General features: G+C 43.6%; 3 protein-coding genes and 1 long non-coding RNA gene across 8 annotated transcripts; 3 read left to right on the top strand and 1 right to left on the bottom strand.

Moving 5' to 3' along the window:
- Nucleotides 1-7142: 7142 nt before the first annotated feature.
- On the top strand, nt 7143-40533 carry LOC140122651 (cytochrome P450 2C5-like). Of its 4 annotated transcripts, XM_072143751.1 has the most exons (11): nt 7143-7406; nt 7470-7500; nt 13317-13513; nt 14402-14564; nt 15205-15354; nt 25500-25660; nt 27609-27785; nt 28695-28836; nt 29642-29826; nt 30759-30900; nt 39956-40533. In XM_072143751.1, the coding sequence occupies exons 3-11, from the start codon at nt 13331-13333 to the stop codon at nt 40138-40140; spliced, it is 1488 nt and encodes a 495-aa protein (XP_071999852.1). In that variant the 5' UTR covers nt 7143-7406; nt 7470-7500; nt 13317-13330; the 3' UTR covers nt 40141-40533. The 4 variants fall into 4 exon arrangements, with proteins under 4 accessions (XP_071999852.1, XP_071999853.1, XP_071999850.1 ...); XM_072143752.1 differs by lacking the exon at nt 7143-7406 and having other exon boundaries at nt 7467-7500; nt 39956-40532; XM_072143749.1 differs by lacking the exons at nt 7143-7406; nt 7470-7500 and adding an exon at nt 10274-10408 and having other exon boundaries at nt 39956-40532.
- LOC140122659 (uncharacterized) lies at nt 29130-80344 on the bottom strand. The gene is made up of 3 exons (XR_011854354.1): nt 80308-80344; nt 30673-30791; nt 29130-29817 (listed from the first exon to the last, which is right to left on the bottom strand). It is a non-coding gene; the product is annotated as an uncharacterized lncRNA (long non-coding RNA).
- On the top strand, nt 62025-76037 carry LOC140122654 (cytochrome P450 2C5-like). 2 transcript variants are annotated; one of them, XM_072143756.1, is made up of 10 exons: nt 62025-62145; nt 62407-62602; nt 65847-66009; nt 69085-69234; nt 71764-71924; nt 72191-72367; nt 72912-73047; nt 73447-73631; nt 74667-74808; nt 75582-76037. In XM_072143756.1, the coding sequence occupies exons 2-10, from the start codon at nt 62423-62425 to the stop codon at nt 75758-75760; spliced, it is 1473 nt and encodes a 490-aa protein (XP_071999857.1). In that variant the 5' UTR covers nt 62025-62145; nt 62407-62422; the 3' UTR covers nt 75761-76037. The 2 variants fall into 2 exon arrangements, with proteins under 2 accessions (XP_071999857.1, XP_071999858.1); XM_072143757.1 differs by lacking the exons at nt 62025-62145; nt 62407-62602 and adding an exon at nt 65717-65766.
- Nucleotides 80345-84096: 3752 nt separating the features above from the next.
- Nucleotides 84097-99062, top strand: LOC140122652 (cytochrome P450 2K1-like). Its single transcript, XM_072143754.1, has 10 exons — nt 84097-84212; nt 85762-85958; nt 86047-86209; nt 87483-87632; nt 89323-89483; nt 91551-91727; nt 92338-92479; nt 94325-94509; nt 95672-95813; nt 96667-99062. Exons 2-10 carry the CDS (start codon nt 85779-85781, stop codon nt 96843-96845), a joined length of 1479 nt encoding a protein of 492 aa, XP_071999855.1. The 5' UTR covers nt 84097-84212; nt 85762-85778; the 3' UTR covers nt 96846-99062.
- Nucleotides 99063-102783: the final 3721 nt, after the last annotated feature.

Raw genomic sequence — 102783 nt, 5'->3', positions numbered from 1 at the left:
GGAGGAAATACCGTATATTCTCGTGTATAAGCCGAGTTTTTCAGCACAAAAAATGTGCTGAAAAACGTCCCCTCGGCTTATACACGAGTCATACAGTCATAAAAAATATTTAAAAAATAATAAACTTATATACTCACCCTCCGGTGGCCCCGACCTGCAGCGCTGCTCCCCTGATGTCCGCGCGGGTCCTCTTCTGGCTTCGGCGCCCGTCTTCTGTCTTCACTAACTTCGTGCTGGGCGCCGCCATGTTTTTCTTCCAGACGGCGCCTAGTATGACGTCAGCAGCGGAGCGTCATACTAGGCGCCGTCCAGGGGAGAACAATGGCGGTGCCGGGCACGAAGTTAGAGAAGAAAGAAGACGGGTGCCGAAGCCAGAAGAGGACCCGCGCGGACATCAGGGGAGCAGCGCTGCAGGGCGGGGCCACCGGAGGGTGAGTATATAAGTTTATTATTTTCTTTAAATGCTGGGCTGGCTGTATATTACTGGGGGCATTGCTGTATACTACTGGGGGCAGTGCTGTATATTACTGGGGGCATTGCTGTATACTACTGGGGGCAGTGCTGTATACTACTGGGGGCAGTGCTGTATACTACTGGGGGCTGTGCTGTATACTACTGGGGGCTGTGCTGTATACTACTGGGGACTGGCTGTATACTACTGGGGGTGGATGGGGTGAGTCTATACTACTGGGGGCAGTGCTGTATACTACATGGGGCAGGCTGTATACTACTGGGGGTAGGCTGTATATTACTGGGGGCAAACTGTATACTACTGGGGACTGGCTGTATACTACTGGGGACTGGCTGTATACTACTGGGGACTGGCTGTATACTACTGGGGGTGGATGGGGTGAGTCTATACTACTGGGGGCAGTGCTGTATACTACTGGGGGCACGCTGTATACTACTGGGGGCAAGCTGTATACTACTGGGAGCAGTTCTGTATACTACTGGGGGCAGTGATGTATACTACTGGGGGCAGTGCTGTATACTACTGGGGGAAGGCTGTATACTACTGGGGGAAGGCTGTATACTACTGGGACTGGCTGTATACTACTGGGACTGGCTGTATGGTACTGGGAGCAGTGCTGTATACTACTGGGGGCAGTGCTGTATACTACTGGGGGCAGGCTGTACACTACTGGGGACAGTGCTGTATACTACTGGGACTGGCTGTATACTACTGGGGGCAGTGCTGTATACTACTGGGGGCAGTGCTGTATACTACTGGGGACAGTGCTGTATACTACTGGGACTGGCTGTATACTACTGGGGGCTGTACTGTATACTACTGGGGGCAGTGATGTATACTACTGGGGGCTGGCTGTACACTACTGGGGACTGGCTGTACACTACTGGGGGCAAGCTGTATACTACTGGGGGCAGTGCTGTATACTACTGGGGGCTGGCTGTATACTACTGGGGGCAGTGCTGTATACTACTGGGGCAGTGCTGTATACTACTGGGGGCAGTGCTGTATACTACTGGGGGCAGGCTGTACACTACTGGGGACTGGCTGTACACTACTGGGGGCAAGCTGTATACTACTGGGGGCAAGCTGTATACTACTGGGGGCAGGCTGTATACTACTGGGGACTGGCTGTATAATACTGGGACTGGCTGTATACTACTGGGGGCAGGCTGTATACTACTGGGGGAAGGCTGTATAGTACTGGGAGCAGTGCTGTATACTACTGGGGGCAAACTGTATACTACTGGGGGCAGTGCTGTATACTACTGGGGGCAGTGCTGTATACTACTGTGGGCAGGCTGTATACTACTGGGGACTGGCTGTATAATACTGGGGACTGGCTGTATAATACTGGGACTGGCTGTATACTACTGGGGGCAGTGCTGTATACTACTGGGGGCAAACTGTATACTACTGGGGGCAGTGCTGTATACTACTGGGGGCAGTGCTGTATACTACTGGGGGCTGTGCTGTATACTACTGGGGGCAGTGCTGTATACTACTGGGGGCTGTGCTGTATACTACTGGGGGCTGTGCTGTATACTACTGGGGGCAGTGCTGTATACTACTGGGACTGGCTGTATAATACTGGGACTGGCTGTATACTACTGGGGGCAGTGCTGTATACTACTGGGGACAAGATGTATACTACTGGGGGCAGTGCTGTATACTACTGGGGGCTGGCTGTACTCTACTGTGGGCAAGCTGTATACTACTGGGGGCAGTGCTGTATACTACTGGGGGCAGTGCTGTATACTACTGGGGGCAGTGCTGTATACTACTGGGGGCAGTGCTGTATACTACTGGGGGTTGTGCTGTATACTACTGGGGGCAGTGCTGTATACTACTGGGGACTGGCTGTACACTACTGGGGGCAAGCTGTATACTACTGGGGCCTGTGCTGTATACTACCGGGGGCAGTGCTGTATACTACTGGGGGCTGTGCTGTATACTACTGGGGGCAGTGCTGTATACTACTATGGGCAGGCTGTATACTACTGGGGGAAGGCTGTATAGTACTGGGGGCAGTGCTGTATACTACTGGGGGCTGTGCTGTATACTACTGGGGGCAGTGCTGTATACTACTGGGGACAAGCTGTACACTACTGGGGGCAGTGCTGTATACTACTGGGGGCTGGCTGTATACTACTGGGGGCAAGCTGTATACTACTGGGGGCTGGCTGTATAATACTGGGGGCTGGCTTTACACTACTGTGGGCAAGCTGTATACTACTGGGGGCAGGCTGTATACTACTGGGGACTGGCTATACACTACTGGGGGCAAGCTGTATACTACTGGGGGCAAGCTGTGTACTACTGGGGGCAAGCTGTATACTACTGGGGGAAGGCTGTATTGTACTGGGGCAGTGCTGTATACTACTGGGGGCAGTGCTGTATACTACTGGGACTGGCTGTATACTACTGGGGGCAGTGCTGTATACTACTGGGGGCAAGCTGTATACTACTGGGGGCAAGCTGTATACTACTGGGGGCAGTGCTGTATACTACTGGGAGCACTGCTGTATACTACTGGGGGCAGTGCTGTATACTACTGGGGGCACTGCTGTATACTACTGGGGGCAGTGCTGTATACTACTGGTGGCAGGCTGTATACATACTGGGGGGTCTGTGACCAATGCATTTCCCACCCTCGGCTTATACTCGAGTCAATACCCAGAGTTTTACCCAGTTTTTGATGGTAAAATTAGGGGTCTCGTGCTGTATACTACTGGGGACAAGCTGTACACTACTGGGGGCAGTGCTGTATACTACTGGGGGCAGTGCTGTATACTACTGGGACTGGCTGTATAATACTGTGACTGGCTGTATACTACTGGGGGCAGTGCTGTATACTACTGGGGGCTGGCTGTATACTACTGGGGGCTGGCTGTATACTACTGGGGGCAAGCTGTATACTACTGGGGGCTGGCTGTATACTACTGGGGGCTGGCTGTACACTACTGTGGGCAAGCTGTATACTACTGGGGTCAGGCTGTATACTACTGGGGACTGGCTATACACTACTGGGGGCTGTGCTGTATACTACTGGGGGTTGTGCTGTATACTACTGGGGGCTGGCTGTACACTACTGTGGGCAAGCTGTATACTACTGGGGGCAGGCTGTATACTACTGGGGACTGGCTATACACTACTGGGGGTGTGCTGTATACTACTGGGGGCAAGCTGTATACTACTGGGGGCAAGCTGTATACTACTGTGGGCAGGCTGTGTACTACTGGGGGAAGGCTGTATTGTACTGGGGGCAGTGCTGTATACTACTGGGGGCAGTGCTGTATACTACTGGGACTGGCTGTATACTACTGGGGGCAGTGCTGTATACTACTGGGGGCAGTGCTGTATACTACTGGGGGCAGTGCTGTATACTACTGGGAACACTGCTGTATACTACTGGGGGCAGTGCTGTATACTACTGGGGGCAGTGCTGTATACTACTGGGGGCAGTGCTGTATACTACTGGGGGCACTGCTGTATACTACTGGGGGCAGTTCTGTATACTACTGGTGGCAGGCTGTATACATACTGGGGGGGTCTGTGACCAATGCATTTCCCACCCTCGGCTTATACTCGAGTCAATACCCAGAGTTTTACCCAGTTTTTGATGGTAAAATTAGGGGTCTCGGCTTATACTCGGGTCGGCTTATACTCGAGCATATACATATATGTGGATGAAAACAACATCACAGAGAATACCAGAAGGTAAATGTAGAGTCCTAATAAAATCATTTGATAACACACACAACGTGAATATATAAGTCATCATCATAGATTTTTAGTTTTTTTATTGGTCTTAGTGTTTTCTATTGTAGACCTTTAGGACTTGAAGTTATTGAGCCCTGGGCGAGTGAGGCGTGCCTACAGTAAGTAAGAGGTATAAATAGGACTGCATTACATTACCGGAGTCCACAATGGGGGGTCACATGCTCTTCTGCATTGACCTCTGACCTTTCCTGTAATAATATTAATGTATAGAACTTTATATACTGATCCTAGGAAGCCTCCTACATATTTTCTCTTGTAGGCCAAGATGCAAATGGTGGAGACCCAAGTGTCTAAGCCAGGGCAGCAACCACAAGAAGTGAGCGACAATTTATCTTATGCCTACCTGTAGTGGTCACTAGGGATCCACATCCCTAGGCGAAAATTCTGAAAATATATACATACTTCCTTCTAGTATTTCAAGGCTCTTCTTGATATGTTCTTGGCTCAAGAATCACTCTCTAATTTTGGATTATTGACATTAATATTTATCATTTTTATCTTTCTGCAGCGGAAACAGTGGAGGTGACAGAAGACCCTTAAGGTAAATACATAACTTTGTAAAATCCTCTTTACGTCTACCCTATGAGATCGAGTAGAGGACTCACTAGTCTCTTGTATCCTGCAGGTTCCTAAGATTCCTCTTATGCTGCTCTGCTCCTAACAATGGAGTAGATGAACCCTTGGACCTTGTCCCACCGTCCTGGTGAGGAGACACAAGTATCAGGGTCTCCATAAGTGTTGCCTCGACAATTATCAAGGAGGCATGTGTCAGGGATTGAGCCATCCCACCAGCGGGATCATCTTAAAAACACCATACCTACAAAAATTTCCCCAAGACACTTCCATGATCTTCGACGACAAAATGGCAGTGAATTTCTTGGCAGAATGCATCCCCAGCAAGAGGAGGCCACCTGTATCCACCTGATCCCCCTAATGTTCCACTACTCACCACGCGAGTAGAAGACCTTATAAAATATATAAAATAAAATAATTATTAAAATAAATAAATAAATATTCAGTGCTTACCAGGATTGTTACTTACCAGACATACCTGCATGAAATACCCTCTAGCAGCCAAGCCACCTCATAGGCTGGGGTACAGAAACGAGGCTCCAGAAGTGCCTACAAGAAATGTAACCCTTTGTGGTATTAACTAAGGAAAAATACACAGCACAAAAATCTAAAAAAAGTCTACTACAATGACAAATATTTAACTTTCAGGCAACTTTTTGTACTATAAATACCCCTTTAGGCCATCATTCTAAAGTGCCAAAGTGCCAACACAGCAATTTAGGCAGTAACAAACTTATTGCTACCAGACTCTTTGAGCTCCAATCCGACACCTTTTCACTCTTTGGACAGGACCAGGCAGCACAGGATGGGTCACTTTACAATAGCAGGGCACTACTTGGACTGCCTGAGACTGCAGGAAGATGCCATGTCTGGCAAACTCTGTGCCTGGAAGACAGCCTGTGTGCCCACATAGAGGCCTCCGAGTGCCATCTCTGGCACCAGTGCCATAGGTTCGCCACCACTGACTTATAACCACACTGTACGACAAGATTTCATGAATTGCAGACATTGGAGCTCATTTACTAAGGGTCGGCGGGACCGCGATTCCAGCGGGTTTCCCAAATATTTCCATTTTGCCCTGAATTGCCCTGGGTTTTTGGCACACGCGATCGGATTTTGGTGGATCAGCACCAGCTTGCACGCGACAGAAATGGGGGGAGAGGGTAGCCGTCGGGCAACCCAACGGATTCGGACAAACCGCGGAATTTAAAAAAGGAATTGTGTCGCAAGGTAAAGCACTCACATGCACCGGGAAGAAGAAGGTGAACTCCGGCGTATCTCAGCGCATTAGCAACACATGCAGGAAATTGGACGCACGACCTTAGTGCATCGCAGCAGACCCGAATCCTCGTCGGACAATGCACCGCAGGATCGCGACAGGACCGGGTAAGTAAATCTGCCCCATTGTAATCCACGGTCTGTTGTTTGTGGTCATTGTCCTGTGGAATCCACTCACATGCAGCGATGACAGCAGAAATGACCGCCAAGCTGGGCAGTTGGGTCCTTGGAAACCATGGCCATGTCTATGTGCCCATAGAACAGGGGCTTCAGGTGCTTGTCCAACAATAGTCTAGGGTGATTCCTATGGCCCCTGAAGCCATTTGCATTTTTAAAAATGCAAGGCTTGATGTGCAGGCAGCTGCGTCTCTTGGAATTTGTAAAAACGCAGTGATAATCTCCCTGCTGTTTGTGCATGTAATGGAATGCGTTTCAAAACGCAGACCAGAAGCGCAACCACTTTGAAAAACACAGTGAAAACGCACCTCAAAAAACACAGACAAAAAAAACACAGGGAAGAAAATGGCAGGTTAAAACACTTCAACCTGAAACCCCATTGAAAAAACAATATGAAAATATGATGCCTTTTTCAAGGATAGAAAAACGCAATGAAAAAAACACAACAAAAATGCAACGTGTGTCACCGGCCTAAAGATCTCGTAGGCCTTCCCCACCCAACGGTTTCCATGTAAACAATGCAATCAGGTTTTTCATTTTTATTTAAAAATTGAATTTGCATAACAAAACCTGAACGCAAATGTGAACTGGCTCATAGTGCGTATTTGTTAGGCCGGCAGCACATGTGATGTTTTGAACCCATTTTTTGAGCCGTTTTTAAGCAGTCCGCATGCGTTTTTTGAAAATGCATCCGTTTTGGAACGGTTTTACCAATTATCTTAATTAAAAGGGGTCAAAAACGGAGGCACATGTTTTTCGACGCACTGCTTAAAAACGGCCCAAAAACGCTTCAAAATGCCATCTTTCTCAAATTTTTTTTCCGTGATAATTTTATTGCTTGTAGGAGGGAGGTAGCGGCGCCATAATGAACGGACAATATAGATCTTTTCCATGGAAAAGATGGATTTCTGGATGGAAGGGCTGAAAACCGCCCTACTATTTTCTGCAAAAAATGTTTGTTTTGTTATAAAAAAACAAAGAAATGTGAGCAGGCATCAGCTGTGGGAAGGTTCAAAGTCTATTTGGCAGAGCACAAACCTCGTCCTCTGAGCTGCAGCTCCTTTCACGCCGGGAAATGGGTTAAACCCGAATAAATCAGGAACAGCTGACAGGACTCAGGGAACATTGGGGTTAAATAAGGATTAAATAAGAGTGGAGAAAAAAAAATCTGTCAGAACCAAGTGGACATCCTCAGCCTGAGACCCTGGTGCCAGGAGCCGGTGAGTCTATTGTCTTTTCCTTTAATGTTTCACCTTGTACTAGGACATATAGATAGAAACAATGTAGAAAGAGGAATTGGAGGGAATCCGAAAAAAAAGGAAACTGCGCTCATATTTTTTGTGGAAAACAAGTTTAGAGTTTGGGATGGACTGAATTCTTCTGCCTTTGGAGAAGAAATGGGAAGAAGGAGCATTTGGCCCGAGCTGCCCCCGACATAACCAGGATACAGGTCACCAACATAGAACGTAGAATGGAACGGGCAGCTCAGGGGCAGTTTCCACGCATGTTTTTGCTTCCGTTTTTTAGGTTTTTAAACCATCAGTTTTTAAACCGATCTCATTAACCCCTTATGTATTAGTTCGGCACGGGTGTAGGGAGAGGGCTCACTGGCACTGGTAGCACCCGTGATCGGTGTTAACCCTCCGATTGGCTTAGATCGCCGTTTCCCATGATGTCATCAGGGAGTGATGATTTCCTTCCATGACAGCCTCGGCTCTTTGTAAGACCATAGGCTGTATGCTTTATGCCCATTTGTTACAATGTGGCAGATTGTAATAAATAGTCAGTAAAATCCCCCTATACTTCCATCCTGTAGTATGACAGAATCAGACAACCTAGGGTTAAAGTGCCCTTTCGCTAAAACTGCTAAACAGTAAAAATAGACATGCTGGGTATCGCCGCTTCCCTAAATGTCTGATCTATCAAAATACATTTAACCCTGTAATGGAAAATAGGGCCAACTGTCACTTTTCACCATTTTGCACTACTGTATATGCAAATTCAATAAAAAGTGATTAAATCGTTGCACAGTCCTCATAATGGTGACATTGAAAACATCATCTCACAAAAAAATAACACCACCCACACTGAAGTATGAAAAATGTATTAGTGCCAGAAGATTTGTTTTGCGCTGGAGGTTTTAATTTTAGTAAATGTGTGAAAAAATAATAAAACCTATATAAATATAGGTGAGGCGCACATTGAAAGTCTGTAAAACCCAAGCCCACAAGAGAATGGCACAAATGCTTTCTTTTCACTGCAATTACAATTTTTATTCCCGCTTCCCAGTACATGACATGGAATATTAAATACCATCTATGAAGTGCAATTTATTACGCACAAAACAAGCAGTCACACAGCTCCGTATGTGGAAAAACAAAATAGTTATAGAAAAATAAGCCTGACGCTAAGGGGTTAAAAAACGGATATCTTGCTTTCTGTTAGTGTCAGTTAATTTTCCTTTTCATTACTTTGTAGTCATCTGTTTTTAAGGGTGTTTTTTTTTTTTTTTTTTGTTCTATACTTTAGCCACTAGAGGTCTCCTTTAAATTTTGACATATAAAATCAGAGCTCAGTATCCAAAATTGACAGAATAAACTGATACAAATCAAGACCATTTGTTTTATATAGAAAACCCTCTAAAAATAATGATGGAAAGGAGTCTTCTGATATCTCTGAAGAAAAAATTGCTTAGCGGTTTTCGGCGAACCAATCGCTTAAATAAGAGGAAACCCAATGGAAGATGCAAAAACGGATACTAATAAATACCAGTCCAAGGCAATTAAAATCAATGGGGGGTAAAAACTGATTTGTTAACTTTTCCGTTTTTAAACGAAAGCTGCAGATGGGACCTGGACCTTACATAGATTGTTCCACTCACCATATGTGGTCCTTTCTGAGAAATCTGCAAATAGGTTTTCCTAGATGGGATAAGGAACACCACGCCTCTTTTGTTGCCCTGTAACGCAGCCCCCTTATCATCAACCATGACTTTCAGGAAGCCTAATGAGATGATGTGATTAAAGCCAATCCAGGCTATCTATTCCAGAAGGAACAGATTCCCATCTGTAGACAGTGCTGTTTCCATGTGGTTGCATCTCGTCAGTACAGTGTAGGGAACCGGTTTGGCTGAGCGAGAGGCTTCTGACAAAGTAAGAGTTCTTCTTATGAAGACTTTGCCAATTAAGGAACTTTCTGAAGTGTCCAAGAGCCAGATTCTATGGACGTGGCTTATGGACATCAAAGCTCCCAAATAAAGGTTACGGTAAGTTTTATTAAAAAACGAAACACAAGAAAATAAATGCCTCTATTCCCCCCACCATAATTCAGCAGCATTGCCTCCACTGCTCCCCCACCCTAGATGCAATATCTGTATTCTCCTCTTCTCTCCCCAACTCCTAGTAACAATTCCTGATCTGGTTCCCCAAACCCCAGTGACTGAAGCTTTGGGCCACTCTTCCGCTCCTGACATCATTCCCCTACCTCCAACTTGCACTAGTAGCAGCAATTTTTCACAAATCTCCCACTTTTTAACACATCAAACTTTCAGCAACAATCGGCAGAAGTCTTCATGGAGGTCTGGGTCAGATGGATAAGACAAGTATAGTAAAAATTTCCACTATGAGGCAGATAATTTTTATGTTACTACTTATAAATATTGCAGTATTCTCTTTTGTGCCTCTGTACAACAGGGATCCGACCTCTACATAGACCCAGTCACCTTTGTATTGTATCTCGGTACATTATTGTTTTATAAGCAATTTCCAGTTTCTATAGGATCAATTTATACACATAATTGCATCTCTTCTTCAGCTTTATTTCCATAATGTACTTTCCCCCGGGGGTCCCCACCCCTTTAATCCGGATTTGGCTGTGTGTGTCTGTTGCAGTGCACGGCTCCTGTTGCATAATCTGGTAAATTATCTGAGTCTGTATTTTCTCCAAGTTGCTGTGGACTGATATTGATTGTTTTTAGTTTGTTTTTTTGCTACATAGGCTGTGAGGAACGGCAAGGCGTATGGACTGACAAACATCTGCCCCAGACGTCTACCCCCTGTGTAGCACTCTGGTCAGCTCCTCTGTGTACATAGAGGTCTATGCTTTCTCCAGGTGACTTCTCTGTCTAAGGTAAGTCTTTGAAAAGCTTCCTAAAGTAGGACTTCTCCTGTGCATCTCCCATGCTATGGAACTCTCTACCAAAATGTGTCAGACTGTCCCCCACTTTCCAATCCTTCAAACGTAACCTGAAAACCCATCTATTTTAGATCGCCTATAACACACAATAACTGCTCTGCTCCCTCACCTCATGTCTCCATCCTCCCCATATAGATTGTGAGCCTTAAGGAGCAGGGTACTCCTTCCACTTGTCTCCTGATCTCTGTAGTTTTGTATTTTCTACTTGAATTTTCCTTGTCTTAAAGGGGTTTTCCCACAAAGACAAGTTAGGTGCTATCCATGGGATAGGGCCTAACTAGCTGATCAGTCATGGTCTCAGTGCTGAGACCCCCACAGATCGCGAGAACGAGGGATCACCACTCCCCAGACTGGTCCTTGTCTGCTCCATTAGTCTGAGGAGCGGCTACGGGGTCAGTCGGACCCCTCGTTCTCACGATCTCAGTACTGAGACCCCCACTGAACACCAAGTTAGGCCCTATCCCATGGATAGAGCCTAACCTGCCCTTGTGGGAAAACCCTTTTAATGCAATGTATGTGAATCCCTTACTGATTGTTCAGCACCATGGAAGTAATAGTGCTCTATAAATAGGTAATAATAATAGTGTGTACCAATACTACCCAAAGAGAGAACTATAAGGGTGTATTCACACTAAACAGTTCTGAGATGGCAAAACCATAATACAAACCATGGCTTTTGTACAAAACAATAGGAAACCATTATAAATGACATAGAGATTGGTCCATACCCATAGGACAGTGATGGCGAACCTATGGCACGAGTGCCAGAGGTGGCACTCTGAGCCATTTCTGTGGGCACTCAGACCATTGCTCCAGGACAGAGTTCACTAACCAGGACCAAATCCACCTGCAGTCCCAGGCAACTTAAGAGATACTGTTTTAAAGCGACATTTCATTTGCTGTTTGGAACTGCAGGAAAAGTGAGAAGGTGTTGACAGAAGTACAATGTCTTTGTAGGTCCTCCTGCTATATCCACTATTCTTTCTCTACAGCGGTACCCTGGAGAGAAGCTACAACAAGGGTCAGCATCTGTGTTCCTTCTTTCAACTGTACTGGTGGCCTCTGGGGGTCAATACGATTGAAACATGAGGAAAAACAGTGGCAACAAGTTCCTTTTTAAAATGTCGTGTTGGCACTTCACGGTAAATAAGTGGATTTCGGTTGTAGTTTGGGCACTCAGTCTCTAGAAGGTTCGCCATCACTGCCATAGGATATCGCCAGCTGCACTGTATTTCTTTGGATTTCCACATTGGTTTATGCTATGAGCCATGGCAGAGGTCCACTTGAAGATAAAGCAGTGCAGGACGAGTTGAGTGCTCCATTGATGGTGACTGGTCTCAGCAGTTGGACTCCTGTGATCAGACATTTATCCTCCTGATTTTTGAGGAAGTAAAAACTTTAAGGCTGGTTTTGAACAAAAATATTTAACCACATGTTCACCTCTCTAGAGAGCTCACCACGTTTTTTGGGAGGAGCCCCTATGATATGAAGAGATGATGGGATATACGTTGTGCACATGACAGCTGTAACAATCGATGATCTTAATAGTAATGCCTGAATGTCTGTACTTGCTGCATAGGCAGGAGATTGGCTCCACCATAATTTACATAATTTATTGGATGTAATCCCTTCCAGTCGAATCAGGTGAGAAGAACCAAAAGGACTAGTGTGTTCCCTATGAGACGGCATACTGTAGGACACGATAAGGGGTGTACATCCTTTCACTACACCAGAAAACACACAGTTTGGCAGAAGAGGATGTCATAAACTTGTCCCCCAAATGCAGGCAATGAATATAATAAACTGTACTTGCCTTGTCTGTACCTGAAGCTGATGCTCCTCAAGGCACTTGGTCTATGTTGTCCTGGAACTGCATTTGACCTCTTCAGACAGTACAAAAATCTTGGGAGCAGACTTGCTCGTGTTCATGACTTTATAGACCTTGATGGCCAGAATTATTCCAGCATCCCAGTCATTCAACTTTGGGCTTCTTGCCATCCAAAGATTGTGGTTGGGTAATTAATGCCGACCGTAAAAGACGGTGAGACTGCTTTGTCCAGTGGAGGTTACACAGAAGATGCATAGATGCAGTTGGAGTCTATAAAAATATCATCTACGATTATGTCTTTAACTTTCCTCTTGACTCAATTGTAAGGTGTCTCGTATGAGACGAGAAGCTTTTCAAAACCTGATCTTGCAATCCATTGTTGTAAGAAGCCTTTCCTTTTCTGTATGGGTAACCAGTCATTATACATCCCCTGCCGGTGCACAATCTGCCCGATATACGAAGAGGCCCCCATTTGAATTTTATGCCCAGACCAGTCTAATGTAGAATGCTGCTATAGCCTGGGGAAAATTATAGCAAATGTGGAATCCCTTGTCATGAGGGTGGTGTTAGGGGGGAAACCATGTACTGCATAAATTGTGTTTTAACGTGTATGGCAAACGTCCAGTCAGGGTATGTAACTCGCAACCTCGGTAATCAAAAGGTAAGCCACTGACTCTGGGTTTTTAGCCAATAATATTTTACAAAAATGTATTCCAACATCTTCAAACAATAAGATTCTGTTAAATACTCATCTTATTTCACATTTGACATTTTTTAGTTGTTCGCCGTACCAGACACGCTTGCAGGTTGTTCACTGAGAGCTCCACATACTGTGTGACGTTTCGGAGGCAACACCTCCTTCCTCAGACCTGGTCCAGGAGTCAGTGGTTTACCTTTTCATGGGGGAGAAGGGGGTACTATGACTAATTTTCTTCTGATGTGTGGTCACCAGTTGTAGGTTGTGTTGTGACTTACTTTTCCGTGGCTAATTGTTTATACTTTTTCTCCTCGTAGATTTGACCATCATCATGTTTGGCCCCGACGTTATCACACTTGTCCTATTACTTGTTATATTCTTACTATTGACCAAAGTTTTAAAGAATCAGAAGGAAAACAAGTACAAAAATTTTCCTCCAGGACCAAACTGTCTACCAATCATTGGGAATATGCACAAATTTGACACAAAGAATCCATTTAAAACATTCACCGAGGTAAGTACGCAACAAGGACATTGATTCACTTGTGTCTACACCAAGTTGCAGTTTGACCAAAGCCATAGTCTGAATTCTAAGATGGTTGTCAGTTGTACAATCTGGGCCAGCATCAGCACCTTGGACACCTGGGTACATGTCAGGGGTAGTTAGTCTAAAGTTGGGCTAATGGGGGGTCAACCATAACTTTACCCAGATTCCGCAATGTTCAAATGTTCTACAGTACAATCTACAAAACCCCCAGCTACCTACATTCTACATACAACCAAACTGACCCCTCTAGGTTTAGGGTCTGTTTAGCAATGTTTTAAATATAAACACTTAAGAGTTTTTAAAGTATAATCGTATTAATGACCTATGCACATGATTGGTGGTTGACCGTCGCTCCAAGCCTTCACCAAAAAGCTGATATTGGCAAATATCCTGCAATGAAATAATAGAAAACTGAGCAAGACATCCACCTCCATTCTCTGTGTGGAGGTCAGCACTAGGAACTGCAGCCAAGCTCCGTTTTAACGTCACTAGGCACTCAGATGCAATTTTTTGGCACCAGTCACTATACAGGGAACAGAGCTGGACCTCCACTTCCATTCTCTGTTATCATGCTAGCAATGGGAGGCTGCCAATGTCAGCTGATCTGAGGAGGTCTGGAGTGTTGGACCTCAACTGATCTGATATTGATGAGATTTCTGAAACATTTTGTGATTGCCCCTGATGCAAGCAGTCTTGAAGAAATCCTGCCAAAAGCAAAGGTGTTGGTTTCCATTTTTGTGGTGGTTTTCTCCAAATATTCAGTTAATTGTATTTAATCCTGATGATCAACAAAAGTTACATAAATAAATAGAATTATATAGATTTCACTGTATAATCGTTTATTTTGTTTTGCAGCTAAGCGATAAGTTTGGCCCAGTTTTCAGCATTCAGTTGGGGATGCAGAAGGTGGTAGTTTTGTATGGATACGATGCAGTGAAGGACGCTTTGGCCAACCATGCTGAAGAGTTCTCTGATAAAGCAGACATACCGATCTTCACAGAAACCTCAAATAGATATGGTAAATCAGGAATTTCCCAGTGAATATTCAGATCAACCAGTTTGTTTTGCTGTTAGGCTGGACAGGACAAGTCCACCAGTAAAGATGAGGATCCTAAACAGAAGATTCCTCTACAATTCCTCAAAATTCTAAGTGAAGATGTATAAAAATGGGTTTTCTAAAATTGACAACAGGGTCAAGGGTTTCTCTGACAAATTTGGGATTCCAATTGCCAAGGTCCAATGAAGGTTTCTTGGTCCGAATGATATAAAGTTAATATAAAGAAAATAACATTAAATGACCTCACAACCTCCCACCCACTACAGTGCACCTCATGTTGTAGAGAACTTAGATGTTGGTGCTGACTCTAAGTGTAGCTTGGTCCATTCTACTCTACCCTGATATGTTAGTGGCTTTGCATCATTTTCTCCCAACCAGAGAATATGGACCTCCATGTCTATTATAGTATACACAACCCTGGTAGACCCAAATAGAATACAAAAAGTCCATTGACTGTCCATTAAGGCGTCCATCATTGTGTTGGACAGAATTACTCCTCTTGCCTCACAAGTCATCTATGACTCACACTGTAGGTCCATTGAGTAAAATACCTTTAAGCCAGGATCCAATAACCCAGCACTATCTCCATGTTTTTTAAAAGGAATTGTCTTTTCTAATGGAGAAAACTGGAAAGTTATGAGGCGATTTACTATTTCAACACTGAGAGACTTTGGGATGGGCAAGAAATCTTTAGGAGATCGGATAAATGTGGAATGTGACTCGTTGGTACAGGAATTCAAGGCATACGGAGGTGAGAAATCCCATGTACAAGGCTCAATAATGTAACTTGTATCGCTGCTTTTAATTATTTTACTGAGATTGGTGTCTATATAGTACCTCTAATTAATGTTGAGCATGCTCAAACCACACTGTTCAGGTTCGTGCCGAAATGTAGGGCTTGGGCCCCTGAACTTCAGCCACAAGTCCAGGTTTGGTGTTCAGCTCACCAGGAAAAGTTGTTTGACTGCTGAGCATCAATTAACCCATTTTGCTGTCCTCTACCCCTAATTATCCAAATTTTCCGGCCATTTGGGGGCAAAAAAGTTCAGCTTATTTCAATAGGTTTGGGTACCCGAACTAAACTTTCTTTGAAGTTTGGATGAACTCCTCAAACCCAACTACTCCAGTTGAATAATGCTTGCTGATGTTGTCCATAAATTCGGTGCATACTCTATATCCGTTTTTTTCATGATGTCCAACTTTTGGGAACAGAAACAACTTTTAGAATGGGGGTGGTCCCCCAACACCCTGTCCTGTCTGGAGATGCTACTACAATAAATAGGGAAGTGTCCACTTTTCTAAATGGCCTATTTTGTCAGGGTCGGGCCAATCCCGCCTTACACTCTTCTCTCAGACACTCCAAATTAGTTGAGCATGCGTGCACGTTTGGATAAGAAAAGACAGAAGACTGAAGTTCTGTTTTATCTTAGGTTCATGCTCTTAACTTGCCGAACAGAAAAAAGAGATGAACTGTGTTTATTTCCTGATTACATAGCTTCTTATACCCATAGGAAAAGGTGTGGTTACATACATTAAAATCATTATAATTGGTTATAGCTAAGCATATATGTCTGGCCCCCGGCTCTTGCTGATTGGTCTTCCAAAACTAGGCCTTAGTTGCTATGCCAGGGGAATTTCCAGTCACCGTTGTCTACAGTAAATTGACCACTAGTCTGGATGCTGATGCTATTCTTAACAAACATCTGCTCTTCCATCTTCTGCTTTCCATCACAAGACTTGAGTTTCGCTGACAGTTGCATGTCTGGTTAAAACTGATGTAAGGGAAAAGCTCTGTATTTCATAACAAACAGTGTACAAAAATATAGGGCAAAGGGCACATGTATACAATCATAAAGCATATAATTATTATGGACACATAATCATTACTTTGACCCTCACAATTCCCCCCTAAATACTGAGCTTTTCCCTACACTTCACTGCAATTCGTTTTTCCTATAGGCTGTCCATGTGGTGGGAGAGGGGAGTGGATTGCTTCACTGAGTCATTGACCCAACGTGCCCTTGTGACACCTGGATCAATTTCCCAGCACTAACCTTACTAACACATGGAGTCCTCCTTCTTTCCCTTACACTAAAGCTTCCACTATTGGGGAGGGGGCTAAGTATTCCGAGATCACAATGGTAGGTAGGTCATTTATCGGGGAAGAATTTGGGTGTTCCAGAACTGGAACATCAGGCTGTTCTGACAGAACTGAGATCTCAGGCAAATCGGGCAGATTTCTATTCCTCATGGACATATAACAAACAGACTGTTTATCGATATTCGGAAAAACTCCTTTAGCCTTGTTATTCGCAATTTTCTTGGCCAACCTCTTGTATAATGGTATACAACAACATAAGAGAAATAGAGCCAGGATGAACATCCCGAGTAGTACCAATCCTATCTGTTGGAAAAGGGCCTTCCACCCTCCTGCCCAGCTAGTAAACCATGCTGCCCAGGAGGTATCTACCCCTGCATTTTCCTTCATCTCAGTTGCCAATGCTGTAATTTTCTTTATTGCTATCAGTGTCTTACCACCAGCACCTGAATTCTGAGGGATGTAAGTGCAACAGTCTTCTCCTATCATTCCACACACTCCACCTTTTTCTGCAAGTATCATATCTAGGGTCATTCTATTTTGCAAAGTCATTCTAGTATTGGGGCCCAGTTCTTCCACAATACTGGTGAAAGCATCCCTACTGTAATTCACAAACCTCTGTTCATTATAGTAAACGTAATTTATCCAGTCCACATTTTTGTTGATTTGCACTTGGGGAATTATGGAAGCAAATCCGGCTGCAATCTGATCCTGAGCCTTGTATCGGTCTGGGACCCCCCTTGGGACACCAATACTATCTATGTAAACCTCAGGATCTTGTCTGTAATCGGTGTTACTTAGTGACCTTTTTATCTTTACCTGTTCATTTTTATGAGTCGGATCCCAGGGTAACATCAAGAAAGGCAGGACTAATTTAACTAGGGCACATTGACCCTTCCATAATTGGGGGAGGCGGTTCCTCAGCTTACCATTCCCACAAAGCCAAAAGACATCATAAAGGAAAGAAGTATGGTCGGACAATAAATCTGGGTCTATGGTGACAATCTCTTGGCAGAAACCTTTTTCAAACACCCCCAGGGGAGTTTTGGCATTAATGATGTCAGAGGATACACAGGTATAGTTCCCCTGCTCAACCCAGATTTCACCTGGGGGTCTTACCTTAGACTTAACATGAACTAAAGGTAGATATTCCAAACAGTCAGAAGTATTCTGGCCCTTTAAGAGTTTCATCAAACAGGTCAGCTTATCTATGTGTGGGATCACATAGGGTTGGGTGGTCAGATGAGGATTCGCCCCTGCACAAGCTATGCATCCGACTGATATGTTGTGTGCCTTTACAGTATACCTTACCCATTCTAACCATAAGTTCTTTCTTGGGACAACTTGAGTTTCCATAGAGAAAACCTCTTCCCATTTTAACCCGGGAACTGGTATTACCTCGCTTACTTCTTTCTGTAGTTCTTGATCTGTTCCTGCTATGTAGTTTACTGGGGCACTTGTGGGTCTCAATTTGGCGTCCCGCAATTCAAACATCCCAAGCTTCCCATTTAGCGTCCCCCTATGGCATCCTAGCACATATTTCCCTAAATCTCCTGGGGAAGGCATTGTAATTCTTATGAACAAAGGAAGACAGTTGCCTGGGTATTTACATGATCTAGTTGGGAACCCCCCTAGATACAGAGCCATCTGGTCAAGAAGGGATTTGCCATGTTTGTCTGTCCTTGCTAACCCTTCTTGGGGTCCATATCCCCACTTTTTCCCTGTGTTCCACCCTACATCTGACCATGAGTTACAGTTCTCATTCCCGGGACGGGTTACACAGATGTAGAACTGTGCTTCGCCCTTGTACTGGTATGATGGATCCCATCTAATGTCCTCTGTCCCTCGACAATCTACGATATCACAAAAATCAAAGAAATACTCTTCATACGGGGCCGTGGTATGTACCCAAAAAGTGGTGATTTGGCAGTTATCTGTGATTATTAAACAACTCAAACAGGAAAGGATATAGAGCTTCATTTTGTCTTCCCCTTGCAGTGTGATGCGTGTATCCAGGTGGGTTTCCCTTCAAGTTTCACCGCTGTAGGCGTTACCAGGACCACTGTGTAAGGTCCTTCGAATCTGGGTTGGAAGCAATCTTTCCGGATATGCTTCTTCACATATACTTGATCACCTGGTTGGAAGTTGTGAACTACGTCACCTGATGACTCTGGAAGAGAAGCAACAACTGCAGCATGCAGATTAGTTAATTCCTTGGACAATTCAATTACATATTGTACAGTCTTATCATGACTTTCAGACAATTCCTGCTTACTTATCACAGGAAAAACTGGTGGTTTGCCAAACAAAATCTCCTAGGGGGTGAGACCATGTTTAGCCTGGGCAGTGTGGCGGACATGATACAGAGCAATGGGGAGCAATTCTGGCCAGGGGAGGGGACTATCCTGGGTCATTTTGAGCAATTTGTTCTTTAGGGTACCATTCATCCTCTCTACCTTTCCTGAGCTCTGTGGGTGGTATGGTGTATGCAGGCCCAAATCTACTCCCAACATATTCCATAATTCTCTGAATATCTGAGAGGAAAAAGCAGGGCCCTGGTCTGACTCTATGACTTGTGGTACTCCAAATCTACAAACTGTCTCAGTGATCAGTTTCTTTGCTGTAGTTTTTGATGTCATGTTAGCTACTGGGTACGCCTCTGGCCATCCGGAGAACATGTCTACTACTACAAGTACATATTCGTGTTTTCCCTCCTTGTGTAGCTGGATGTGGTCCACTTGGATCCTTTGAAATGGGTATTCTGGTTTGGCAAGGTGTTGTTGGGGTACCTTTGCCGTAGGGGCGGGATTGCAAGTGGCGCATACGGTACAGGCCTGGTTGTATGCAGCAATGGCAGGTCTGATTCCTGGGGCGTAATAGATTCTCTGGATGCATAGGCTTGGTTCTTTCCCCGATGTGTGGCTCCCTTGGTGTATCTATATAAACGTTGTCATCTAGGTGCTTCTCTTAGACCTTCAGAATCCTTTGGGATTCTCTACCTTTCCTTATGTGTCTGATCAACCTTATCCCTGGGGATCACGAGGAAGGAATGCACAAGTTTTATCACCGTGCACTCACCTTCCCAGCCTCTAGGCCTGACCTGACTCTCCTATCCCCACAAATCCAATACACATCAGACACTGCTAATACAGGGTTACCTGTGCTGTCAATGTTAAAAAAGGTCATGGTCTTGTTGCACCAACCGTAGGTAAAGTCTCCTACCCTGGGGGCATCCTGGTTACAGTGATAGTCATGGTTGGGGTGTCCCTGAGCATACAGTCAGTCAGAAGAGACCAGCTAGCAGGAAGAATAAGTAAGTTTGCAATAAAAAACGTGGCAGCATGCTGGCTTCCCTCCTGCTTCACAGACGTGGCATTGGTCAGCAGGACTTGGAAAGGACCGTCGTAACAAAGCTCCAGACTCTCTCTCTGGTGTCTCTTTACCACCACGTAGTCTCCAGGCTCCAGGTTATGCATCCTGAGGTCTCTGTCTGGATCTGTCCAGTGAAGTGGGTTCTGCGACTGGGCTCTATGGTCTCTGGAAGTCCAAACCTGCAGAAAAATCTCACTCACCAACTTCTTGGCTGCGGCTCTAGCAATAGCCTTGGTCATGGCAGAAGCTTCTGGCCACCCTGGAAAGAGATCAATGCACACAGGCACGTATTCCTACGTGCCACTTTTTGATAGCTGGATAAAATCCATCTGCAGTCTTTGGAAGGGATACAGCAGCTTGGGTGTCACCTTCTGTGGGGTCTTTTCCACCTTACCCGGGTTGTGGCGGGCACAGACTATAAAGGCTTTCACTAGTCTAGTGACGGGTAGTAACGCCCGGGCAAACCACTTATGGTTTATGAGCACTAGCATAACCATTTTGGATGTGTGTGTGTGTGTCTGTGGGCTACTTGACTTACTATCGGGCGCAGGGCTCCGGGCAGGCACACCCTCTCTCCCAGCATCCAGGTCCCATCGTCATCTGGGCTCCAGCTTTCCTCCACACTTCCTTCACTTCTGATGACTCTCGGGCCACCAGGGACTGGAACACCTGTGGATCAAACTTTTAGCTCAGAACTCACCGCTGAGACTTCAGGACAGTCTCTGGGCTCCATCTGTGCAGCTGCCTTCGCCATCCCGTCAGTCACATCCTTGCCCTTGGCTTGTGGAGTTACCAAATTGTGTGTGCTTTTACTTTTACTATCCCCACCTCTTTTGGAAGTAAGAGAGCATCTATAAGCTCTTTGATCAGTGTGCCATGCTTAAAGGGGGTCTCTGCAGAGGTGAGGAAATCTCCAGCCTTCCATAAGGGTTCATAGTCGTGTTTAGACCCCAGGACTATACCTTGAGTATAGATGTTTGCCCTTTTACCTTCCACCAGCTGTATCGCTTCCCTGAGTGCCGTCACTTCACCTCCTGCGCTGACCTGTGTGGAGGGAGTGGTTCTGCTTGTACTACCTCATGTGCGCCACTAACCACTGTATATCCAGTGTAGAACCGTCTGTCTTCTCCTGCAGACCTGGAGCCATCTATGAGAAAAAACTCAACATCTGGGTTAATCACCCTTCTCCCCCCCTCTCTGAATCCTGGAAGACTGGCGACAAAATGAAGGATTCAGAGCTGTGCACCTTATCAGTGTGTCCTAGGGCATCAGGAGTGCACACTGGAGTCTGAGCTGTAATTCCTTTCTTCAGATGTTTGGGCTGTACTTGGGTAAGGACACTGTGCAAGTCATGTGGGGTTTGCACTGTAACTGAGTGATCTAGGGTCTAGGATCAGCTCACTGGTCTTGCTGAGCAGATTGCTGGCTGCAGCTACTGACACATGAGGGGCTCCCCTCACGACTGAGTCTAACCGGGCCTAATAGTGGGCCACTGGGGAGGCCACCATATTCCTGGGCTAAAACATCTATGGCATGGACTGAATACTCAAAGAGAAATAAAATAAAATATCTGGTTCAGTGGGGTGTGCCTAGGGCCGGGGCAGACAGGATTTGTCAGCTTAGGGCTATAGAATGCATCAATTGCCTCCTGACTAAGGGCAAATGGGGAAGAGACAATACAGTTTATCAAGGGGCAACATCAGGCTGGAGGCAGCAGACCTTATCCCAGGCCTGCAGGAGCTGGCCAGTCCTAAAAACATGTAAAGAGGCTCAGGGCCTCCGGGCAGGGACACATTCTGGACCACCAGCTTTCTTCCCTCTGTCAGGTGTCTGCCTGTGGCTGAGGAGCAGTGGCCTAGGAAGACCACCTTCTCCTGGCAGTACCGGAGTTTATCTCTGGAAACTTTTCAACCCTTCTGGAACAGAAAACACATAAGGTCAATAAATGCATCCTGGCAAACAAAAACAGTAGGTCATCCGCATACTGAAAAGGAGAACATCCAGTAAGGGGCTAGTCTGTCAGTCTACTCCCTGTAGGGCCGTGGGGTATTGGCTGGGTGAGTTTTACCCCCCTTGTGGGAATCTGCACCAGGTATACTGGAATACTGAACTGGTAAAGGCAAATAGATACTGGCAATTTTCATGCAGGGGCACAGAGAGGAGGACATTTGCCAAATCAATAACAGTGAATAATTTGTCACTCTCGGGGACTGCTGCCAGTGTGGGACACTCATTAGCAGCTTGGAGATCATGGACCATCCTACATGTATGTTGTTCTTTCTGGGTCTTTTTCTTGACTGTGAATGGGTTAAAATCATCACTGGGCTAGCAGGGGAGGGTTTGACAATGAGAGATGCTGTCTGGGGGCATGTACTTGCTGACGTCCTTGTTAGTTACCTATATTAGAATATAGCCACTCACTTTAGTCACTTCAGTAATGTCTCCTCCCAGCAAGTGGAAGCACGCCCCCTTGAGCTGGGCTCCTCCGGAATCGAAACTTTTGTCAGTCATACTTTGGTGTGGTGTGTGAAACACTAGTCTTTGTTTCCCTCTGTCTTTCAATCACAGTTCCCTCTATCGCCCCCCCTCCTTGTAAACTTGCACTTGCAAAGTCAAGTCACTGTTTGTTCTCTCCCAAGCACAGCACAGATCGCTTCAAGACCAGTTCTCAAACACAAATTGCAAGCAGCTATGGAGAAATTTAGCCATCAAGAAATAAAATCTCTTTTTCTCAAATTCTCTACACATCAAAATCTCTGAAATGTCCCTTATCACCTGTCTCTTTCTCAACAGGCACTCTGAAGGATTCCTGTCACTCTGTCCTGGTGTCCGTCTGTCAAAGTCAGAGGCTCTAAGTGTCTATTTAAAAATCTAATCAAGTTTTTTTTTTTTTTTTTTCCTCACTTGTACATTCATCAGATCCTTTAACACATCCCAAAACTTTCAAACCAATGCTACCAGCCCTTCTGTTCCATCATATCGACTTGCACTTTTCCATCAGTCCTACTTAACTCAACAACCTTCTGTCTACTTACATCTTTCCCTTATGTGCACTGAACTGTCGCTAGCGCACCAGTGGTTCCCTCCAGGAGAACATCCTTTTAATTCTAATTCTTCTAATTCTTATCATGACTCCGCCCATTCCAGGTTTTATAAACCACACACTCTACAGGTCCACCCTTCCGGACCGGGTTGTCCGCCATTATGGGGCTGTGGCTGGGCACATGGCACTGTCGCCATTTTGGTTCCGCATTTCACATCTCTTTCTAAAAGCTTCACATATCGATATAGCACTTCCGCTTTTGCTGAACTACCATCTCCTCGCACTTCTGACCATCATTCAACTTGCAATGCTCTGACCACTCTGTAGTGAGCCTGAGCAGCTTCCAGTATGCCCTTATCTTCTAACACACCTCTACTTGTGGTTAGAATTTGCTTCCACACTGAAGGCTGTAGCCTTCCCTTTGAGGGCATATCAACATACTTGTACAACCTCGCACAATTATTAACATACTTTTTTCCTTCCCTTTTTTCAACAAGCCTGACTGCAGTCTCTGCCCCCTCGGGGAGGGTATGCACTTTCTTAAACACACCTAACATCATGTTCTAACAAGGTACACGTTGGTGTAGCTATTCACTCAACGCAGGGGCCCCGGCTCACCGTTGTGTATCAAGAAAATAACAAACGTCCCTAACCTACCAAAACCTCTGACTACACATCCGTTAGAACCATTAATAGTTCAAAAACCGTGCTTCCCTCGGTACCTTAATCAGCCGGTCTCCTAGTGAGCCATGCTATCTTCTTTCCGGTCTCTAACCCTAGACCACCTTAATTCCCTCCCCCCCCGTATAAAATAATAAAAACAATAAAAACAATAAAAACAATCCGGACACGTAACCAGTGCCCAATATCCCCAGAACAGAGGATGTCAATCTGTACTATTCTCAGTCCGCAAACTTCCTCCCCAGCTTCTACAGAAGGGGGGCAGAGACTCTATATGTCACAATGAAGCCCTTTACTTTCACTTTCCACCCAAAGGTCTGACTCAGTGCCTGAGAGAATGAGGCGTGGTGATTCAGTGACACACCATAGGGAAGTGTCACTATACATCAGTTCTGAACCATCCCAGCGATCACCGTAAAGAAAAATGAGTCTCACCACTCAGACAATCAGCCCTTAGACCCGAAAAGTATCAGAAGCTACTAACTTGTTCCACACCAATGATCACAGGGAAGTCCAACACATATATAATATGCATCAACTTACCGTGATTCAGTGAGGCCGCGGTCCTCTATTGGTGTGGACAAGCGTTCGTCCCCCGTCCTCTGGTTCGGGTCCTCGGGTGTACGGTATCAGCGGGGATGGCCCCACGTTGGGCGCCAGCTGTCAGGGTCGGGCCAATCCCGCCTTACACTCTTCTCTCAGACACTCCAAATTAGTTGAGCATGCGTGCACGTTTGGATAAGAAAAGACAGAAGACTGAAGTTCTGTTTTATCTTAGGTTCATGCTCTTAACTTGCCGAACAGAAAAAAGAGATGAACTGTGTTTATTTCCTGATTACATAGCTTCTTATACCCATAGGAAAAGGTGTGGTTACATACATTAAAATCATTATAATTGGTTATAGCTAAGCATATATGTCTGGCCCCCGGCTCTTGCTGATTGGTCTTCCAAAACTAGGCCTTAGTTGCTATGCCAGGGGAATTTCCAGTCACCGTTGTCTACAGTAAATTGACCACTAGTCTGGATGCTGATGCTATTCTTAACAAACATCTGCTCTTCCATCTTCTGCTTTCCATCACAAGACTTGAGTTTCGCTGACAGTTGCATGTCTGGTTAAAACTGATGTAAGGGAAAAGCTCTGTATTTCATAACAAACAGTGTACAAAAATATAGGGCAAAGGGCACATGTATACAATCATAAAGCATATAATTATTATGGACACATAATCATTACTTTGACCCTCACAATTAACTGTTATTGGAGTTACCCATACAATTTAATGGAAGGAGAGGAAGGCACCATGTAGGCTAAGGGGTCAGGGAACCTTTGTTGTGTAAAAAAGTGATAAGACTTGAATATATGAGACATTCTGCGGATATCCCAAATATTTCTGTGATAGACACACTTCTTCAGAGGGACACTAAAGCACCAAACCCCCTCAGGTTGGGGGATGATCTATAGAAGAGTCACTCCGAGAGGCTGAAAAGTAAGTACCTCTTCAGATGCCCTTTTCTTGGACTCTATAGCCCCCTTTAAGGGGTTCTTGGGCATAGTTTCTATGCAAGGGGAATCTAACTTGGACACTAGTCCCCTTGTATGCAGCCATTTTACCTTTTTGAACTGGTGGTAAAAAAGCATCCTTTTTGCCTGTTGAGTATAATGGGCAATATTATAACCCTGATATTCTGCTCCTCTTCTAGGAAAACCATTTGAGAACTCAACCATCATAAACACTGCTGTGGCAAATGTCATTGTTTCCATATTACTTGGCCACCGTTTTGAATATGGAGATCCTACTATCCTTAAACTCATATGTTTAATCGAAGAAAACTTTAAGCTCTTGGGAAGCCCAATGATCATGGTAAGTTTAAAGAGAGAAATTCGTACTATGTGATGCCATGGTGGTCTCAAAAAGCGAATATAATCCACAACTGGTGCCTTCAGGTCCAGAACCAGTCTGTATGCCCAAAGGTCTATCTGTTTAGTAATAGAGGGTCTTCTGGTGGTCCCAGTCTCTAACCCAGTAGGGGATCCCAGATGCACCAAGAGACGTGCACATTTGGAGGCGAGTAGAGAGTCAATATCCTCTCGGATGATGAAAAATGGGCCCCCAGAATCCTTTTAAGTGGTGGACTTAAAGGGTATCTACCACCAGGATGAAGGAATGTATGCAAATGAGCCTGAGGGGCTCCAGGTCCATAGGTGTTAATGAAGCCAGGAGCATACAGTCTTTCATCCTGGTGGTAGATGCCCTTTAAGGAACTACAACCTAACACTACTTCTCTTTCCTACAAAAGTGTCTGTCAAGAGAACACTGTGGTCTTACTGTGATAGTAATTTATACAGTTGCTTTAATTAAAGGGTATATCTGGTTTAGAGAACCGAAAGTCCCTCCACAATGAGCTGATGGGATGAGGAATTATCACATGTGGCAAAGGTGGTCAGCTGTCCGATCCTAAGCACAGAAATCTGGACCGCGCTTCTCAATAATAGAACCTGTTTACTTTGAAGATCAAATGAGCGGACTACGCGTTTCAGGGGGCGAACAGCTCCCTTCATCAGGTCCATATAATAATAAAACGGTTTTCTGATAAAAACAAAAATACAGGCGGTCCCCAACTTAAGAACACCCGACTTACAGACGACCCCTAGTTACAAACGGACCTCTGGATTTTTGTAATTTTCTGTACTTTAGCCTTAGGCTATAATAATAAGCTGTAACCGTCATTAATGGTGTCTGTAATTAAGATTTATTGTTAGTCCTGGTTCTTATGACAACCCAACATTTTTAAAATCCAATTGTCATAGAGACCCAAAAAATTTTGCCTAGAGCTACAATTATAAAGTATACAGTTCCGACTTACATACAAATTCAACTTAAGAACAAACCTACAGAATCTATCTTGTACGTAACCCGGGGACTGCCTGTATAGGAAATGGCCAATTAATATATGTACACAAATTGTACATAGATAATTGCATCAATTTACATTTTACATTAATTTGACTTCCCATTCCAACTAAAAGGACACTCTCTGCAATCTCACTACTGCAAATTATGTTTTTGAGATGTTATCTATAGACCCTTAATGCAGACAGCCAGGTCACGTACAGGAGAGTTTCTTTAAGTTTTAACTTAAGTTGAATTTGTATGCAAGTCAGAAGAGGTATTTTGTATAATTTCAACTCCCCAAAAATAATTTGTCCCTGTTACAATTGGATTTTCAATAGGATTATCAATAAAGCTTCAGTACAGACACCTGACAGCTGATCATTGCAGCCTTAGATTAAATTAAGACATCTAGGGAGCTTCACCAGAGGTCACAGTGGTCAGAGAGGTCCGTCTGGTACTAGGGGCCGTCTGTAAGTCAGGTGTCCTTAAGTAGGGAATTTAATTATACTTGGCACCCAATAAAATCTAGTTTCATACTAGATAAAATGGAATGAAGAGGCAGCTCCGGAACATCCAACCTTTAATCCTACAATATTGATTAGGTTGGAAATTTTCTTCGTCTTTAGATCCAATCTGCCCATTTTGTTGCCTTGACTCTCACCTGTGCCTGTTATATGTACAAAATATTTCATGTGTGTCTGACTTGTGATTATGTTATTAAATATAGAGGCCTAAATACGCCCTTATCGTGAGCTTCTATGCCGCTCTTGATATATAATATTTGTCCCAAAACCTGAGTTGAGTGTCTTTTTCGGTGAGTGACAGAAGTCTTCATCGGCAGCTCTTACTTCCCGACCCGTTGATGGTTGATCTTCTTCGTATTGTGAGTAATCCTATGTGTTTTACCTCCTACAAGTTATTCAACATGTATCCGAATGTAATCCGCTGGTTCCCTGGAGGACATCGGACCGTTTTCAAAAACAGTTCAGCATTTAAAGATTTTGTAATTAAAACCTTCACCAGACAGAAGAGTCGTCTGGACGTCAATCACCAGGAGAACTTCATTGATGCCTATCTGGTCAAGCAACTGGAGGTAAACTTACTGTTTCAATATATGATGTGTGACCATGAACGCAACGTTCCCATCATTTACATCAAGCAGAAATGTCAAGGTTTTTCTTAATATGCAAATAAGGTCTAAATATTAGCAGCAAGATGTTCTGAACTGTATATGGTCCCACCACGTGGGGGACTTCCATGTCCTCATGTGGCTACAATACTCAGATAAATACATAAAATCAAAATAGTGGATCATAAATTTTTCAGGCGTCGCAAAACTACATGAAATTGTATACCATAAATTGAATGCAATTTTGTATCTCACACAATCAAAATCTAATATATAAAGCTGGATGTATGTGTGTGTGTATGTCCAGTATTGGAATCTGCACCGTCACGTTTAGTCACAAATTTTGCACAGTCGCCTTCTGTGACTCGGGGAACGTCATAGTATTGGTTTTGAGACGAAATTTTCATGCTGCGCTTTCCAAAATACACTTATTAACCACCATATACAGGAGCCATTGTCTGCAGCTGTTGCTGAGGCAGTTGGAAGCTGAGCCGTGATTGGTTGCTGGTCTGCCACAGGTCATTAATATGAGCTCTGAGCTGTGATTGGTTACTATAGGCAATGAGTATAAGATGCTTATGTGTGAGGTAAGATGGATAGGGATAAATGGATAGGGGGAGATAAACTGTTCCAGTTATCCATGGAAACCAATCAAAGAGCAGCTACAATTTTATAAACAGCTGTGCAAACATGAAACCTGAGTTCTGATTGGTTACCATGGGCAACTAGAGCAGTTCTGCTCTCAGACACTTCTGATAAATGGTATCGTAAAAGAAATATAATATTTGTTGTGTGCCGAATTTCTGCAAATTTCACAAACTGAACATGTGTGCATGTAGATTTATATAATTGAAACTATTTTCTATGTTTCAGAATAATCCAGAATCACAGCAGTATTTTCACAATGGCAACTTGACCTTGTTGGTGTCCGATCTGTTTGTTGCTGGGATGGAGACAACTTCTACAACTCTGAGATGGGGCCTGCTGTTCATGATGAAATACCCAGAGATACAGAGTAAGGGACCTTTAAAGGGGTGGGCCACTCTTTTACATGAGTACTGCCTTGACGATAATCCCTCTATGTTCATAAAATGATTCAGCAATCCTCATACTTATATTTGTGCTGTCTGCAAACTCTCTCTGCTTCTTTGTTTACATGTCTGAGCACTGATGAATAGGAGGAGCTGCAGCAGGAAATTATGACTTATTCTGCTCTCTTCCCTCTTCCCATGTCTGTCCTTGAGATGGACTGTGATAATAAGAGACACATTGGGAAACGCCAAAGGATGGTTTGGAGTAGTGAGAGACAGGAAGCAGTGTATATATGCAGAGGGCAGCATGGTGAGAACACGGAAAGACTGAAGCCTTCCGAGAAGGCAAAGACACAGAGACATGTCCTATGCAAGAGATTTATTGAATAGTAGCCAATCCATTTAAGCAGAAGTGTTCCTGATATACCAGTGCTGATAAACCAACCACAGTAAAGGGGCTTCAGATGTGGGCCAGAAGTTTTTGGGGGAACCAGGGGCCCTAAGGGTAGGCATGCCAACTGGCCAGCGATGTACTATGGAGTTCTTTCAATTTTATATTGAGAACAAGTTTCAGTTACCTGTGTTCATTGTTTATGCAGATTTCCCCTTAAAGGGCATCTACCACGATGATGAAGGACTGTATGCAAATAAGCCTGAGGGGCTCCATTAACACTCATAGAGCCTGGAGCCCCTCGGGCTCGTTTACATACATTCTTTCATTCATGTGGTGTCCTTTTAGTATGCTTAGTCTTTGATATATGTTATCATTCTTTAAATTGTCCTGTAAAGAAAAAGTCCAAAAGGAAATTGATCAAGTGATTGGACGACGCCAACCTCAGACAGAAGATCGCAAGCAGATGCCCTACACGGACGCCGTCCTACACGAGATTCAGAGGTTTGGCAATATAATTCCTGCCATTGCTCCACACGCTACAACTCGGAATGTGATTTTCAGAGGTTTCCTCCTGCCAAAAGTAAGTGAGAAATTTTTTAAAGGGATATACTTATTTGGAAAGCACTTTTTTACAGGATACTATACTCTAATGGGAGCTCATTTATTAAAGGGTTTTCCCAGGCTTAAAATATCGATGATCTTATCGTAGAATGAAGGGTCTGCTTTAAATTTGTTGGGTGAGTGGGAAGACTGCAGATCGGCTACATTTGGTATCAGATACACAAAAAATAAATGGTACAGGAAGAAGATGGCTCCCTTCTATGTGTAGTGGTCAAACCAGCAACTGCAATTCGGCTCTAATTCAATTCAGTCGCAGTGACTTGATTTAGCCACTACTCAAAGAATGGAGCTGTCTGCTTCCTGTTCCTTTCTCTGTTGAAGAATAGCTAATCTGTGGGGTCCTCTGTCCCCTCATACTATAACCTCTACCGATGGGTCATTAATCTTTTTAGCCTGTAAAACCCCTTTAAAGCAGTAACTTTGACACCAATCTTAATAATGCTCATATCTTGACTCTAGGAGGCCAGTTGATTAAAAGTCTTTGGCCTTCCAATACATTTGGAAGATCCAGAATGTGCCATCATTGAAATCATTGTTGGCTGGTGCTGCCATAAATTCCAGCTGAGACAATTTTAGTCAATTTTGTGCTTGGGCTTCCTTGTCCCTATTATTGGTACAACTCCATCCATGGCTTCCACGATAATTCAGCCCCACCTGATTTTCGTTCTGGAGGACCCAGCCTATCTCTTTAATGACTATTGTGCAATACTTTACATCCCCTGAGGTGGCGCTGCTGTAACATATTCATTGCAGGATTCCACTACAGATTACAGATGATCATTGAGGGTTTTGACAAAACATCTACCTGAGACCAGCTGAGCATCTGCAGAACCTTCAATGGCAACTGCCTGGAGTATAATGTAATCTTCTCCATCTCCTCTGTATTTCCAGGGCACTCACGTTCTTCCACTATTGTCTTCTGTACTGAAGGATAAAAATTACTTTGAAAAACCGGATGAATTTTATCCAGAGCATTTTCTCAATTCTCAAGGACACTTTGTGAAAAATGAAGCATTTATTCCATTTTCAGCAGGTATTGTATAGTGGCACATGGGTAAAGGAAGGCTCCAGAGCAGAGCCCAATATATTGCACATGATGGTCCAGGGTCACGGCCTCTAAACGAATATACACTCCGGGTCCCAGATTAGACTACAAAAACAGATCCCAGACCAGACAAATCTAGAACAAAGACTAGAACCCTAAATAAATGTTAACCCTAAACAGTAATTTTGAACCTAATAGATTGACTACCTAAATATCATTCTTGACCAGGCTCCAGACAAGGTACTGTATACTTACAGAGATTCCAGAGCACCTAAAGAAGTACTAATCTCTGACATCACAGACCAGACTACTCAAAAGTAATACAGACCCAGCACCAGAGCTTACGTTGCCCAAAACATGACTACGCAAACTAATATAGACAAATAAATAATAATCCTGGCACTCTAAATGGTTGCTTGCTCAAGTGAGCAACGTTTCGGCCCCTTTTGAGGCCTTTGTCAAACACTGGCTGCCGCTGGCAAGGGAAAGAGAAAGAGGGTGTGAAGAGCCTGTGTGCTCAGGAAGACGCACACTTGTGCCATTCACATAGGCTCTTCACACCCTACTCCTCTCTTTCCCTTTCCAGCGGCAGACGGCACTTGACAAAGGCCTCAAGGGGGCCCAAATTTTGCACACATTGATACCGCAATAAAAAAGTCACTTCAGTTGGAGTGCCAGGATTATTTATTTGTGCATATATGGGGTTGAATCCCCATCCTTGGCACCTGTCCACAGAAGGATTGCAACTAGAGATGAGCGAGCACTAAAATGCTCGGGTACTCGTTATTCGAGACGAACTTTTCCCGATGCTCGAGTGCTCGTCTCGAATAACGAGCCCCATTGAAGTCAATGGGAGACTCGAGCATTTTTCAAGGGGACCAAGGCTCTGCACAGGGAAGCTTGGCCAAACACCTGGGAACCTCAGAAAAGGATGGAAACGCCACGGAAATGGACAGGAAACAGCAGGGGCAGCATGCATGGATGCCTCTGAGGCTGCTTAATCGCACCATTATGCCAAAACTATGGGCAACAGCATGGCCATGACAGAGTGACAGAATGAAGCTAGATAGCATCTAAAACATCCAATAATTGACCCTGACACTATAGGGGACGGCATGCAGAGGCAGCGGCAGCAGCGGCAGGCTAGAGAGTGGCATGGCGACATACTCTAAATGGACTCAGGCTTCAAACCAATGGGTGGCAGAGAGGAACCAAAGGAGGTGAGCAAGAAGCGCTGAAATAATATCGGTACATGATAAAAGTTTGCCAGTATATTTTGTGGATTACACAGCAGGGTGGCGACAAAGTTAACATGGAAGCCATGAAAACAACCCAAAATTCTGCCTGACACAGCTCGTTTGATAAGGGGACCATGTATGGAGGCAGTGAACTAGTAGTAGATTAAAGGTGCTGCAGTTAAAACTATGTTAGTTGGATCTTGGCATGGAGCTGGCGCTCCGCTGCCAGACGAGCTTTCGCCAATCCAAGCCCCTGTCTCTAGGCTACTCCCCAAACAGCACTTCTAAGAACGTTTTGTATAAGATCAAGTGTAGTAGCGTTCTTATAAGTTTAGGATATGGCGGGTGAGGGGAATGTAAACAGATGCGCAAGAAGCGCTGAAATAATATTGGTAAATGATAAAAGTTTGCCAGTATATTTTGTGGATAACACAGCAGGGTGGCGACAAAGTTAACAACGTTGATGTGGAACCCATGAAAACAACCCAAATTTCTGCCTGACACACCTCGTTTGATAAGGGGACGATGTATGGAGGCAGCTATATGGACGACTTTTGGAGGTAGCAATGGAGACAACGTGTGGAGGCTGCTATGGAGACAATTTAATTTGGATAGTGCCTGTATGTGGCAGTCCAAAAAAGTTTTCAAACCAGAGGAGCAGGTAGGTGGCCCTCCAGAAAAATGAAATAGATTGAGTGCCTGTATGTGGCAGTCCAAAAAAGTTTTCAAACCAGAGGAGCGGGTAGGTGGCCCTCCAGTAAAATGGAATAGATTGAGTGCCTGTATGTGGCAGTCCAAAAAACTTTTCAAACCAGAGGAGCAGGTAGGTGGCCCTCCAGTAAAATGGAATAGATTGAGTGCCTGTATGTGGCAGTCCAAAAAAGTTTTCAAACCAGAGGAGCGGGTAGGTGGCCCTCCAGAAAAATTGAATAGATTGAGTGCCTGTATGTGGCAGTCCAAAAAACTTTTCAAACCAGAGGAGCAGGTAGGTGGCCCTCCAGTAAAATGGAATAGATTGAGTGCCTGTATGTGGCAGTCCAAAAAAGTTTTCAAACCAGAGGAGCAGGTAGGTGGCCCTCCAGTAAAATGGAATAGATTGAGTGCCTGTATGTGGCAGTCCAAAAAAGTTTTCAAACCAGAGGAGCGGGTAGGTGGCCCTCCAGAAAAATTGAATAGATTGAGTGCCTGTATGTGGCACTCCCAAAAATTGTTTAAAACAGAGGACCGGGTAGGTGGCCCTCCAGAAAAATTAAATGCATAAAGTACTATAGCTAGAGCCAGTGGGCCCTGTCAAAAAATAGCCAGTTTCCTCTGCTTTACTGTACAAAGAGGAGGAGAAGGAGGAAAATGAGGAGGAGGAGGAGTGGATAAATTATTCAGGTTGAGCTTCCTTCACCTGGTGGAGATTGGAAATTATGAGAAATCCAGGCTTTATTCATCTTAATAAGCGTCAGCCTGTCAGCGCTGTCAGTCGACAGGCGTGTACGCTTATCGGTGATGATGCCACCAGTTGCACTGAAAACCCGCTCGGACAAGACGCTAGCGGCAGGGCAGGCAAGAACCTCCAAGGCGTACAGCGCCAGTTCGTGCCACATGTCCAGCTTTGAAACCCAGTAGTTGTAGGGAGCTGTGTGATCATTTAGGACGATGGTATGGTCAGCTACGTACTCCCTCACCATCTTTCTGTAAAGATCAGCCCTACTCTGCCGAGACTGGGGACAGGTGACAGTGTCTTGCTGGGGTGACATAAAGCCGGCAAAAGCCTTGTAAAGCGTACCCTTGCCAGTGCTGGACAAGCTGCCTGCTCGCCTACTCTCCCTCGCTACTTGTCCCGCAGAACTACGCACTCTGCCGCTAGCGCTGTCAGAAGGGAAATACTGTTTCAGCTTGTGAACCAGGGCCTGCTGGTATTCATGCATTCTCACACTCCTTTCCTCTCCAGGGATGAGAGTGGAAAGATTTTGCTTGTACCGTGGGTCCAGGAGAGTGAACACCCAGTAATCGGTGCTGGAATAAATTCTTTGAACGTGAGGGTCACGGGATAGGCAGCCTAGCATGAAATCTGCCATATGCGCCAGAGTACCAACGCGTAAGAATTCACTACCCTCACTGGCCTGACTGTCCATTTCCTCCTCCTCCAACTCCTCCAACTCCTCTTCTTCTGCCCATTCACGCTGAACAGTGAAGGACTCAACAATGGTCCCCTCTTGTGTCTCGCCAACATTCTCCTCCTCTTCCTCCTCATCCTCCTCCACCTCCACCTCCTCCGATATGCGCTGAGAAACAGACCTAAGGGTGCTTTGGCTATCAACAAGGGAATCTTCTTCCCCCGTCTCTTGTGACGAGCGCAAAGCTTCCGACTTCATGCTGATCAGAGAGTTTTTCAACAGGCCAAGCAGCGGGATGGTGAGGCTGATGATGGCGGCATCGCCACTAACCATCTGTGTTGACTCCTCAAAGTTACTCAGCACCTGACAGATATCAGACATCCACGTCCACTCCTCATTGTAGACTTGAGGAAGCTGACTGACCTGACTACCAGTTCTGGTGGAAGTTGACATCTGGCAGTCCACAATGGCTCGGCGCTGCTGGTAAACTCTGGATAACATGGTCAGTGTTGAATTCCACCTCGTGGGCACGTCGCACAACAGTCGGTGAGCGGGCAGTTGGAGGCGGCGCTGCGCTGCCCTGAGAGTGGCAGCATCTGTGCTGGACTTCCTGAAATGCGCACAGATGCGGCGCACCTTCTTGAGCAAATCAGACAGATTGGGGTATGTCTTGAGGAAACGCTGAACTATCAGATTTAACACATGGGCCAGGCATGGCACATGTGTCAGTCTGCCGAGTTGCAGAGCCGCCACCAGGTTACGGCCGTTGTCACACACAACCATGCCTGGCTTCAGTTTCAGCGGTGCCAGCCACAGATCAGTCTGCGCCGTGATGCCCTGTAATAGCTCTTGGGCGGTGTGCCTTTTATCGCCTAGGCTCAGCAGTTTGAGCACCGCCTGCTGTCGCTTAGCGACGGCACTGCTGCTGTGCCTAGAGCTACCGACTGATGGCGCTATGCCCACGGATGGTAATTCGGAGGAGGAGGAGGTAGAGGAGGGGTGGGAGGAGGAGGAGGCATAGTAGGCCTGAAACACCTGGACCGAGGTAGGCCCCGCAATCCTCGGCTTCGGCAGTATATGACCAGCCGCAGGGTCAGACTCGGTCCCAGCCTCCACCAAGTTAACCCAATGTGCCGTCAGCGATATATAGTGGCCCTGCCCGGCAGCACTCGTCCACGTGTCCGTGGTCAGGTGGACCTTGTCAGAAACGGCGTTGGTCAGGGCACGGATGATGTTGTCTGACACGTGCTGGTGCAGGGCTGGGACGGCACATCGGGAAAAGTAGTGGCGGCTGGGGACCGAATACCGAGGGGCGGCCGCCGCCATGAGGTTGCGAAAGGCCTCGGTCTCTACTAGCCTATAGGGCAGCATCTCCAGGCTAAGCAATCTGGAGATGTGGACATTAAGGGCTTGGGCGTGCGGGTGGGTTGCACTATATTTGCGTTTCCGCTCCAGCGTCTGGGGTATGGAGAGCTGAACGCTGGTGGATGCTGTGGAGGATCGTGGAGGCGACGATGGGGTTTTTGTGGCAGGGTCCTGGGCAGGGGGCTGACTATCAGCTGACACAGGGGAAGGAGCAGTGGTGTGCACGGCCGGAGGTGAACGGGCTTGTTGCCACTGAGTGGGGTGTTTAGCATTCATATGCCTGCACATACTGGTGGTAGTTAAGCTAGTAGTGGTGGAACCCCTGCTGAGCCTGGTTTGGCAAATGTTGCACACCACAGTCCGTCGGTCATCCGGTGTTTCCTTAAAGAACCTCCAGACTTCTGAAAATCTAGCCCTCGCCGCAAGAGCCCTCGCCACGGGAGCTTCACTAGTTGACACATTTGGCGCTGATGCACCAGCTCTGGCCCTGCCTCTCCGTCTGGCCCCACCACTGCCTCTTCCAACCTGTTCTGGTCGAGGACTCTCCTCTGTCTCAGAAGCACTGTGTTCACCCGGCCTATCAACCCATCTTGAGTCTGTCACCTCATCATCCTCCGATCCCTCAGTCTGCTCCCCCCTCGGACTTCCTGTCCTGACAACAACTTCCCCACTGTCTGACAACCGTGTCTCCTCATCGTCAGACACCTCTTTAGACACTTCTTCCACTACGTCAAGAAGGTCATCATCACCCACAGACTGCGACTGGTGGAAAACCTGGGCATCGGAAAATTGCTCAGCAGCAACCGGACAAGTGGTTTGTGAGTGTGGGAAGGGTCCAGAAAACAGTTCCTCAGAGTATGCCGGTTCAAATGGCAAATTTTCCTGGGAGGGGGCAGACTGGGGGGGGAGGAGGCTGAGGTGCAGGAGCTGGAGGAGTGCCGATTTCGGTGACATGGGTGGACTGCGTGGAAGACTGACTGGTGGACAAATTGCTCGAAGCATTGTCGGCAATCCACGACATCACCTGTTCGCACTGTTCTGGCCTCAACAGTGCTCTACCACGAGTCCCAGTAACTTCAGACATGAACCTAGGGAGTGTAGCTCTGCGGCGTTCCCCTGCTCCCTCATAAGCAGGTGGTGTCTCACCCCGCCCAGGACCACGGCCTCTGACCCCTGCAGTAGTTGGACGCCCACGTCCCCGCCCTCGTCCTCTACCCCTAGCCCTCGGGTTAAACATTTTGAAAATGAGAGTTATAACTTTTTTTTTTTTTTTACTTCTTTTTGTTTTTTTTGTGTTTTTTTGTTTTTAAAACCAAACGATGCTATCCTATTGCTATGGCTATTTTCTAGCCAAGTATGAAAGCACACTACTATGCCAGATGAGATGACGCTGAGTTATTAAACAAAATAAATGTAAAATAAAAAAGGAAATGGCAGACTGTGCCTAATTGAAATCCAACCCCTAATAAATTTTCCCACTTCGGTCTTTGCGATGGATATGTGCGTCACTAAGCGCAAAACACAGCGGTCGCAAGTCTCACTACAAATTGCTCACAATTTGCTAGTAGATGCACTGCAGCAAGTACAGCCACCAGCAGATCAACCAGAAATCAAATATATATAACGCTACTGTAGGCGTAAGTAAGCCGTTTGGATTCTCCTATGGCTATTTTCTAGCCAAGTATGAAAGCACACTATTATGCAAGATGAGATGACACTGAGTTATTAAAAAAATAAACGTAAAATAAAAAGTAAATGGCAGACTGTGCCTAATTGAAATCCAACCCCTAATAAATTTTCCCACTTCGGTCTTTGCAATGGATATGTGTGTCACTAAGAGCTAAACACAACGGTAGCAAGTCCCCCTGCAAATTCCTCACAATATGGTACTAGCTGCAAATAAAAAAAAAAAAGTATAACGTTATTGTAGCCCTAAGAAGGGCTGTTGGGTTCTTGGAGAATCACTCCTGCCTAACAGTAAGCTAATAGAACACCCTAACGCTTTCCCTGACCAGCAGCAGCTCTCTCCCTAGCGGCATCCAGACACAGAATGATCCGAGCAGCGCGGGCAGCGGCTAGTCTATCCCAGGGTCACCTGATCTGGCCAGCCAACCACTGCTATCGACGTGTAAGGGTACCACGTCATGCTGGGTGGAGTGCAGAGTCTCCTGGCTTGTGATTGGCTCTGTTTCTGGCCGCCAAAAAGCAAAACGGCGGGAGCTGCCATTTTCTCGAGCGGGCGAAGTATTCGTCCGAGCAACGAGCAGTTTCGAGTACCCTAATGCTCGACCGAGCATCAAGCTCGGACGAGCATGTTCGCTCATCTCTAATTGCAACCAAAGATATTGATAAACTAATATAGACCACAGGTGATCAGGCTTGTCCAGATCATATCATGTAAACTAGTATGAAACCAAGACTGGGCCTCTAGATCGATGTTAATCCTAGTCTATACCTCTACATTTAATATAGAAATCCTAAGTGTTGGTTTGAGACCAGATGTTGGACAAGCCCATCAAAACCAACTCATTCCCAGATCACATCTTCTTACTATTGAGGAGTGGACCCATTTAGGTTGGCTAATTTCGGCCAAACTTTGAACAAAAGTTCGGCAAGGTAACCCAAACCCTTTGTTTCTTCGCTCCTACAGATTCCAGGCTGTCCTGGAAACAGGTCATTGCTCCATGATGATGTTACATGGAGCAACGATCCTAAGTAAAATGGCGGCACTAGATTCTGTGCCAGAACTAGTGACCCAAGACCAGGCCCTAAGATGGTTAAAGTGGTCAAATCTGGAATCCATCATCTAACTGGTACACGCTCCAAACCAGACACTGCTCCCACTAATGATCCAAGTCCAGACCCTCCAAATTATTGGGACATTCTATATGTGTGTCCAACAAACCATAATTTTTTTATACCTTTTTTAAAATGATGCAATTTGACTCCGACCAGACTTGGTTGCAGGAATAAGAAAAGGGAAATGTAGACCAAGGAGTAAATATTAAATACTTTTTTGGAATTTCACCATCTTTTTTTTCCCACTGGGAGTTCACCGTGAGAGTTACTACTGAATATTTCCAAATACAGATGTTATTAATGAATAAATGAATAGATAAGTGGGAATCCATCTGTTCCAGTCCATTAGTTTATGATGGTTGAATCATACTGTCATGTAGGACTCGTCCACCTTAACACAGCTTTAATCCTCTGAAAACTTGTTTTTTTAATTCATATGCAAATTAACCCAGAAGCGCTTTGGTGGATGATTTTGGAGTTATGCAAGACTTTCTCTTGATGATATGATCTCCCGCTTGGTCGCACACCCAGTTCTCCCTTCTATGTCACTCCTCTACCCACTGCAATCTCCTCCCAAATGTGTGATGGAGAATCAGTGCCAGCGCATGCGCAGAGCATCAGTCGTGGTGGATTGAGCATCAACTGATGAGTAAGGATGAGCGGATTAATTTGTTTTGGTAGGTTCATTGAAATCTTGAAAAATGTTTGCTTTGGGAACCCTGAATAAACTGGTAACACCAATGATCAGTGCTGGCAGTGATCACAAGTGTGAAGCCAGTGGCGCTTGTTCCTGCCATTATTTAAATGCCTCTGTGCACCTGCCAGCACCATGAGCTACTCGTGTTCCCGATAGGGGTGAACTGGGTTTGGGGACCCAAACATTGCCACCGGGTCCTCTAATCCCTACTGACTGGGAACATTCCCAGAAAAGGCTTCTGTCATCAGTTTCCAAATCCCTATGAAGATTTAGTGTGTAAAGAGCCTTGCATAGTATGGTGGGGGATGGTAAATCATTTTGATAAATTCCATTTAATGCCGAACTGTGGTTGGGTAAGTGATAAAGAACCTTACATAGTTAGTTCCCTCATATAGACATCATGGGGCAGATTTACTTACCCGGTCCAGCGGCGCGTTCTCCAACGCTGATTCGGGTCTGCCGGGATTCACTAAGGTCCGTGCGCCCGATATCCACCAGGTGTTGCTGCTGCGTTGAAGTCCGCTGGAGTTCACCTTCTTCTTCCCGGTGCATGTGAGTGCTGATCTTGCAACACAAATGTTTTTTTAAATTTCACGTGTTTTCCGAATCCGTTGGGTTTTCAATGGCTACGCCCCCCGATTTCTGTTGCGCCGATGCGCCAAAATCCGATCGCTTGCACCAAAATCCCCGGGGCAATTCGGCGCAAAACAGAAATATTCAGGAAACCCGACGAAAATGTACTATTTGGACCCTTAGAAAATGAGCCCCCATGTGTTTTGCTGGGCATGTAATCTGCTATACACTGGCATAATACCTGCACTTCTTTCTTCTTCTAGGTAAACGGCGGTGCACCGGGGAGATCCTGGCTAAAGCTGAGCTCTTTCTCTTTTTTACTACGCTGTTGCAAAACTTTACTTTTCAACCTCCTCCTGGCACAGAGGTGGACCTTACCCCGGTAACTGGGTTCACCAGTGCTCCTGCGATCCATGAAATGTGTGCAATGCCGCGTCATAATGATTGACCGAGCAGGACCAATGTTGGTGGAGGCTCGTGGCCAAAGTTCATGGGACCACCAAATTCTTTCAAGATATTGTTGCTAACAGAAGTTTCAATATGGAAGATAAAATCTTTACATCTATGAATGAAAAGAGTACAGTGTTGAATTGGGGCTCATTTTGACCCAATATTTTTTCATAGTCCTCATTTTGTTCGGAAACTTTGGTAATCCGAGCCAACAACGGAGGCTTTGTTTCGCAAATCGTCGATGTCCTGCGATCTATATAAAAGATGCGGTGAGGACATACCGTACATCTATATGAAACTGACATCCATCACGATTCTGGATTCCAAGGAGGTGGTTGTACGTGTGAATGATTTTGTAAACTTTTTGTAATTTTAGATATTTTGATCTTCAATAGACACAGCAAAGTAGAAAATAAAATCTGTTTTTCTAGTTATCTAATGATGTGAGATGTACGGTAATAAATAATAATAACAATTACTTTATAAAGTGCACACAGATTACGCAGCACTGCACAGAACTTGCCAAATCAGTCCCTGTCCCCATTGGGCTCACAATCTAATCACCCTACCAGTATGTTTTGAATTGTGGGAGGAAACCGGAGGACCCAAAGGAAACCCACACAAACACATAGCGAACATACAAAATCTTTGCAGATGTTGACTCTGGGACTCTACAGTAGGGATGGGCTGCACCTCAATGGGGAGGGGGCCGCTGTTTTAGGGGAAAAATGTCTAGAAGGTTGGAGGAGTGTTTAAACTAGAGACCTGGGGGGAGGGCAACTACACTTGTGCAGGGCAAATAGACAGTGTACATAGAGAGCTGGGAAGAGTCATAGTCCATGGGGGAGGAAGGGGGGCTGGAATGAGATTGGGGAATAAGGACAAAAGGAATACGGACAGGGATAACCATATAAAGTGTATGTACACAAAGGCCAGAAGCCTCACAAACAAAATGGAGGAACTGGAACTCTTGATGTTGGAGCGGAAATATGATATAGTGGGTATCAGCGAGACATGGCTGGACAGTAGCTATGACTGGGCTGTTACTATAGATGGTTATAGTCTTTTTAGAAAGGATCGTATAAATAAAGGGGGAGGGGTTTGTTTATATGTGAATTCTCGCCTCAAGCCCGTCCTGCGAGATGACATCAGTAACGCAAATGCAAATCTGGAGTCCCTATGGGTGGAGATAAGGGGAGGGAAAAAAAATAATAAAATATTACTAGGGGTCTGTTATAAGGCTCCAAATATAATGGAGGCAGCAGAGGAAATGCTGATAAGTGAAATGGATGCGGCTTCAAAGCATGGTGAAGTACTTGGGGGACTTCAATTACCCAGATATTGACTGGGGGCAGAAACATGCAGGTCCTTCAAAGGCAGCAGGTTCTTGTCAACAACAAAAGACAATTACCTGTCGCAACTAGTCCTGGAGCCAACAAGAGGGGGGGCACTGCTGGACCTTATCCTTACCAACAGACCTGATAGGGTATCAAAACTACAGGTTGGGGGGGAACCTGGGGAATAGTGATCATAATATCATTGATTTTATATTATGCTTTACTAAGAGCGTTAGTGAAGGGGCAACCAACACTCTAAACTTCAGGAGGGCAAATTTTCAGCAACTAAGGGAAGACCTTAAAGGCATAGACTGGGATAATGTTCTCAAAGACAAAAGTACACCCCAAAAATGGGACTTTTTCTTATATATTCTGAAAAAGTCCTGTGAGAAACACATACCTTATGGGAAAAAGCATAAAAGGAACAAGAAAAACCCTATGTGGCTAACTAGTCTTGTAAGGAAAGCAATAAGCGAGAAAGATAAAGCGTTTAAGGTGCTAAAACGTGAAGGTAGCGATGAGGCATTAGAGGATTATAGAGAGAAAAATAAATCCTGTAAAAAGCAGATAAAGGCCGCAAAAATAGAGACTGAGAGAAATATTGCCAGGGAGAGCAAAAATAATCCCAAATTATTTTTCAAGTATATAAATGATAAGAAACTAAAAACAGAGAGTGTGGGTCCCCTTAGAAATAACATGGGGGTCATGGTGGAAGGAGATGAGGAAAGGGCCAATCTACTGAATGTCGCCTTCTCAACTGTCTTTACCCAGGAAAATCCCCTGGTGGAAGACACAATGAGGAATAATGTTAATTCTTTTTATAATGTCAACAGTTTAACCCAGGAAGAGGTATGGCGCCGCCTCGCAACCACTAAGATAGATAAATCACCTGGGCCAGATGGCATACACCCCCGGGTTCTGCATGAATTATGTACGGTGATAGACAAACCGTTATTTTTAATATTTGAAGATTCACTGAGGACTGGTTATGTTCCACAGGACTGGTGCATAGCAAATGTGGTACCAATATACAAAAAAGGATCAAATAGCGATCCTGGAAACTACAGACCGGTGAGTCTAACTGCTGTGGTGGGGAAAATATTTGAGGGGTTTATTAGAGATGCTATCCTGGAGTATCTCACTGTGCACAACCTTATAACCCAGCGTCAGCATGGGTTTATGAGAGATCGCTCCTGTCAGACTAATATGATTGGTTTCTACGAGGAGGTAAGTTCAAGACTGGATCTGGGGGACGCTGTGGATGTTGTATATCTGGACTTTTCAAAGGCATTTGACACTGTGCCACATAAAAGGTTGGTATATAAAATGAGACTGCTGGGAATAGGAGAAAATCTGTGTATTTGGGTAAGTAATTGGCTTAGTGATAGAAAACAGAGGGTGGTCATTAATGGCACATTCTCAGATTGGGTTGATGTTACCAGTGGAGTGCCACAGGGGTCAGTATTGGGGCCACTTCTTTTTAATATTTTTATTAATGACCTTGTAGTGGGTTTACACAGTCAAGTTTCAATATTTGCAGATGATACTAAGCTGTGTAAAGTAATAAATACTGAGGTCGATAGTTTAGCATTACAGAGGGATTTGTGGAAGCTTGAGGGATGGGCAGATGTTGAGGGGTGAATGGTGAACTGTTTGTCTTCTCTGTGTGTTTGTAACTTTTCTTCTTTTTCTCCTCCTGCTGGCCAGCAAACCTTTGTCTCTGTCCACTATTGTTTCACCAGACAAACCAGTTCAGCAGCCACCACTCAGCATTACCTGATCTTACCTGTGTGTGTGCAAAACCTGAGCAGAGGGTGAGCTGGGGTTATATAGCTGCATCTGATTACTGCCAGGTGATGCTGAGCTGAAGCCATGTGGTTTATGTTTGCATTTCTAACTTTGGTTACTTTGTGTATATTGTAAACTCCCCTTTTATTTTTATATTGTGTATTATATTGTATTGTGGCATTATGTATATTAAGTAAGAAATATATCTTTGTGTGATGTTTGTTGTTAAAGGTGCAACCCAGGGGTGTATCCCTTTAAAACTCAAGGGAAATAGTTGGGTATTTAATGACACCTGTGTGTACATGGATTGTCTCTAGGTCAGAGTGTCTGATCTGACCACAGGGGAGCTGCTTGTTCCAAGGTAGCTGCAATCTATCCCCTGAATTATCAGCATTTTTGTTCTGTACATTTTATTTTTGTGCAAATAAATGCAAGCCTTTTCTTTGGACCTGAAGCCTGAGTAAAGATTTATTTTTTTTTTAACGGCCAGAAGACCCCACATCTCAACATATGGTGGCAGCAGTGGGATGGCTGTTTGTACTGGACTAAGTACAGTTTACTACTCAGCTGATGGCAGGACGTACCAGGAGGTTTATAACGACGCAGTCTGCTAGACCACCGCAGCGCGCTAAAGCATCTGCACGTCCCAAACTGGTAGAAGGATCTCGCCAAAAGGCAAAAGCAGTTCCTGTATTGGAGATGGAGAGCACCCAGCCAGAGGTATGCAAACCTGTGATTCCAGAGGAGGGCGCTGCAGCTGGTACTGATCCACCAGTGAGTGCAACTGCTCCAAAAAGCATGGAGGAACTCCTTGTATGGTTGGTCCAGCGCCAAGAGTTAAGTGATCAACGTAGAAAAGAGGAGGAAAAATTCTACCGTGAAAAAGAGCAATGGAGGCGAGACAAGGAGGAGGAGCAACGCAGAATTGACATCAAGCAACAAGAGGTGGAAAGAGCAAGGAGAGATGAACAGTTTATCCAGGCACTACAAGCCATGCAGCAAAATCTTTCTCCTGCCACAAAATTAAAGCTGACCAAGCTAACAGAGACTGATGATATAGAGTCATATCTAAAAGTATTTGAAAGAGTGGCTCAAGCAAACAAGTGGCCTGAAGATCAATGGGTCCTTCATTTAGTGCCATTCCTCACCAGCAAAGCACAGCAGGCATATAGCCAGATGAGGACTGATGACGCTGAAAATTATAAAAAAGTCAAAACTGCAATTTTAAGACGATACAACATACATACAGAAACCTTTCGCCAAAAATTCCGGACCTACAGTTACCAAGATAAAGATGGACCTAGAGAGGCCTACACCCAGCTGAGTGAACTATGTTCCAAGTGGATTCCCCCAGAGGGCAAGACTGTCCAGCAGGTGTTGGAGACCATCATCCTTGAACAGTTTCTGGAGGTTCTTCCTACACCAATGCGAATATGGGTAAAGGAACATCAGCCTGATAGTGGTGAGCAAGCTGTGACACTCGCTGAAAATTATCTGCTTGCAAGGAAAGGACTGGTCCAGAAGCCAAGTGTGGTAAGACCTTCTTTCAATACTATCACTGATAAGCCAAAACATGAGACTGTAAAATCTAAAGGTCAGCATAAAGACCTTACTTGCTTTGCCTGTGGTAAAGCTGGACATTATGCTAAAGACTGTACCAATATAGCTAGCAAAAAAGTTAAAGGGTCTGCAGCAAATTGTGTAGGACTTGTGAGAGACTATTTACAACCTGTTACTGTTAACTCCCAGACTGTGACTGCACTGATTGATACTGGGAGCCAGCAGTCTCTGATAAGATCAGACTTGGTGGACTCTGCTAATACTACAGGTCATTTGTTCCTAACCTGTGTGCATGGTGATAAAAAGATGTACCCTAAAACTGTGATACCTATACAAATAGCTGATGTAGAAGTGTCTTTAGAAATGGGAATTGTCCCAAAATTGCCATATCCTGTGGTTTTGGGCCAAGACCTACCTGGTTTTTGTAGCATGATTAAAAGTGACAGTGTAACTTCTGCTGTGACCACAAGGTCTCAAGTTAAAAAGGTGTCTGATGCAGAATCTCTGGGTGACATATTTCCATTGCACGATGATGTTTTCCATGGTAGTGGCAAAGGTCACCTTTCTAGGAGAGAAATGCGCCTTTCTCGTGCGAAATGGCGGTCTGCGCATTCTCTCTTAGAAAAAGGATCCCTAAAGTGGGAAAATATGTCCGTTAAACAAAAACAAGATGGCACCCTTGCTTCAGCATTTTCTCAGGTTAAAAATGAAGGGGAACCCAAACAGTTTCCTATGTACACTTTAAAAAATGACCTCTTGTATAGGGTTTGTGAGCATCCAAAGACAAAAGAAAAAGTATGGCAACTTGTGGTTCCCTCTGAATACAGGGAGTCAATTCTGAAAGTATCTCATAGTATACCGCTATCTGGACACCTGGGTAGGAATAAAACACTGTCAAGGATACTAACTCGATTCTTTTGGCCTAAAGTACATGCAGATGTTGCCAGTTTTTGTGACTCTTGTCCTGAATGTCAGTTTGTTTCCCCAGGTAACAAAAAATGTAAGCTGATCCCTGTACCTGTGGTTGATACTCCCTTTGAAAGAATAGCTCTGGATATAGTTGGTCCTCTTGAAAAAAGTAAAAAAGGTAACCAATATATTTTAGTTATAAGTGATTACATGACCCGCTATCCAGAGGCTATTCCCTTAAGAACTATCACCACAAAAAGAATTGCAGAGGAACTGATGAAGTTTTTCAGTCAGATGGGTATTCCTCACACAATTCTAACAGACCAAGGTTCAAATTTTCAGTCCAACTTAATGAAGCAAATCCATCAGCTTTTAGGAATCCAGGCAGTAAGAACTGCTCCCTATCATCCACAAACAGATGGCTTGGTGGAGCGCTTCAACCAGACGCTTAAAAGAATGCTTTGCAAGTTTGTGGAACAATATCCAAAACAATGGGATCAGTTGCTCCCATATGTTTTGTTTGCCTATAGAGAGGTTCCACAGGCATCCACTGGTTTTTCTCCCTTTGAGTTACTCTATGGTAGAAGACCAAGGGGACCACTGGATGTGATCAAAGAACACTGGGAAAACCCTAGCCCAGACCAAAAAACCTTAGTGGAGTATGTCATCTCAATGAGGGACAAACTTGCCGAGTTAGCAGAGTTTGTGAAGGTCAATGTTACAGATGCACAATCCCACATGAAACAATGGTATGATAAAAATGCTAAAGATAAATGTTTTATACCCGGGGATAAGGTTCTACTGTTACTGCCAACATCTGATAACAAATTGCTAGCAAAGTGGCAGGGACCCTTTGATGTCTTGCGTCAAACTGGTCCAGTAGATTATGAGATTTTTATGCCTGGCAGGGTTCAGGAAAAGAAAATCTTCCATGCCAATCTACTTAAAAAATGGGTTGATAGACCAAATGTGGCCTGTACAATTCTTTCAGAATGTCATCCAAATCTTCTTGATCAGGCTTATTCTATTCTGTCCCCCGTTAGTTCTCATGTCTCTGATATTCAGAGGGGAAGTGAACTTTCTGATGACCAGAATAAAGACTTAGACCATTTGTTGCAGAAGCATGAACACACCTTTGTCTCTACACCAGGTCACACCAAGTTAGTCCAACATGTGATTGACACTGGTGATGCCAAACCAATACGTCAGAAACCCTACAGGGTGCCTGAAAAACTGAAGCCTGTGATGGACATGGAAGTTCAAAACATGCTAAAATTAGGGGTCATTGAACCATCCTGCAGTCCTTGGTGCTCCCCCATTGTTGTTGTACCCAAGAAAAATGGGGACATTAGATTCTGTATTGATTTTAGAAAACTCAATCAGATCTCAAAATTTGACAGCTACCCTATGCCCCATATTGATGACCTAATAAGTAGCTTGGGAAAAGCCCAGTATATATCTACATTTGATCTGACTAAGGGCTATTGGCAGATACCACTTGAAGGTAATTCCCGTGAAAAAACAGCTTTTGCCACCCCACAGGGCTTGTTTCAGTTTACCTGTATGCCATTTGGCCTCCATAATGCCCCTGCTACATTCCAAAGGCTAATGGATACAGTAATCAGACCACACTCCTCATACTGTGCCGCTTACCTTGATGATGTCATTGTCTTTAGTTCTGATTGGAAGTCTCATCTTTTGCATCTGGAAAATGTCATCTCAGCCTTGGCTAAAGCTGGACTTACAATCAATCCAACAAAATGTACCATAGCTCAGAAAGAAACCTCTTATCTTGGATACATTGTAGGTGGTGGGAAAATTAAACCAGAAATTTCAAAAATTACAGCTGTAAAGGATGCCCCAACTCCAAAAACAAAGAAGGAAGTGAGGTCATTTTTAGGGCTGGCTGGCTATTACCGCCGATTTATTCCAAATTTTTCTGATTTAGCCGCCCCTTTAAGTGATCTTACAAAGAAAACAAAAAAGAACCTTGTGGAATGGACACCTGAGTGTGAAAAAGCATTTAATACTTTAAAAGAGAAATTGTGTAGTGCACCTGTATTAAATAACCCGAATTTTACTCTGCCATTTCAAGTCCAGGTTGATGCCTCAGAAAGGGGTATCGGGGCTGTTCTCTGCCAAATGCAGGATGGAGAAGAACATCCAATTCTGTATATTAGCAGAAAACTGTTCCCCAGAGAACTAAACTATTCTACAATAGAAAAGGAATGTTTAGCCATAAAATGGGCCATAGAAAGTCTACGTTATTATCTATTGGGTAAAGAATTTGTGTTAATTTCTGACCATCATCCTTTATTTTGGTTGAATACAATGAAGGGTAACAATGCTCGTCTAACACGTTGGTACTTGGGCTTACAGCCTTACCGGTTCTTGGTACAGTACAAACCAGGGAGTCGGCATAAGAATGCCGATCACTTATCCCGATTTGGTACCCAAGTCCAAGAGAACTACTTTGTGGAAGGGCAAGCTTCCACTTAAGCAGGGAGGAATGTTGAGGGGTGAATGGTGAACTGTTTGTCTTCTCTGTGTGTTTGTAACTTTTCTTCTTTTTCTCCTCCTGCTGGCCAGCAAACCTTTGTCTCTGTCCACTATTGTTTCACCAGACAAACCAGTTCAGCAGCCACCACTCAGCATTACCTGATCTTACCTGTGTGTGTGCAAAACCTGAGCAGAGGGTGAGCTGGGGTTATATAGCTGCATCTGATTACTGCCAGGTGATGCTGAGCTGAAGCCATGTGGTTTATGTTTGCATTTCTAACTTTGGTTACTTTGTGTATATTGTAAACTCCCCTTTTATTTTTATATTGTGTATTATATTGTATTGTGGCATTATGTATATTAAGTAAGAAATATATCTTTGTGTGATGTTTGTTGTTAAAGGTGCAACCCAGGGGTGTATCCCTTTAAAACTCAAGGGAAATAGTTGGGTATTTAATGACACCTGTGTGTACATGGATTGTCTCTAGGTCAGAGTGTCTGATCTGACCACAGGGGAGCTGCTTGTTCCAAGGTAGCTGCAATCTATCCCCTGAATTATCAGCATTTTTGTTCTGTACATTTTATTTTTGTGCAAATAAATGCAAGCCTTTTCTTTGGACCTGAAGCCTGAGTAAAGATTTATTTTTTTTTTAACGGCCAGAAGACCCCACATCTCAACAGCAGAGAAATGGTTGATGAGGTTTAATGTAGATAAATGTAAAGTTATGCACTTGGGCCATGGAAACAAAAAGTATAATTATGTTCTAAACGGTCAATTACTTAGTAAAACTGAAGCTGAAAAGGACTTGGGGGTATTGGTGGATGGTAAACTTAATTTTAGTGACCAGAGCCAGGCGGCTGCTGCTAAAGCAAATAAAATAATGGGATGTATCAAGAGAGGAATAGATTCTCATGATAAAGACATAGTTTTGCCCTTATACAAATCCCTGGTCAGACCACACATGGAATATTGTGTACAGTTTAGGGCACCAGTGTATAAAAAGGATATAGTAGAGCTGGAACGGGTGCAGAGGAGAGCAACCAGGATTATTAGGGGAATGGGGGAACTAGAATACACTGACAGATTAAAAAATTTGGGATTATTCAGTTTAGAAAAAAGACGACTGAGGGGAGACCTCATTACAATGTACAAATACCTGAACGGACAGTACAAGGATCTCGCCAAAGATCTTTTTATACCTCGGCCTGTGACCAGGACAAGGGGGCATCCTCTACGCTTAGAGGAGAGGCGATTCTACCATCAACATAGACAAAGGTTCTTTACTGTAAGAGCAGTGAGACTATGGAACTCTCTGCCGCAGGAGGTTGTTATGGCCGACTCTATGTACATGTTCAAGAGAGGCCTGGATGCCTTTCTGGAGATAAAAAATATCACGGGTTATGGGGATAAAACATTTATTTAATTCTTAAAGGTTGGACTTGATGGACTTGTGTCTCCTTCCAGCCTTATATACTATGATACTATGATACTATGATACTTGAACCCATGTCCTCAGCGCTGCAAGGCTGTAGTGTTAACCAATAAGCCACCATGCTCCCCCAACGTACGATGGATATACAGATAAGGGACCCTGATGGGGACCATTGCGGTGTTTTTTCTACATTCACAATAAACCAAACCAAACCAATCCTGAAAGGATACAGTTGCACCAGGACCTAGAAACCTCAGGGGCCCATGGGGTGGTTCTTCTCCACATCAGTAAAACATTGTACATGAGGGGGAGCTGGCACAGATTTTGCACTGCAGTTCAGCAGATTTCATGCTTCTGCAAGCAACAGATAAAAATATCTGGGAAATAAAATTCAAGATTAACATTATTTTGTTTGAGGCAACATATTGTACCTATACATGAACCACCTGGGGTAGTTTCGGAGCTGCCAGATTCTGTGCCAGCACTAGTGATCCAAGACCAGGCCCTAAGATGGTTAAAGTGGTCAAATCTGGAATCCATCATCTAACTGGTACACGCTCCAAACCAGACACTGCTCCCACTATTGATCCAAGTCCAGACCCTCCAAATTATTGGGACATTCTATATGTGTGTCCAACAAACCATAATTTTTTATACCTTATTAAAATGATGCAATTTGACTCCGACCAGACTTGGTTGCAGGAATAAGGAAATGTAGACCAAGGAGTAAATATTAAATACTTTTTTGGAATTTCACCATCTTTTTTTTTTCCCACTGGGAGTTCACCGTGAGAGTTACTACTGAATATTTCCAAATACAGATGTTATTAATGAATAAATGAATAGATAAGTGGGAATCCATCTGTTCCAGTCCATTAGTTTATGATGGTTGAATCATACTGTCATGTAGGACTCGTCCACCTTAACACAGCTTTAATCCTCTGAAAACTAGTTTTTTTAATTCATATGCAAATTAACCCAGAAGCGCTTTGGTGGATGATTTTGGAGTTATGCAAGACTTTCTCTTGATGATATGATCTCCCGCTTGGTCGCACACCCAGTTCTCCCTTCTATGTCACTCCTCTAACCACTGCAATCTCCTCCCAAATGTGTGATGGAGAATCAGTGCCAGTGCATGCGCAGAGCATCAGTCGTGGATTGAGCATCAACTGATGAGTAAGGATGAACGGATTAATTTGTTTCGGTAGGTTCAGCCAAACCTTGAACAATGTTTGCTTTGGGAACCTGAATAAACTGGTAACACTTATGATCAGTGCTGGCAGTGATCACAAGTGTGAACCCCTTTACAGCTGGTGGCACTTGTCCCCGCCATTACTTAAATGCATTAAAATGCCTCTGTGCACCTGCCAGAACCATGTGCTACTCGTGTTTCCGATAGGGGTGAACTGTGTTTGGGGACCCAAACATTGCCACCGGGTCCTCTAATCCCTACTGACTGGGCACATTCGCAGAAAAGGCTTCTGTCATCAGTTTCCAAATCCCTATGAAGATTTAGTGTGTAAAGAGCCTTGCATAGTATGGTGGGGGATGGAAATCATGTTGATAAATTCCATTTAATGCCGAACTGTGGTTGGGTAAGTGATAAAGAACCTTACATAGTTCCCTCATATAGACATCATGGGGCAGATTTACTTACCCGGTCCAGTCGCAATCCAGCGGCGCGTTCTCCGACGCTGATTCGGGTCTGCCGGGATTCACTAAGGTCCGTACGCCCGATATTCACTAGGTGTTGCTGCTGCGCTGAAGTCCGCTGGAGTTCACCTTCTTCTTCCCGGTGCATGTGAGTGCTGATCTTGCGACACAAATGTTTTTTTAAATTTCACGTGTTTTCCGAATCCGTTAGGTTTTCCAATGGCTACGCCCCCCGATTTCTGTTGCGCCGATGCGCCAAAATCCGATCGCTTGCACCAAAATCCCCGGGGCAATTCGGCGCAAAACAGAAATATTCAGGAAACCCGACGAAAATGTGCGATTTGGACCCTTAGAAAATGAGCCCCCATGTGTTTTGCTGGGCATGTAATCTGCTATACACTGGCATAATACCTGCACTTCTTTCTTCTTCTAGGTAAACGGCGGTGCACCGGGGAGATCCTGGCTAAAGCTGAGCTCTTTCTCTTTTTTACTACGCTGTTGCAGAACTTTACTTTTCAACCTCCTCCTGGCACAGAGGTGGACCTTACCCCTGTAATTGCGTTCACCAGTGCTCCTGCGATCCATGAAATGTGTGCTATGCGACGTCATAATGATTGACCGAGCAGGACCAATGTTGGTGGAGGCTCGTGGCCAAAGATTATGGGACCACCAAATTCTTTCAAGAAACTGTTGCTGAAGTTTCAATATGGAAAATAGAATCTTTACATCTATGAATGAAAAGGGTACAGTGTTGAATTGGGGCTCCTTTTGACCCATTATTGTTTCATTGTCCTGAATTTGTTCGGAAACTTTGGTAATCCGAGCCAACAACGGAGACTTTGTTTCTCAAATCTTCGTTGTCCTGCGATCCATATAAAGGATGTGCTGTGGACATACCCTACATCTATATGAAACTACAATGGACATCGACATCCACCATGATTCTGGATAACGAGGAGGTGGTTGTACGTGTGAATGAGTTTGTAAACTTTTTGTAATTTTATATATTTTGGTCTTCAATAGACACAGCTTTCAAAGTAGAAAATAAAATCTGTTTTTCTAGTTATCTAATGATGTAAGATGTACGGTAATAAATAATAATTCCTTTATATAGCGCACACAGATTAAGCAGTACTGCACGGAGCTTTCCAAATCAGTCCCTGTCCCCATGGGGCTCACAATCTGTTTTTTATTTTTTTGGATTGTGGAAGGAAACTGGAGGACCCGGAGGAAACCCATGCAAACACCAAGGACCCCCAGCGCTGAAAGGCTGTAATGCTAATCACTGAGCCACCGTGCTGCCCCATGTATATATGAATGTATGTTATGTGCTCAAAAACCTTCATCTCTATCCCACAAAAAACAAGGTCAAATACAGAGAGTGAAATAGAAAAAAATTTCCATTGAGTTCTATTGGTGATATGTGGACACGTCATGACAGTATTTTTGTGCACTACTGTACAGAACTTTCTTAGCTCTGCCTTTATATTTCCTAAAACCTAACCCTGAGTAAGACAATTCTGTCCTAGTTTGCCTACCAGGGGCTTAACTAAAGGGGTAACAGCCAAAACAGCTGCAATGGGGCCCACAATGTCAAGGGGCCCCAGCATCTGAGGTATTGGGTGTGTGTATATGCAGTCTATATATGGTATTGTATGTGTCTGCATATGTGATGTTTATAATCTGTATGTATCTATATGGTACTGTATGTGTGTGTGTGTATGCTGTATGTATATATGGTGTGTTATTGTAACTCACATGTGTGTGTGTATACAGATATGTATATTTTTAAGGGGAAAGTCTGCTATGGGGCCCTGCCTCTCCTGGTTACGCTAATGTTGCCTAGGGGTAGTTTTGGAAATGACAGATCTGAGACCATTCTGGATTTTGATGGTCACCCATGTTTTTTTGCCATTCCCTATGACTAGAGATCAAACGAAGATGGTCAGAACATGTGGAGCATATAAACCCCCCTCCAAAAACCTAAGCACTAAACTCTAGGCCTCTCTTTGTCATGGAGTGTAGAGCAATTCCTTCCAATAGGTATTTTTTTTTCCAAATTTAGTAAAAATGTGTACAAAGCCGAACAACACAGACGGTGATCAACATGTTTCGGCACGCGGCTCAATCGTGATCAGGAATGCAAAGGGACAGCTCCAATCTATTTTTCTACTTCCATTTGGCAGTTTCCATTCAAAAACCGATACATAACAGATCATTTTTTTCCTCATTGATTTCAATGGACTTGCAATGGTGCACATTAGTGTCCGTTTTTTACTCCGTTTCGTTATTTGAGCAGGTAATGGACGCAAACTGCTGAGCAATACTAACGGTAGATGCTTTCCATCAAAAGTTCGTTTTACATAGTAAACAGTTTTTTCCATTAGTTAATTCCTGTCAGACTCTGGACCACCGCGGACGATGACACAAGCCGACAGCTGGAACCCGATCTTCACCAGAGCGGGTTGGACTTGCTGCGGCTTGGTACCACCAGGTTGTTCCACGGGCGTGTCTTGTCCGCGGTGGCAGCCAAGGTGAGGTACAGAAAGGTAAGGCAGCTTCGTGGTCGGGGACAGGCTGGAGGTCAAGACAGGCGGCAAAGGTTCAAGGTCAAAGGCAGAGCCGAAAGTCGGGGCCGGTGGCAAAGGAATGTAAACGGGAACAGGTCCCGGGCCACAACAAGAAATCACACTCATTGCAAAGGTCATGGGAAACCAGCTATTTCTAAGGCTGTGAGGCACAAAGATCCGGCAGGGTGTACGGGGAGAGCCTGTGTTAAATAGGATTCTGGGTAAGGCCAGCGCCAATCAACAGCGCGGTGTCCCTTTAAATCTTGTGAAGCCAGCACACAGGCGCCGTAGGATACAAGGACGCGCACGTGTCCGAGGATCCGGAAGCACAAGTGAGGTTGGGTGAGTCATTGTGAAGCGGAGAGGGGGCACACAGAAGAGCATGGTTGAGCCCGTGACCCGATACATGGGTCCCGGGACCACCCGTGACAATTCCTTTTTTTTATACTGAGCATGCTCTGATTTTACATTGCAGTTTCAATGCAGCCAAAGAAGAGAAATAAAAAACAAAAACAGATGGTTATCTGAATTTTGGCCTCTGTTTTGCGTTTCCGTTCCAATGCATAATGGAGGTTCACTCAAATCCGGGACATCTGGATGACCAGAACTTTCGACCAACAATAGCATCATAAATCGCCAAATTACTCAGCCCTTTGGTAAAGCCCAACATAATATCCAAGGAAATATACAAGGAAATAACCTTTAACCCCAAAACAAACCCCTTCACCCTTTGACAGGCTTCATCCCCAAAGTTGTTGGTTCTTTCTTATATTACCCGGTTATATTAAAGTCACTACCTGCACACTAAATACAAGACCTTGGCAAAGAGGTGTAATACCACCGGATCCAGGATACCGGACAGATAACCCAAGCCTTAGGGTGACATTACTAATATTACTACTGTAGTGTTTTAAAGGGAACCTGTCATCAGAAATTGACCTAATAGTCTACTACCAGTATGTTGTCAAGCAGCTGAACACCTTCCAGATCATGTTTCTTTCATGGCGCAGGGAGGTGGCATCATCCAGAGAATCGACTTTGAAGTGAGATGTAAGTTGGATGTATAAAGTCAGGCAGGCGGAGAGTTAAACACTGAAGTCAAGCTCTCTCTGCCTCTGGATGCCTCCTCCCATGTGATTGACATCATGTGCTGGACTTCAGGAGATCTGATCAATGATCTTCCTGGATGCTTAACCCCTTAACGACTTGGCCTTTTTTAGTTTTTTCACTTCCTTTTTTCACTCACCAACTTCAAAAATCTATAACTTTTTTATTTTTCCACATAAAGAGCTGTGTTATGGCTTATTTTCTGCGTAACAAATTGCACTTCATAGTGACGGTATTTAATATTCTATGGTGTGTACTGGGAAGCAGGAAAAAAATTTCCAAAAGCAGTGAAAATGGTGAAAAACCACATTTGTGACGTTTTCTTGTGGGCTTGGATTTTACAGCTTTCACTCTGTGTCCCAAATGACATGTCTACTTTATTCTTTGGGTTGGTACGATCACGTGGATACCAAATTTGTATAGGTTTTATAATGTTTTCATACATTTAAAAAAATTAAAACCTCCTGTACAAAATATTTTTTTTTTATTTTGCCATCTTCTGGGGCCAATAACTTTTTCATACTTTGGTGTACGGAGCTGTGGATAGTGTCATTTTTTGCGAATTTTGATGCCGTTTTCATTACTATAATTTTTGGGACTGTGCGACCTTTATAACTTTTTATTAATTTTTTTATATTTTTCAAAATGGCAAAAAAATGCCATTTTCGACTTTGGACGCTATCTTCCGTTACGGGGTTAAACATAGTGAAAAAACATTATCATAATTTGATAGATCGGGCATTTTCGGACGCGGCGATACCTAATGTGTTTATGATTTTTACTGTTTATTTATTTTTATATCAGTTCTAGGGAAAGGGGGGTAATTTGAATTTTTAGGTTTTTTTATTATAATTTTTTTTTTTTTTAACTTTTTTTTATTTTTACTTTTACTATTTTTCAGACTCCCTAGGGTACTCTAACCCTAGGTAGTCTGATCGATCCTATCATATACTGCCATACTACAGTATGGCAGTATATGTGGATTTTACTCCCCATGCATTACAATGTGCAATTGGCACATTGTAATGCATGGGTTAAAACAAAGTAGCCTCGGGTGTTCGGAACACCCGAGGTTACCACGGCGACGGATCGCCGCTCCCCGTGACGTCATCGGGGAGCAGCGATCCACCACAAGATGGCGGCGCCCATGCGGCGCCATCTCTTTGAAGCCACCGGCAGCATTGTCGGCGGCGATTGCGGAGAAAACACCCGCGATCGGTGCTAGCACCGATCGCGGGTGTTACCGGTAAGCCTTTGCTGCAATATGCAGCAAAGACTTACCGGCTATGGAGAGGGCTCGGCCCGCGAGTACGTACTCGGCCCGCGAGTACGTACTAGTACGGCGCGCGTCGGGAAGGGGTTAAAGGGGGTGTTCTAAGGCAGGTCCTCTCCGCCTCCTTGACTTAATAAAACCAATTTACATCTCACTTCAAAGTTGATTTTCTGGATGATGGTACTGCACCAGGCCGTGGGGGCACGGTCACGTGGTGCGTTTTGGTTGCGCTTTCATTGCGTTTTGAAACGCATTACAACAGCTGAGATGAGGTGATTTGCCAAATTTCATTACTATTTATATTGCCGTTTACAAAACGGTGTGTAAACACAATGTTAACGCATGCATTAACAATGCATTTACATGTACATTCTGTTAACACTTTCTTAACGCGTGCGCATTTACACTGCATTTTGTAAATGCAAAGGCTAACAGTAATGTAATTGGGCAAATCGCCTCATCTCAGCTGTTCTAATGCGTTTCAAAACGCAATGAAAACGCAACCAAAACGCACCGTGAGACCGCGTCCTGAAAGAAACGCGATCTAGAAGCTGCTCATCTGCTTGACAACATACTGATAGCGGTTTATTAGGCCAATTTCTGATGACAGGTTCCCTTTAAAATAATAAAAACCGTTGAAAAAAAAAAATCAACTATATTGAAAAAAATAATACCGTATTTTTTGGACTATAAGGCGCACTAAAAATCCTTTGATTTTCTCAGAAAGGTGCGCCTTATATATTAACCGTACTTTATTACTTCTGCATTGTGGGGAAGAAAATATGTAAAAGACAATCTTGTTCTTTGATTTTGTTTATTGTAATTGTTAAAATTTCAAAAAACTGCAAAAATAAATACTTTTAAAAATATATGAACCGTACTTACAGACAACAGCTGCCCTGAACTGTGCACAGGTCTGCCACCTGCTGGTTATTCATCCTTATAATCAGGTGCGCCTTATATATGAACCTAGACGTTATAGCAGGCATTTATTGATGGTGCGCCTTATACTCCGGTGCGCCTTATAGTCCGAAAAATACTGTAATAACCGATCAGTTTTTTTTTTACCTATTGATTTCAATGGGCTTGCAGTGGTGTCTGTTCCTATCCGTTTCTAGATCTTCTACTAGACTTTACGCCATCTGAGCAGATGTTGGGCATAAAAAATGGATTGCTATAAAATAATGAAATGCGGAAACTGACTGTTAGGGATTTTTATGCAGGGCCCCAACAGCCCTCTTGACTTTTGTAAGGTGAGTCCTAATTAACCCTTTGAGGGAGGATGAGATAGCTGCCGGCAGCGAGCTGACAGAGTAAATGCAAGACACAGTCGGTCTTCCGATGCACTCAAATCACACTGTTTATTTCAAACAGATACAGCTGTATTTTAGCACATGAAGATCAGCATTTGGGATGTTGATAAGACACTTAGATTCTATTGGCCATTATGTTTTTGTACCAGCACATTCTGGGAAAAATGACTAGGCCTTGTTTACAGCCATGCTTATCTACACAATGGCTCCTAGAAGCTTCTTCATAACCAAAATAAATAACAAGAATACAGAGGCCCGAAGGACAGTAAGAAATGCCAAGGATATTGTGAAAAGGCAAACAACAGTTTAAATGAGAAAAATAGCTGAATTAAAACATTTAACTCTATAGGTTCTAAGAGGGAAGCATACCCCCCCCCCCCCAAGGTGGCCGCTGTATCTAAGATGGCGGACAGTAGTCAAGATGGCGTCCGAAACCAGTGCGACCTCCTTAACACTGACACAGCTAAAAAAAAAAAAAACTGCAGAACAGACAAGACAAGACGCAGTTGGGCCCTTTTTTTTGTTTGGTTGTTTTTTTAACAGATCAGTTAAAAACAAATGTTTTACTATTAATGTATCTGTACAGACATGAATGTAAATTACAATCTGTTTAACTCCTGACCGATGGTCCAGGTCCATTTTCGACGTTTTGCTTTTGCGCTTCTTTAACTGACGATATATCTGGATAAAGCTTTACATATCATAACCATTTTTACTTTGTTTTTTTTTTTTTGCATGACACGTGAGATTTTATCCTGATAGGATAGTTTTATTAATGACACTTTTTTTTCTTTATAAAATTTGTCAATAATTGACTAAAAATGTGAAAAAATAAGGTTTTTTTTTTTGTCATTTTTCTGATAAATTCTTTGAAAGTAGTAACTTTTACCAAAATAAGTTATAAATATGTCCAGCATTATTCCATCGCACTCTCCCAGGTTCGGCTCCAGATGCAGAGGGTGCATGTACTTCTGCAAAGTGAAAGTCTCCTGCAGCTTCTTCTATATTCTGCCTTCAGCTGACCGGCTTCAATCCCCTAGATCTTCTGAACTCTTGCACGTATAACAAAATTCAGGAGAGTCCCCCCTTTAATATGATACATGTATTGTGTATGGATGCTTAACAGAAGCGGAGATATCCGTTCTTAAAATCGGGAATAGAAAGCTGTGCAAAAATTTTTTTTAAAAACTTAGTATATCTTTAAGGCCGCGTTCACACGTTGCGTTTTGTTTTGCGTTTTCCTTGCATTTGAAACACGTTACAACGGCTGAGGAGAGCAATTTTGCCTAACTACATTACTGTTAACATTTGTGTTAACAAAACGAATCGTAAACGTGATGTTCACGCGTGTGTTAATAGTGTGTAAACACATGTGTTAACATAGTGTTAACAAATGTACATGGTAATGTAATTAGGCAAATCGCCTCTCTTCAGCTGTTGTAACGCAATGAAAACGCAACGTGTGAATGCAACCTGTTCAGATCACGATTAAGACAAGTGTCAAAACGTGTTGATCGCTGTCTGTGGTCTCCGGCTAGATCTGTTTTTTTTTACTGAATTTGGAATAGAGAATAACTATTGGAAGGAATCCCATTTGCAGAGCTGGAATCAGGGCGTCCGTGCACCAGCTGGACTTCCTTACATAGCGATACGGTGATCAGGTGTATAGACTATGGGGGTCATTTACTAAGGGCCCGATTCGCATTTTCCTGACGTGTTACCCGAATACTTCCGATTTGCCCCGATTTTCCCTGTATTGCCCCGGGATTTTGGCGCACGCGATCGGATTGTGGCGCATCGGCGTCGGCATGCACGCGACAGAAATCGGGGGCCGTGGCTGAACGAAAACCCGACGGATTCGGAAAAACCGCCGCATTTTTTTTTTAAAAAAGTGTTGCGGGACTCGCGCTTACCTTCACCAGGTATAGGCTCCTGCATTCCGGCGGACCTCGGGGAACTTCAGCGCAGCAGCGCCACCTGGTGGACGGCGGAGGAACTACCTTAGTGAATCGCCGGAAGACCCGAATCCACCGCACAGAACGCGCCGCTGGATCCCGAATGGACCGGGTAAGTAAATCTGCCCCTATTTGTCTGTGAGCTTTGGAAATCTGTCAGGCTGGTACCTGAGGTTGCTTCCACCAATGATCTATACAGGAGCTTTTCTATAGGTGAGGCTGGTACCTGAGGGACCATAAGGACACTGGCATCTGCAAAGAGTTTGTATGTTCTCTCCGTGTTTGCATGGGTTACCTCCAGGTCCTCTGGTTTCCTCCCACACTCCAAAACATACTGGTAGGTTGATTAGAATGTGAGCCCCATTGGGGACAGGGACTCATGTGACAAGCTCTGTGCAGCGCTGCGTAATATGTGTGCACTATATAAATAAAGGAATTATTATTATTATTAATATTATTATCAACATGATCCATGATAACTGGTAAACATGTTGTTTTACACCTACGTTTCTGCAGCGGAGGAGATCATCTACAGGACACGCGGTCTATCTGCAGTGTATATATGTTCATGCAGCGCTGGTATAGGAGTAATAAGATTATAGAATTAAGCACATAATTCTATAATATGTATAAAGCCCTAGTTGCCCAATTTGTTTCTATACAAAGCCTTGGACTTGGACCAAACCCTCTTCCTATGAGATGACGCTGGGTGTGTCTCGCAGGGAGCGACTTATCTGCCTTTATGCTTGTAACTTGATCATTGTACACAAGGTTACCCAAGGAGGCAGCCACCTGATCTTAAAGGGAATGTCACCAAATTTAATTTGCAAAGACGGCTGCATCCGAAAATACCCACATGGACCTCACAATTAAATGCAATATAGAAACAAAAAAAGATATTGGCGCGCATCTCATACAACCAGGGGTATCGCATGCACAACAATTTAACATTTTGATACCTTAGGATGGTGACACACGTGGCGTTTTTGACCAGTTTGAATGAAGATAATTGGTCAAACCTGTCAAAAACGCATGCGTTTTTTACGATCTGAAAATGCACTAAAAACTAAAAAACTAAAAACGGCCCTAAAACGGACTAAAGGCGCCATGTGTGTCCCCACCCTTAGAGTAGTAGAACTAAATGTATCCTTTTCTTCTCTCATCAGTTTCTTTAGTAGATATTTTCTATTCACTGTCTATAAATATGGGGTCTGGAGCTTGTTTGTTGAGCTATGAGGCTATGGATCGTGTTTCTCAGGAAATTCTTCTGAGAGCGTCATCCACTTTGGACAATATGTTGGAAAAATGCCCAGACTATGAGCTGCTCTCAGTTTATACAAGGACACAAGACTTTATGGCAACTCTCTGCTCTACCCAGTAGGTGGCTCATCCCTATCCCTACTATTCATTCAATTATTAAACCTTTTAAATATTTTATTGTTGCAGGAAACTTGTCACAATTGTCTTCTGACAAGAAGACTTAGCTCGGCTATTCCACAAATTCCCTGCTCTTACAGTAAAGAACCAGTTCCTGAGCTCGGCTATTCCACAAATTCCCTGCTCTTACAGTAAAGAACCAGTTCCTGAGCACGGCTATTCCACAAATTCCCTGCTCTTACAGTAAAGAACCAGTTCCTGAGCTTGGCTATTCTACAAATTCCCTGCTCTTACAGTAAAGAACCAGTTCCTGAGCACGGCTATTCCACAAATTCCCTGCTCTTACAGTAAAGAACCAGCTCCTGAGCTCGGCTATTCTACAAATTCCCTGCTCTTACAGTAAAGAACCAGTTCCTGAGCTCGGCTATTCCACAAATTCCCTGCTCTTACAGTAAAGAACCAGTTCCTGAGCTTAGCTATTCCACAAATTCCCTGCTCTTACAGTAAAGAACCAGCTCCTGAGCTCGGCTATTCCACATATTCTTACAATAAAGAAGTTTTAATGTTTCTGGAGACCAAACCATTTTTTCTGTAGACTGAAAGAACTTTTCACCATTTTATTTTACATTTATATATTTACATAAATGAATCATGTCCCCATTCTATTTCTATCTTTCATCATAACTGAGACCCTCCATACCCCTTATCATTTTTGTGGCTCTACGTTGAACCCTCTCCAGCTCCAGGGCCTCCTTTTTATGGACCGGTGCCCAGAACTGGACGGCATATTCCAGGTGAGGCCGAACCAATGCCTTGTATAGTGGTAATATTACATCCCTATCCCGAGAGTCCAGACCACTTTTGATTACAAGATCTTGCTGGCTTTAGAGGCAGCTGACTGACCTTGTGATCTTCTCTAATCTACGATCTATAAGTACACTCAGATCTTTTTAAATTTTTGACCCTAGTTGACCTATGAGGGTCTAGTTTTTTTTTTTCTATTGCTGTTTATGTAATCTCCTGCATAGTATTTCACTGCATTATTCTGAAAAATAAACCTCCTCCCTCTTTCACGCAAGGACCTGGCTCTGATACAAATATCTGTGTATAGTTTCAGTGTTATGCAATGTAAATTTTAGAATTTAACTCGAGCTGCAGAGACAACATCTCATCCGGGATCTCATATTACTGAGAACTAGAGAAATCTTATCACGACTACAGGACTGAAGGTAAGATTTATATATACGACAGTCAGTAGAAAAAAAAAACTATTACATAAAGTGATGTGAGAGACCGAAACGGAGGAAGCAAAGTTTAACTTCCTGTTGTACAAAAAAAACAGTCCCGGAAAAAAAAATTAGCCAGACTTTATTGCAACTCAGAAAGTAAAGTTCAAGTGTAGATAAGATCTGTAGAGAGGATCGATAGGCAAGAGAACCCTGCAAACGCTGCCCATTTGTGTATTCATACTTATATTTATCTTCCCATAGATCCTTCCCTGGTACCATGGACGTCACTGATCCCGTCACGTTGGTTCTGTCTCTAATTATGTGCATTTCCATTGCCCTGTTTCTCTATGGACGGAAAACAAATGTGTATAATCTGCCCCCCGGACCGAGACCCCTGCCCATCATCGGGAATCTGCATATTCTAGACCTGAAGAGACCTTACCAGACATTACATAAGGTAACATTCACATTATTATTCAAGGGTACGGGTTTGGAAAGCATAAGGGTGTAATAGGCTATGGATTATGATGGGCTGAAGGATACATAGAAAAAACTGTATTCAAAGACATTGTCCAGTTGGTAGAAGGGTTAGCTGGTCACATGGTCCAACTTAAGGAACCCCCATTAATAGGCTGCCATCTGTGTCTAACACAGGCAGTCCCCGGGTGACTTACAAGATAGGTTCCATAGGTTGAATTTGTATGCATATTTTCTAATTGTAGATCCAGACAATTTTTTTTTTTTTTGCCCCAGTGACAATCGGAGTTTACATTTTTTTTGCTGTAATGGAACCAAGAGTTCATAGTTTATAGGGTAGAAAAAAGACACTTGTCCATCAAGTTTAACCAAGGAAGGGAAGGGATTGGATGAGGAAGGGATTTAGGGGAAACAATTCTATATAATATAACCATCAATGTTATTTAGGTGTAAAAAGGCATCTAGACCCTTCTTGAAGCTCTCTGCTGTCCCTGCTGTGACCAGCGCCTGAGGCAGGCTATTCCACAGATTGACCGTTCTCATAGTAAAGAAGCCCTGTTGCCTCTGGTGATTAAACCTTGTTTTCTCCAGACGGAGACAGTGCCCCCTCGTCTTTTGATTTGATTTAATCTGGAACAACTTACCACCATATTTTTTGTATGGACCATTCATATTTTTATATAAATTAATAATGTCCCCTCGTAGTCGTCTCTTTTCCAGACTAAATAAATCTAGTTGTTTTAATCTTTCCTCATAACTGAGACCCTCCATACCCCTTATATCGGATTTGTTGTTCTCTTAGGATAGCTGTTATCGGGTTTAACTGCCTTCTGAGTCTCAGCGTGCTTGCTGATAAGTCCGTAAACATTGAAATGTCTTCATACGGCGATGGTAGGGTTTTCTTCTTTCTGGCTACTTCCATTACTCTTTCCTTGACTGTATAAAAATGAACTCTGGCCAGTACATCCCGTGGAATTGATTCTTCCAAATGTTTCGGCCGAGGTAGTCGGTGAGCTTGGTCTATCTGTAAATCCTGGTCTGAACAATCTGGAACGAGAGCTCTAATTACGCGTTGTATGTATTTGGACAGCTCTGATTGTGGTATTTTCTCCGCTATTCCTCGGAATTTGATGTTGTTGCGTCTCGAGCGATCTTCCAAATCTGCTAATTTTATTTGTAGCTGTCTGACCTCATCTTCCATGTCATAGTGTGCGTCCACTAGTTCATTGTGGGAGGTCATCATCTCTCCCATTTTATCCTCCACATGATGTACCCTGTCACCCAGGGAATTAATATCTTTCTTGATCTCTTTGAGAATATTAGAGAAATCTCCGTGAAAAGCCTGTCTCCAGACAGTTAGCATGTTTTTCATGGTGACCTCAGTAAGGCCTTTATCTGCAGCTGGTAGTAGGTCAAATGGATCCTCTCTCACTGCGTCTTTCAGTTCCCAGTTCCCCTGTACTTTCTCCCCCTTCTGATGCTAGCCTCGGTCTCTGTTTTGCCGGACTCTGTGTCTGTGAGGCAGGCAGCGGCGGCCATTTTGTGAGAGTGCTGCGTCTCTGCCCCCCTGAGGCCTCCCGTGCCATTTCCCCGTCTGCCCACTCACCTCTGCTCCCTGCGTCCTTGCCACTGGATGGAGAGGAGGGTGCCGAGTAGGATCTCCGGCTGTTCGGGGTGCCGCTTGCATTCTCCTCTGACCTGGCTGTTCTCTGTGCACTTGCCGCTCTGGTATGCGGGCGGTCTTCAATCCGCTCAGCCGTTGCGGAGCTGTAAAAATCTGTGAGTTTGCGGGGTCCCGGGATGTTCTTTCTTTTCTTCGTCATTTCCCCTGACCACAGTGTGTCCTCGGGGTGTCGTGGAAAGTCGGGTTTCTGCTGCGTAAAGTCGCTTTATTGGAGCTGATGGCGGAGCAGGCTCTCTATGCGACCTCTCCGCTCGGCATCCAAGCCACGCCCCCTTGTTTACTTTTTTTAACGGCGTTCACCTTAGGGTTCAGTGACTATTTTATTTTGTTGTACGAGTTGTTACAGATATAGTGAATGGGGCACATTTACTAAGAACAGTGCAGTGTGTACTATATGCAGTTACCTGTGTAGTGTGCAGGGGACGCCAGATTCTGGATTTTTGGCGCCCGTTCCTCATGAATCTGGCGCCCCCTGAACTGCCACGGCAGAGTACACCACTTTTTTTTTTTTTGGTGCAGCTTTAACGTGGGGCATGTGACACAATTCTGTCAGATTTGCATGTAAAAACTGGTGTATGGTCCGACTGAGCACCGGAACGCCTCCTTCACCGCAGAAATTTGCGTTGCATGATGACTGGTGCAGCTGCAACACAAAACAGTTGCGTGAGACAAAGGTGGTAAGGACACTTCTTAAATACCTGTGCAAGTAGTTTGCACTGAAAAGAACATGCAAAATCCGACAGAAACTTGTGCACGTCCCTTAGTAAATATGCCCCAATATATGGAGTGTTTTTTTGGGTGATTTTCACTTTTTTATGTTGAGGGGACTTTTATTCTTTTTTTTTTTTTTTTTAATAATTCTTTTTTATTTTTAAATTTGATCACTTCTTCAGGGTAATATTCTACAATACTAATGCATTGCAGCATATTACATGGTCAGACTGACAGCAGCATTGTGAGATCATGCTGAAAGCATCTAACAGGCTTCTACTAAAACAGCCCTGAGGTCCTTCATCAAACCATTGAATGTTAAAATAGGAACCCGGCTTTCACATGCGGCTAGGGTCCCACAGTGATCACAAAGGCTCAGCTTCTGAGCACGGGCGATCACCTTGACGTAATTGTACGTCATGGTGCAGCACCTTATGACGTACAGTTATGTCAGGGTGTGGGAAGGGGGTTATCTTATGTGCACAAATACTCTCATAAGGTCCTGGCAGGATGATTGTTCATGGACAGTTAGAGATCACATCATGGGAAAATGAAAGCCAAGCTCTGATTGGTTGCCATTGATAAATAGAACAGTTCTGATCTTACACACTTTGCATAGTGTCTACAGCCTTAGGCTACCTGCATATAAATAGATCCCATGAGCTGCAGCCCGTGTGTTATCAGCAGGTGAGCGCCGCTCAGGATGTCAGATGCTTTATGTAGTAATGTCCTACCAGGAAATATATACTGTAGGTTGCACAACATCCTGGTAAGTGACCGATTATTTATGTGCCTCATAGAATTAACAACTTCTCGTTTTTCTGTGCAGCTCTCGGAGACGTATGGACCGGTGTACACCATAAAATTAGGAGAGAAGAAAACCGTTGTACTGTGCGGATACGATGCTGTGAAAGACGCCCTTGTCCATCATGCAGATGAATTTTCGGGGAGACCACATGTGCCGCTCTTACATGACATAACAAAAGGACATGGTAAGAGCCATAAAATTTGGTGGAATTCTGGCTCAATTCAAATCTGCGGGGTTATCCAGATTTGGGAACCCACGTTGCCAAACCCTATATACCTGACAAGTAGTCAGGGTTGTGTTGAGGGTGGTGGAGGCCCATGGGTGAAAAGTAAATTTTGCCAGTAATAAATATTTACAGCCCCCAGTAATGTATATATAAATCTCCCCAATAATACATACACAGCCCCCAGTAATAGATATATACATCTCTCCCTTAAAAAATGTACAGCCCCCAGTAATACACATGTATACATATATACAGCCCCTCATAATATATATATATATATTACAGAACCCCCTCCCAGCAATACATATATATGCAGCTCCCACAGAAATGCATATATACAGCCCCAAGTAGAATAGCATAATAATAAAACTTTACTTAGCTTCTCCTGCTCCTCCAGTGCGCATCGCGAACTCCTCCTCCTTCCAGCAGTCAGATGTCTGTGGGGAGGATTCAGTGTGGGATGTCACTGCGCCTCCTGCTGCAGGATGTCCTGTGTGCTCCGCCATCTATGGCAGAGCAGGGCGCGTACTGTTCCCTTCCTGTGCCATGGAAACCAGTATGTAGAGAGTCAGCCTCTGGCTACTGCCCAGATTCAATCCTTCTACATATAGTAGGCATACTTCTCAACCATCCCAGATTCCTTGGGACAGTCATGATTTTCATAGTCTCTCCCGCTCAACGGGCCATGTGCCAGGGCTTCCTCCGGACGGCAGCAGAGTTGATTACAGTGATAGTACAGGGAGCTGGCCACTCCCTGCACTATCGTCATGACTCTGCTTTTGCTAAATGTAGCAGATCCAACAGATGATGATAACATGTGGTGATCTACAAGCAGAGACCGGCCAGCACAACCAAAGCGTGTATGCAAATGAGCAGGTGCACAATCAAGTCAACTACACAACAAAAAAAGAGAGGAAAGTGTGCACCAAAATTAGCTCAGTAGACACTATATGCAAAAAGCATTGTAAACTTTATTCATTACCAAACAAGATACATATATGACACACAATTAAAAACATCTAAAATATGTAATATACATACATATCAACTGGTGACCAAGGTGCAGGTCGACCCAATGAAGACCCCTGCTAAGTCCCCCTGTGGTGGACTGAAAACCTACCAACCAAAATATATAGAGGAATGCCAAGTCTCAACAAATCAAAATATCAGTAAATAGTAACAGTGCATCCCTGAAAATTCATGAATCCTGTGAACAGCCAAAGCATGAATCAAGTATCAAAAGGACTAAATGAGCCTGAAAGTGCAAGTGCATGTAATGTGCCAATAGTACCCAGGTATAGTAACCTAAAGTGCTCTCATAAGGCTGGCCATCAGGCGGTAGGGAAATGCAGGGGTAATGAGCTCCCCAAATTTCCAATGACTTATATGGGGAGAAGGAGGCATAGTGGTTGCTCAGTATATAACATATCCTGTGAAACGACAGGACAGAAAGACGTAGCAAGCTGAGCGACATATTATGCTCAGTCGAGGCAAAAGAAGCCTATGGGGAGCGGATGCAACGTCCACCAGCCTCTGCTGAGCGGATCCATTGCTCAGCAGGAGGGAACGCCGGTGATGTCACTGTCCATACAAGACCGTGACATCAAGGTGGAAATCACCCCTATTATCGCCAGTAGCCAATCACCAGCTGCTGCCTCTCCTGCCCCTCATTCAGGTGAATACGTCTGTGCCATATGTTGTAAGGACACATCAAGAATCGGCCTGACGTGTCTATACAACTTATGAGAAAAAAACAAGATGGGCACCCAGTCTAACATGCATTTTAGGTTTTATATTTATTTTTCTGTCTTCTTTTTCCTTCTCTTTGTTTCAATTTACTCCCACCTGCACTGTAAATATTAAGCGACAATAGGGATGGGCCATGACATCTCATAATCCATGGTGTCTATGATTTCGTGCTTTCAGATTGGTCCTTTTCCAATCCAGTTGAGCCAAATAAATGGTAAGTCAAAAGAAATCCTCAAGGTTCTTAAGCTGATGCCCCCTGCACATGGATGTTCTCTGTTGATGGTCAGGACCGAGGATTCTCATGGACCGAGCACATAGGACTGAAGTCCATTCATCATACAAAGAGATGAAGCAAAGCGTTCCTCTCTCTATACTGTCACAGTGTCGTCGAAGTTGCTGTTCGGCGGGCAGACAGGGAGGCATCTTATATCACTACAATGCAAGGACTCATCATCCACTGTGCTTCGTCCTTGGGATCTGACCAGCACATGGTTACACTTCCATGATCCACACGTAGTCATCTGAAGGGGGCCTAAGATCAAACCGTTTACACCTGGTTACTGGAATTGGCTTACAGTTTTTGGCACTGGAGTTGGATTTTGTAAGTATCCGCTGGAGGTTTTAAATTTTAAAGCTAAAAGCACGGAATACATCATGATAACATCCTTCGGATCCACAACCCACAACAAGAAGACCTTATTGATCCCCAACAATCTTTAAGCTGTATTATTCCCCTATTTGTATGAACTTTGTAAGTAAATGTGCCCCAGTGTTTGAAAACAAAGTGCCTAGAGTTCATTAAAAGTACTATTTCACTAAGATCGTGCGACTGAAATCATGAATGTCGCTTCTCCGATCAGGCCCGACAAAGTTCACTATCTTTTTGTGGTGCACCTTTAACATAGGGTGTGCCACACAATTTGAAAGTTAAATACGGCGCTCGGTCAGTTAGACCATCCAATGGCACGCCCCCTAATTTGTGTCACCTGGAAGCCAACACAGCTGCGCCACAAAGGGTCGGTCAGTCTGACTAAAGTGCTTCACAAAGCCCTTAGTAAATGTGAATATCTACATAATATCTACAGTCAATTCCTGGTATAGGCTCCTCTACATCTGCATTTGTCTGTCTTCCTAAACTCTTTGTCAATCCCGCTCCTTTGCTGCTCTTCTTGCATATATATTTTTAACATTTTTGTTTCATTAGGGAGCTCAGAATTCACCACTAAATAAAGAAATGTGGTTTGCATGTGTTTTATTCTTCCTCATTACATATCATGTCCCCAGGTGTGATCTTTGCCTCTGATGAAAACTGGAGAGTGATGAGAAGGTTCACTATGACAACTCTTCGAGATTTTGGAATGGGGAAGGAGACCATTGAGAACAAGATCTTGGAAGAACTTGAATGCTTGGTAGAGAGGTTCAGATCTTACAAAGGTTAATGAATGCTCCCATCATAATTTTATGTGTGTTTGTTGCTCTTTTAACATATTCAAATGACAAACTACTACCATTTTAGTAGCAGAAAATATTTGACCGGACCCGTCAGATGAAACAAAAGTTCTAATTTTCTGATAAAGTTGCTGGCCTCTGTAGCTGTACTCACGCCTGCCCCTGTATGAGCAATGGGTAACCTTTCAGTTCATACAAATTATGGTGCTACCAATTTAATACAAATTCTCAAGCTTAAAGGGAACCTGTCGCCACAGGACCACACTATAAACCCCTCACAGTACCTTCTATGACCGTAATTGTATTTTCATGGTTCCTTTGGGTTTTCTGTTGGTTGCAGCTTCGTCCCAAAAAACACTTTTATTCAGACAGGCTATTTTCACATATGCCGTCAAGGAAGTGGGAGACCAGTCAAGCTCTCTCCCGCCCCCTCACAGCCACTGTGCCCAGTAAACCCTCTACACGTCCCCTAGGACTTCCCCTTGTTAGTTTTACTGCACTCCTGTTTAAAAACTCAGCACATGCACAGGGTGCTGGGTAGGTCTGAGATCTAGATGGCCAAGCGAGACACACAGGAAAGAGCTTGATCTTCTTTTATTCATCCTGGTTTCTCTCACATATGCAGTCAAAGGGGCAGATTTATCAAGCAGTCTGAAAGTCAGAATATTTCCAGTTGCCCATGGCAACCAATCACAGCTCAGCTTTCATTTCACCAGTGCTCATGAATATTTTAAAGGGGAGCTGTGATTGGTTGCCATGGGCAATTGGAAATATTCTGACTTTCAGACTGCTTGATAAATGTGCCCCAAAGTGTTTTGGGACGAAGCTGAAACTGACAGAAAACAGAAAGGAAACATGAAAATACAAAAACAGTCATCTAGAAGGTACTGTGAGTGGTTTATAGTGGGGTTCTGTGGTGACAGGTTCACTTTAAGCTTGACCATTTGTATTAAATTCATAGCTCCATAATTAGTATGAACTGAAAGGTTACTTTAAGATCCTATGTTGGAGAAACTCCTCACCAGGGGCTCATCTTGTTCTCTGGTGGGACACTCTTATCCTTAATATTAATATAATATCTCCAAAAGTGCTCCCCACCTTCATTGTGCCATACATGTGCAATGTCCCCTCAGTGGAGTCTACCCGCAGTGTGGGGACAGCTGGATTCCCAGGGACTGGTGTGGCTGGCTGTAGTTGTGACATAGCACCTGGATATGTCCCAGTGGCTTGGTCCATGAGTCCATGCCTCTTCCACACCCATCAGAGCCAGCAGGGCAATGCAAGAAGAGGGGGAAACCGCAATTTAGAAAACTGATCCCCTTGGGGAACTTCTGGGGTATGCGGTAATGATTCGCCAGGCAGGTGGTGTTAGTGGCAGGCCAGGGATCACACTGGAGATGGAAATCTGGCAGTAAATAGCAATTTTTTTAATAGCACACAGTCGGCAGGTAACATGTTGGGAAATGGTCCTTCCTGCAGACACACTCAAGATTATGTGTTGGTTGTCTATAGATTAGGAAAAGAGAATACCTCGGCCCTATTCCACTGGCAGATGGCTGGCAGTAGGAGCCAGGTTGGCTCTGCTGCATGGGCAGAAAAATGGCAGTCTATGTGGTATTCGCACATTCGAGACTCACACCAAGAAAAGACTAAAATCAAAGCCTAAAGATCACTGAATAAGAAATATAATAATAATTCTTCATATAGGACCTACAGATTACGCAGCGCTGTACAACATATGTCAAATTGGTCGATGTCCACATGGGGCTTTCAATCTAAACAGCCTACCAGTATGTTTTGGCGTGTGGGAGGAAACCGGAGGAAACCCACGTAAACACAGAGAGAACATACAAACTCATTTGCAGATGTTGACCCGGGTGGGACTTGAACCCAGAACTCCAGCGCTGCAAGGCAGAAGTGCTACCCACTGAGCCACCGGGCTGCCTAAAACTGCACACAGAGCCTTGGAATTAGCTTCCTCTTTAAAGCCTTTTGTAGAGCTAATTCCAAAGCATGCTGAGCCACCAACCAATAACCAGCCTGGGATTCTACAAGGAAAATAACAAATGTTGCAACATAACACAAACACCACGATTTACCACTTTAGTAGTAGGCACATCATACTGCAGATGGCAATACTACATTTGCTAGTTGGTAGCAGAAAAGGATAGCTATTGGATAGATGTCAAATTAGGCGAACTCCAGTCCAGTGAGGCAGGGGAAGGATGGTTAAAAGTAGCATAGGAGATCTGGTCAGACCCTCTTCAGCCGACCAGAAAACAAACTGGAGCTAAATTTAGTGTTGACCCGTCCAGCAGGACATTACACATGCAGTTGTCCTTCTATGTGTTTATGGGGCTTTTAATCCCACCCCACCTTTTCCCTGCTATATAACAGGAGAGAGGTTTGACTGCTAAGCTCCATTCAAGAATGCCCCTCCATTAGTGACAAGTCTTCCATACCTTGTAAACTCTTTCATCTTCTATAACTTCTGGTTACTCTTTATATTTCCAGGTGAAGCCTTTGATAATTCCATGATTATGAATGCTGCTGTATGTAACATTATAGTCTCCATCTTGCTGAGCAATCGATTTGATTATGAGGATCCTACACTTCTGAAGCTTTTAAAGATTGTCAATGATAGTATCCAGCTAATTGGAACCCCCATGGCTATGGTGAGCAACGCAACTCCATGTTCTATTTAAAATTAACCTGACTTCAGATGAACTTCCACATGGGTAGGTTCTACATTTTCCAGCTTTTTTTTCCCCCATGTTGACTGTTCATCTAGTTCTTCAATGTTACAGAGTTGATGTTTGGAAACCAGATGCTATGATGTCTGATAGACACTGTCCACAGAAAGTAGAGTAGAATCTGCTCCATATCTCCACAGTCCAAAGTTGTCCATAGATTTCCTTCATCTTTTATATTTTCACTGCAGCTGCATAACGCATATCCATCTGTGATGCGCTGGTGTTCAGGAGTCCAAAAAACCGTAATGAAAAATGTGGAAGAAATGCATGCGTTTATTCGAGAGACCTTCACCAAACAGAGGACAGAACTGGATGTCAATGACCAGAGAAACCTTATCGACTCATTCCTGGTGAAACAGCAAGAGGTACTGAAACGCCGAACCGATGTTTGTTATTTCGCACCACCCACGGCAATATCACAAGGTCCTAGTAGTTTCAATATTGGACTGCAGAAAAACATTACCTTTAGGAATATATTTGAGTTATAGAAAATGCAGTGGTACAGCAGCAGTTACACCCGGCCTATAGTGGCTGATGGGACCAAATGGCTCCTGTGCCATGTAAGAAGACATCAGTGTTGGAAATTGCACACAGTAGATGGGGGGATTAGTTACAAATTTTAAAGGATATTCCATCTCATATGTCATAAATGTCTCAAAAATTGTGGGTCAAACTTTTTGTGGGTTAAACCTACGCCCGAATAGGGATGGCTTTAATGAAGGCATATATGGTCTCCCATGCACACAGCCTCAAGTTTTGGAATTAAGTGAAAGCATGGGTGGGCATCTATCCCCTCACTGTGGTTGAAGACCTTTTCTCGAGAAGGTTAAGAGTGTCAATGGTAGAATCTGTGCACATGCTAAAAATTCCAGAGATGAGAATTTCCCTCTCACAACTTTATATCTTTAGGAAAAACCAGAACTATTCTACACTAATGAAAACCTAACAGTTCTGGTTACGGACCTCTTTTCCGCAGGAATGGAGACCACATCATCTACACTGAGATGGGGTCTTCTGCTGATGATGAAATATCCAGAAATCCAAAGTAGGAAACATGCTTCTTTATTACCATTCACTACCGTATCTTATGGGGAACTTGGATAAAAGCGTTGTCTTATATTTATCCTCAATTCACATGAGCCTGCTGGACCCCCATGCAATCTGCTGAGCAAGGGACTGAGAAGTCCCATGGACTTGCTCCATACCAGACTTTCAGATCTCAGAAGTCCCACAAAAGTCAATGGAAGAACAGAGCTGCATCCTGCACTCCCATGACTTCTGTAGGAATTGTGAATCAGTATTGTGAATTGTAAGCTGGTAAGGAGCAGGTCAGAGGATCAACGGCCAAAACCCTTGTGTGATCATACACTTATCCTCTATTTCTGTAGTACAGTAAATCACCAACCAATGATTGTTTACAGGGTTATGATTTTGTTGGAAATAGGAAAAGTCCAGAAAGAGATTGAGAAAGTTATTGGGTCGGCTGAGCCCCAAAATAGTCATCGGAAAGAGATGCCATATACCGATGCCGTCCTCCATGAGATACAACGATTTGGAAATATTGTTCCGAACAACCTGCCACATGCTACCACCCAAGACGTGAACTTCAGGGGATATCTTCTACCCAAAGTAAGTAAAAAGTAACACTGAGACTTCTAAGTGCTTGTAAGGTTTTAGAAACAACCTAATGAACCTTGGCATGGACTGGATAAAAGATCCATGCACATCGTGGTATTTGACATCCATGTAACCAACAGAAATTTGTGTAGATAGCCTCTTGTAGGACCACGATGTCCATTGTTTCACACAGTGGCATGTTACAATTGAACATAAGATACAAGACCCTGTTCCCATCTCTTTGTACAGTCCATGAAAAAAAAAAACTTCTACACTTGACTTGATACAAAGACCAACTAACAAACTCCGGCTTTTAAACAAACAAATAACTGTTAACTGCGCTCCTTACAGACGGAGATCTTAACAGTGTCCAAGCAATGAAAATTGCAAATAACTGAAGTTTTCTCCTTAAGGTGACTAGTATGATGTTGATTCTGTGGTGTTCACTACAAACTCGAACAGGCTCCTATTGTGTTTTCATGCCGGTATAGCCCCGGCCGGTAGCTACTTCCGAGTACTGATAAAAAAGGTTTTGTATAGTGATGGTCAATCCGCTAGCGGTGACGTCACCTACTCCGCTACGGATTGCCGTTTAGGACAAAAAACATCCAACGAGTTTCAGAAGAAGATCGCCTTCCTTCGTCAGGAAACTCTGGCTTTTGCCCTAGCAGACTCATGAGGTAGCCATTCATGAAAATCCAGGTGAAAAAGAGGATGATTGATAGATACCCCATCCTTTTGTTAAATACCAGATACACCTGTGTTGGAATTTATCTTAAAAGGATTGTTAAAGGGAAGTCAATCTTTCGGGTAAATGGACCGAAGATGGTTGTTTTTAGATTTGGGCAAAGAGTCTTATCCTCATACTTTACTCAAAGCAGAAATTGTCACCAGAACCCACCGGTGACGAATTTCCCCTTTTACATGCTTTTGATGAGATAAATACTTCTGGGTTTTATGCTTTTCATTATATTTCCCCTGACTCCATTGCTAATTTTTAGAAGGTTTCTGTCTATGTTATTTTGAAATTAATATTAATACCCCCAGGGTACACATGTGATGCCCCTGCTGACCTCCGTACTCTACGACAAGGAACACTTTGTAAAAGCTGATGAATTTTACCCGGAACACTTCTTGGATTCCAGTGGAAATTTTGTAAGGAAAGACGCATTCCTGCCATTCTCAGCTGGTAAGTTTTCTGCATCAATCATCCCAACTAAGACGAATAAAATCTTATGGTTGAAATTAAGAGCTTTTTCAACTGTAAGGTAGTAGCAGTATCGTCAGAATTGATAAGGATAGTTTCCGGTCCGTAGTAACAGATGCATTAGCTATGGTTCCAACTGTGACTCTTTGGTGTCAATGAGTTCATCAAGTAATTTTTAATTTATATCATAAAATTAAGGGATACTTAAAACTTGACCTGCTGGTGGCATGGATGCTTCCATCAAAAGTGGACAAATGGTGCTGAAGATACCTAGTCAAGCCAAGTAGCACCATTCTCTGGCCTACGTGGGGTACAACTAGGTCTTATATGTGGGGATCTATTGCAGGTCAACATGGTGGTCATCTTAAGTTTGTAGTGGGGCATCTCTATATGGCCCTTTGAGGAGCATCATCATGGATCAAACCTAAGGGCATTATTGGTAGGGGAGAATTGGTTTGTGTAATTTTTAAATATTGGGGGCTATAAGAATTTTTTTAGGTTGATCAGTTTATACATAATCAGCTCACCCGACTCTTGAAACAAACTCACGAAAGAAAATACAGCACCAGCTTTAAACCTCCAAATTTTCCAAAACATGACAGCATGACGCCACCGGTTCTCTGTGGACTGTTTTAACATGTAGAATTTTAGAATTGTGATTCCCTCATGATGTTATATCATTGTAATTTGTACCTCCAGGGAAAAAAGTTCCATTGCAAATATGACTTGCTTAACCTCGTATTTCATTGTGGTAGGTAAAAGAAGTTGTGCCGGAGAAAACTTGGCCAAAATGGAGCTGTTCATGTTCTTCACCAGACTTCTGCAGAACTTCACCTTCCAGGCTCCTCCTGGGGCTACACTAGACCTCACCCCTGCAGTTGGGTTAACAGCTGCACCATTGCCCTATAAGATTTGCGCTATACCTCGTATATGAGGCACATCTGCACTAACATCCTTAAGGAGAAGGGCTAGCTTGTTGCTTAAAGCGATTTGTCTATGTTTTTAATAACCTATCCTTAGAAGATTGTCGCCTGCCAATTGACTGCTTGAGGTAAGTGATGTCAAGTGGCAAGGGTCCAGCAAAGTGAAAAGACAACAGTTTGAAGAGACCCGACAGCTGCTGGTTGATTCAGCATTTTTTCTTTTTTTTTTCTGTTTTCACGTCTTAAAAACCAAAGCTTTTCAATATTCTTTCAACCTATACATATGAGGTCCACAAAAATAGAGAAAAATATTTTCACTATGACCGGAGCTCCAAGAATTCTTCTTCTCCCTCTTATTTTATCTTTAAACTTCGATGAACAGCACCAATCGTCAGTTTCTCCTGCTGAAAGTATGTCACCATTCAGACTAGCACCATCGCACTCTCATTCTCCTCTTTTAATTGTATTGTAACTGGAAGAAAATATGCAGGCAGATGGTGTGGTACGTTCCAATAAGGATAAAATTTATTCCAATTCATCATACTCACAAAAATCCATTAAAAATGCGCATATCACAAATTCACATAACAGGACGCTAGCTTTCTATCCGGGGCGGAACGTACCACACCATCTGCCTGCATATTTTCTTCCAGTTACAATACAATTAAAAGAGGAGAATGAGAGTGCGATGGTGCTAGTCTGAATGGTGACATACTTTCAGCAGGAGAAACTGACGATTGGTGCTGTTCATCGAAGTTTAAAGATAAAATAAGAGGGAGAAGAAGAATTCTTGGAGCTCCGGTCATAGTGAAAATATTTTTCTCTATTTTTGTGGACTTTTTCAAAGACTGTGTCGACCGGTCTTATACCGTGAGTAAGCTCCTTAAGGGGCAAACTGTGCACCACGAACAACTGTGTTTTTATACATATGAGGGCTTGTTTTTTTTTTCATGATGAGTTGTTTTGTTTAATGACACACGGGAAATATATAACTTTCTCACGATATTTATAAAACCTAACTTTTATATTATTCTATTGAGCTTCGTGAGGGCTTATATTTTATTTAAAAAATTTTTGCACTGTAAGTTTTATTTTCTATTGGTGTTATTTTGGGTTAGGAAACTTATTTAGAATAAATTTGTCTTTATTATTTAAGAGATGTAACATCTTGGATTTTTCTGTTAATGGAGCAGGATTTGTTTTTTGGAGTTAGGATTTGGTTTTTGCGCTATAAGCTGCAGTTTATATTGACACTATTTTTGGTTAAATGAGGGTTTATGATCACTTTTTTTTGAGGCATTGTGACAAAAATCTGAAAATTTAGTAGTTTATTGAGGGACTTTTGCATTATTTACAAATTAGGATGAATAATTACCATGTGGTTTTAGTGAAATGCATTCTATACCATGAACGTGCCTCCAGTATTACTTCTGTGATGCAGTGAGTTATGCTGCTCAACCCAAATCTGACAGTATAATTGGAGACTCTGCCTTGGACTCCTTATGCTATAAGGAGAAGATTTATATTAATAAATTGCTAAAATCATTGGGAATTTTGTACAAAACGATATGTTATTATTAACACTTTATATTATTCTTACTAAAGACTTAATGTATACAGAATATGTGGTATGACAGGGCTTTATGATGTATAATATTTGAAAACATCAAATAATATGATGAGATGGAACTTGGATACAAATAAAATGTAATGTAACCATGTATTTAAGATTTTTTGTTATGTTTTTATTGCTCATTTTGATCCTTTCTCAGACTATCCACTGGATGTGGTCGCACATGCTCAGTAACTCGTGCCCCTCATCTTCCTGTGCACAGTTGGTAAAATGATTTCTTCTACTGTGTGGATGTGCATTTTCTTACATTGGACACATTGGGGCTCATCTACTAAGGGTTCCGTTTTGCGCCGCATTTAACAGGGGATTTTGGCGCACGTGATTGGATTTTGGCGCATCGGCACCGGTTTTCACGCGACACAAATCAGGGGGCGAACAACCCGACAGATTCGGACTACGCACAGGATTTAATACTTCAAATTGTGTAGCGAGACACGCACTTACAAGCACCGGGAAGAAGAAGGTGAACTCCACCGGACCTCAGCGGGGAAGCGACGGATGCAGGTACTCGGGCGCACGAGCTACGTGAATCGCGCCGGACTTCATTTTCGTCGCACCGTCCGAATCAGGGATCGCTACAGGACCCGGTAAGTAAATTTGCCCCATTGGGGCAGATTTATCAAGTGTCTGAAAGTCAGAATATTTCTAGTTGCCCGTGGCAACCAGTCACAGATCAGCTTTCATTTTACCAGTGCTCATGAATATTTTAAAGGGGAGCTGTGATTGGTTTCCATGGGCAACTAGGAATATTCTGACTTTAAGACCGCTTGATAAATCTGCCCCATTGAGTAGTGATGGTGCACCTTTTAGAGGCTTAGTGCCCAAACTACTGCCAAAAATAACTTATTTATCTCAAATTGCTGGCACAGCAGCTGCTCTTTCTATCGTATTGGCATCTTGAGGACACCAATAGCGTTCAAATAAGGAGGGGAAATTTGAATTATCATTGTAGCTTCCCTCCAGGGTCCCTTTAAACAGGAAAAGTTAAAGGGAAAAAGCTCCATTGATAATCCATCCCTGTCCACAGCCCTATGCTCCTTTTCTACTCCCAGGAAGTCTGGGAAGTGTTGCTTTAAACACCGCACATCCTGGACTACCCAGGACTACAGGAGGAGCCTTGAGTCACTCAACCTGTTGTGCTGGGGTCATGGCCTTGGTACACCAAGAGAGCTATGAGTGCCACCCATAGGTTCACCACCACTACAGTAGACCATGGATCCACCTCTATTTGAGGTTGAGGACAGGTTGATTGCACCAGGACCTGAATAGTTTCCAGGTACCCGTCCCATGTTACATTTTGACCCCATGTGAGTGCTTCATTTGAATAGAGTAAATTTTATAGGTAAGATTCCAGCAGACTCCCCTCATTAATGAAATGTCCAGCAGCCTCCTCTCATTAATGAAATGCCTAGCAGTAGCCACTGCTCAATAATGAGATGTCCAGCAACAGCCCCTATCATTAATGAAATGCCCAGCAACAGCCTCTCCTCACTAATGAAATGTGTAGCAGCAGCCTCCCATCATTAATGAAATGTCCAGCAACCTCCCCTCATTAATGAAGTGTCAAGCAGCATCCCCTCATTAATGAAGTGTCCAGCAGCCTCCCCTCATTAATGAAGTGTCCAGCAGCCTCCCCTCATTAATGAAATGTCCAGCAGCCTCCCCTCATTAATGAAATGTTCAGCAGCAGCCATCTCTCATTTATGAAGTGTCCAGCAGCCTCCCCTCATTAATGAAATGTTCAGCAGCCTCCCCTCATTAATGAAATGTTCAGCAGCAGCCTTCTCTCATTTATGAAATGTCCAGTAGCCTCCCCTCATTAATGAAATGTTCAGCAGCCTCCCCTCATTAATGACATGTTCAGCAGCAGCCTCCCCTCATTAATGACATGTTCAGCAGCAGCCTCCCTTCATTAATGAAATGTCTACACTAACCCCCTCATTAATAAAATGTCCAGCAAAGCCCTATTGTCATATTGAAAAAGATAACTCTGTACTCACCTCCGCCTGGCTTCCTCTTCTCGCTGCGGCTTCCTGTGCAGCAGTGCAGGCAGAGCCACGTCCATGATTTTATGGATGTCTTACAACTTACAATTGATTATTTTTCTGTGTAATGGACCTGCAGTCTTCTGGCTGGAAGGCTGCAGGCCCCTTCCATCCCAGTTATGTATGGTATACAGAAAATATAATGGCTGGTGGTTGTGTGAAACGTATCTTTTGGAGAATTACAGAGGTTGAAATATCAACAAGTAATTGTATTAAAATATAGAACAGGTCGGGCAATAAGGCAAACAGGGGGAGGGAAGCGGTCAGGGGGGTGCTATCTGTGAGGGGACCTCTTATCACTTATACTCTAGATTGGTAATCCAGCCAAGAATACAATGATTGAAAAAACTGTTCTAGGTCATTTATACTTCAGTATAAGCAGATGTTTACCATGGTCCACATTAGCAATGAGTGGCTAATTTTCCAGACAAACCAAGGATTTCTTCCTTGAGGTGGCTTTGGTAATCTTGGCTGCTAGGAAATGGAATTAAATCCACGCAAAGGGGATGTTATCCCAGGGATTTTTTCATTTAATAAGGCTTGGCTAATGACCTACTGGTTGATTGATTTTATAGTTGATCAGAGAAAGTTGCGATACCAATTGTTTGGATGCAGTGTTGCTGGCCTGGCGTCACTACACTACAGTCGGAGCTTCAGGTAAATAGCTTTTCCCTTAATGAAGTGGCCGGATGGCAGAACTACAAGCTTAGCTCTCATCTAGGAGAATTAGAGCTGCGCCTTGAAATTCGGCTATCCAGCTGGAAGTCAACACTTCTTTGATCACCAGGGTCCCACATGTCCAATGCTCACCCATCAGCCCCTAAGGACTTTTCCTGGGCCTCAAAACCCCTTTTAAGAAGTTTTGTAAGTTCTTTCTTACCCACAGGATCTCTATATCATTAGTGGTTGTTCAGCTGTATGTGACATCAAATAGAATAATAAGTGACAGCCAGCATGGGTTTACTAAGAATAGAAGTTGTCAAACTAACCTTATCTGCTTTTATGAAGAGGTGAGCAGATGCCTGGATGGAGGAGCAGCTGTGGATATTGTGTTCTTGGACTTTGCAAAGGCATTTGACACTGTCCCTCATAGACGCCTGATGGGTAAAATTAGGGCTATTGGTTTGGCAGAAATCATTTGCAATTGGATTGAAAACTGGCTGAAGGATCGTATCCAGAGAGTTGTGGTCAATGATTCCTACTCGGAATGGTCACCAGTTATGAGTGGTGTACCCCAGGGTTCTGTGCTTGGCCCACTACTATTTAATATATTTATTAATGATATAGAGGTAGGAATTAATAGCACTGTGTCTATTTTTTGCAGATGACACCAAACTGTGTAGTGTAATACAGTCTATGGAGGATGTTCATAGGCTGCAGGGTGACTTGGACAAACTGAATGTTTGGTCATCCACTTGGCAAATGAGGTTTAATGTGGATAAATGTAAGGTTATGCACCTGGGGGCCAATAATCCAAAGGCAAAATATGTCCTTGGGGGAGTAAATCTGGGAGAGTCCCTTGTTGAGAAGGACCTGGGGGTACTAGTAGATCATAAATTGAATAACAGCATGCAATGTCAATCAGCTGCCTCTAAAGCTAGTAGGATCTTGTCATGTATCAAAAGTGGTATGGACTCTCGTGATAGGGATGTAATATTACCACTATACAAGGCACTGGTTCGGCCATACCTGGAATATGCTGTCCAGTTCTGGGCACCGGTCCATAAAAAGGATGCCCTGGAGCTGGAGAGGGTTCAACGTAGAGCCACAAAAATGATAAGGGGTATGGAGGGTCTTAGTTATGAGGAAAGATTAAAACAACTAGATTTATTTAGTCTGGAAAAGAGACAACTACGAGGGGACATGATTAATTTATTTAAATATATGAATGGTCTATACAAAAAAATATGGTGGTAAATTGTTTCAGATTAGATCAAATCAAAAGAGGAGGGGGCACTGTCTCCGTTTGGAGAAATCAAGGTTTAATCACCGGAGGCGACAGGGCTTCTTTACTATGAGAACTGTCACTCTGTGAAATAGCCTGCCTCAGGCGCTGGTCACAGCAGGGACAGCAGAGAGCTTTAAGAAGGGTCTAGATGCCTTTTTACACCTAAATAACATTGATGGTTATGTTATATAGAATTGTTTCCCCTAAATCCCTTCCTCATCCAATCCCTTCCCTTCCTTGGTTGAACTTGATGGACAAGTGTCTTTTTTCAACCGTAGAAACTATGAAACTATGAAACTATAAGCTGCTGGGCTCGCCGTCACAAGAGCTTGGGGTCATGTTCTCCTATCTGAATCTAGTGCCAGTTGGCACAAAAATGCCATTCCTATATTTCCAGTCTAAGGGACAGCCAGAAATACCCATATGACCTATCACTCAAGTCACTACTTTGAGTAGGTTAATGATTGATGGACCTGACCTATGTAAATGGGAAACTTTGCACCAGAGATTATCTGATTTAACTACTAAAATTTGAAACTAGCCCAACTAACAAGTGTGCGAGGTAATCCAGAACAAGTTCTATGGGCAAACCATGGCCTTAAAGGAGCCAACTCCAGTTAATGGAAGGGGTTTTAAGGCCACACGTCGGATGGTAGACCGAATGGAACTGGATAGAAGCCAAATAGAAGTGGGAGCCCAAGTTGCATAACTGCCTGAAATGTAAAGCAATTTGGGCTTAGTTGCAAGTTGTCTTGTCACCCTTGTATAAGAAGAAAAGAAGAGTGGTGGCAGCTAGAATCATTTAGGTTCTGGAGAGCGAAGAGCTGTCAGAGGACAGTCCAGTGTGACCCGGCAGGCTCCCTTCCTGAAACTAAGGGCTCATTTACACGGCCGTTATCTGGTGGCATAATTTGCAACCAGTTCACGGCCCCCATAGACTTTTATGGCCCCGGTCATGGTGCGATAAGCACACATTGAGGCTCATTTACAAAGGGTCGCGCTGCTCATTTTCCTCGGCCTGTGCACCTTTTTTGGGGATTTATATGTCTTGCACAGGTATTTAACAAGTCTCTGCACTGGGATTTTGGCGTACGCAATCGCGATCATTTTTTGGCGCATCGGCGCTGGCTTACATGCAACCCAATTTAGGGGGCATGCTGTTGGACGATGCGACTGATTCGGACTGAGCGTAGGATTTAACATTCAAATTGTGTCGCAAGCCCAAGCACTTTCGTTCACCACTAAAAAGATGGTGAACTCCGGTGAACCTGAGCGGGGAAGCACATGCAGGATATAGGTGTAAAAAGGCCTCTAGACCCTTCTTGAAGCTCTCTGCTGTCCCTACTGTTACCACCGCCTGAGGCAGGCTACTCCACAGATTGACAGTAAAAAAGCCCTGCCGCCTCTGGTGATTAAACCTTGTTTTCTCCAGACGGAGACTGTGCCCCTCGTCTTTTGATATGATTTAATCTGGAACAACTTACCACCATGTTTTTTGTATGCACCATTCATATATTTATATAAATTAATCATGCTCCCTCGTAGTCGTTCATTTTCCAGACTAAATAAATCTAGTTGTTTTAATCTTTCCTCATATCTGAGACCCTCCATACCCCTTATCATTTTTGTGGCTCTTTGTTGAAACATCTTCAGCTCCAGGACATCCTTATTACTGACCGGTGCGCAGAACTGGACAGCATATTCCAGGTGAGGCCGAACCAATGCCTTGTATAGTGGTAATATTACATCCCTGTTCCCAGAGTCCAGACCACTTTTGATACGTGACAAGATCTTGCTTGCTTTAGAAGCATCTGATTGACATTGTGCTGTTATTTCATTTATGATCTACTAGTACCCCCAGTTCCTTCTCAACAAGGGACTCTCCCAGATTTACTCCACCAAGGACATATGTGGCCTGTGGATTATTAGACCCCAGGTGCATAACCTTACATTCATCCACATTGAACCTAACAACACCCTGGAAACGATCCTTCAGCCAGTTTTCAATCCAATTGCAAATGATTTCTGCCAAACCACTAGACTTTATTTTACCCATCAGGCGTCTATGAGGGATAGTGCCCAATGTCTTAGCAAACTCCAAGAACACAATATCCACAGCAGCTCCTCTGTCCAGGGATCGGCTCACCTCTTCATAGAAGCAGATCAGGTTAGTCTGACAACTTCTATCCTTAGTAATCCCTCACTGGCTGTCACTTATTATACTATTTGATGTCACATACTCCAGTATATAGTCTTTTACTAACCCTTCCAATATTTTCCCCACAATGGAAGTTAAGCTTACAGGCCTGTAATTGCCTGGCGAAATTCTAGAGCCTTTTTTAAATATTGGCACCACATTCGCCTTGCGCCAGTCACATGGCACCGTACCAGACATTAGGGAATCCCTGAAGATTTTAGACAGCGGTGATCCTGACAGAATATGTTGTCATAGACTGTAAGCTTCTGTGCGCAGCGCCGCTCACTCCTATTTCTCCATATGACTATGTTTGTACTCTTTAATGTATTATTTTATATGTATGTTTTATACATGTACCCCATGTACCCCTTTGCTTTGTACAAGGCTACAGAATATGATGGCACTATATAAATAAAGATTATTATAATTGGTGTACCATTAACTGCCCCCTCCCTCCTGTAATCCTCACGCTGAGGATCTGGCCGCCTTACAAATACCTGTTTAATGTTTCACGGTTTACTGTTAGGCAATGTGAAGTAGAACTAGTCAACCAAGCTGGAGAGAAGAACCTGGGCCACCGACCATCCAGGATCTAACTAGAGATTAAAGGACAAATCTCACCGGCACCACCTGATTTGAGGTAAGATGGACCTATAGACGTAATGTTAATTTACAGTTGTATTCTCAAGCTCATTCAATATTTGGGCAGGTTTCTTCTCACCGACATTCCATATTAATATAGTAAAAAAAATACGTCTACCTGAAAATCATGCAAAATGCATAAAAGCATCACATTTCGCAAAAGTAGAAAATTAAGGTTGTGTGAAAATGAGCGAGCCAATCAGATTTAATATGTTCTGTATACACAAATCCATTCTTTTACAATCCATTCGGGAGTTTATAAATCTATCTAGTGAGTCTAGTGATACATATAGCGCAACCTTATCCACGATCTTTACATGGTACACCATCTCCAAAGTACATTTCATTTTTAACTCCAGAGGTGACTGTGACATCTACCTACCAGGTTTTAGGGTATATTGTATATTGTGGAAGGCTACCGTGAGATATGCCATGTCCATAGATAAGAGGTTCTACAGTACAACAAATATAACTTTTTAACAGAATATGCTTCCTCTTCTCTAGTCTCTAATATAGGGACATAACTACAAGAGTAGCAGCCATAGCAGCTGCTATGGGGTCTGCATTGTAAGGGGGCCCGGCTACCTGACCGGCCACACTAAAGAATGGAAGAGATGCACTGTTATATACATTTTATGCTGTGCATTGTACAGTGCATATATTCCACAGTACACAACCACAGATAGGAAATGTCAGGGGAGGGGGAGGGGATTGCAGGGCAGAAATATCTCATCTCTACTTTCTGCCGACTACTGACCCCATGTGATCAGCTGCCACTGATAAGAAAACTGTCTGACTTTGAGTAAATACTTGTGTATTAGTGCTGTGAATGTGTGTATATATAGATCTATGTGTGTATATTCTGTATATGTGTGTACATGGTGTAAGGTGTGTCTATATACTGTATATGTTTGTGTGTTTATGTAATGTATGTCTCTATATGGAACTGTATGTGTGTATGTATATGCTGTATTTGGGTATATACTGTATGTATGTGTGTTTATGCTGTATGTGTGTATATGTGTGTTGATAATGAGTACATTGTATGTATGTTGCATGTGTAATAGTACCATGTATGTATGTGTAAATACTGAATGTATACATGAGTGCAATGGGGGACATTTATTATACACCGGCGAATATGAAAAGTTGCCGGCGGCAGTGAGTGTGCCGGCACGGGTGGAGTAACGCCCCGGCCCACTCCTGGCCGGCCGCGTCCGCTGCCCGGTCAGCTGCCCCCCTTCGCGCCCCACTAGCAATAAGCTACCATTTGCGATTATTTCAGGGCCTCAGAGGTCCTGATAAATATGCCCCAATGTGTCTATGTGTATAAGAATGTATGAATGTGTCTGTATAATTGTAGAAAATGTATGAATGTGTATATAAATATATAGATGTGTGTGATTGTATAAACATGTGCGAGTGCACACATATGTATATTTTTGTAAGGGTAAAGGGAGTCCCCATTTAAAAGTCTGCTATGAGGCCCCGCCTCTCCTTGTTACTCCCCTGTTCTTATACTTATTTTACATTATTTTTTTTCATAGCCCCCTTCCCTGGCGCCATGTACATCTCCGACCCCATCACATTGGTTCTGTCTGTCATCTTGTTCCTCTTTGTTGCTCTGTTTCTCTTTGGACAAAAAAGAAGTGTTTATAATCTGCCCCCCGGACCTAGACCCCTGCCCATCATTGGGAATCTGCATATTCTAGACCTGGAGAGACCTTACCGGACATTACATAAGGTAACATTCAGATAATGTCCTGAAGGGAGGTTATTGGGCTCCATATTTCGTGCCTTGTTTTGTGCCTTTCACTTGCCTTGTTTTGCAGCTCTCTAAGAAATATGGACCTGTATACACCATACAATTAGGAGTGGAGAAGGTGGTGGTCCTGTGTGGATGTGATGCAGTGAAAGACGCCCTAGTCAATCATGCGGAAGAGTTTTCGGGGAGACATAAAATTCCAATTTTTCATAACACATTAAAAGGACACGGTAAGAATGATACAATAAGAAGCTAATGGTGATTGGTGTATCAACTCCTTTATCCAATCAATATCCAATAAAATTGCTTGGTTCAGTTTATGGGCCACCCCCAATAAAAGCTTCTCGAGAGGGGGAACTTTAGATTGAGATCTTTAAGATCATCCTTTGTAGCCCATTGCCCGGATTCAGATTTGGGAATATTTATCTCTTACTATATCTTGTTGATTTTTGTACAAATGTGCTTTAGGTGTAATTTTAAAGATAATAATTCCATCTCTAAAAGCAATTCATACTAGTGATTGATATCCTTAATTGCTTTCACATTCCCAACTATTTTGGTGGGTAGCACTTCTGCCTTGCAGCACTGGGGTCCTGGGTTCGAATCCCACCCAGGTCAACATCTGCAAAGAGTTTGTATGTTCTCTCTGTGTTTGCGTGGGTTTCCTCTGGGTCCTCCGGTTTCCTCCCACACTCCAAAACATACTGTTAAGTTGTTTAGATTGTGAGCCTCATGGGGACAGGGACCAATTTGCCATACTTTGTGCAGCGCTGCCTAATCTGTGTGTGCTATATAAAGAATTATTATTATTATTTTTTTTTTAGAAGCCTGCATCTCCGGTTGTATAGCACACCAAATAATAAAGTAGACTGTGTGAGGATGAGATTATTATCTTTAAAACAAAACCAGCATCATAGTTTTCAATGCTATAGAGCCCGAGATAGTGGCATCTGAATTAAGTGAAACTCATTACATGTGAACAGGTAAGGTTTAACATAGGGGGGGAAGCTTAAAATAATAATTCATACCCAACTTGGGTTGGATTGTAGTTTAGGGTTGCAAAATTTTCTAGAGGACGTTCTTGTGTCTACAAATTCCGAGGCCCAAAAGGTCAAAAATCAATGGCTGGAGTCAGACATTTTATCTCCTTCTCGCTTTATCTTGACTAGAGCTTAGACAATAAGACAGAAATAGTTTTGAACAAAGGGAAAAGTTTATACTTCCGAACCTCTGGTGGGAAAGTGAAAGCAAAATTTGAAAAACAGCCCCTAAATCGAGCCCTTTCCATCTTTAATTATCCACATTGAATTTATATTAAGTTCTTCAGATTGGAAATTTAAGGTCCTATAATAGAAGACTGGTTGGGTCCATTAGCTCTACGATGATTCCATAACCCAAACAACTTTATTCTTGAGAAGACTTGACTTCGATAACCATGGAAGAATGATGCTGTAGCCCACTGCCATATAACCCTCCCTCCCTCTTTATGTATCATACGCTCAGGCTTGATCTTTTCTTATGATGATAACTGGAAAGTGATGAGACGCTTCGCCCTGTCAACACTGCGAGACTTTGGAATGGGGAAGGTGACCATTGAAAACACCATTTCAGAAGAAAGTGACTTTTTGGTTCAGAAGTTCAGATCGTACAAAGGTTGGTGAGTGGTTTTGTTAGATTTTATTATGTTTATTACTCATTGTTTATATGCTCTGTTCCATTGATTTCAGTACAGTTGAAATTTTTCTGTAGCCCCTACCCAATATTCTAATTAGGCTCACTATTGCCAGGTGGGTGGTCCAAGATTTTGTCCTCCTAGACGTTGCTTTAGCTAATTTAATGATTAGGGCTACACCTATTTAGTGCTCAGTGGAAGGCATTACAGGCAGTCCCCGGGTTACATACAAGATGGGTTCCATAGGTTTGTTCTTAAGTTGAATTTGTATGTAAGTCGGACCTGTATATTTTATAATTGTAGTTTTAGACAATTTTTTTTTTTTTGCCCCAGTGACAATTTGAATTTAAAAATTTTTGGCTGTAATGGGATCAATAAAGCTTCATTACAGACACCGTACAGCTGATCATTGTAGTCTAGCAAGAGGACCTGGAGCGAGTGGTGAACCGGCGCCGTTATCACTCGTGAGGCAAAGATGTGCCAGAAGGTTTTCTTTATTGGATGATACACAGCTACGCGTTTCGGCTCCGTACCGGAGTCTTCGTCAGGCTTATCATGATAAGCCTGACGAAGACTCCGGTACGGAGCCGAAACGCGTAGCTGTGTATCATCCAATAAAGAAAACCTTCTGGCACATCTTTGCCTCACGAGTGATAACGGCGCCGGTTCACCACTCGCTCCAGGTCCTCTTGCTAGCCGCTCCCACGACAGCGCACCTCTGGTCCACGGATGTACGTGAGCATTTTTGACTGGCTGCCACACTCGTATCCATCCGACAAGCGTTATACCACATACCCCAGGTGAGAGTCTCCCCACTACCACCTGCCAACTCGATCTATATCACCCTCAACAATATCACACGAGGTGTGCGCTTTCTCTCTTTTTTTGCTATCCTATCCCTCTTGGGGGTTTTCGAGTGGCCACTCTACCCCCTTCCCAGGTCCTTCTATTCATTCATTGTAGTCTAGGACTATAGTAACATCCAGAGAGGTCACCAGAGGTCACAGGGGGCAGAGGGGTCCGTCTTTAACTAGTGGTCGTCTGTAAATGGGTGTCTTCAAGTAGGTGACCACCTGTATAACCTCAAGGAACTTGGGTTCTTTCATTTACTCTACCATATCTGTATAAAGTCGGTATGCTCCCTTTAAGAAGGTTTTGTTTTTTAAAAAATATTTGAGAATCAAAGTAATTTCTATCAAATTATTTCAATAGGTGAAGAAAGCCTGTAGTATCAAATAGAGCCCATGGACAGGTGCTATTTATGGAAAAAAATTGACCTGAACAACTAATACATGATCAAAATCCCAAACTCAACTGAAGTTCAAATGAAGCAAAGTCACAAACAAAAACCATACAACAAATCTAAATCTCATTAGAGGACACAAAATAAATTAAGACCCCCAGACCAGACCTCCGAGTTATTCTAGATCACCAATCCCTAAAAATGAATCCAGACACCAGAAGTTTATCTTTTGGGTCAGGTCGTCCTTAGATCTCAGACAGCCTCCTGATCCAGTGTGGTTGCACTCAGAGCTGTCAGAAGTGCTAAGAATGTGCATTGTTCCTTCCACAAGAACCTGATTCAGCATTTTTCTAAGGCTTCATGGTTGGCCATTGGCCATCTGTTGAGATGACACATCATGACCTTTGTTTTTCCCATTTTATTACTAGGTGAGCCATTTGATAACACGGTGATCATGAATGCTGCTGCGGCCAACGTAATAGTCTCCATTTTACTGAGTAAACGATTTGATTATGAAGATCCCACAATTGCGAAGCTCTTAAAATATAATAACGATAATGTCAAACTAATCGGAAGTCCAATGGGCATGGTGAGTAGATCCACTCCACAAAGGGATGGGGAATAACGTTGATGGACTATTCTTAGGACGTCCAATGTCAGACACTGGTTCTTTGGGTCTACCAAGTAAAATTATTCTTGGGCCCACCCTTCTTAAACCCCTAGAAAATAGACCCTGGCAGCCTCAATATTGGGGTCTTATGCCTGACCTATGCGTTCCTGTGCCTAGGCTGACCAAAAGATCTGGTCCAATCCAACACAAGCAATTTGTGATCAGACCTCAACTTTTCAGATGACGAAGCATCATTTACCTAACTCACGGCGTATAACTTACTGCCAAAAAATTCTGATAGCAATATATCTTCTGTAAACTTATTTCACCCCAATATCTCCGAAATATATACAAGATAATTGTGCAATACTGTAATGTGCCCCCATCTAAGTGCATTATATCCACTTGAAAAGAGTTCAAAGCACAGTGTCACATCCATCCTGGGGGCTGTAACTTGGTACATTGACGTTAATGAGCCGATTCATGTTACAGTATGAATACAGAAATAGAGTAAAAAAAAATCGCCAAAGTAAAAATAAAATTATTTTATAAAATGACTTTCTTTCAAGTTCTCTTCTTCTAGTTTGGGTTTGGCAAAACTTTGTCATTTTATACTAAACCTTAAAGGGCACCTACCACTACAAATCTACCTATAAAGGTAGATTGGGTGGTAGGTGGATCAATGGGACGTGAGGATAGCCCTTTTAAGGGCTAATCCTCACGTCCCTGCACTTTTTTAATAACTTTAATTTGGTATTTATTCAAATTTACTTATGCGGCTACCGGGGCGTGGAGTAGCCGCATATGAGATTACACGAGGCGGCTACTCCACGCCCCGGTAGCCACTTTATCCCTCCTACTCACCCATCTTCGGCGCGCAGCTCCGCGTAGCTGCGCGCCCTCGTCCGGCGATCCTGCCGTCTGCGCATGCGCAGAAGAGCAGGCCCGCGCCTGTTTCGGAGTTGTGACCGCGCAGGCGCGGGCCTGCTCTTCTGCGCATGCGCAGACGGCAGGATCGCCGGACGAGGGCGCGCAGCTACGCGGAGCTGCGCGCCGAAGATGGGTGAGTAGGAGGGGTAAAGTGGGTACCGGGGCGTGGAGTAGCCGCCTCATGTAATCTCATATGCGGCTACTCCACGCCCCGCTAGCCGCATAAGTAAATTTGAATAAATACCAAATTAAAGTTATTAAAAAAGTGCAGGGACGTGAGGATTAGCCCTTAAAGGGCTCTCCTCACGTCCCATTGATCCACCTACCACCCAATCTACCTTTATAGGTAGATTTGTGGTGGTAGGTGCCCTTTAAGGCTATCTGCTTGCATTGCAGATTCTCTGTGGATTTTATGAGCAAACTTTGGTTTCTAACCTCCCACTCACTTCTCCAGGACTTCTCTAGAGCTGCACTTATTCTCTGGAATGCACTGCCTCAAATCTATCAGGCTAACACCTAACTACCAAACTTTCAAATGTGCTCTATAAACCCATCTTTTCAGTCCTATCACATTCCCTTACTACTTGTAACTTTCACTTTCTATTCTTACTCCTCCTCTGGTTTCTCTGGAGACTAATGCTCCCTGGTTTCAGCGCATATTGCCATCCGCTGGTGACTGATTCATTCAGCGTTAGTTATCTATTTATTTCATTATTTTATCCCCTATATAATGGCTGGACCATAGAACAAGTCCTCCCCCCTTCATCCTCAGATTGTAAGCTCTTGTGAAGAGGACCCTCACTCTTATTGATCCCCCATAGCGCTGATGGCGCTATACAAATAAAGATTTATTGTTATTATATTGTCCACATGACAATCCGCATTGTGCACCAATAGCCGTAGTGCTTTCAGCCCGGTTGATTTGTTAGTGTGACTGTGCCTGAGTGCGGATATCTTACATTGGATGGGGATCCAGGCCGGTGCTCTCCTTCCTTTCCAACCAGCCCCTAGACACATGCAAACCCTTCCCCCAGCTGACTACTTGTACAATAGCCGACTTACCTCCATCATGCTCAGATGGATAGAAAGGAACCTGATTATTGTTTTCTGATGCAGCTGTATAATGCGTATCCATCTGTGATGCACTGGTGTTCGGGAATTCAAAGGAAGGTGGCCAAGAACGTAGAAGACATGCATGTGTTTCTTCGAGAGACTTTCACCAACCATAGGAAAGAGCTGGATGTGAATGACCAGAGAAATCTCATCGATACATTCCTGGTGAAACAGCAAGAGGTACTGAAACACTAACGGGGCGGAATTTGTCATCTGGCATGTGACAACTTACTGTGGGGACATTGAGCCAACTGTTGTGACTGGTGGCCATAACTTCTGCAGCCATCATTAAAAGTTAACGGTAAATGCAACAAAGATGGAGCTGATTGCTTTCTGCTCCATGCCCCTATTTAAACATAGTGCTGGTCAACTGATCACGACTAATCAAATAGCCTAATCGATAGCCTAACGATAGATAGTCCACCAACATCTACTATCCTGGTCAATCCCTAGACTGATCTCGGCACAGCAGGACAGTGGGGCATGCCTGCTAGCCCCCTGGTAGTATCTTTAATAAACCTCTCCAACTTTGAAGGATTTATGATGCTTAAATTGCCAGACCTCATAGCAGATCTAAGTGTTGTTATTGTAGCCTTTGAACCACCTAGTTTATAGGCCTGGTCAAAGATGTGACCACTGCCACCCCTATAGCTTTCAGGTAGCGGCGACATCTAGGCTTAGCATTTTACCTTATATCATGTTATGTACCTAAGGCTCTGTAGCAAATCTTGTTGTTTTTGAAAGCATCTTGATATCAATGTTCTGATCTCCAGCTTTATTTACATCTTAGGAAAAACCAAATCCTAAATTATACTTCACAAATGAAAACCTAACAATGCTGGTAAATGACCTATTTGCCGCTGGAATGGAAACAACCTCAACCACCCTGAGGTGGGGTCTTCTACTCATGATGAAATATCCAGAAATTCAAAGTAAGGAACAAGTCATTAAGACCAGAATGAGATATTCTTTAGTTCATGTCAGTTTGTTTGTTTGTTTGTTTTTTTGGGGGGAAGGGGGTTTCATTAAATGTGCAGAAGCCTCCCCTCACTACAAAAATTATCAGCATCCTCCCCTCATTCATGTCCAGCAGCCTCTCATCAATTAATTGTGCAGAAGTCTATTCATTAGTCATGAAATGTTCAGCAACTCAGCAACTTCCCCTCATTCATGAAATGACCAGCAGCCTCTGCTCACTAATTAAATGTGCAGCAGTCTCCCCTCACTTATTAAATGTGCAGCAGCTTCCCTTGACTAATTAAATGTACAGCAGCCTCCCCTCACTAATTAAATGTGCAGCAGCCTCCCCTCACTAATTAAATGTGCAGCAACTTCCCCTCATTTATGAAATGCCCAGCAGCCCCCCCTCACTAATTAAATGTGCAGCAGCCTTTCCTCACTAATTAAATGTGCAGCTGCTTCCCCTCACTAATTAAATGTTCAGCAACTTCCCCTCATCCATGAAATGCTCAGCAGCTCCCCCTCACTAATTAAATGTGCAGCAGCATTCCCTCACTAATTAAATGTGCAGCTGCTTCCCCTCACTAATTAAATGTTCAGCAACTTCCCCTCATCCATGAAATGCTCAGCAGCCTCCCCTCACTAATTAAATGTGCAGCTGCCTCCACTCACTAATTAAATGTGCAGCCGCCTCCACTCACTAATTAAATGTGCAGCAGCCTCCCCTCATTAATTAAATGTTCAGCAACTTCCCCTCATTCATGAAATGCGCAGCAGCCTCCCCTCACTAATTAAATGTTCAGCTGCCTCCACTCATTTATTAAATGTGCAGCCGCCTCCCCTCACTAATTAAATGTGCAGCCGCCTCCACTCACTAATTAAATGTGCAGCCGCCTCCCCTCACTAATTAAATGTACAGCAGTCTCTCCATTAGTCATTAAATGTACAACAGCCTCCCCTCATTCATGAAATGCCCAGCAGCCTCTTCTCAGTAATTAAAAGATTAGCAGCCTCCCTCATTTATGAATTTGGCATCACTTTCCACTAATTTATGAAAACTGCAGTAGCCTCCGAGCAGTCTTTATAATGTCTCCAATACTCTGCCCCATTCTTAATAATGCACCCACTCTGATCCAGTCTTTATGATGCCCCCACTCCTTTTTCCCCAATCTTTATAATGCCCCACTCTGCCTCAGTTTGTATAATATAAAAAAAATTAATAATCTCCTCACCTCCCTCCTTTACTCTGTCTTCAGTAGCTTGGTGTAATTGTGCAGGATAGTGATGTCACTAATCTGCGCCTCTTATACCAAGCAAGTCTCGGAGCTGCCTATTATAGCGGCAGAGGCTCCAACATGGTGGCTCTCTATTCCACCATTGTATTTAACTATATCTGTGTCCGGGGGGTATGCCGCCCCGCAGCTATAGAACTGTACCACTGAGCAGGACATTCGGACCCCGGGGGCCCATTCCACATATCTTTTGACCTAGCAATGCCCCTGTAAGACTAAAATTGATTTGCTTCCCCTCTTCCCACTGGCCCAGTCCCAGATGTGCTCAATTATTGTGACTCCACAGGTAGTCACACCATCAGAAGGCAATTTGTTGCTACACATAAAAAGCACATAAACCGCCTAAACATAGCCTGGAATTGTCACTAAAGAGAATATATCAAGTTTTCTATTCATGACACAACTGCAGATGGTGGCTGGTGGTCAGTGGCAGGATACCATTGGTGCCACTTCACCAAATCTGCTTCTTCTATGCAATTGAAAATGAAAAATAATTGATATTTTTTGTGTTTTTGTTGGAACTAGGTAAGGTCCAGAGTGAAATTGAGAAAGTTATTGGGTTGGCTGAGCCCAAAATAACCTATCGGAAACAGATGCCATATACCGATGCCGTCCTCCATGAGATACAACGATTTGGAAATATTCTTCCCACCAACCTATCTCACGCTACCACCCAAGATGTGAACTTCAGGGGATATCTTATTCCCAAAGTAAATTAAAAAAAAAGTTAGAAGCATTATTAGATCACTTGGGCAAAGTCTCTACAAGTATCAGCCTGTTCACATATGTAGCAATACATTTATCCCAAATTTTGGAATATGGAAAGTGGGTAAAAGCCATGGTTGTCATGGGAAGCCACAGAAAGGTTTTCAGCTTCTGGTTTCACCATTCCACTGAACTCACTGGAGCACATAGATAGTGTTCAAGCCCATCACATACCTGTAGCCAGTACAGAACCAGGACATTAAGGGGACATATTGACCCTACTAGCTTCTGAAAAACCCCATTGCCATGAGGTTGAGTTTAAAAGACACCTGTCATCAGGTCTCTGTCACTAGTCCTGTCACCTCTACCTGTTGGAGCAGCTCACAAGGATCCCATCCCAGCCTTTATCTAGTTATTTCATACATTATTCATTGTAAAATCATCTATTCTTTATCATGTAAATGAGGCTGGTCACATGGTCAGAGGCAGTGATGTCACCCCTGTTACCCCTCCTCTCTCCACCCCCTGCTCATGTCTGTGTTTATTGTATAGTAAAGCATTGCTAGTGTGTGTGCTGCATCTGCTGACATGCTGCATCCTCCTAATATACAGGTGAGAGACACAGACATCAGCTACACATGAATCTGACATGTTCTGCTATAACATGGCTGCCTGGAGCTGTTGTATCTCTCCTATACACACACACATGCACACACAGGCTGCAGGGGGCGTGGCCACCAGCACCAGGAAGCACATCATTACACAGCCTCACACCATTATACCGGCTGTCAGTCAAGCACTGGGGGTGTGGCTGTGCCTCCCACTCATGAATAAGGTGGACAGCTTGAATATGCTAATGCTTCATTGGACATTTCACAGGTCATTTGCATACAGCTTTAGGACCTCATTGCTTAGGTTTACAGGCATGTAGAGGGACAATGAAGGGATAGAGGCAATGCTCTCTAATGGCAGTTTATTAAAATATATTTAGTTTAGGGGGGTTATTTTGCATGACGGGTTCTCTTTAACTCCGATAAGAGTTGTCTTCGATGCTGTTCTATTATTTCTACCTAACTTCTAATTGATCCACATTGAGAATAGATTTAGGAAATTCATAACTTCAAGCTACACTGTAAATATGACTTCTACCAATATTCTAACCCCCAGGATACACAGGTGATCCCTTTGCTGACCTCGGTTCTCAATGACAAGGAACATTTCATAAAAGCTGATGAGTTTTATCCGGAACACTTTCTGGATTCCAGTGGAAATTTTGTAAGGAAAGACGCTTTCATGCCCTTCTCAGCTGGTGAGTAGTCTTCTTGTGAGATGTCTTCTTTAAAGATTATCCATCATTTAAGATGATTTTTGATATTGTGTGTGGTGGTATGGGATGGGGGAACTTGGGAACATTTTTGTAATATACATCAGAAATTCTCCTTAGTTTGTCAAGAAGGTGCCCCATAGTTACAATGTTACTCCTTCTTTGATATGGCAAATCTGTCTACAAGATTGAAGACTCTCTCTCTCCACTACTGATTGTTACACAGATGTGAGTGTAAATGCTTTCTGCTTTGTGTAGTATTTTCAAAGATCAAGCTGAAAGTGTTGGGGATAATCCTCCCATCTCAAAGCTGTGTAACCAAACACAGAATAAGATGTGAGCTAATGCAGCCTCCAAAGAGACACACTGTACGGGCAGAAATACGCATCTGTATGGGAGGGAGGAGCTTGATTTTTTTAAATAAACTAATCAGAATTTGTTAATTAAGTATATTAGAAAAACATTCACTACATGAATTAAAACATGTAGTAGTGCAGTCAAGATTTCTCAAGCAACATGCTATGGAGGATAGCTGGAGGCTTGTTTTCCACAATATTGTATACAATTTATGACCAGGGGCCCATAGATGGTATATAAAGATAACCAAAGGGGGAAGTTATCAGCAGAATTTACACTTATCAACCTTATGAAAATTACTTTCAATTATGAAGTGTATAGTATCGGCTAGTTGTATCCAAATGTGTTCCCGTCAATCTTCATTGAATCCACTCTCGTAATATTGTATCATTGTGTCAAAAGTGTGGTAAAATTATTCAGGTTACACATGATCTTGTGTCTCTAGAAAAAAAGACCAATCTTGTATATTTTACTGTTGTAGGTAAGAGAAGTTGTGCTGGAGAGAGCTTGGCCAAAATGGAGCTGTTCATTTTCTTCACCAGACTTCTGCAGAACTTCATGTTCAAGGCTCCTCCTGGGGCTACACTAGACCTCAGCCCTAGCCTCGGATTCACCTGTGCACCACTGCCCCATAAGATATGTGCCATACCCCGTACATAGAGAGTCTATACCTCTTCTTTTACTTCACTAACTCTAATCTGGAATAATTATATGTGCAGTAAGTCTACAAAGGACCATATCTTTGTTGGTGGATGGTAGATTTGATGTCTTTATGAAGACATTTTTTTAATGTATTGGAAGGTACATTGATGGCCTCCTAACCCAGATGAAGTTCATAGGTAGAAAGGCTTCAATATTCTATGTTATCTATGTGCGTATAACCGTTCCCTTTACAATCTCTTCTACCCACTTATATCACAATCTATGCCGATGCCTACCTGTATATTAAAGTCCTCATTACCTTTCTCACAACTACAATCTTCTCTTTGGTGGTGATGATAACTTGCCTAACCTTGGGTTCTCTAATGAAACGCCACTATTACATCTGCCTTCTGTTACCAATTTATTGCCACCACAACATGTAACCACTTTAACCTTCCTCCTACAGTCTCTCTCTTTCTGTCCTGTATGCAAAAATACTCAACAACCTCTTTATCTCTCAAATACTCTACTTCGGGGGTCTAACCAAAACATGTATAACACCATCCGACACGCAATCCTCAGCCTTAAGCGGGCCTCAACTTGACCTGTACTCCCTAGCACAGTGGCGGCGAACCTATGGCACGGGTGCCAGAGGTGGCACTCAGAGCCCTCTATATGGGCACCCTTGCCATCACCCCAGGGCAGGGTTCGCCATACAGGACTCAAGGCCTCTTGCAGGCAGCCCAGGACCCTAGAAGGAAGCTACAATGATAATCAAAACTTCTTCTCCTTCTTTCTAGTGAATTGGTGTCCTCAAGTGCCAAACCTGTGACACGGCAGGTAGTAATAAGTTACTGCTTGAATTGTTGCATTGGCACTGTGCGAAAAATACGTGGGTTTAGGTTGTAGATTGGGCACTCGGTGTCTGAAAGGTTTGCCATCACTGCCCTAGCACCACCACCCTCCCCCATTCCTTGATAATTGCTACTTGAAACCAATTCCACATTTACCCTTCCATTCCTTCACAAATTTTAAAGTGTATTTGACAAAGTGCGTCTTTCCTCTCTCTTACCTTCAAGTGACTGCCAACTACCAACCCCAGGGACTTGACACAGCCCTTATTGACCACTATTCATCTCCTTTAACAAGACCTCCTCTTAAAAGAACCCCATTATAACATCTCATTCAGCTAGCTACTTAAAAAACTCCTCTCACTTACTTCCTCCATTGGCCTCTCACAATGGTCCTCCTTGCCCACCCACTGCCCCAAGTGGGACATAGAGAACAGAAGCTGGTGAAAATCAGATCTAACCTATCTAACCTGTCAAAAACTACTCTTATATCTGACCAAAACTTGCTTTTCTACCCCTTTTCCCTTAATCATTCCTGTACTCCCTCAAACTTCTTGATACCCACAAACTCTGACACTCTGATGACTCTCAACCATATCTTTATTCAAGGAGGCAGAAGCTGCTGCTGCCACCTTCTACAACACCACTGCTACCTCAGTGCTTCGCTCTGGAGCCCCTCACTCTCACTACAACTAAGCAAATCGACAATCAACTCTGGCACTCAAAATTGGGTTCAGAGTACTCACCATTACACGATACAACTCTGGCACTCAAAACTATTTAAAAAAATTGGTCAAAGGGCCAGGATTGTAGAACAGAGGTGGAAGAAAACCCTCTCCAAGAAAGCCCTTCGCTCATACAATTTTTGCTTCTTCATCATAGTTTATACTTCCTATAACACAGCCCCAGTCAATTCTATTTTTATCTTTACCCTACTCCTTTACCCTACTTCATCACAGCTAATATACTAACCATGACTTTAAGAGCTGTCCACAACCTGTCCCCTTTATACATCTGAAGTAATCTCCTAACACCTTCTAACAACATCTCTAAAACCGTCTTCTTTGCTCTTCTACTATCCGCTCCTCTGACACCATCTCCAGGACTTCTCCCGTGCTTCCCCTATACTCTGGAATTCTCTACCAAAATATGTCACTGTCCTCCAGCTTCCAAACCTTTTAAAAGTACCCGGAAAACCCTAAGACACACAATAACCCCATCTGCCCTCCCATATAGATAGTGCTCCCTCATGGGCAGGAGCTTCCATTCACCTGTGCCAGTTCATTTTATTTTTTGTCTATTATAAACTTCCTTTTGAGAATGAAATGTAAAAACCATTGGTTTAGTTCTGCTCTGGAAATAAAGACTACTATGGTTATCCGAATTTGCATCTGTCTAGAAAATTCAGTTATGAAGAGATTCTGCACTGAAAGAAAACCAAGTAAACATCTTTCAAGCCAATGGGGCTTCTTTACTAAGGGTAAAGCTGCAGCTGCACTTTCATCGGATTTTTCGTCGTTTTTGGGTTTTGCACGGCTGTGACAGGTATTTAACAGGGGATTGTGCCGCAAGCAATCTGATTGTGGCGCAGCTGCGCTGCTTTCATGCAACAGAAATTGGGGGGGCCGGCCCTCGGACGATCCGACTGATTTGGACTGAGCGCAGGATTTAACTTTCAAATTGTGTCGCAAGACAAACACTTACATGCACCAGGAAAAAGAAGGTGAACTCCGGTGGACCTGAGCAGGGAAGCGACACATGCAGGATATCGGGAACAGGAATCGCGGCACAATGCATTATTATTGGACAATGCATTTTCAGTGACCTCCTCCGGATGGGAAATTAAATGTGCCCAAATATCTTCCCAAAAAGTTTTTTTTTTAACAACATCTTTCTGGACACTTCTTAAAGGACACCGGTCAACTATGAAAAAAAAAGGACTAGCTGTGAAAACTATTGAAAGACTCCCTATCCCTCTTCAAATTATCTTTCTGTCAAAATCATAACTTTAGTGGAACATACCGAAAAGCTGTGCCACACTGCGCCACATATCAGTGCAACCTAAATCCTGGCAGTCCAGCATATTCAAGATACTGGTGCAGTGATGGGGCCTTAATGTGAGGGGGAGATGCGGGGACACAATATGAGGGGGAGATGTAAGAGGTTTTACCTTATTGCATTTTAAAATGAGATTCAAGCGCACCGTAAAACACAATTCATTCATTCATGGAGGGGTTAGTCCAGATGCACTTGAAATGCATTTTAAAATGCGATTCAATCGCATCTTGTGAACATGGTCATAGGCTGCATTCACTTTTATGTGTTTACATTGGGTTTTCAAATACATTGTAAGCACAACGGGAAAATGCAACTTAAAATGTGTGTTTTTAGCATTATTGACACCGATGTTATTTGTGAAGTGCACAATGGGGCAGATTTACTTACCCGATCCATTCACGATCCAGCGGCGCATTCTCTGCGGAGGATTCGGTTTCTGCCGGGATTCACTAAGGCAGTTCCTCCGATGTCCACCAGGTGGCGCTGCTGCGCTGAAGTCAGCCGAGGTCCGCCAGAGTTCACAATCCATTGCTGGATTGCAGGTAAGCGCCTGTCCAGCGCCATTTTTTTTTTAAAATGCGGCGTTTTTTCCAAATCCGTCGGGTTTTCATACAGCCACGCCCCCCCCCCCGATTTCCATCGCGTGCATGCCGGTGCCGATGCGCCACAATCCGATCGCGTGCGCCAAAATCCCGGGGCAATACAGGGAAAATCGGCGCAAAACGGAAAAATTCAGGTAACACGTCAGGAAAATGCGAATCGGGCCCTTAGTAAATGCATTGGGGCACATTTACTTACCCGGTCCCGTACAATCCCCGAGGTGCGTTGTCTGGCGCGATTCATCAAGATCATGTGCCCAATATCCTGCATGTGTCGCTTCCCCGCTTAGGTCCCCGGAGTTCATCTTCTTCTTCCCGGTGTATGTGAGTGCATTGTCTTGCGACACAATTTGAGATGTTAAATCCCGCACGTTGTTTAAATCCGTGGGTTCGTCCACCGACCCGCCCTTCGCTTTGTGACGCGAGAAAGCCAGCGCCAATCCAGCAAAATCCGATTGCGTGCGACAAAAAGCCCTTCTAATTGCGACGCACATCGGAAATCATCGGACTGCGGACCCCTAGTAAATGGGCCCCATGGTATGAATGTGGTCTAAGAGTGTACAGGTAATATTTCCGTGTAGCATTTGGGAGGCCCCCAGAATCAATTTTACTTCCGCGTCCTAGGACCCCCAGGCCGACCCTGCATAAGAACACTAGTCTTGTCCCACTATCTGCCCCTCCATCTTCTTTCTATGACACCGCCAGAGATAGACGGGCGATCTGTCACTCCAAAGTCACTACATTAATGAGTTTAATGAGTTATGGACATGACCTATGTAAATACGATAAGAGTCCAGCAGAACAATCTACTACAATGTGAAGATGTTAATTCAATACACAGTTAAGTCTGGTAATGTGAGAAAATAATTCCATGATACAGAAGCTCAAGTTCACAGAGAGGTGACAAATTGTTGTAATGCTTTGTCTTTGTCTTGGTCCTAATCCCCTATTATCAGATAGGACTGAGCTCTGGGCGCGGTTCTATAATGTGTATATAAGCCTTAAATCTATTCCGTACAACAAGAAATCCTCAAGATAAGAAAATCATGGCTTCTGAAAACAAGGGTGTAACTAAGAAAGGCAGGGCCCCATAGCAGACTTCTGAATGGGGCCCCCACCCGCTCAGAAAATATACATATTTGTATACTCCCTTACACACATACACAAATGTATACACACATTTATGCACTTACACAGATCTGTCCCAGTAGCTGCTGAGCACATAAGGGAAGTACCTGGCAGAGATTTAATTGGAGATGAGAGATTCCTAGTCCTGTAGTTACCGTCCCCAGTCGGAGCTACCGATTCATGCTGTATACTGTGGAAGATGTGCACTGCTATTTACAAATTATGCTGTACAATGTGCAGTCTAATATCTATATAAAGGTGCACATCCTCCATTCTTTAGTGTGTCAGGTTGGGGCCCCCTAACACTGTGGGCCTCATAGCTGCTGCTACAGCTGCTGCCACTGTAGTTACGCCCTTGTCTGGGAACCAGTACTAGGTCAAGGATGGAAAAATGTGTTTATATGTGATCAGTGTAGACCAGAAGTTGGACCTTGAGCTGCCACCCAGAGAGTCCACATCTGTCATCAGTTCTGACCATAGAAAGTTGCAACCACTGTTATGTATTGCACCTGGAGATGTATAATCTTTAGTCATGAGTAGAACCGCGGAACTGTTAAAATTTGGTCTATCTTAAGCGAACCAATATATGTTTGGGTTTTGGAGCAAATCCAGACACCCATCCCTCCCCTCTGCAGTAAGACCCAGCCAGCACCTATTGCATGTGTTAATTGTTCAAATGCCTCTGGCAAAGTTGTAAGCCGCACCCAAACCTGCAATGTTTGTTATGTTCAGGTCCGCTCAACGCTAGTAATCAAACCTGTGTGTTGTTAGTAGCAGCAAGACTGTGAAGTACGGGTTTATATTCCAGGATTGTAGCTTTACAGTGCACTGGGGGCGTGTCTTCACACTGCTGTGCTCTTTGCATTGAGCGACTCCGAATCCCCTCCCATCTGGTTGAATATTACTGTAGTTACAACATAACATCATTGATAACTCCTCCCAATAATTTGTATCATCAGGTTGTTACATTTATGAAGACTCATTTTGAATCTTTTGAATGTTATGCAAAAATCGACTTTGTTTTCAGGAACGACCAATCCTATAACCTCGTGTCACCTCTGTGGACTTTTCTCTATCTCTCTTCTTGTTTGTCTTGGCAACATCAGTTAGTCCCATTAAACCATTTATTTCAGGCACAAAGTCAATGATTAACTTTTAGTTTTAATGATCCTGGACATGTTTTAATTAACCAGAAGAAATTTGTAAAATATTTCAATCCAGATTTTATATTTCAATTAATTTCACTGGAATATGGACCAACCAGCAAGTACCCTATCAGAAAAAAATCAATTGTATCTGCGTCTTTAAGAGACAGATGTA

Source organism: Engystomops pustulosus, chromosome 3, assembly GCF_040894005.1.
Source record: "Engystomops pustulosus chromosome 3, aEngPut4.maternal, whole genome shotgun sequence".
In the NCBI taxonomy this organism is placed as follows: domain Eukaryota; kingdom Metazoa; phylum Chordata; class Amphibia; order Anura; family Leptodactylidae; genus Engystomops; species Engystomops pustulosus.
The sequence above is the reverse complement of the archived record's forward strand: the minus strand, read 5'-3'. Positions and strand labels throughout refer to the sequence as shown.

Coding starts and splice junctions, on each gene's coding strand:
- LOC140122651 (XM_072143751.1), top strand. CDS start 13,331: ATGTTTGGCCCCGACGTTATCACACTTGTCCTATTACTTGTTATATTC. Junction 15,355..25,499: donor GGAATTCAAGGCATACGGAG/GTGAGAAATCCC, acceptor CTCCTCTTCTAG/GAAAACCATTTGAGAACTCA. Junction 27,786..28,694: donor ATCTGGTCAAGCAACTGGAG/GTAAACTTACTG, acceptor TCTATGTTTCAG/AATAATCCAGAATCACAGCA.
- LOC140122654 (XM_072143756.1), top strand. CDS start 62,423: ATGGACGTCACTGATCCCGTCACGTTGGTTCTGTCTCTAATTATGTGC. Junction 71,925..72,190: donor TTGGAACCCCCATGGCTATG/GTGAGCAACGCA, acceptor TTTTCACTGCAG/CTGCATAACGCATATCCATC. Junction 72,368..72,911: donor TCCTGGTGAAACAGCAAGAG/GTACTGAAACGC, acceptor TTATATCTTTAG/GAAAAACCAGAACTATTCTA.
- LOC140122652 (XM_072143754.1), top strand. CDS start 85,779: ATGTACATCTCCGACCCCATCACATTGGTTCTGTCTGTCATCTTGTTC. Junction 86,210..87,482: donor TAACACATTAAAAGGACACG/GTAAGAATGATA, acceptor TCATACGCTCAG/GCTTGATCTTTTCTTATGAT. Junction 92,480..94,324: donor GAAATATCCAGAAATTCAAA/GTAAGGAACAAG, acceptor TGTTGGAACTAG/GTAAGGTCCAGAGTGAAATT.